Genomic DNA, 144,179 nt, shown 5'->3' with positions numbered 1-144,179 from the left:
AAATTGGTAATATTTTGATAAAATATGAATGTGTCAGTAACACTTCAAGGTACAGGATCAAAAGATTAAACAGTGCTAAATGAAATTAATAAAAAATAAAGCAAGCGGATTGCCCTCACCAAACACATTAAGCGATAATGTTTGCTCATCCGTGCTCATATGGATAAAAACCCGTAGACCCTACGCAGCCTCTCTTCTGTCCGGGTCTCCTTCATACAAATGTTTGACAGAGATGAGATGAGACATTTTGTATCCAGCCTGCCAATTGGGAGTGCATTTTTAGTTGCAGATTTTATGAACCAAGATTGTCGGGTGCATAAAAAAGATCGGCGATAGGTCAGTTCTAATATGGTAATACTGTGTTCAGGTGTGTACAGGGTCAGGTCTGTAAGATCTAGGGCAAACACAGGTCAGGAGGAGTATACAGAAGGGGGGGGAATCACCAGAGGCCCCACGATACGATATTATCATGATACGATATTATCATGATACGATATCATTGCGATTTTAAGCATTTTGTGATGTGCTGAGCATTGCGATTCACTTTTTGAACCGCGTTTTATCTCCACAAAATTAAATCTAATAAAGTACCGTTTGTCAAATAAGAAAACATTCTCAGTCTATTTATCTGACTTCAGTCTTTTTATTTTTACACAAGGGGAGTCAAGCCCCCAGACTGACCGACACTGTGATAAAAGTAAAACCCTGTAAAAAGCTGAATGCAGCTCACAATCTGAACTGTCAGTATTTCAGTCTAATCTAATTTTCAACAATGCAACTTGTTCAAATGGAATTGGGGAGCCCCTTCAATTAAACATTTAAAAAGAATATTTGCTATTAATATAATAAAAAATATCAATACTTTGAGGCCATGAGACGATACAATATCGCCACCCAAAATATCAGTATATATTTTTGAATCATCTGGTACATTCTGATCCAAGAGCACGTTGCTTGCTCAATGTTGCTCCATTCTATCACCTTGGATCTGTGAATATATTTAAAATGTCCCGAATGAATTGTCCTAAATGACCTAAGAGAGAGCACTGTTTAAGTATCTTTGCCAAGAAATATTTTTGCAAAAATGCAAAAAGAAGTTATGTTTCATTTAAGGGGGAAAAAAATGTTGTTCATCATGAGCAAGTTCAGAAAAAACAGTATCAGTCTTACGATTGTCATTGGCGGGTTCTGGTCCCTAATAATACAGTAAAGTCTGTTCAGTAATAGTTATTGTTTTTATTAAGGAAGGTTGGTGCTCAAGTTTTCAATGCTGAAAGTCTGTCACATTAAAACCACAAATGTGTTACAACAGACCCCAAAGAGTCCAGCTTGTTTAATTCAAGAAGTAATAAATGGTCAGATGGTAATGCTGCTTCATGCTTTGTGAATTTCTCTCGAGGTTTTGATAAAGAAGACGAGAAAAAGAGCAGAGGTGGTGGCATCAGCCTGGTTAAGATCCTCCTCGGTGCTGGAGCGCTCCTGCTGGCCGTCAGATGTGTCAGCTGGCTGAGGAGCTGCTCTCAGGTGAACGTCCACAACAGGATATCTTTGACACCTCCTAGTTATCGACATGAATATTTAATGTTGGATTATGTGTACTAGAATTTTGAGGGGCAACCTTTTGGACTTTTGTGTAATGAATAATCAAATACATGTGATTTGTAATGCTTAGGTGTGCAGAAACACACTGTTTGGATGTGCACTGTCAATATGTCATATTTCTGATGGGACTTTTTATATTTTCCATACTGGAAAAACAATCATTTTTTGTATTGAATGTGTATGACTGAATGTTTTGTAATTACTGGGTGCAAATCTTACGCTTTCTTTCAGATTTTGAAATAATGACGTTAGCATAGAATGACTGTACTACAGGAACAAATGTAACTTCTTTAACGATTATAACATCATATCATAAACAAATGGCAAGTTTATTGTGAAGGATGACTGTGAATTGACAGATTTAAAAAATAAATAAATAATTATGAATTACGTGATGTAACATTGATGAATTGCAATGAAAGGTAAAGGACTGTAACAGTGTAACATGTAACAGTGATAAACTAACAAACAATTAAGTGTAAGGCTGGTGCTGTATTGCAATCCAATGGAACTGTGGTAGTGGGGCTTGGCTTATGCTCAACTGCAGGGGAGTGGCTCATCAATGAATGTCGCACCTGTCTGGCCATGGGGCCGCCCTTTCGGCACTCCCACCTCCTCTCTCTCTGGCATTGACCTGCAGAACATGGCCGAGGCGTGCAGGTGGCAGATTGGGCTATTTGCCTAGCCTGCAAGCGTCTTCCCGGGATGGATTCTGGGATCAAAAAGGCAGTTCTGGATCAGCTTGGCTTCTCCCCTGAGGTCTACTGTTGTTGGTTCCTTAGCACCAAACTGGGACCAGGTGGCGTCTTTTCACCCACGTCCAGCAGCTGAAGGACGTGGCGTCGAGGTGGCTGCAGCTGGGGGAGTCTGCTAATGAGGGGCAACTGTTGGAGAAGGTGGTCATGGATTTGATTTGAGCCAAACCAGTACCTGTGGACATGCAGGCAGCTGCCACTTTATCTGAGGATCACCTCGCCGTCTGCGTCTGAGAGCATGGTTGCTGGTATCCACCTATCCAATGCCGGCACCCGCAGGAGACAACGTCAGGACAGGAATGTTGAAGTTGTGGGCAGCCTGGGCACTTCCAGAGTGAGTGTCCACCAATGGAAGTTGACCAAGTGGTCCCCATTTCAGGAAAGACATAAGCGCTCCAGTAAGGGCCCAAGGGGTGGTACACCGGGGCCGGGCCATGGTGTATTCACCTCGTTGGTTTGCTGTGCGGGGTGGTACCCTAAGCCCCCACCTCCCTCCATCTTTCACAGTCCCAGCTGCTGATGTGTTCCCCCCTTCCCAGGATGCACAAACCTCATACAGCACCATAACAAGAGACACCCAGGTGTGACAGTTTTTTTTCACAACCTTGCAGGCTGCCTGAACACAAAAGAAAGGTGGGATCTTCTGGATTGGCTGGGCACTGCTTGTTTTTTTCACTACACTGGATTTAACGAAGGGCTACTGGAAGATACAGTGGTACTGTAGTTCAGCTGAAAGCTGTTCAAGAGGGAGTCTAGTTATACAGTGGAGACTGGATGGTCACAGTGGATGTTGACTCTTTAGACAGCCTGAAGGTAGTTAATCATAATCTGTCTGATAGAATATGACACCCCAAACTGGCTTTATAGGGAAACTGCCTAATTTGTATTAAATCAGTGGTTCTCAACTGGTCGAGCCTCAGGACCCACCAACTACTCCTTCATGAAAAATTGCGACCTAAAATGTCTTATATTTTTCAATCAATCAAGATTTATTTAAAGAAAAATGATGCAGTTTGGACCTCAGAAGGTACAAAGAGTGATAAAACTAAGAAACTGAATGAAACAAACTTGTTAAAAAAAAGTGCTTCATAGACTTGTTCACAGCATTTTTCTTCCAAACACACACATTCGCGACCCACTGAAAACAGCTCCGCGACCCACCTTTGGGTCTCAACCCACCTGTTGAGAACCACTGTATTAAATAATACTGTCTTTCTTGTTCTAGGCAGATTATAAAGAAAATGTAGACTGCAGAGGGCTTGAATGAGACTGGATCTCATGAACTCTGGTCAACAAAATATTTTCTTTACAAAGATGTTGATATCCTAGAAGTTATAATATCCTGATCAGTGATTCATGTTTTTCGTAGATTGTGTCATCACGAAGGTTATTATACTAATTTTCAAATGTAACTGCAAACTAAAAAATCAACCAAAATCATAATTATGAAAATATCTAATTTCTTTCAGTCCACCAATGCATTTAGGAAACGGGCCACGGAGAACAACAGAAGAGGCCTCTTAGCTTCTGGAGGTTTTGTAACCAGCAGGGGGCAGCATTGAGTAAAAAACAACTTCTATCATTCCAAAAATCATTATGAAAAAAAACTTGAATAAAACAACTCAGAAAAAAAGATATAATGCACAACACATTTATAAATAAATAGAAAAAGGAAAAATTTGACAATAAATTGAATTTTTCTAACGGTACGGCTTTATTACTCTTACTGTATGTCCATATGTTATCTATTATTTTATTATTATATTTTATCATTATCTTTCATCAGAATGTATCCATCTGTACTCTATAAATTTTATTTAATCACATAATTAACGTAATCTTCAACATATAAACGTTGTTTCAATATTTAAACAATAAAAGCAAGATGACACAAATCCAGTTTTAAAAGACAGCGTACAGACGGCTGAATATTTCATTAAAGAAGGTTTGAATGCTCGACAAATCAACGTTTAAAGTATAAGCTCATATAAAGAAGCAAATCAATTTTTGATTTGAAAAGGTGTGTTGAAATATCTGGTATGAAATTTGGTATACACTGAGAAAAATTTGATTTGTGAAGATTTTATCTACATTCTTACAAATATTAACACTGATTGTAATATAAGGAACAGAAACATCTGTGTTTCCCTCTTTTCGCCTCACCATCTATTTGTATGACTGCAGGTAGGCGAACATTAAGACAGATAGATAGTCAGATAGACTGAAGGACACCAGAGGTGACGGAGCATCTGTGATGGAGTCAGAAGAACAGATTTATATCAACATAGAGGAGCTGAAGGGAGACAAACGCTACAGACCAGAGGAAACTGGTAAGACAGTCAAATCAAAATATAATGTTATTTAGCGGGCTCCTATAAAGCTTGTGGCTTGAAGATTTGAAGCTATTTAAAGAAAAGAGAAAATCAATAAAAAGAACACTGGAGTCATTCAACTCAGTATATACATTCCTAAAAGGATATTTAACAAATCTGGAAACGTGAGTAGATGATACAGGTTTAGATGCAGCTAAAACACTCTACTGAATTTCTTTCAGAAGGTTGCCCAAAGTTTCTCTTAATTTTTTGTGAAAGCACACAATTTTTTCTACGGAAGCCATAAAAGACACATTTGTTTACTAATTTTCAAAAGAAGTTTTGTGAGAAAAATCTTTTTATGTGCTCCATTTCTTTTTTCATGCACGATCTGGTAATCTATTTTACTTTTTTCTCGGTGTTCAAAGAAATCTGGATTAGATCAACAGGATCCAGATACAGACTTTAAACATCACCAAATACAAATAATCTTTTCTCTAAATGGGATAACTATATACTGTGTCCACAGAGGGCACCAAAGTCCACACAAAAAGAAAGGTGAACAGTTTAGTTGTTTTTACTCAAATATTTTATGTTTTTTATTAATATTTAGTGAAATATATCATATGGACAAAGTGTTTAACTGTTTGACCTTTGTTGAAATTCAAATGATTTACTTCAGTATTGGGCCCAGGGTTTCTTTTCTCACTTTCCTCTCAAGGCTTCCATAGTTTCCTGACAGAAAGCTGAATCAAGCAGTCACTTCATTTAGATATTTGACAACATTAATTGATAATTCATACATTTTAAAAAATTGAAGCAGAGAAACAGAGTCTTTCACAGAAGAATATATTATAGTCTCATATGAAAGTGAAGTGAATTCAATCAGGTAAATTGGTTTACGTTTTTTGGATTTGAGTGGTTTTAAATCATTTCTTTCTCATTTTACTAAAACTGTGAGGTGGGTCACTAACGCCAGCCACAACGAAAACACATAAAATGATTCAAGAAATTGTTTTTACTTCAAACTTCTTGGCTTAGATCTAAGAGTTTCATTAATTTAATATTTAAAGATAATGAGGTTTGGTTCTTCAATGATGAAATATAAAAGAAGTTGAATCAGTAAACCTTACGAGGTCACAATAAATCAAATGTTACTGAAAGAAGGTTTGTGTTCTTAAACTGAGCATCAGGAAATAGTCAACACCGCAATAAAATAGATTTTCTTATTTTCAGTTAAATATGAAAAGAACATTCCCATGCTTGTGATGTCAATTTTTGCAACTTTCCTTTAGAAATAATAACTCGCATTACGTATTTTATCAAGGCAGAAAACAATCATCAGATTTGAGATGCCACACTAGCTTTCTATTTCTCTAAACGGGCCCCTTCCAAACATGTCCAGACAGGTCTGCGGTTCCTTCTGTGAAAAAAGAAGTGGTCAGAAATATCATGTTTTGGTAAAACCACAGTCTTTGTGTAGCCTCACGCATTGCCACAAATGATCCCTCAACATTTTGCTTTCATATTTTATTGTTCTTGTTTAAGAAGATGTTCTGTGCATTTCTCATATTTTTCAACATGCAAGATTTAATTTCAACTTCTCTAAATATAGATGCCACCAGGAATACACTGATCCTAGGTGATCCCAGCGAAATGTATTCAATTTTCAGGAGGAAAATGTAATACAAATTTTAAATCATTACAAAAAAAAACATTAGAAAGATGTATGATAAAGGTCTGTTCTTGAATCCCTAAGTCACAAAGTATATGAGGACGTAAAAATTAACCTTGAGGATATCTTATAAAATTGAATCAAAAAGCTGTTCTTTCAAACAGTATTCAATTAAAAGCAGCTGTGGGGATCTTTCATTTACTGCTGTCGTTAGGTTGATCCGAAGTTAGGTTGAGACTGCAAATCCAATATGGATGCGGCCGTCTCATTTTCTGCCTATGTAACAGACGGGTCAGGGTTCGTCCAGTAATATTTACAGTCTATGATTAAAACTAAACTTATCTGAAAATTGAACACTAGGAAATGAATCACCATGATAAGAAATGAATATGACAGAAACCTTGTGTATTGGATTTTATAGTTTGAAACATGTCCCATCTGTTAACATGGAGGAGGCAGTGAATATGACCTATACTCTATAGCTCTAAATGTTCTTGCTACACTTTTTGGGGAGCTGTCATATTATTAATCTTTTTCAAAAGTCTATTCTAATATTGAGAAAAACGTGTCCTTATTTTTCGTACACTAACTTTAAGTAGCTCACTTTAGACTTTATACCACATAAAAAAACATTGATTTATTCATCTGTAACTTCCTTATCCAACCTGAAACACATCTGAAACTAAATAAAAAATGAAATGATCAACCCTTTCATTAAGATGTCCTTTTACGCACAAGCATTGAAATTCCATGACAGTAGTCATTTTAATTATTTTCTTTCTATTATGTCTATTATGCAAGACCTATGAACAGGAAGATGCCTAACTCATGTCTGTGCACCTGCAGGAACCAAGCCCGTGAGAACTGATGCTGTGGCTGGAAAACAAACTGAAACTTGGCCACTTTTTAAAGTTTCTACGGTTTGTCTGGGCCTGCTGTGTTTCCTCCTTCTGACCACGGCCATCATAATCAGCATTCTCTGTGAGTTTTTTAAAAGACAAAAGCTGAAGTGGAGAGAAGAAAGAGGAAGAAGAAGGACAGATTGTCATTGTGTTCTGCTCTTTTTCCTCTCCACTTAGATAAAAAAGACTTTAATCAGCTGTCCAGAGACCTGGCCAATCACACAGCAGAGAATCACCGGCTCCTGGTCCAGTACCAGAACCTGACTGATGAAAGAGACAAGTTACAAACCAGTTTGACTGTTGGTGAGGATTAACCTGTGTATCAAATACAGAGAAAAATGTTTATTGGGTCCTTTTTTTTTTTGGCGCCAAACAAACAACAAAATTTAACTTCATCTCTCACTTTTTCACAATTTTCAACCAAGCATGAATTTTTACATGCTGAGCTTAGCATGTTTCACAAATTCAAACTTAAATGAAACTGAGAACAAGTAAAGCCAGTCCTCTCAGTAAAGCACAGAATTAATTTAAACATTTTGTACGTTATTAGTATTTGAAAAGAGAACAGCAAACATTAATGTCAGAAAAGGTAAAAATGCATCCTATTGAGTTCATTGTAGTAGCATGGGGTTGTATGTAAGGTTGGTTGGTCTGTCCACCCACCATATTGACTGAAACATATTAATAAGTCAAATATTTATTGCCATAATCACTGATTGACTGTTCCACGGTGCACAGAGGATGATTTCTAATGATTTAATCAATCCCATGACATTTCCTCAAACATGAGGTTCTGATAACTGAATAAATGATGTGTTTATGACTAAGGTTAAGAGACCCATTAACTGCTCACATGGCATAATCATTAAGTGGAGCCATTATTTATTTCTCCCCTAATCACTGGTTATGACTACAATAAAGTTCTAATAGTTAAAATGAATGGCATTCCCATCTGCTTCGGCTTTCCTTTTAGATCTTTAATCAGCTATATTTTTGGATGCTCTAACGACTAAACAGTGAACAAAATAACCATTTCACACTTGTAAATTTGTCTTGTCCCAGTGAACATGCTAGCAAGCTTCCACAAGCTCGCCGCTAAAATAAGCCTGTCAAGGCCACTAGCATGGATGTGTACTCATTCTAACCACATTCTAACATGCTAACAGTACTGAACAAAGATGACCATCATGACCCGCTTATCATCTTCAGTGTGAGCTTGCCAGCATGTTGAAATAAGCATTTAGATTAAAGCATTTGGACAATGAAAGTTGTAAGTTGGTTCATTAACTTGACAAAGAGTAATTTAGATAGCTTTTCTACAGCTTTATTCATTGACTTTATTTATAATTGACTGATTCTTAAAAAACGTATTTACAGCTGCATGTTTTCATTCCCTCACATATTCATAAGGTGATTTGTGTCTTTCCTCAGGTAAGTGCCCTGATGGATGGAGGAGATTTGGTTGCAGTTGTTACTTCTTTTCAACATCAGTTAGCACATGGTCTCGCAGTAAACAGATGTGTCAACTCCACGGAGCAGACCTGGTGATCATAAACAGCCAGAGCGAGATGGTGAGGATCTCTTTCCAGAAATGTGTATTGTTGTATTGGACTTTTGAAGTGTTCATTATTTTTTTTCCCCACTTTAAGATGTTTCTGAATAATGTTAGCGCTCATTCAAAGTTTTGGATCGGTATGGATGGTACGTCATCCAGCTATAGTAACTGGAGGGGGGCTGATGGATCATCACTTAAAACTACGTAAGTGTTTCTATAGATTCAAAACTTTAAAAGTCTTATGATAATTCATGCAAATTCAGAACATAACACACCATCATATTCAAATGATAAAAGACATGCACAGTGGTGTACACATAAAGATCTCCACTCATATTTAGCATTATTGATATCAGCGCTGTCTCTTGGTTTTTATCCTGGTGAAGTAAAACATTGCAGAAACAAGTAAACCATGATTTAATACATAAGAAGCAATATGATCAGATTCTTATATGATTCGAATCATGATGATAAAATTACTAACATTTTCTCTCTTCCTTCTCTTTGAATTTATACGACTTTGTTGTAGGTACTGGCAAGATGGACATCCTCAAATAAGCCACATGAGATATTCGCCTTCCAATCAGATTTGTGCAGCTTTTAACAGCTTTGCAGTTGGTTCGTTTGTGAGGAATATTAAGTCATGGACTAGTGAGTCCTGTAACCTATTCCTACGGTCAGTTTGTAAGAAAGAGGCTGACATGTCCCTAACGTCCTGGTAAACTCAAAAGACATTACAAAGAAAAGTTTAATTCTCGTAAATTAATTCTGATCGAGTGCTGCTCATGATTAAGTGACGTTTCCCAATTAAAACTAAGACCATTCATTGTAAACGTGAAATATTAAACATGAATTAAATACACTTTAGGTGACAGGCTTATTCTTTAAATAATTGGTAAATAATATTAAACGTAGATGAATAATTTTTTATACAGCATCAACAGCAGTAGTCCTGTCAGGGGACTTTAATGGAATAAGACAAAATAAACAGTATAGAATAAATATATACAAATAATAACGGAAAATACAGTATGTACAATGGCTTACATTTATGTAGCAGAATTAAGTCTATATAGAAAATACATTTAGGCTGGATGCATATAGCTATACTTGACTTTTTCTTTTCCAAATGACTTTTTAAAGGTTAAAAAATCTTATTCCAGATGTGTTTAAACGGTTTCAGAACTAATCAGAAAACACATCACATGACTCTTCAACCTGGGGATGTGCATGCTGGAGTAAAGTAAATGGACTTGAGCTTGTAGAGCGCTATTCTAGTCTTCTTCAGGTCAAACCTATACACATTCACAGACAGCTGTCTGGATTGAACCCCACACCTTCTGGATAAGAGAAGACCAACTCTACCACTGAGCCACAGCTGCCCAAAGATCTACCATTTACTGTATATAAAGTAAAGCCAAAACCATGTCTAAAAAACATTTATTTGATGTGTATTTTGATTGAAAAGTTTGACCCATGTTCCATCAGTTAACATGGAGGAGGCGGAGCTTATGACCTAAACCACAGCCAGTCAGCAAGAGGAGCTCTCAATATTTTTGCTTCCCTTTTAGGGAGCTGTCTTTTTATCCATTATATATTTTAAAACAGTCTCTCAACAGTATGGACAAACAAAACGTTGCTTCATGAAGGGCTGATAACTCCAGTGAACATGAAAACTGCCAAATTAAGCTTTTGAGCACCTACAGGCTGTAGCTTTGTGAAAGGGCTCATCGTTTGACAAACTAATGAAATTAATTATTTATCACTTCACTTCCACCGAAACCATAACAGACTATCTTGAAACAAACACAGTAAGCCTCTAAAGCACACAAAATCTGACTCATACATTGATGTAATTGTCATCAATTATAATAATAATATAATTATAATGTACAGTAGTTCACTTGATTAAGGGCATTTATTCTTTTCTCTTTATTATTCTATGTTCTGTTTCATTAAAATATTTTTTTGGCCTCCTCATCCTCACCGTGCTTGCGTTCTGATTCAGCCACCAGGGAGTGCAAAAGTCAAAAATGTAATGATCCAGAGCCTTTACATGGATGAATGAAGATGGAGTATCAGTTAAACATACTCACATACGAACAGTGCTGCCTTTGTCTACTGTCTTCCTCTTCCTCTTTCCGTTAAAGGAAACCATTTTTTTTAACAGCACCTTATCTTCAGCACCTGTCATGCTAACCTTATTAATAAATAACTGACATATGGTGAGCAGATGGCACCAACAGTATTTCTTTGTCTTGTCACACCTCACATGCAAAGTTAGCTTACAGTACACAATACAATACAAATTACAAAACTCTCTGGATGATAAAGGGTTTCAGTACAATTCTTATATTTCGAAACACTGGTCCTTCTTTTTCATTTTACACATTAATAGGTGTAAATGATTTAAAGGTACCATCCAGTAGATTTGTTAAGCTAGCAGCTGCAAAAATGACTGCAACAAAATCCTGGGGGGCAAATGTGCCTGTCAAGAATAAAGTCCACTCAAAGTGATAGTTTTTGTCACAAACAGGCTCAGATTGTTATTCTTGTGTCCTTAATGAGACAGACCATTGATTGAAGGCATTTTTTTTTTTACAGCAGATACAGCATTAGGTCCATTGTTTTCTTCACCCCACACTAAACTCCACTGAGACTAATCATTTCATTATTCGTTTATTTAACACTGCTTCATGTGTAAAATACAAAGTTGCCATGCATACAGGTGTCTAGCTGTGGTTAATTTGCAAACCCTGTCCCTGGCTAAGCATTTAGGATTAAAACAGAATCAAATACAGAAATATGATGTGATCCTAGACAAATGTTGACATTCTAAAGTCATTACAAATAAGTGACTAAAGTTGACCAAACAGTCAAAGAGGAAACAGTCAATGCTCACACTTGCTTTAGTTTCAGCCAGTGTTTTACTTCTAAACAAAATGCAGCTCTGCTTTTTTGTGCTTTACAGTTTCCACCCTTTGTAGCCAGTATTCTTATTACTTTGCAGAACACAGAAATGTTGGTCTACCGCATCCTTTACCTGTTACTTTCATTTTCTCTGAAACTTGAAATGGTGCTTTGTCAACGTCGTTGTTTTCCTGTACGTCATCCATTCAAGAAACTAGAGCTGGTCCCTCAGCAGGGCAGAAGAGGTTATAGGTGGGTACTGTTTAGTCTATAGTTGTGCTTGGGCTCTACACAGGGCAGATGCTACTCTCTCTGTGCCACCAATAGAGCTCCACAGGAATGAGTCCTAAATCCGTAACGTAAGTTAGCATTTGAGCGCCAAGGGGTCTATCGTCTAAAACTCAACGGGGATTTTGAACGGGTTTGTGGTTAACGCCTGAAATAAGGTCTGTGGTTAACACAAGCTGAAGAGATGTTGGTGTTTTGTTAGACCACATAAACTATGTTAGGTAATACCCCCACTTGTGAATTTGGATTTTTTTACGGTTCTTTAAAAAGGCGGTTGCTAACAAGTGGCTAAATGTGACTACAGTGGTTGTCGGGGACATTAAACGTCATCACGCCAGACACAAAACGCCTACACTTCAGAAACGTGCATTTGCCACAGAGCCATGGCGATGCTACTTCCGGGTTGGCCTACAAAAATACGTCATTTGGTTTGTTCTCTATAAGGCTTCATGGTTTCGATAACAAAGCTCTTATGGATTCTCTTAAACTGAGAGATCGTTGTTAGAACGGGAGCTGATAAATGTACACCTGTTAGTTCAGCTGAAACTAGTTACCAAAAAAAATATTCACACATAATAATCCTTTAGGCTCTGTAACTGGCAAATTCAATTTGAGTGTCAGTGTCATGCAAAGTTCAACAGGCTGTATAGTCCTCTAGGGGGTAGTGTCCACACAGAGTCCCTCAAAGTTTAGTTTCAACACCATGAAGCAGATCATTCACAGTGTTGTCTGGAGGCCTGTACTTTGAGGAGAGTTCAACATAGCCACGCTATGTTTTGGTTATCTCGCTTCACTATAACCCTAACGAAGGAGAGCACGCTAAACGTTCCCACAAAGCTTGTTTTCAACACGATCAGACAACCCAGAGTTTCTATGAGCACATCTCAAACAGCTTACGACCAATCACAAACACGGAAATACTGTCATATTTTTACAAACTCAGAGCAAACTTTGATACTAGAATATATTCATTTAAACACATAGTCCAGAAAAGTCAACACAGCTGCATTTCCCAAATGCAGGAAGAAGGAGTGATATTCTGTCCTCAATGTGTTGTGTGTGTTTGCACCAATCGACAGATAGCTAACAGACTTTTGGAGAAATCAAGGGCTGGAGTCAAGTCAAATGCTCTTTACTGTTGTCATCATTCTCTTTCGTTTTTAAAAGTAGATGCTATTAAAACAACATTTCATGTTCCACACAAACAAAGGCAGCTACAACGTTTTGGTGTACAAAAATCACATTCCAAAGAATAGGCCAATATTCAAACATAACTTGTAAAAGAGTTACAAAAATATAAGCGGCTCACTGCAGCATAACAAACTGTACTGGTATAAATGCAACAAAGTTCTTCTAATCAGAAAGAAGAGTGTTAATCATTTCTGGCTTATTGATGTACTAATGGTGTTTGATCCTTACTGTGCACCAACAAGTATGTTTCTTCATAAGCCTTGTGGCACTAAAGACACTTTGAGATGTTTGGACGATTTTTTAACACTTTTAATTCAAAGCAATATGAAAACATTGAAATGTTAACGACAAATAAATTGCAAAAAGAGACAGCATAGAAATAAGAATATTTAGCACATACTGTGTAATTACCTTGAATACAAGTAGCTGCTTGATATTGAAACACTGATAGCGTCTTCTGTTTCTGGATCACTAAGCTGCTCATGCATGTGGGAAGTTTGTTGTTTGGTCATAAACATGATCATCTGTTTCAGGAGGAGACAGGGGATGCTGCCCCAGCTTGTAGTACACCGATCTTAAGCCGAGGTGTTCATCGGGTTCTGTTGAGTCTGGTAAATTTCTTCCCTGGAGGCACAAAAACAAAAGAAGTGAGCAAGGGCATGAAGAATTATAAGAAGATACTTTCTGCTGAAGCTCAGATGTCTGATCCGTCTTCAGCTGTTCCAGTTCCAGAGGCTCAATTATAGACTTTATTTAAGAAGTCAACATTGCAAAAGTCTGATTATTATTTGCTTCAGTTCCTATTGGTATTGAACTATTCTAATTCAATCATAAAAAATCTTCATTAAATTTGAGGGGGATGGAGACATTTCTTGTTACTACATTACCCCCCTATAGACTGGTGTGTAACAGTGAGTAGGGTCATTTTGTCACAGACTTTCTATATACCCTAACTTCTTTTTCGGACCAGTGGAGACGACCCTTGCTGGACTTTTGAAGACTTTAGGTTAAGGAGAATTCTTATGTAGAGTCTACACTACAAACTTCAAATTCAGGAAAAACTCTGTGAAGATACTGTATATTACCACCATTCTTTAAGCTGTAACTGTACAAGAGTACATGGATTTCATGAAAAATAAAACACCAATACTACCAATATTAATAATGCAATTAATGATGTATGTGTGTTCTGTCTTTTTGATGGTCAGACTATCTAAGCGATGCCATTACATTTCCTGGCAGATCTCTTCTCGTCTTTTCCTGCCACATACTTAACTCTTTAGCTCACATCCTGCATTACCGTTTATATAATCACTGGCCCATTTCCTCTCATTCCCCGCCGGTTTGTCTGGTTTGCACACGCCCTATGTTTCCATCATTAGAGCTGAGAGCAGTCTGTTTAACTTCGCCTTCTGAACCACTCAGCCCAACAATCAAACTTTGTGTCCTTGCGTGACTCTTTTTAAATGTTTTGCCTGTTTAATCTCATGGTATTAGTCATTTCCTGTGTCATTAAGGAAATTGAGAAGTTAGCATTATTTTTAAACTGTCTGTCTTGACTTCTTGGTTCAGGCCTGTAAATCTATGAGCTACTCAGCCCAAAAATAATTTTCTTAATTTTCTGCTGCAAATTCAGAAAAGGAGCCACTTCCACAATACATTCAGAGGCAAATGATAAACAGCAAACATGCCACAAGTTGAGACAATGCAGAGTCTAAACACACAAAGAAGGAAACATTGGAACTCTGGCATACACAGGACCATTTCACTTCACACAGTGCCTCATGTGACCTCTTGTGTTACGACATTATGAAGTATTGCTGGTGCAAAAAATATCTGAATTGCCACACATCCGAGTCATAGCCTAACTGATCATGTCTGGCAGATATGTAGACATAGTTTGCATGCAGCCAGCTTCCACTGAAGAGGATAAAGATAAACACATTAAAGAAATGTCTGACATCACATGCAAAGTGAGTTATGCAGATATGATATATTTACTTGTGGGAGGTAGACTCAAACAGACATGTCAATGCTAACGTTGCTTTGCATCTTACCATTTAACCGTCTTACCACCCAGAGTGTGTGTTTGTACTAACCTGGCTGCATCTGTCTGCGTTTATATGGACATCTGAGTACACCACGTCAGAGTCTCTATTCACTGAACATACAGAGAAACAAACAGTTAGAGATGTGAGGTGACATTTGAATTTATTACAACAAAAACCGCTGAAGATTTGCAACAAATAATGAAAAAATGTCATTAGAACAAAGAATAAAAGAACAGTTTGCTGATGTTTAAACACAAATCATGTCTTAATACAGACATCTTATCAACATCATCATTTGATCTTTTAGGAGTCAAGAAGAAACACATTCTTTTAGAGTTTTTAAAGAGCTTTACAGAAAAACACTTTGATAAATGAGCAGTCTAATGCTGTGTTCATCTCTTTGGTGAACAGATCCCGACTTTTACAACTATTGCATGCATATTGTTGAGGAAAACTTCCTTGTTGAAATCTGTCATTTCTTCGATTACCCTTTTGAGCTCTGGGAGGAGAAACCATAAAAAGAAACATGCACCCAACTGCTGGCTGGAATCAATAAGACAGTTGAGCTCAATCAGAGCTCTTATAAACAGCAGGAGAGCTTTAAGCTCATTCTGCTTCAACCAGACATGTTCTCCTTTGCCTGTCAAGTTCGTCTAAAGTGAGTTATTCTTTTAGGTTTATCAGTTTGATGAATTCATTTATTTGAGCTAATTTTTAACCTAATTTTGTGTTTTCATTTATGTCCCCCCCCCCCGTGTTAAAAGATTACATCAACTGTGTTGAGTTTGATCATTTCACTTGTTAATTGGGAAGTTATTTTTGTTAGAATTTCTAGAGACATAGAACTGACTAGTTATGTACCTTGTTGTCTTTGTATAAACAAAAAAATCATCACCTTTGCTTTTGTGTAGAACCTGCTGTCACTACCTTTAATGTTGTTGACTCACAGACCTTAATTAGTGTCTCTAAGCTTCAGACCTCGTGGTTTATTCTAAAGCTGCATGATGTTTGATTTAACTTCTCCACTTCAGGGAATACTTAAATTCTAAAGTAGTGTTAATATATTTTATCAACATGTTTAACACACATGGCATCAAAAAAAAATTACAAGTGAATCAAAGTTTGTTGGCCACAAAAAACATTTTCGAAACCTATTTTTCAGTCAATCTGCTGTTACTTCCTATGGGATTATATTTGGAGAACATCCTGTTGGATTCCGAGAAGGCAGGAAACGCCTAGCAGCTGCCTCTGTTTACTTTAAGAAAAGTGTTGGTTGTATGTTTACACAATCATACCTTAAAGTTTAACTGACAGGATCACGTAGAGCCCATGTGAAATATCTATCTTTTGAAACTACATGAGGTATGAGAGCTTTATATGAACAGCTGTTTGCTCTGTTGTGTCCACATCTTTATCTTTTTATCAGGCTTATAAAAGCAGAACTCCAGCTGCCGTGTGTTTGTAGAAGGAAACTGTAGAGTCCACTCTCAACAGCAAATAGAAAATGTTTTTTATATTACCGTCTCTGTTCACAGTTATTATACCATCATGTCTACTTTTACTTCAGTGTCTTGCGAATACTCCTCAGCTTCATCCTATATGTTCAGGATTATAGGCTGAGAGCCTAACCAGACCAGAAGTGTTGTTCAATGTGCCTCAATCCAATCCCTACAAATGCATGTGTCCTTGTAGTGAAGGAAATGGTATTGGGTAATTAGCCAAAGAGGAGTGCTGCTGTGAGCAACTTTTTTAAAAAAATGTTTTAGCTTATCTATAAATTCAAATTACGTAGTTAGAATTTCAAATTTTTTTCATTCTAGTTTAGCATTTTCAGACAGAAATACAATTATGTTGGTGTGGACACAGTCTACTGTGTTACTGTCACCTTTTCATCATCGAAAAAGTGTGAAAGACTGAAAACGTTGTATCCTGTTGGCTTCCTATGTGCAGTTCCCCTCAGGTTCTTTTTAACAGGTTCACCTTAAAATTATAGAAGAAATGTTGACGTCTTCCTCTTATTAAAAGGCGTCCACTTTGTTAGAACGTTATTGTGGCCCTGCAGCCAATCAGAATCAAATATACACTCAGATAATGTTATGAGATCTCTAAAATAAAGGATAAGTTTTGACAAGGTTACCAAATATTTCAAAAATCTGTAAAAATAGATGCATACATTTAATTCCTACATGTTTTTAGACAAAGATAATGAAAACGTATACCTGCCTTGTGTTTCTATGGTTGACTTCTTGTGTTTGAGGACAAACCATCTGATGAACAGGGCAACAAGTACAACAATCACGGCCAACACGATAGGAATTATGATCATATCTGTCAACACAAAACATTCATGATAAAAAAGTAGAACAGGTGACAGCTATTATGTGGGAGTTAAAATAAGTCTTACAGCGTCCAGTGTTGGGGTCACTCTTGCTGCCTGAGTTAAGTCCCACACAGATGTTCCTAACATCGACATGAAGAGTCTTATTTTCAGCAGGGTTGGCTGCCACACATCTATAAGATGATGTGTCATCATGTCTGTGTACAGTGAGAGGCAGTGAGAGAGCAGAGCTGCTCTGGTTGATTATTTCCTCGTCTTTGTACCACAGCAGAGTCGTCTCTTCAGTCTTATTCACCAAACACAGAAAGGAGCAGCTCTCTGCGCTCACGTTCACAGCTTCCACTGCAGGAGCTGCTACAGACTCTGGAGAAGAAAGCAATGGAGAGTTAAATAAGAAAATATAATTAACATTTACACTGAGCACTGTACACTTCAATATACGATCATAGTTATATGAGACAACAGAATAACATATTCTGGGGGATTTAATGTTATAACTTCATTAACTGTAGCCTACAATACAAGATGCTAAGAATCTACATCATTTGAAATGTAAGTCTTTGGTTTTGCCTTTTTAATTAAATGTATTATATTTCTGGTGGATTTTCCTGATTGTGTTCACTTGCCAATGTTCTCAAGTTAACAATCATTTTGCTCGAACTCTTCAGGATTTAAGGAGGTTCCTGATCGGAAGATTGTTTACATTTTTTGCCTTGAGCTCACCCGATGGGGGTGGGGGAGTGTTTACACCAATTGGCAGGAAGAGCTTCACTTAACAACCACTAATGGGGCTTTCACACTTGAAGAAACCCCCTTGTAGCCTAAATGTTTCCATATGAAGTCAGGTTGAACTGATGTGAGAACGCAGCAGGTAATTCTCAGCAAACTTGACCGCTGTGCTCAGCTTGACGCAGATACGCTTTCTCGCTGTGCAAAACCAAGACAATGAACGGTTCTGAGAGCGCTCACCACACCCTATTTGAGAGGCACTTGAGAGCCGGACACTAAGAAGTTCCCCTTTACTTATAATGCAACATCTTTCATGATTGTTAACTTGCCTCCCAGGTGCAACTGTTTCCTGATTAGTAATATTGAAACTCCCACGCTTCATTTAACCAAACAAATGTAGCTGCTACAACAGGTTTGGGTGATTTTCATGAACCTCTAAAACTGAAGATTGACATAATGTAAAGTGAACAACTCAAGTTTATGTTGAGTAATGTGTCCAAGAGATAACAAAACAAGAGTTCTATTGTGAGGCTGTTTAGATCTTTTACACTATGACGCTGTCCATCACTGTCCTCCTTATCCTCAACCTCTCGGACTTCTCCTAACACACCTCTACTCACCTGTTTTGACTTCTTATCACTTCTTTGGTTGACTGACCTTCTCTGCTCACCTGTATTCACTTCTAAAATCAGCCTCAATGCAATTATAGTGGAACATTGACTATTTTCTCCCCTGTTATTTATGTTGCTTTATTGTTTTTTATTCTTCCCTTTGAGTTTTTAAAACTTAAATGTGGACCTGCCTGCTTTCTTACCTCACCTGTTATCAGTATTCCTGCCTGTACATTTTCTTATGTAGAGTAAATCCTTTCATGCAATGTTCTGCTTTTTACCATCTGCATTCAGGTCCTTTTGCTGTTAAAAGAACCTTCCAAGTCAGACACGAGTCTGTAGGAGGACATGAATGTTGATAATTCATGTGCTGAATGAACAATCCAAAAATTAGAAAATAAATATTTAAGTAATTTCCAATCAATATTTATCAATAATTGACGTTGTACTTGGCAAGAATTTGCAGTAGTGGTTTACCGTAAAAAAAATAAAGTTTAGATGCCTTAATATATGATAATTAAAATATCTGGCTTAATGTTTTGTGGAGACCAGTCTGAAGACAATTTTTAACCATTTTGATGTCCAGCTGGCAACAAATGTGGGAGTAGATAAGCATAAGTAGTTTTAGCATAGCTAGCATACTTCTTTTGACTGAAGCTGTTCTTCTCCCCCGTGCAGAAAAAATGTTAAGACCACCATGTATCTAGTGGTGATTTATTTGCATAGGCTACGCGTGTCCTTATTCACAAACATTTTGAGAATACTCTCAGAGAGCTTGCAACTAAGCCAAAAAGAAATCTGGGAAGGAGTCCTAGAAAAATAAGTAGCCTACAAAATGTCTGAAATCAACACGCTTGTGCAGTAACTTCCAATAGTAAAATATGATGCTCACATGATAGAAACACATCTCTAGTGAGATCTACAACAAATATTATACCTGCATGATCTGGTCTGTATCATTCAATGACTCATTGTCATTCAGTGTTTGGAGAACATCTCCACGTACTATGTCTTTCAGTCATTTTCTCCTCTGCTTGAGAAACTCTTTAGCATCTGAAAAGAACTCCTCACTCGTTTTCACTATGCTCTTCACGGTTAAGATGCATCATGTATAACTTTTATGTTACCATGTTTAATATTAAGGGGAAATTCTTAAAAAATAATCTAGATTCAAGACATTTGCTTAGACTTTCATCACCAGGAGCAACTCTTGGTACTGGGAAGCTTTATGAACACAGTCCATTAAGTCTAAGTGCAGCTTGAGGTCAAACATTCCAGAGTGAAAGCTAGATGTAAGGAGGGTCCGTGTGAAAGGGCTGATGCAGGATGAGCTGACAAAATGAAATACTGGGTCAATAAGTCATTAAGGATTACATGGAGAGTTCAGCAAGTGGTGAAAAAACACCATGTGACTCTCAAAGTACAAAGCAGAGAGCTTCCAGAACCATCGTTTTATTTGAATTGTCCACATAAAATTCTTCTATAACATAAATATCCAGTCTCTCTATTTGGAAAGTCCACCAGCTATTTGGTCAGTAACAATCAGACCTACAGAGAGTTCATGCCTTCAAAGGTTTCTTAATGCAAACACTTGGTGAGATGACTTGACAGTCATGGCACACTCATGCTGCTAGTCTCAGTATTTTGTTCTTTACAGTTATGTTACACATTTCACTTTTAGACTTTATTGTCCCCAAGGGGAAATTCTTTTCCACAGCACCGTTACTGTCCAAACAGACAAGTCCCACCAAAAAACATTCATACACAGAAAACAGAGTACAACACAAACAGAGACAAAAAGTCAAGAGACAATCTAAAATGTATGTGCTATTATAATTCCCAAGACTCAGCTGCTTGGTGTCTGCACTGTTTATATGTTAACTTCACTGTTCAGTCAGCAGAAAATCCTTATTTTAAAATAGATTTAGACTTCAACAACCAGTAGATATCTGACTATACCCTTTACAATTCTGTTTTAAACCCTTGAGTTGACAGTGCTAGCCAATGGGGCTAGCATGCTAATAAATACATTTTACCACCAATAGACTGTTCTACACTGGAAAAGGAAATGTTACTTACCATATACAGTGAGTTTATGACTTCTTTTGGAACTAATTCCTTTTTTAGGGTCAATACTATAAACACCAGAGTCATTCCGCTTTAGTCCTCTGATTGTGAAAAGACCAGTTTTGTTGTTCCATAAAAGTCTGTCCTTGTAAGTTTCCTCCAATATATCTATTTTTTTGTCCTTCACTTCAGCAATGCTACTTCCTTGAAATATAAGAAGTCCATTCTCCAAAGGATCAGGAAAAGTGATGGATCCTCCCTTAATGCCTGACTGGTGACTCTTCAACTTTACATCAGCAGATGAGACGATCACTGTAAAGATATAGAGAGAGGTGCAACAGTTTTAGTGAGTGTATGGAGGGGATCCACTGACTATTACCTCATCAGAGTTCAACAATACCTTTCACAATCTTTAAAAAAATGTTTTAGAAGAGGGAATCCATTTCTTCAATCATTTCTCCTGTAAGGATTAATTTATTCTCCACCTGAAACCATTTTGTTACAAACTGAATACATGCAAAAAAACATCTTAACTTTATTAAAAGCAGCATAATCTGTGAGTTAGACATTACAACAAACTAAAACTGTATTTGCTCGGTCAGTTGTCAGATAGAAAACATCTGAAAGACACAGCTTTATTGTCTCCACTGAGGGAGTGTTTTAAAGTAGCTATAACCTGAATATTTAAATATCAACACAGGACCACATGACCAAATATGTGAAAAGAGTCGCTTTTAGGGAACCCATAAAGAATTATAATCACTGACACTCCGCCTTTTTTCCACAGGTTAAAGTTCCCATGGGCTGGGTGAATACTTGATTGTGATAGACATCAAGGTGTCCAGTAATTCTGAGTAACGTAAAATCATGATAGAACTTCAGCCTGGTGTTAGGATTTTGAGTTGAAATGTGTTGAGTGTGAAAAAATAGCAATTTTTCAAAAAACCTCTCTCAGTTGCCCTTTTTCCGTATCTTTTTCAGTTTAAGATTTTTTTTCTTAAACCACTGAGAGATTGAGGGGACTTGATTAGACTTCCTGCCTGCATGTAAAGGATGTAAAAGATAAATTGTTTAGAGGTGAATAAGGTACACAACGAGGCACAAAAAGGGCAGATTTAAATTTTTATCATTAATATTTTGGCCATAGTCTCAAAATAGTTACGCCAGAGGTTTGATAACTTTGACCATGAAGAAGACATGTTATTTAAGTTGCATGGGGATGTTTGAAATCTGTCACACTTTCATTTCAGACAACCTGGCTTTAATAAAGAGAACCCTTTTCAGGACTGTATAGTACCTAGTCGAGCAAAGAGCGCTTGTGTGGGTCCTTAAAGCCCTTTGCCAACCCTCCTCTGTAAATGTCATGCCTCCCTGCATGAACCCCCATGAAGTAGTAGTAGATGTACAGATCTTTGAGATCAGTGACCTCTATCAAGGATTAAGCTCAAGTAGAAACTTCCCAAGGTTGTGTCAGATGCAAGATAGTTAGGAAAGAGGTAAACTGCACAGTGTCTATATTTATAACAGCATTAAAAGGGTGGACGTCACTTGAAGGTCTAGAGCCAGAGGGGTTGAGCGAGCATAAATTGCAAGACTGTGACTCAAGTCCAAATCATGGATAAATCACAGCCTTTATTTTAAAACATCTTGATAATGACTTGGGAATAACAAAAATGATGGATAGCTAGTTTACATTTTTAAAATAGTTCAAATCTTTTCTTTTTAAATGTTTGACATGTTATTAACTTTGAATCTTACTATAATGCCGTAAGCTTTGTAGATAACAGCTAAAGTTTTTTATGAGCTTAGTTAATCGTCTATATTACTAGTAAGCATTGTCAGAGATAGATGCTGCCCTTCTGATGTATATTATCAGTAATTATTGGACAATGTGGAGGCCTGACTTTTGGTCACGTCAGCTCATCTCACACTACATACACATACAACTCACTACTTCGGGCTCCTGCAGACAGGAAGCATGACGAATTTTGTTTCCACAAATCACTTTTTTAATAAGAGGACATGGCTGTTAGATAGCTAGCCTAGTTCTTAAATATAGTGTCTCATTATATTTAGCGTTTGCCTACCTTATGCAATATTAGTGATACTTGAATCTTTTAAGCCTTAAGATTTGTATTGCAAAACACGTGAAAAAGCTTAAACTATAGTCAGTAATCGTGGTCCAGTGATGGTGGTCTAAGCTGTCCTTTTAGGTGTCAATTATTAAGTGAAAAACGATAGACAGTCTGGATGTAGAGGACTTGTTGCCTCCACAGCGTCAGTTTTATGGCAAACGTTTTGAACTTCCTTTAATTTATAAAAGGTCTGTTTGGACAGCTTACCTTGCAACAGACTGTTTGGTGTAAACTGTTTAAATTTACATGATTACAGTTGGATGGAAAACCCCTGATATCACCAATGAAGCCCCGCCTGTTATGCTTTCCAAACCGAGCAGAGCTGCCAAAACTCTGATCTCCTATACAGCTCACTGTACTGTCTTCAGATTCAGACTAAACATGGAGTAGCAGTGGTCGGTTTTTATTTTTATTTTAAGGTTGTCTTTAATCTTTATATCATGTAAGCAGTTTAAATTGTATTTTTTCTGCTCGGGTTTGACGCCTGCCTTCATCACAGACATCAGTGTGTGTCGCTCTTCAAGACATGCAATCAGATTTATGACCATGGAAAAGATGTACCTTAAGGCTCCCGTAGGTCTGTTACTGTTATATATTTTTATTAAGGATCATCCACAAATTTGTTCCAACTGTCAAATTCAACTTTATGCAGATGACAGAGTATTTCCACTTCAAATCAAATACATACAACCAGAGATGACCAAAGTGCTGAACAGTAAGATAACATGCATATACAAAATTAGAAGATCATGGTGAAAGTAAAATAGGATGAAGAAACATACACATTCGACCTTTGGGACCACAGGAAACTAAGGGGTGGGATGGTGGGAAATCTTAAGGCACTGAAATGCTTAGGGGGCTAAAAAGTGTGGCTTCAGTCTGGTCTTAAAAATGTCTAAAGAAGGGTAACATTTAATTAGTAAGAGGTAAGTAAGAATAAATCTGTTTTTAATTACAGTATAGGACAGCTTTTGCAGCTCAATGCAACTTAAAAATGTTAAGTTGATGTATAATGTCACCAATTTCTTACACAGATCATAAATCATTTATAGTAAAGTCAAAAAAATATGAGTTTGCAGTAAAAACTTTTACTTGTACAGTAAAAACTAAACAAGTAAAATGTACTTGTTACTGTAACATACAAAAGAGAGTTAGTATCACTTAAGGTTTTTGATGTAAAGAGTTTCAACTATTTTATTGAGTTGTTTGGGTTTTACAGTGTATTTTACACATGTTGTTGCTCTGCATCAATTCTGTATTACTTTCTTGATGTGTAAAACCGTTTGTAGGTGCATTAGATGAAATAATCCTCTCGTACAAACAGAAATCAGAAATATCTTTAGTTGAGTTTCTCATTGTCCAAGACGGGGGTAAACATCATCATCTTAAATACATGCATCACTTACTGTGCCAACTTACAGAAAAAGATGAAGATGATCGTCATCTGCAACTCCATTACAGTAACATGAAGACATACATCCTGTGATCAGTAAAAGCTGCTTTTATCTGACACACAAAGTCCCTCGGTCCTCCGGTTCCAGATTACCTGGACAAACAGGGAAGTTGCTGAACACAATATTAGTGAACAATAGTCGATTGAGAGCGGGAGAGAGCAAAGAGGAGCAAGTGAGAAGAGAGAGAGATTGAGAGTGTAAGAGAGAGAGAGAGGGACAGAGGGAGGGGCAATTAAAGAGACAGGGAATTGTAATTTCATGTTACAGCTTTATATTACACTAAGACTTCTGCAATATATAAACAAGACCAAATAGATTTTTTTCATTTCATTTTATTTGCTAATTCAACACTATGTGGTTAAGTTTTTTCTTGTTTTTGCACCCGCTGATGACAAAGTGGTTTATCTACACTTGTATTGTCCATTAGACAAATAAGTACATCAGTCTTAAACTGGGACTGTTTGAAAATGTATCAAAAACTCCTCACAGTGGAATTAATGAAATATGCTAAGACCGGCCAGTGATGAATACAACATTAATATGAGCTAATATGCCGTTTACAGATAAATATATTTAGGATTTTTCCTTTTGCAATCATACAAGAAAGACAACTTGCATATAGCACTATTAAAGAATACAAACTTTCATTAGACTTCTGCTTCTTTGTTTAAGCCTCAGTTTCCAGTTGACTGCATGTTTGAAGCATTACTGTCTGTGAAGACCTACAACACTCTTTCCACACTGCAGCAGGTTTTCTGTGCCTGTGGTTCCCTGTGACTGAAACCACATACATCTTTCTGTCACGCTACTTCAGAATAAATGCTTATATACAAGAGATGCTGTCCATATACAAAAAGAGGAGACATCTAGTCAACCACAGCATGACACAAAAAAACATGTATAGCTCACTTTCAATTCTAAAACCGACCACAGAGAAGACTTCTTCTTTGTTTCTCACACTACATGCAGGCATATATAGATATATGTTTTAACATTTTGTTCCACTTGTGGGCTGTTAGTATTGAGAGGAGATGCCACAGACTATAGTTAGACTTATTGTGACAGGTGGTTTTTTGTTCCCACTTGCAGCACACAGGGGTACAGATAGCAATAGTAATATTTTTAATGTTAAATTGCAAGTTCAGGATTAATCAGGTAAAGAAAAGAGCATTATATTTTAATGTTATGGCTTAAAGCCCGATCAGTCCAATGCAACAAATCACAGAAAAAAAACAGTATTGTGGAGCGGCTTTAAGGAGACTACAATTACAAGTTTATACAGAAAAAATATGAAAGCAGAAGCTTTGTGGGAAGCATGCAGTTGTTTCCTTTCTTTTTCACTGGGCCCTGCTTAACAAAATTTTTTTTTAGTTTGTGCTGACAGTGACACAAAGACTCACAGTATGGAGCAAAAGCAGACTCAGAGGGAATGTTATAATTCAGTCCTTTAATCTAGGCAGGGTTCAGTACATAGTAAGGCAATAATAAACAAATCCAGAGGGCTAAGCAAGGCAAGGTCAAAACGGCAGCGATGGTCATACACGAGAATCAAGAATAATATAATGCTGGGACGAAGGTACACTGAGAACGCAACAAACTGGCAACAGGACGGAGAACATGCAGGGATTAAATACCGTATTTTCCGCACTATATGGCGCACTTAAAAGCCTTTAATTTTCTCAAAAAACGACAGTGCGCTTTATAATCCGGAGCGCCTTATATATGGATCAATTGGTTAATTGGTTGATCCATACTGGTTGTACACGGCGCTCAGCGACACTGACTCGGATAATGACGAGAGGGAGCCGGGCATGTTGGATGCCGTACTCGCCCAACTGTTCAATTCGGACACTGAAGAAGAAGAATTTGAAGGATTCGTGGACGGGGAATGAACTGAAAAAGTGAGCTTTACGTGTTATACGTAACTGAACAATGTTGAGTTATGCACTAACGTTTGAATTAGCGGTATCAGACTGTGTTTCTTTTACGTGTTTACAACTGAACAAGGCTGGGAGATATTGTGAATATGCACATTAACGTTTGAACAACGTTGAGTTATTGTGAATATTCACAATATCTCCCAGCCTTGTTCAGTTGTAAACACGTTCTATTCTATGCGCCTTATAATCCGGTGCGCCCTATATATGAAAACAGTTCTAAAATAGGCCATTCATTGAAGGTGCGCCTTATAATCCGGTGCGCCTTATAGTGCGGAAAATACGGTACACAGACAATCAGGGACCAACGAGACACAGGTGAGGTTAATCAGGGCGGAGCTGACACACAAGGCAGGGACAAGAGGGGCAGGATCTGAAAGACAGAGACAAGAGTGAATACCAAAACACAACAAAACCCAGGAAATAATAATAAAAATTGCAAAACACAAAACCAAACCTAATGCAGACTGAAACCCTTGTCAGACAGGTTATACAAAAAAAACACAACTCAGGCTTGTTTGTTAAAGTTTGATTCCCTTTTTTACTGTGAAGGTAACTATCTAACTTAAATCATGTCTCTCATTTAATGGTATTATAAAAAGAACTCAATGACAAGCCTTTACAAAGTCATTAACTAGAAATATTGAAATGTACTACCAACAGTTTGTGCTTATGAAAAAGTAATAAAAATGCATCGCCAAGATGTAGGCCATATCGACCATTATGAGCCTAAATCAAATACTGATCATTAAAAAACAGGAAATGGGAAAATGTATTCGATTTAAATTCATAGCTCTGATTGGCTTGGACCTGTTTACTCAAATGTTCTACCTTTTTGAAGATAAACTTTATACCAGTTTGCTGTGATGCTGAACCTGTCCTGTCTTACAAAATTCAAAGTCAGGTATAGAGCCCTTCACTCTACATATGGGTTGTATCACATTTATGTTTACTTGTCGTGCAGCTGGGATTTTCTAGAAACAGGATGTAATCGGACCTAGATAAGATAGAACTCCTATCTCTTTTTTTGTGTTTTCCCCTTTCTTTATATGAATTGATACCCTTTATAATTCATGACATGACATCATTAACACAATGACTCTGCTATGAATCAGTGTGACTGTGGTTGAGTCATATGTCTGGGTCTCATTGTTATCCAGGCACATTTGAAAGGATTTTAAGGAAATTGGAACGGCTCCTTTTGCATAGCCATAATAATGGTTTATTTTGAAATCATGCGGAATATGAGAATGATAAGGGGGATTTCCAACAAAAATAGAGGTTTGAGTTTCCCTCAAAGCTGTGAAGGTTTAACAAAGTAGATTGTAGGTTAAGTGATCTCGTTCTGAGTGCATGTGTGTAATTTCTCATTCAGGAAACATCTGTAACAGTTAGTACCCCCCCCCCCCCCCCCCCCCACTGCTGATGGAAAGACTGTTCTGTTGTTGCTCAAACTATATATCAAAACTAAATATTATGCTTGATAACAACTGACAGGCTGCCAAAGAGTGAGAAGCAGATGTACAGCATTTGTCTTTAGAGCTTAGGTAATAAATCGGGCCCATCTTAAATCACATTTACTGTGTTTTGAAAACACACATGGCATTATCAGTGTGTGTTCATTTAAAACAGCAACAATGCAGCCAATATGGTCTTAAGATGCCCTGAAACCTTTTATAAGGGCATTGTTAAGTGGACAGTTTACAAAAAAGTAGGATCTTTAGGGCAAATAAAACACCAACAATTGTACTTCAAGAGATAGTTTGTGAAACATACTAATGGCATTTAAGCTGGAAGACCAGGTGGGTGGTTTGGCATTGGCAGGTCTTTGCTTGTTGAATGACTAGTTGTGACATTTCAATCAGGAGAGACTTGATTGAGAATGAACAATTATTTATATAACAATAAATGTGCAACAATTTAGATTTGAATGTGTAAAGTCTTTGGGGGATTAGAGTCCATCGTGACCACTTCATGTACTTGGAAGGGTAATGAGGTCGACAGCAGGATAGGATACTCCCCTATGGAGTCTAGACACGGGTGGTGGTGAAGAGGATGGAGGCTATGATGAACCTGGACCTGGACTCTGCTGAGCTGGAATGGAGGTGACTGGAGTGGAGGTGAGTTGCAGTGGTTGAACTGAAATGACAGAATGACTGTGGAAGACAGAGAACTGTTTTAGCATTTTGCCGCAGCAGGATGATTGGTTGAGAGAGGTTGTGCCCGAATCTGGTTGGTTAATCACTTAAAGAATAAACGCCCATAATGAGCTGATCACCAGAGCAGGTAGACAGAGGAAGTAGTTTAGGTTGAAGTGAAAGGATGAATGAATTTGTGAAAGAATATAACCAGTCTTCCTGTCTGAACTGACGCTGAGCTCCATATGTGGAGGTTGACCTGCATTACAAACATTGGACAGGTAAAACCCTCTTTTTGCCTTTTAGACAGGCCAAACAAAAGTCTGTCATAAATCCTTGTGTGTGTTCATAGGTTGGGCAAATTTGGGGGTCAGATTGAAATTACACGTCATTAAGTGATGAATGTGAAGCACAAGGTAAGGGTGGGTGCTGTAAAACCAAAACATTGCACGTTTAAACCCTGTCAGATTTGGATATACAGGAAAGCTCATTATATTTCTGTTTTTAGTAAAATAACTGATGTAAAATAAGATTAGTCGAGTGTTTAATGCTTTTACATACAGTATGATCTTATGAAAGTAACCTAATATTTTTATCACTTCAGAAGTCTTTCAGAATGTTTTATGAGAGCCACAGAGGACAGAAGAGATGACTGATGTGATGTCCTTCAGAACAGGTTATGATCTCCCCTGTGGGCAGTGTTTTTGTAAAAATATGGCACAGTACAGATCAAAGGTACAACTGATCTCCTCATATCACAGGAATGCCTGGAGGTAATATAATATGGCACACAAGTTGTACTTCTGAGACTGAGATATCTCAGGGAAGCCTTTTAGAGAAATGCTTTAAATCTGGTACAAAAAAAATCACTTGCACAACCCACTGCAGCAGGCCTCTAAAGGTTGTGATGGTAAATTAAGCAGTTCATGCTTGAGGAACAGTTTTCTCTTGCCAAAGTGTTATGGTTCTCTCACAGACCCAATACACATTTATCATGTCCATGCTCAATGGGCATCTGCAGACTACACCCAACACAGTTAAGGGCTTTTGACACAGTTAACCCCCTGCGACTGATGATGAGGAAGTGACTGTTGGTTAGAGCATCTGCACACATTAGCTGTGTAGCCTCTTTTCTTTAATCGAATGGTGTGCTTGCGTTTTCAAAACACGTTGAACAACCGCTTCCCTTCTTGGGGTTAGGACAGACAATTTATGTTCCTATGACTCATGAACACCTCGCCAGAGTAATACTGCAGGAACTTACATTTTTGTGTACTCACAATCCACAGAATTAGTTGGATAGGCTTCAAACCTGTGGTGCGTCAGTCCCTCGTCAGAATAATATGCAAGGCATGGAGTGTGAGAAACACTAAATGCTGACAGCATGAAAAACAGCGGGCATATGTGGAGTAAACAGCCACTCTCTCTTCCACACCAGTAAGTGGCAAAGACAGTCTTCTCCTAACTCACTTTCGCTCACATTTTCAATTCACACAAACGATCAATTCAAAATGATCAGTGACAATGGGGATGCACAGGTGCTCTTATGCTATCAACAGCCACCTCAAAGGTATATGGTCTTAAAGGCAATTATCCACAAGGTCACCTGACCCAGTGGGTCAGCCCCTGTACATATGGAATATGTTTTTAACTAGGAAAACCTAATTGAGATTAAGAATCTCATTGACAGGCAGAAGGATTTATGGTTTATAAAGTTATGCTTAATGTTGAAGATGTTAAAGGGATACTTCACTCGTTGAATCATGAATCTGTATTGACATTGAATCATGGATGTAGTAGAAATGTGAAATACATTTTGAAGTTGGTGCCTTCTTGACCAAGAAAAGGCAGAAAGTGTCTTTTTGGCTCATGTGGATGAAAGACAAAAACTCCCAGAACTTCTGAGATTTCTTCCTGAAGGAATTGGCATCTTGGAAATTCCTGGCAGCAAACAGACTCTGTGTCTGTGTTCATAGACAAACAGTGAGAGCATCGACACCACCAGTCCGCCCCAGCTCGAGCCAGCCTGGGCTCCTCGTCCTCACCGTCGCCTACAGGCCGGTCTTCTGCTGCATCTGAAGCAGAAGACCGGCCTGTCTGCAGCCACCTCATTGCTATATTGGGGCTCGTAGAGCTACTAGCAAAATTATGATTTTTGCGTCATCGGAAGCTCCAACAAATACAGATCTTTCCAGTCTCAGGAGGAAATGAGTGCGGGATGCACAACCATTCAAAAATACTACCAAGTTTCTAATGATACAAACATTAGTATTGTGTCAGATATTTTATGGTCAGGGCAGACAACACACCTTTAGACACAGAGGCTGCAGTCTACAGTAAATGACTGAACAGGATTCCTTTCTCACACGTCTCACAAAGAGTTTGCTTGCACACTTCAAACTTTCTAGATGAGTCAGTAGTAATTTGTGTGAGTTTCAGCCATAAGAGCTGCCTTGCATCAATAATATGATGTTTAAGATGAATGAAGACGGTGTAAGAAAGGTCAGCCACAGTGGTGACAGAATGTGTTATTTTAAGATACAACAGTACAGTATACAGACAGCACTCATATATTAGCAGATTATTGCTGGGCTGGGGACATTTCTAGATACAGGGTTCAAACTGATTGGGCTGCATTTAGAACAATATTTTTAATATTGCAAAGAAAATTAAGAACCTCAAGTAAACCAATTGGGGCCTGCTTTTCAAGACAGCTCAGGTATATTAAATGTCTACTGCAGCGTGAGCACAAATTAGATCTCTATTAGAGCTACAGAAAACTATGGAGTTTGATAAGTCTCAATATTCATGAATGCACACAGAAGGAACTTTTAATGCAATGTTTTATATAAATGACTACCCACAGAAATATTTGTCAATGCACACACAAATATTTATCATTGTCTATAAATGTCAAAAAATGTCTCCTTCCTATTCAGCCAATCAAAAATAATGTAGATTCAAGGGTATGGTTTAATGTAACCCCTGCAAAGTCAGCAAGTAGCTGTGTGATTCAAGTCATCTTTATGCTATTTTGTGATTGTCGTACTATAGATGGAAAAATGTTTATCGTTATGGAGTTATTATTGTGGAGAAACTATTTGAATATGTGTACACAGATCCACAAATGTGTAAAAAGATCCACAAATGTGTAAACTAATCTGCAAATATGTAGACCAATTTCAAAATGTTTACTTATTTATTAATGGCAGTGAGTTTTTTCAGCTGTAAATCCTGAAAATACACACAAATGATCACTTACAACTGAGGCGGGCCTCTCCATTGGCTGTCATTGTTGAAAGTTGATTATCTGCCCATACCCTTTTTAAATTTTGTTCCCATAAAAAGTTACCTTCACATGATTCGCGTGATGTCAATAAATATTGTAACTGTAATATTGCTGTGAGAAAACCCCTGATTAAACAAGAGTTCTAATTATGCACACTGAAGATAAAAGTGATATGAATATTACTTTGACATCATAGAAAAAAACAAGGACACAAATAAGTTTTGTTCTTTGGTACATGCTCTGGCAGCAGGACCCTGAGTTATTTGAGAAGCTTCATTTAGAATTTAACCTCTTGTTTGTTATGAAACAGGAAGCTACACTTTTTAAAGAAGAAGGTTAGCTTTTATTTTGGTCTTTGCTCGGTGGTGACATGAGCAGGTTTCACACACTCCTGAGTGCTGAACGGGTCTGACATCTGAAAACGACAATGAAGTTACACCTGAGGATCATCATCTTTTTATTAGGTAACTTTTTTTGTGCACATACCTGTAAATGTGATTTCACCTGATCATGTCTAATGAACTGTTATATTATATGTTTAGTAGATTTTAGAGGCCATAAATTGAGTTATCATGTTACTGTATTTAACTCACACTGCACTGGTGTCCTTGTCTTTAAAAGATGCAGTAAGATATTTATCTATTTCCTTAAAACTTTTAATTTATTATATTATTAAAATGTATCTAAAAAAGAACTAACTAACTCCTAACTAACACATTTATTTTTTACAGTGATCGTCTCATCTGCTGATGTTAAGTTGAAGAGTCACCAGTCAGGCATTAAGGGAGGATCCATCACTTTTCCTGATCCTTTGGAGAATGGACTTTTTATATTTCAAGGAAGTAGCATTGCTGAAGTGAAGGACAAAAAAATAGATATATTTGAGGAACCTTACAAGGACAGACTTTTATGGAACAACAAAACTGGTCTTTTCACAATCAGAGGACTAAAGCGGAATGACTCTGGTGTTTATAGTATTGACCCTAAAAAAGGAAGTAGTTCCAAAAGAAGTCATAAACTCAGTGTATATGGTAAGTAACATATATTTACTCACTCCAGTCATTGGCATCCTAGCCCTTAGTGACCTCAGTAGTCCATATATTTTTACATTATTTGAGCAGATATATAGCATTGCCTACCTAAATTACAAGAGATCAAAATAGTATTCAAAAAGAAAAATGTTTAAATGTGGTTGTTATTTTAAAAGGTATTTTCAAATATCTAGCGTTGCTTGCTGTGGGCAAAGTAAACGTCTGAATAAGTATAATGTCTGGATCCTGACAAGTGGAAAGATCAAGCAACTCAGTCATTACAAATGTTGATATTAATATTATTATTATTATTATTATTTGTATTATTATTATTAGCCATAATCTACTTCTTGCCACCAGGAAATGTAGCTTCCTATGCATGAAAATAAATCTTTGCATGAATATTCAGTCCTATGCTAAATTTAACCAACTGTCGTGATCAATAAAACATCAAAAATCTGTAACTTAAATGTTGTAGTTGCTACAAATGTGTAACTTCTACAAGAAAATTGCCTCAAATTTTGCAGAAATCTTCAGATTTTCAGAGCTTGAAGGAATCATGAAGACCATCAGTTTGTTTCTGCAGAGACTGTTAAAGTGTAAAATTCCTGAATTTGATCTCAATAGCGTAATCCCTTTTACATAAACCAGATTTTTGGTCGTCATAAAAACTTTCATTAACATACATATAAACATAAAATAGAACCCTCAAGCCCCAGTGTTTTTTTCATTATGGAGTAAACAATATTTGTCAAAATTAACAGCAGACATTTTGGATCATGTCAGGGTAACTCACATTAAGTCACAATACAATTTGATACGAAATCTGCAATATACTTTGAAAGTCAATATTATAATGATAGATCATGATCATCTGATTAACAAAAAATCAAAAAAACCCGGTTACTTGGGGTCAGTTTCACCTTGCAGCCAACTTATTTCTTGCTCTAGTTTGACGACCGTGATGAGTCTGGGTAGATCAACATAAAAGCATAATGTACATTATTAAAAGAATAATGTCACTGCTGTTTGTGGCATAACTCTGGTTTTATAACATCAACACCCTCCTGAAAACATTTACTTGTTATTTTCTTCTCCAGAGTCTGTAGCAGCTCCTGCAGTGGAAGCTGTGAACGTGAGCGCAGAGAGCTGCTCCTTTCTGTGTTTGGTGAAAAAGACTGAAGAGACGACTCTGCTGTGGTACAAAGACGAGGAAATAATCAACCAGAGCAGCTCTGCTCTCTCACTGTACACAGACATGATGACACATCATCTTATAGATGTGTGGCAGCCAACCCTGCTGAAAATAAGACTCTTCATGTCGATGTAAGGAACATCTGCAGTCCAGGTGACACAACGACACAAGTAGCAACAGTGAATGTTCATCTTCTCAGTGAGACATGATGTTTATGTTACTGATGTTGGTGATATATGTTTCTGACAGGTGGCAGTAACACACAGTCCTGGTTGTTCCTGACTCCTGTGTTGGTGTTTTGGGTTACTTTTGCTGTTTGCATCCTTTTGACAAACATGAAGAGAAAGCTAAAGAGAGAGACTGACGGCTGATCTACAATCATGTCAGTACACACACACACACATACACCGCTCTCAGACTTGCTTTATTCCTGATTTATCACAAAAATCACTAATTCTAAATATTTATCATTCACCTCTTTCTGTATTTGTGTCCGATCCTCACAGATGCAAACAGTCGTGAAATGTGAGGAAGCTCCAGACTGAGGTTTGTGTAGCTGCCATGACATCCTGCAGTGCTTTGTGAAAAATATCAAAGAAGGGGAAGAGAGTTGAAAACTGTATTAAAAAAAAATTGCCCCACACAAATCAGACTGCAATTGCCTTGAATACTGTATGTTCACTTAAAGCTCTTGTTTTGTGCCTGACAGGCTCAGAAGTCAGAGAGAGAGAGAGAGAGAGAGAGAGAGAGAGAGAGAGAGAGAGAGAGAGCAAGCAATCAAGCTTTTTGTCATTGTTAGACCACTTCAGTTTAAAAGATTGAACCTTTTCCTGGCGCATTTTTCCTTTATTTGTTGTAGAAAATGTGATATTTACAATCCTGCAGGGAGGTGCATTATAGTTTTGCAGGTACAGACATCATTTATAGAATTATTAAAAAAACAACAATAAGTCAATCTTTTCAGGAAACATGAACTCCAAAGAAAGTTTTTTCAATGGATTTAGCAATTGCACATGTTTTGATATTGATTGCAGGTAGTAAGGAGATAATAATACATTTTATAAGTCTGTTTCCTGTAGTCACAGTCAGTACACACTCTGCAATAACAAAACAAACAAACAGATGAAAAGTACTCTAACCAGAGACTCTGTCTGACAAACCACATGAAACAAACAGATTTTTTTATATTTTATATAAATATGTGCAGTGTTGAGGAGTGGTTTCAGTATCCAATGACCCACAACATGTTTCTGATGGTGTCTTTTCACAGTGCAGTGAAACAGCGCTCTCTTGTGTCAGCTTTCATCATTACATCTGCACCCACTATTTTAGACCTTCTCTTGTCTTGACGAATGTAATATTGATGTATGTACCAAAAAACAATATAAATAAAGTAAGAAAGCTCATCGTTGTGTTTATTTCAAGAAAGCTAAAATACTGCAATGCTGAGGTTCCTGAAAATACAATTTGAAAAACTTTATATCCTACAAAGGAGCTTTATTAAAAAAGTGCATATAAAGGATGTATTAGTCTTTATAAGGCATGAACCTGTTTTAGTCTTATTACTGATATGAATCATCTTTTTAACACTGATAAGTTGTCTATCAACAAGTTTGTTTTAATTGTTCATTCATATTTTACATTTAATACAAGTGTTTTATACTTTGAACACTCATGAAGTCTGAACATTTACTGTTCAGATTGGTTATTTGTGTCTTTTGATGTCTAATGATGTATTTTTGTATGTTTGGCTGCTCGTTGTTTGTGTGAAACTCTGTTCATTGTGCTGCTGTCTGTCTTGACCAGGACACTTTGGAAAAAGAGATTTTTAATCTCAATGAGTTTCTTTCCTGGTTAAATAAACGAATACGATTATTCATGTTAGTGAATGTTTTAGTCATGTTTATGACCGGTATAACAACTGTTTACATGTTTCTAATTTGATGTATAATTACAATAATACATGTGTAAAATATGTTTGTATTAACATTAACATAGACTTATTTATGTTTATAAGCATCATGTAAGGTTTTATAATTGACTTATTAACAATTAATTAGCCTACTGCTTATTAAAAAGCTTTAAAACACAGGCAGGCTTTATGAGCTCATGATCAAATGGATTCCCAAGACATGAAACAAACTGGGATTTTTTAAATGTGCACTGGAGTTTAGGTAGAGAAATGTGAAAGTTGGAGAAGTGTACAGATTCTGTGGTATGTTCATGACTCTATACACAAACTGTCCTCAGAGCAAAATGTGGTCCCAGTGTTTCAGTGAATCTGCACAGTGCACCTTTGATATAATAATAATAATACATTTGACTTATAACGCACTTTACGGATTTGAACAGAAATCTCAAAGTGCTAATTGGAATAAAACCAAAAAAACGGTAAAATCAGGCAGAATTAAGGACCTGAGTGTAAAACCAGGTATAAAAACAGTGGTTTTAGGGAGAGGGTTTAGAGAAAGGCTCTTTTAGGAGGGGCATTGCTGTGTTCTGGAGTTTCTGTACACTCTTGCCAGGGATCCCGATGAGAAGTGCATCACAGTAGTCCAGCCTGGAGGAGACAAAGGAGTAGTCAGCGTCTTGGGGGATGAGTGAGGTGAGGAGTTTTTCAATGTTCTTGAGATGGAAGAATGATGTTTTAACAGATGTGTTTTATGTGTGGTTCAAAGGTTAGATGAGGGTCCATTTTTACACCTAGGTTGGTGATGAGTGGTGAAAGATGGATGTCTTGACCAGAGAAGGAAAGCAGTTATGAGAGATGACTGAACTTGGTGAGGTGTGCCGACTAGGATGGCTTCAGTTTTTGAACTGTTTAATTGGAGGAAGTTTTGACTCATCCACGACTTTATGACATTTTCTATACTGGAAGATCTGCTTTTGGCATCTTTACACCATCAGCTTGGAATTTGCTACAAGGCACTTTAAAAATCAAGGCACTGGTCTCTTATGGCCATTTCAGATCTTTAATTATTAACTCCTTTACTTCTGATTTTGTTTATCTATGATGTGTATATATATATATATATATATATGTATATACGTATATGTGTATGTATACAGTATATGCATATGCTTATGTGTGTATGTGTACATATATATGTATATGTATGTTTGTTATTTTTCATTGTTTATCCTGCTCAACGTCATTGTAAATGAGGGCTGTGCTCTCAATGATTTTCGAGTGTAAATAAATAAAGACATAATACATATACATGTTTTAGGTGGTGAGTGTGGATGAATGTGGTGAGGCTGAGTGGTTGGTGTGGGTTTTCATATAAAGTTGGGTGTCGTCAGTGTAAGGCAGTGTAGTCAGAGGGTGTGGTGATGAAGTAGGAAGCAGACTCATGATTCTGTGTTGAGGGTCCCATCAGTGGACATTTATTTACAAGTGCAACCAGGAAAGATGAATTCTGAACTGAAAACTATAAACACAAGAAACTGAGGAAAAAACACAAACTCATCACAGCATAAGTCCTGGTGTCTGTTCCTGACCTGTTTTTCCCCCACAGCACAAACGACTCTCCTTTATAGAGCCAAACCTCCCCGATTACCCAATTACCAGCACCTGGCTCTTGAAGGCATCACAACATGTGCAATTTTCCCATACGGATACTGTTAGCAGCTTCCCCTTCAGACATGGTATCGTCTTTGACGGCACTGCTAACGTCACAGAAAGCTTAAAGACAGGGAAACATGGGGCGGCCTCCCTTTCTGCGTGATTCCCGCGACAGGTAAGTTCGTTTGTAGACACAGGAAATTACTTGACTTACAATAACTGTAAAACCACGAAATGAAACTACTAATAGTGATGGCAAAATGAGGCTGTGTGAAGCATTGAGGCTTTCCAGCCAATTGTATCGCAAATAGATTCATTACTCGAGGCCTCATTAAACAGTGTGTAGTTACACTGTTACAGCAGGCTGAGTGTCCTTAATGACCATGTTGACCACAGCATCATCCAACACCTGCTTTCTGGAACCTAGGACAAAACGAAAATGTATTTTAGTCAACATGTATTTCGGTATGATTGTGATGAAGCAAAGCAAATTACAGGGGAAAAAGTACAAACCTTGTCTGGTTCCTGGCCTATTATCAGGCTGTACATTCTCATGGACAGCTTGATAATGCCTTAGCATTGATGAGGTGTTGTTGCTAAAGGCAAGCTCCTTAAGGCACACCAAGCACTTCACCTTCAAATCAAAATAATAAGCCATCAATAATGAACACAGATAATGATGATAGTGACAGAAATAATTGAAGCGGTTCAGCGTATCAATACATGAAAGCTTTGTAGCAACATGGTTATGGCGGTGCCAATGTCGACGTAGAGGCTCGGGTTTGGATCCAGAAACCACTGAACAAATGTTTTGTTTCAATGTTTTTTTAACGTTTACCTTATTGGGAGATGATAACTGAAAATGCTCCCAAACAGGAGACGTTTTCCTCTTTCTCACAGGCTCCATTTCTCAAAAAAAAATTGAACCAAAACTCCAACTCTCAACAACCAACTAACGCAAACTCACGAGGAGACATGACAAGTGGGTTTCGCTTCCTTTTATCCACAACCCGAAACACAAACAAATCAATGACGTAGTTCTACTCGAAGTGAGGCCTCGTTTGTCATTGATGACGCGCTTCTCTGAAAATGACACGAGCCTCGATACATAGAAAAGCCCCTCGTACTCGACACATGCTTCAAAGCCTCGGTGTCAAACGTAACATCACTAACTACTAATAAAGGTACTATAATTATAAACCATGTTTGTCTGTCATTATTATTTTTATGTTAACCTGTATTAAGAAAAGATGCAAATGCCACCTAAATATAGCACTACTCAAAACAAACCCGGGATAGTATTGTGTATGCTATATTAGGAGTTCATGGTTAACATTCAGGTGATTAAACAAACATAAAACAAATACATAAATAACATTAACTGGAATATTAGTATGACCTAAGTGACAAATGGCCTGGTCGAGTCCACATTGTCACAGTCAGCGTAGCAGGGGAATGAGTTTCCGTGTGCTGGGTGATGATGTGTCTGAGGGGAAGCAGGTAGAGGGTGAAGCAGGTAGGGCTGAGGACTGATCCTTGGGGGACCCCACAGGTGACGGGGTGTGTGCAGGACTTGGTGTCTGCAATTTCAATGTATTGAGTCCTTGCAGATAGGTAGGACTGAAACCAGTTTAGTGTCTGAGAGTGCTGTGGAGTCGGTTCAGGAGGATGTTGTGGTCGATGAGATGCTGCAGTCAGATCGAGGAGGATGAGCAGGGATGGAAAACCGCCCTCAGCTACCATCAGCAGGTCAGTTGTGACCCTAACCAGGGCTGTTTCGATGCTGTGGGAAGAGCGGAAGCCAGACGGGAATTTGTTGTAGACGTTACTAAGTTGTAAGTGGTCGTGGAGCTGGGCAGCAACTGCTTTTTCCAGAACCTTTAAGGGGAACGGGAGGTTGGAAATCCCTTCAGACAGTAGGGAGGGATTAATGACTGTTGTGTTTGGTGGACTTATGGCGTGGATGTTTGATTTTATCAGGGCTGAGGGGAAGGGGTCCAGGGCACAGGTGGTGGGTTTCATTCTGCGGATGACGCTCTCGACTTCTTGCTGTGAAATACTGGCAATGCAGCAGAGGGGCTGGGAGATCATCGGCTGTGGGTTGACAGTAATATAAAGTGGAAGTAAAACTGAATAAACTTAAACTCTGCATGTATTCAAAGAGTTGGCAGTAATCACTTTATCTTTCACTGAAATAAAACAAAAAGTTTAAATAGCAGTGTACTATATATTTTCATAAAATGATCTATTTTTCTTATTCTCTGCACAGACAAATAGACATGTTTTCACCCGTGTTTAAAACAGGATTACAGAATTAACCTTGTGGTATGATTCAGTCATCCATGAAGTTGCTAATGATCAACAAAATGTCAGTATATGTAGTGGAAACTTTGAAAGTTATCTGGCTAACTGTGTGACTTCTTTGTGGAGTACATAAAGAATATTCAATTCAATATTTTCATTTTTTAAATCAGTTCAGCCCTGATGTTCTTCCATCAGATTGTGGGAAGTAAAACCACTCTAACTGTATCTAACACCACAGGAAGAGAAACTCTTCGGAACCAACAAAAATCATTTTGCAGTGTTGTTTTTGCTTCTTTTTCTAAAGAAAAAGTATTTGAGTTCTCCGATGCTGCCACTCAGTGGGGTGACTGCTGTGAGGTCAAGTGCGTACCCTCTGTACCCTTTTTATCATCTTTTTGTCTCCATTAAGGACCGTATTTTATACATTTGATTAATATTATGCAGAACAGTTTAAACTAGCAAGAGACCCAAAATCATTTCCAAAAAACTTTACTAAGGAAATATTTCAATTAAGAAGAAGTGTAAAGTTTTAAACACAAAGGATTCCACTCGTCATAAAGAAGACTTTGTAAACTGTGGAGTCGCCTCTTGCTTGCCATTAGTGTTAGGACTTCAGCATTGTCTTCACTTTTGAAAGCAAGAAGTTTTGTCCACTTGTTATTCTATAAAATTGTCCTTAACACTGCATATTGTCTCCTGTGGCCACGTTTGGCCATTTCTCTCCATATCCTTTCACAAACAAAAGATAATTGCTAGTGTTTTGAAAAGTGTCACACCAAATACTAACACAACACTGTCCCTCCACTAACTCCATCACAGCTGTCCATGTTTTCATTGAGTGAGAGTGACTCCTTCCCTCAGCAATCCTGTCAGCACTGAACTGTAACAAGCACCACTCAAGAGTGACATCAGTTGCATGCACTCTGATTCAAGATTCAAGATTCAAAAAAACTTTATTGTCTATCACATTGTGACAGAAAATTACCTTTTGTTGAGGCTCAACATGAAAACATACAAACATTCACACTAACACTCACATTAGGTCATAAATAGCTAAAAGTACCCTAAATAGGTAAAAACACATATGCACAGCATTTAAAAAACATTTCTTATTTAGCCTTGTTTAAAAAGCGTATTGCAGTGGGAATAAAAGAGTTTCTGTAAGTTTTCTTTTTTGCCAGTGGTACTCTAAAACGACTGCCTGAGGGGAGCAGCTGAAACGAGTGGTGAAGGGGGTGTGAAGGGTCCTGAGTGATGCAGACTGCTTTCCTTTCCTGACCTGGCTGTGTTGACTGAGGTTGCATTTCAAAAGATCCGAGCTCAGACATGAAGGTGGCCCAAATCTGATTTGAAGTTGAATGTGCCTTGTGCTGTTCAAACTGTGACTGAAAAAATCTGATCCAACTCATATATGTGACAAAATGTATCATTGGGTCATTTTAAACTGCAGCGTGAATGCAGCATAAATAGTGGCCAGGTGAAGTCCTCGATGGCAGAAGAACTTTTATTCTGGACAATGTTCAGCTGTACAGTCTCTCCCACTCTCTCCTTTCTCTCTCACCATTATCTGTGCCCTCTCTTCCTGCTGCTGTGGGTATGTTTGAATCACTAGCCAAAAACAGCATGCATTACCATTATGAGTTATTCAGGAGGTCAGGATGTCTTAGTTAGTTGTTGAAACAATACACTTTAAAAGTCTCAGTGTCTGATCAGATATGAATGATTTAGTCAGAGATTTCTTAGCGGTCAGATGAAACACACTGCTTGGTAAACAAACATTTCAAATCATTCCAATACAATGAAGGTAAAACACCGTCCACTGTGTGTAAGAGACTTTTTATATGAGCTGTCAAACTAAATAAGTGTGTTGCAAACATTTTGGTATGTGTGTGAGGTTTGTGCTTTGAATGCAGCTCTGAGTTCTACTTTATTTCTCCTCTCTCTGGAGCTTTCATAAGCTAAGCCTCTCCCTTCCTCATACCTTCCTCTTTTGGTAAACAAAACCAGCTGTGCTATTTCCTATTAAGTAAGCCACTGCTCAGCTGCAGATTGCAATGTTGGTAAGTACAAACTCCATTATATTACTTTTACTGTCTTTTTTAAAAACTGTGTTTTTGTGGTTTTGTGTTTGTTTTTTGTGTTGTATCAAAGCAGGTACAGATATTGGTTCTTTTGAGTGAACTGCTAATCTGCAGGATTGGCTGCAGCTTTCTGTGGGAAAAGTTCAGTGTTTAGTGAGTCATCTCCTGTGGAGTGACACATTGTGGGTTATTTTTTATTAGTTTTTGTTGTGATTGTAACAATCTTGGGTTGTGTTCACGAGTGGCTACAAGTTGTAGTTTGTTATTGTCTTATTTCTTTTCTCATAACAATCTGCACGGACTCTGTGTTTCCTTGTATGCAAACACTGGACTTTGACCACATTTGTGTTTGTTGTTAAACAAGTCTGACCTGCACACATGATAAGTGAAATATGACACGAAAGGCAGAAGCAGAACGTTGATCAAGATCAGGACGAGCAGCGACATTCCTGATGGGTTCCAAATAAAGTCGCAGCAGCTTGTTGGGTTTGTTTACATCAGCACTCCAAGAACATCATTGTTGTTACCCAGCATTCAAATCAGGGTTTCCATGGTAACAAATACACTTTTAATCCAATATTTTTTAAGTAAGTGGTCCCAAGTTACTTCATGGAAACCTTTCTATCTCTCTTTCTCTTTTTTAGTTCCCTAAAATATCAAAAACACTGAATTTATGTGAACCAAGAAAGTCTAGAGTCACAGAACTCTAAAAAGTGATTATTGTTATTGTTTATTATCCAAACTTGTACTTGTACCAATACAACTAATAATAATAAGAAGAATGAGGTGCTGATTCCATTTAACATTAGATAATCACATTTTGGCCATTGTAAAAGGTTTCAAATGTGAAACTCTCATTGCCAATTACATTGTAGCTTCCCATTGAAACAGAAAATACATTAGCAGACTAGAAAAATATTTACTGGATTACAGCAGATAGCTTATTTTTAATATACCAGTCCATGTAAAGTAGATCATTGGAGATACAATAAATTAAGTAAATACATGACGGGCTTATGTATTATTCAAGTCTACTGCTTTAGATGTAGAGAAGATAAAAGAGTGCATGTAATAGCTAACAGTCCTAAAGAACACTTACAGAGTACCTCAGTAATGAGTCCTGAAGTCTGGCAGAAAGTGACCAGTCAACATTACTTAATGCCCCCAACTCAGAGCAGGCAGGAACCAGGCCTGTGTGTGTGTGTGTGTGTGTGTGTGTGTGTGTGTGTGTGTGTGTGTGTGTGTGTGTGTGTGTGTGTGTGTGTGTGTGTGTTTGTACAGTAGTGTGCTTAATGATGAAAACTTGTGTTCAGAGATTTGCAGAACTGTGATTGAGAATGATATTTGATTGAGACCAATGGAGTTGTGCTTAAAGTTTAGATTTAGAGTCACGTTGTTGATACATGAACTTCAACCATCATAATTGTGAGCAAAATTCAACCGTGTGTTTTTGAAATGGGGAAAGCAAAACTTAGCATTTACTTTTGCTTTTATTTCCTTTTTTCATGTACTTCTACATGTAATCCTGTTTATAGTTTCAAATCTATTTCTTAGTCTTTTACGATGTTTTTATTTTTACGTCACTCCTGTGATTAATCCTCTGACAAAAACCTAAATTTAGCACAATGGAATAAGAAAACAGAACAACATGGTGAGAATACAATCCTGAAAGACAAGTGAGACAATCTTTAAAATGTTTTTCAAATGATGTTCTATTCTGCAGAGCTGAGCAATGCTATACATCACCACTAGATGGCGCCACTGCTCTACTTTTCAAATAGTATTGAAGCTGCAGAAATGTTTACAGCCTTGTTAAATTAGCTCAGCTGTCTCTCTCTCTCCTCTCTCTCAATTCAATTCAATTCAATTCAAAAGGGCTTCATTAGCATGGAAAACACATGTTTACATTGCTAAAGATAAAGTCAAAATAAAATACAAAATTAAGTACAATTAAAGAATAACAGGATCAAATATTAAACTAACAGAGCTGTGCAGGTTTCATTTTTTTTAGATACAAGATAAAAAATTTATTTAGCGTTTAAAATATTTACAGATTACTTCAGATAACTTACAGAAATATATAATAAAAATATTAAGACTTAAAGACACTGTATGTTTTAAAGACTAGAGGTGTATGTACAGTTATATACAGATCAAGATTAGTGCACATGATGGTGCACTGATGTTTTGTACACGGGGGTTTGGAGCTGTTGGACGCTCTCTTCCGGTCGCAGCAGCTCACATAACGTGCTGCAGTGTTTTCACGCTGATGTACCTCACCCAGCACCTCCACAAGTTTGTGGTTGTTGTCCATTGAGGTCAATTGTTTCTGTGTGTTTGTGATGAGAGGGGAGTGAGTCTCTCTGATGTTCTGGTACAGTGGACAGGTGGTTAAAAGGTGCAGACTCTGTCCTCTTTGGGGAGCCAGGTCTGTCTGTGGCGTCCTCTCTCCATGGTGAGGCCGTGTTCACTGAGTCTGTACATGGTCAAACATGTTTCTCTCTCTCTCTCCATTATCTGTGCCCTGTCATCCTGCTGCTGGGAGTACGTTTCCATCACACTAAGTGCATGGACGAGGATGGTTCACTAGCCAAAAAACAGCATGCATTATCATTTGTAAAAGAACATTTCAAATCATTCCAATACAGTGAAAGTAAAACACCTTCCTTTGTGTGTGAGAGATTTTTTATATGAACTAAATAAGTTTGTTGCAAACATTTGGTGTGGTGTGTGGAGGAGGTTTGTGTTTTGAATGAAGCTCTGAGTTCTGCTTTATGCAGACTATTGTACAACTACACGTTCTCCTCCCTCTGGAAACTGCTTTCACCAGCCAAAAGCTTCTCCCTCCTCCTTCCTCTTTTGGGAAACACATTTGTTTGGTTATTTCTATAGCTGCTTATTGTAATGCTGGTACAAACTACATTATATTACCTTTGCTGTCTTTTTTAAAACTTTGTTTTTGAGATTGTGTGTTTATTTGTTTATGCAAAGCTGGTAGGCCTACAGATATTGGTTCTTTTCAGTGATCTTTCTGTAGACTCCGTACCAGCAGGAGAAGTTCAGTGTTTAGTGAGTCATGTCCTGTCAAGTGACACATTGCAGGTTATTTTAGATTTTTGTTTGTTTTTGATATCTGATATCAAAGCTCAGTTTCCTGTACTAGTAAGGTCTTAGACTGCACTAGTTTATTAAGTTACTAACTTTTTATAAGTTCATGTTGCTCTTAAAAAGGAATCAGATAGTTAATCAAATGAAGCTATGCACTTTAAAACAACTGGATCTTGATACATCATTTTGTATTATATCCTTGTCTAATACAATTTAATCAGTAAACTAAGCGTGCATTCAAGATGAAATGAGCCCTAAAAATAAGATTTCATTATGTTCAGTGAAGGTTACAAATTGTACTACATGCAAATACCCACAAGATGGAGATATTCACCACCAGTCAAAAGTTTGGACACACAACAGTAACAGTATTGTCAATAATACAGTATATTACTGTAAGCTGTATCTATAGGACACACCTACTAATATACCGTTAGGGTTTTCCTTATTTTTCCTGTTTTCCACATTTTACGATAATAGTAAAATATGAAACATTTGATTTTTCAGAAAGAAATGCATACATACATACATCAACTGTTTCTACTCATATGTCAAACATTTAGGCATTAGCCTTTAGATCAAAATGTCTTTAAGATAATAACATGCATTTCAATCAGGTGTGTCCAAACATTGACTGGTACTGTATACAAATGTCTGCTAGTAGCACTAGTTGTACTAGTACTACTATATTTAGGCTCTTACTAGTACTACTAGTTGACATTTTGGATCGTACTAGTACTACTAATACTATTAGTACTATGAGTAGCACTAGTAGTGAAGTGGACAATTTGTACACTGTGTCCACTGTGTCCACAACAAAGTTCAATCATCAACATAACCAGGCTGCTTTTCTTTGGTGTGGATGACTTTGGCTCGGGTGTATTTGTAGCAGATAATCTAAATAGATGATGACACTTTGTCACACATAACATACACAGTTCACTGTTAATGAAATGTCCTCCTGTGGCTGGGTGGTGGCTGTGTTTTAGTGTTTTTAGCCCACATCTTCCCATTGCCCTCTATGATATGCTTTTGGAAGTGGAGACATGCCCTCCATGCGTCTCTTAATATGGTGCATGACAAGGTTTGCCCAGCTCCTAGATGAAAAGCTGCCGTGCATTGGTCACACCTATGCATGTGAGCAGGGTGTGGTGCAGACAACGTTGGTGGCAACATCCAGCACATTGTACCAGAGCACCATGGGCCATGTTCTCCGCTTATTTGTACCAGAGCACCATGGGCCATGTTCTCAGCTTATTTGTACCAGAGCACCATGGGCCATGTTCTCCGCTTATTTGTACCAGAGCACCATGGGCCATGTTCTCAGCTTATTTGTACCAGAGCACCATGGGCCATGTTCTCCGCTTATTTGTACCAGAGCACCATGGGCCATGTTCCCCACTTATTTGTACCAGAGCACCATGGGCCATGTTCCCCACTTATACAAGTAGGTCCAAACAATCTGATCCATTGTGTCCACTTGTTTTGTTGTAGTACTGGATTACTTCCTGTTTCTTCTTCACACTGTTGTCATCCTGCTTTGTCATCATGCATGGTGTTCAGGAGGACAACAGCCTTTTCCTTCTTCAGCACATTGCTCACCATGGTCATGTTGCCATTTAATCAAAACACTGACCTACTGTATGTATCTCCCTCATTTAGGATGGCAGGGGTTATGAATGGCTTGTTCTGGTGAAGGGTTCCCACAATAGATACTGTCGCCGTCGCATCAGAGTTGGGGGCAAAAAAATGTGTTGCAAAGAAAGCTTATTTTGCAAAACGTGGGATGTATTCCACTTGCCTTTTAACTATTAATCCAACATTCGTGGTAACCCTGACATTAACTCTTTGCTATTGAAACGAGAAGTGAAATACCTGATTGTAGAAATACAGTACAGACAGAGGGTTATTAAGTACAGCAGCTATTAAAAGGGTCACAGTTCATTTTTCATAACCAGCAAGAGAAACACAACAGCTGTGTCTGGGACTGTCACTTTCTCTAACCTTTGTGTTATGAATCTTTTCAGCAACCACACGTTTTTTTTTTTCATTTGAATCCTATAAAAGGTTGCATTATATTGAAGAAAAAAAAACAGCACTTCAGTTTCCTTTCTCTTTGTGATATATTTTATGATGTGAAAAAAATAAAGGAATTAATCACGGCTGTGCATCTTCACTGGTTTAAGGATTTGATTTGGTTTGATTATTATTCAATTCGATTCAGTCTCACGATGCATCACAATGCATCCTCAATTTGATACTTTTCTGCACATAGTCACTTTTTCATCAATGAAGACAAGCAGTCACGTACTGCCTTTTCTGTCTTAAATGTGAAGAGATGTGGTTGGTGTGCGAGGATCTCTGAGATTGAACTGCAAAACACATTTTCGTTCAAACGGAAAATAAAGTGTTATCTAATCTTATCTTATTTTCAATTTGTAAGTACATTAATTAGATCTCCAAAGGCAACAGACTCAAGAGATATGAAACACATCGCCTGCAGTCTATTAGTCCAGCTTAAAGACCGTGGAGCAGGCAGTGTTTGAAATTAAGACGTCTGTGTTGCACTTCAAACAAAGGACATTTTGAAAATATCATCAGCATGTACTGTAGAGCGTCTCAGGCTGGCAGAGCTTTGACTGTGTCTCTAGTGCCATGGATGTGTTCATGTTTCTGAGACATGTTAAGATGACACATCATGAAAATGACAGTCGTCACCTGCTCATCTAGTTTTTGAGAGCTGCAAGAGTGTCACACTGCAGCAGTCTTGGAAACCCCCCCCCCCCAAAAAAAAAAGAAAATGCTTGTTATTTCATTTTGTGAATGATAAGAGGTCGGTGGTATGACTCAGAGGAGTTTATTCTTGTAAAAGTTGAGTTGTTTGAGTTGCTTCATGAGTTAGTTAAAGTTGCTTTGCCTGTGGCTTAGCTTCGTGTCATCATGTCTCTTGAATGGGAAGCCTTGACTTTTTCAAAAGTTCACAAGATGGAATAGCAGTAATAATGTGCTCTGAGTCTCCCTCGGACTGAGAGAAGAAGAGAAGGGCAGACAGGCAGGAAGCAGCAACCACAACTTACAGAAAGAACACAGGAAACTAAATCCCAAAGTCAACTCAATTGTTATTCAACCTTAGATAAAGTATATATGAAATGGCTGATCATCTCCACTCTGTTAGAGACCGGAAGCAGAGACTGATTGTGACCAAATATAGGCTCAGTGACCACAAACAGGGCGACTCAAACAAACATGGCTGCCCCATGAAGAACAACTCTGTGCTCACTGCTCATGAGGGGAAGACAGAGATGCACTTTCTCCAGAGGAGCTGCACTTCAGCCACAGCCTGAGACACACACACACACACACACACACACACACACACACACACACACACACACACACACACACACACACACACACACACACACACACACACACACACACACTTCTATAGTCATCAAAATGTCAGACTCATTACATTGTGTCATTATCCTCTGCCTTATTAACGGTACTATAATATCATTAACCAGCCTATATACTTTAAGTAGAATTAAACAACAACATGTCATTGTTTTGTACATCCACTGGTATAGGAACAACACTTTTCGCCTTTTCATGCCAATACAGCAACATGAACTTGAACTTGAGAGAGAGAGAGAGAGAGAGAGAGAGAGAGAGAGAGAGACATGGTAGGGGTAATTTACGGTGGCCCTGAAGTGTAAAGCACAACAACAAATCAGAAAAACAACGACAAAACACAGAACACAACAACATTAACTTCTAACGGGAAAGGTAGGTATACCTCGACAATAATCATTGCTGATTGGACGAATGCAAAGTCTGTTTTTTTACAGTAACAGGGAAGATATGCTTCATACCAGGCAGAGAAAAGGTTAACGAAGGAAGAGGAGGAGCAGGATGATCAAAAGTATCATGATGTATTGCCCAAATTGTGGTAATCAAATTATTTTCTGATAGTAGAGACTAAGTCTGAATCACCTGTTGAACTCATGTTTTGAAATCAACACCCGAAAGTAACATAACCTTCATGTTAAAAAGACAGACATTGTGTTCGTCCAATCAGCGACAATCCTTGTCCACCGCAGATACCTACCTTTTCCTTTAGTAGTTAATGTTGTTTTCTCTTATTTCTTGTTGTGTTTTCTGATTTGTCGTCGTGCTTTGCATTTCAGGGCCAACCTAATAATGTCTGTGTTGGGTGTAATTGCCCTTCAGGTTCCCCTACCTTTGTCTGTCTCTGAGTTTTTAAGCCTTTCATCGTCTCGCTCTGAGAATTGTCTCTCTCAGCAGTTTTCCTCACAGTGAAGCTGGCTGTTTGCCAGTGATAATAAGGCTGAATATTTACATACAAAAGTACTGTCCTGTTGCAGCTTACTTTATTTCAATCTGTTGATGGAACTAGTTTTTTAAAATGTTTTTCCAGTTCATGTTCTTGAAGTTGTTGCTAGTTTATTAATAAAGATATTGAAGAGAGTAGTGGACAAGTTGAATCCCTGACGTACCCCTCTTCCTTGTTTACAGAATTCTGTTCTTTGGTTTCCTATTTGTATACAGCATTCAGAGTTTTTGGATGTGATTAAGTCATATCATTTGCCTCCAATTCCACACTCAGACAATCACAGTGAAATAACAGTCCGACAATATAACTCTAACAGAGTGTCTGACTACTTCTTCAGTGTCTGTATTTGAAAAGATTCATAGAATATTGTGTCATTGAGGGTTTAAACTAAAACTTTAAAGTACTGGGCAGGTATACGGACAGATGGAGAGACATGGAGGAGGACGTGGAGGACAGGTTGAGGAGCTCATCTGTTTTTTTCACAGCTATTGTTCTGCTGTTGAGTAATGTCTGTTGTTTAAATAAGGAACAACATTCATGAAGTAAGCACTCAAGTCCTCAACAGCAGATGGAGAGGGAATTCACACTCAAGAAAAACATGACTCATGCCTCACATTGGTGACGTGTTTTTCATGAACGGTGTTGTATCATTAAAGCAGTCGGGGTTAAGAAGTACGGTGGCCCTGAAGGTCAACTGTCTAAATATTTCACCTGCAGCAAACATATTTCACCTGCTATTTAGACAGTTGACCTTCATGGCCACCGCAAAGAAGTCAGCAGTTACTTTAATATATTTAAGTAAAATCTGGATCTGAAGAAATGACAAATGCTGGATAGTAATTTCTTCCCTTTTCTTCTGCTAGTGGGCAATTGTGTGAGTCTGGAGATGTTAATTAATGAATACCCCCATCCATGTCACACACAGTTTAAAAGTATTCACTGCCAATTTAAATGTGAAAACAGGCAAGATAAGTGAATGCACTTGGACTGTGGCACCCCTCTTTTGATGATGTTCACTGGAAGCTATCTGTATTTGAAGCTATATCCTCTATCAGTTATGAGCTTTAGTGGCCGCTGTGGCTCAATTCAGTCGGTCATTTTTCACTCTGGAAGGTTGGGGGTTCGATCCCCAGCTCCTGCAGCTACATGTCTGATGTGTCCCTGGGCAAGACACTTAACCCCAAGTTACTCCTGCTGCTCTGTCAGCGGTGTATGAATGTGTATGAATGGTGTTAGTTACTTCTGATGGTCTCTTTACATAGCAGCCTCTGCCATCAGTGTGTGAATGAGAAGGTGTGATTGCTGTGTAAAAACGCTTTAAGTGGTCAGAAGACTCCAGAAGATCCCGACAAAGGCCGAGCTAAAATCAGAATTCAAAGGGAAAAAAATCACCGGAAGAGTGGAGAGTGAGAGCAGGGCATGACGAAAACAGAAGGAGGAACAGTTTGATACACACTCCTCTGTGTCTGCTTCACTGCGCCTCTTTTAAAAGGCCATTGTCGGAATCTTAACACAGAGAGCAGAGGAGAATTGTAAACGCTCGACCATGTAGAGACAGAAATGACATGCCGTCGGGTAAATAAGATTAATAACATGAGCAGGGCTCGACATTATAAGTGTCTCGCTGTCCCGGATGAATGAATGACAGAGTCCAGCTGACTGCACGTTCAGCTGACGGCTTCACTGCTCTCTCTCCCGCTCGCTGCTCTCCAGTTGTTCACTCGCACACACATGTTAGCGCAGGTTTTCTCTACTAATAAACACGTTTGGTAAAACTGTTTTAAAACCATCAGATCCCGACAAAGGCCGAGATAAAATCAGAATTCAAAGGGAAAAAAATCACCGGAAGAGTGGAGAGTGAGAGCAGGGCATGACGAAAACAGAAGGAGGAACAGTTTGATCCACAGTGACAGACAGCTGGAGGAGCTGGAACACGTTAAAGTTAAAGACTAGATCCTGGTAAAGATAAAAGTTATTCACAAAGCATCTTAGCCCTTAAGAGAGCTCCTAAAGTAAAGAGGATGAAGAGTTTCTCACAGAGAAGAAAGAAGGAGAGATTCCAGCTCTATCACAGCCTCACATTAATATCAGATTAAGTAGACTCTTACAGTTACCAGGATGGTGAACAAACATGAAGAATACACAATATTTTTTTATAATTAGAGCTCAATTAATGAAATAAAAGTTGTAATCTAATCTTGCATCAGAATTGTTCAAGATTAAATTGGTGGCTGTTATTTTTCCGAATCGAAAGTAATGTTCCTGGACCAGTGATCTTTGAAAACTAGTGGCCCGGAGGCTTTACATATGCCGTCAATCTTTCTAGGGACAAGACTCTCTACATTTCTTGGAGTAAGTGAGGGAGGCCTATCATTTATCCACTGCTTCATACATCTCCTGGCCAGGAGTAGGAGTTTGTTGCATATAGCATTAAATTGGATCTACTCAGGGACAGTGTTTTGGAGGGTAAGCTCAGTATGAAGAGACACAAAAGATTGTTCCGAAGAAATGTTAAATGTTTGTTGAAGTTGCTGAAAGGACAGCAGTGTGTTGTCCTCAACGAGCCTAATCCCTTTTGTGTGCCAAATATGAAAAACACTCTTTCAGTGTAACAGCAAAATCTACATTCTGAGTCAGCGGGATTAATGCAAATGATGGAATGTCTTTCTCCAAATATTGTTTCATATCTTGCCAGACTCTTATAGGATTAGCCTTAATTTATATATAATATCTTCGTTTGTCAGTTTACATAGTAAAGAGAAGCGAGTAGGATACCATTCATCCATGCTTGTTTCTGAGTTTAAGTGAGACCGCAGCCATTCCCAAATTATGCGGGTATGGCAGGCCCAATTATAAGACCTCAAATTGGGAAAGGCTCCTTGTTCTCCAGGTAGTTATAAAGTGTGAACGAATTAAGTGTCTGTCTGTTTCATCTTTGTCCTCTGTGCGTAATGACACACTCGCTCAATCTCGCTCGTCCGTCCGCTATGAGCTCTGTCTCCCTGTAAGGTTGTTCCGTTTTGTAGTTATTAAAAGAATAATCATCTAAAATTCCAAACTATAGGAAAACATCTAGTTATGCTGCTCTGTCCTGGATGATCAAACATCATTGGTTTGGGGGGGGGGGGGGGGGGGGGGGGGGGGGTAAAGCGGTAATCACAAAGTGAAAGTCCTTCTTTTTCTGTGGACTAAAAAGACATTTTGAACTGAACTTTCGTAGATCAAATTGGATATTTCGTTTGTTTGGGACTTTTAGTTCATTGTGAATTGATAAAGGGGTAAATTAAAGGGATATTTTTGTTAGGGTAGCAGTGTATTCAGCACAGAGCCTTTATCAGCGCTTTGTTTGTCTGAAGTTTGATTTCTGTTTGAGTGTGCTCCTTTTTTTCTGTTTTGAATTAGACCTATCCTAGAACCCACAATGCAACATAAACATTTACAAAAATGTGGACTACAAAACGATTATCGATTACATTTTTTATAATTATTATAATTATAATATAATCTATAATTATTATTTAATACTTTTGACTATCTAAAAACAGCAGGATGAGATGTGTTGTTAGAAACACTACCTACACTTGTACAGAACAAGCAAATATTGTTTTATTGAGCTTTATATATTGAAGACATTTTCTCATCCCCATCTCTCTTTCTCTTTGTTTAGTTGTGGTCACGCTACCATTTGCAGAGGGGGAAACTAAAGATGTGACAGTGAAGAGTGGTGACACATTGAAGCTGATGACTGACCCCTCTCTTAAACTGCAAGGTGACTCCCTCATCCTGTGGTACATCCAGTTAATTGGACAGAAAAAGAATAAGACCATCGCCAACTATGAAAGTGGGACATTGAAGCTTCCTCACCCAGAGTGGTCCAAAGAAAAACTCCAGCTGGATGAGACATTGGGGTCTATTACTATTGGGCCGCTCAGCTTCAATGACAGCAATATTTTCCACGGAGAAATCATTGACATAAACAGCACGGTGCACAGGTTCCACTATAACGTCACTGTCGTGGGTGAGTTTCTTTTTAAAGATGTTAAATAATGGCAAAGGTTTTTTTTTTAATAAATGAAACCTGTTAAAATGATCTTTGATGTTAGCTCCTGATTATGATTATTTAAGTTCTCAGTTTAGCACACAGCTGATGGTACTGATGGAACTAGTGTAACACGCTGAAAATGCATTTTGTGATATCAGTGTGTCTGGTTAAAGATTAAGACACTGGCCTTTTAAAAGAGGCGCAGGGAAGAAGACACAGAGATGTGTGTAGTGTGAAAACAAAGCTTGTGTAAAGCTGTGGACATTTTTCTGTTCATAAAAGTTTCAAATAAGTGAAGATGGACGAGTTCTGACGGGTTCATCTCAAGGGTGCAACACTAGCATTAGCACAACTAGTAAGCATCAACAAAACAAATCATGTAGAAAAGCAGAGGGTTCTTGGGAGAATTTGCAAAAAAAGTTTAAGCAGTGCATTCTTCTAAAGTTAGTGGAAGAATTAGTTGAAGATTGATAACAGCTCTCTGACTCTAAAGCTTCATCATGTTGTTGTAGTATTGATTGAATCTATCTTTTTATCAAAATCTGTAAGAAGATTTTTCTGTGCAGTTAATTGCAATCCAAAGGATACTGGAAAAAAAGACATTAAGCAGATTTATTAACGTCAAATTCATGCTTTGTCTTCTACAAGACCAGACAAGAGAGACAAAGAACCGTTACATGCTTGTTTTATTTCATGAGGTTTGGATTGAGTCTTTTTGTTCTAATCTCATAATATCAGGGGAAGCTCACACAGTATTAAACTTCTCACTCTGATTTTAAGATTTTAAAAAGTGATAAAACTTGCAAACATGAGTCACCCAAAGGTTGAATTGTTTCGGTGAAAAGTATTTGTATTTTTTAGGACTTTGTTTGCAATAGACATGGACTGTTTAATTATCATATAGCGAGGTGCATGTGTGAACAGGCAACAGAGATTTCAGTGCAGCTTTCTCTGAATTTATTGAGACATTTTCAGGAGCACAAAAGGCTGAACTGTTTTTACTACCGCTCACACTAACCATCTCCCTTTGTCTTTTTTAAAGATGATCCAAACCCAGTGACTGAAAAACTCCCAGAAAGCAGGAGTGATCCCAACAACCAGAGGAGCCACATAGGCCTAGGAGGTGCTTTACCAATTGTCTGCGCTATCATCTTACTGCTGGGAGCTGTCGGCCTGATGTTCAAGAAAAAGACACAGACGGAAAAGAAAGGTAATTAATAACAGAGTTAGAACTACAGTTTGATCAGCTAATCCTCTGGGCCAGACTGTTAAAAAGATTCAATCTAGATAACAATTATCCAGATTAGGACATATTTTTTTGTAATCCAGCTAATCCAGCTCACTTTTATCCTGGTATTGCACTTTGACTAAACTTCATAAATATTAACCAGAGAGTTTCACCTGGTGAACTCATTTCTTGTTATCTCTTCTTCACAGGAAACACAGGATGAGATGCTCTGACAGAAGTCCTTGACATTCCGCTTCAAGACATTCAACCTTAAGGAGAAAGAGACGAGAGAAGAGCCAGGATGAATTTGACCAAAAAGATAAATCTGTCATCAAACTATTGCAGAGGAAACACACTGTAGCTACATTTCACACATGTTGTTTTGTGCCTTAAAGGAAATCATCAGGTTTAATCAGGATATCCTCTATAAGGATCCTGCTGTCTGCTCTCTCAGAAAGAAAAAGGGAAACCGAGTAAATCAGCAGCATATAAAGGATCGGTGTCACAGCTGGAAAGTAGTCCGGCACAATATGGCCTCGGCAAGCTCCAACCAAAGGGACTCAAAGATTCCAGAGTTGAATTTGTTTGTAAAATGGTGTGTGTGGTCACCTTTGTATCATTGACCCTGAAGTTGCTGTTGTGTCTCTTCTCCTGTCTGACTATAATAATGATAATACTACTAAATAGAATAAGCCTTTATTTGGGGGCGCCAGTGGCCTAATGGTTAGTGTGTGCGCCCCATGTTTAGCGGTTGTAGTCTTTGAAGCAGGTGGCCAGGGTTCAATGAAGTCCTTTTGCTCCTTTCCTGCGTGTCATTCCTTCACTCTCTCCCTGATTTCTGACTATCCACTGTTCTCTCAAATAGAAGTAAGGTGTCGGTATTTTTGTGTGAGTCACAGGCAGCACAAGATGATGAGCTTTCATCTCCGCTCTACTTCCTATCTAGAGCCGTGGCTCGACGGCTGAAGCAGGTGCAGCAAAGAGAAAGACTTTGGACCCTGAAGTGAAGTCTATATAAGGAGTGGTATGTGGGGAGTGAAATTAGCTTCATTATAATCTTCGTGTTACAACTTAAATTATCCCAAAATACATTTGTGATATACTGGCACACTTTTTGCACATTTGTAAAGACCGAGAAATGACTCAGGGACGTAATATGACTCAGGGACGTGAAATGACTCAGGGATGTGATGTTCTAGTTTGAAGTTTGTTTGTCCAAGTGAAGATTGGACGTTGTGTACTTCACCCTGCTGTTGTCAGTAAAACTGTGAGAATCTTTCACATTAAACAATATCTTCTTTGTAATACCAATGAATGTGATCTCTACACCACTGTTGCTATGAGTGATTGTATTTATGTAGGATGACTGTAAAGGATTTTTAGTCATCTCAATTGATTGCACTGATGTTTTTCTTAATGTATTTTTTATGTTTAGCTAAGCGCTCCTCATTCAGTTATGGGAGATACAGAAATAAAAATGTGTTGAAAACATCTTTGGTGTGTGTGTTTAATGAATTCTGTCCTGTTAGCTTGTGGCTCTTTGATCCACATTAGAGTTTAATTGACTTTTTTTTTTTACAACCAAACAAATGAATGTCAAAGATTTCCATCCTCCATGACTTCCATCACTTTCCATGTGAGTATAAAACCTAGAGAGGACACATTATTCAACACAGTTTAAGTTTCTGATATCTGTTTTTTTTTCTGACAAATACATTTTACTCCCTACATTTTAACGCAATTATCTTAACTCCACATGATATTTTAAACAAAGGCTTGTCACTTTAGCTTTAATGCATCAGAGGGGAAAACAAAGTAAAACAATATAAAACACAAAAGAAGGTGAACGGAGTAAATTATAAAACACTGTAACACCTTGTCTCTCCAAAACGTAGGGATGTTATGTAAAATGTAAATAAAGACATAATGATTTCATATTAAACCACATATTAAGTTGAAAATAGCACAGACACTGAGAAATGTCATTGTTATGGAAAATGACATCTGATACCAGCAGCATGTCAGGACTGAGTGCTGATAAAAAAGCTGGATGGTCCCTCTGGTCTTTAGCTCGGAGGACCCAGTTTCCATTAGTTCCAAACTGAATTTTGGGGACAGAAAACTTGGACACAGTCAATCTCTAGATTCTTTAATAGGGATGTGGGGGTTGTGCAAACATTTTTCCTACCCCAAGTGATGGCATGACAGAAAATATTTGAGAACTATTCTCTTGATTATCTTAAAACACTGACTGATACCACTGAACAAATAGTTTAACTAAATCCAACGAGTGTCTATAGAACACATGACCCCTAGCCTTTATCAAATTTAGACTTCAGGTCCTTTCTTATCACTGACCTACCACCAGGAAGAAGAGTAACCCTGTTCAACCAAGACTACTACGATGCCATATATGGAGCATTGCGACCTCAAATAACCTTTGGAGGGTAGGGGTGGAGTGTACCTTCTTCCACTAGGCTATGTCTCCCCTCCCCTCCCCTCCCACATCCCTCCTCCCCTCTCTTCCCTCTTAGAGAGACAGCACAGCTCCTGTTTCCTCAGTCTGACGCCGGCTGTACGCGAGGGTAGACGATGCGCCTCAGCAGGATTTTTGGTGATTGGATCTCGGTGCTTATATGTAAGTAGCTTCTTTAACACTGGTATCAAGGGGATACAATGCTTCTTTTCTATTCAGCAGATTATTTAAAAAAGGGTGAAATGATTTTGTTCTCAGCAGCAGCGCGTATCCTCTGCCGAAATATCTCGAGTTTAACTTGTGTCAACCTCCCGATTTATGAGTGTTAAAAGTTGTAACCTGATTGTGAGGATCTGTTTTACGATAGGCTACTTACTGGGTGTCTCTCAAAACCCGGATTTTACCGAGTGGAAACATGTCTCCATAACCTGCACAGTGGATAATGACATATTTAGACATGTGCGTCCCGCTTGTGATTGTGATGTGGTTGTGGAGATAACACTACGAGGAGACTACAATAGCGGAAACTTGAGTCGGTTGGATAACCTCTTTGAAACCACAAGTGGATACTGGGTTCGTGATTGAGTGCTATACAGTTCATCATTGGGCACAGGAGGCATTGAGGGATCACTGTGACGTAGTAGGCGCATATGCTCGTTTCTCTCCTTTAGCATTTGAGGGACGCACTTGAATGTCTGCAGTGTGCCGTTTTCTGCTCATAGCCTCTGCTTGTTTTAGTCCCATATTATAATATCAGACTGTTATTATAAATATCATAATGCATTTTTTAGGTTACACAGAGGATTCATTGTTGTCATAGTGACTAGAAAGTTTAAGCATTGCAGGGAAATGCTTCAATCCTTAAAAAAAAGGGTACTGCCATGTTACCACGAACTCTCTGAAAACAGAAATATCTGTACTTATGGTCTAAAATGTAACTGTTAAACGTTTAAGACCAAGTGTGGGGGAAGTGGAGGAAAACACGTTATAGGCTAATTGTAAAGTTAGGCTGCATTCATTTACTGTTGTGAAAACAACAGGTTTGTAAAACCCTGGTGTAGGGTCTTTCTTTAAGGCAGTCTGCTTCAAAATTATTATTTATTATGACATTGCAAAATGTAGGCTACTCAATAAATAGTCCCATCTATAAAACACTCAGGATTTGGTAGCCTACTTTTGACAGGGCCCCAATAACTTGTTTTTGTCTTCCTAAATTGTGCTGTTTTGATGTCTCAGGGCAACTATAGGTATCCCCTATCATAAAACAAGGAGTAAGGTGTTTTACCTGCTCTTTGTTAAGGGTCTTGAGATAACATTTAATTTGACGCTATACAAGAATAAAGATTGACTGATTACAGATGATCTGATGTTGTAATCGTGGATTTTAGCAGAAGAAAATGTAACGCGTTTTAAAGAAATGATGTCAAACTTTTAAACCGAAGGATGTGACAGGTAGCCTTTATGAGTAACACATTTTTAAAAGGAAAAACACCGAAGTGAGATCCATTTCTTGTGTTACTTACCCCAGCATCTCTCTCTCTCTCTCTCTCTCTCTCTCTCTCTCTCTCTCTCTCTCTCTCTCTCTCTCAGTCTTTGTCTTAGCCGTCAAAGCGAGTGAGAAAAAGAACGTGAAAGCTGGAGAAAAAATCACTCTGCTGACCGGATTCACTGATCTACGTGGTGACTATTCTGTTTGGTTGTATTTGAGGAATGGCACCCAAAAAGACACACTCATCAAATGTGATGGAGAAGAAGTGGAGTGTGCGCTCTCTAAGATGTCTGAAGGAAAACTGGACAGAGAAAATGGCTCTTTGACATTTGGGCCGCTAAACGTGGCGGACAGCGGCGTTTACGTGATACAAACCACTAATGGAGACAACAAGTTTCTTGAAAAAGACTATGAAGTCACTGTGTCTGGTGAGTGTTTTAACATGCCAAAATGTGTGTTCAGGTTTGTGTATGTGTGTGTGTGTGTGTGTGTGTGTGTGTGTGTATTCTTCATGGGGGGAGGATTAATTCTTTATTATGTGTGACATAGGCCTACACTAAAAATATTAAAATATGAAGAGAAGAACAAATTGTTGTTGAGAGTTCACAACAATGTCATTTAAATTCACAAGCAAAAGACTCAAAAAAGACTTCAAAAAGACAACTGGAGAAGATCTTAAACACTTTGACACATGAACTACTGACAATTTTCAGACATTTTATGGTAACTCCTGATTTACCGATTCTATTTATCCTGAATCGTCTTTCAAGCATCAAACTCAAAACTGGAGGTTATCTGTAGGTTAAGTGGGCAGCATATCAAAGACGAGTATTCAATAATGGTGAGTGTTTCTGTGTTACTATCACATGTATAAGAAGTTTATGCAATACAATAACAACAGTAGAATACATCAAAAGGACAACTGAGTATAAAGCAGAGAAACTCAACATGAACATCATCAACACCTCTCGGTCTCACTCACCATGATTCTAACAGAATATTACCGGTTGCTTTCACACATCAGCTCATCTGGACTTCACAGGGCCTGATCCACAAAAGGACTTCTCAGCTTTTGCATCCTGCAAATGAGACAAAAAGGCACCGGAAAAAATCACAACGCAAAGGGTCAAATGCACTCCGAACTGTGCTACAGAGCAAAAAGCGTCCTGCTTTGGTACTGTCTGCGCTTATATAAATAAACCATTATGGATTAATTTCGGCCAAGCTGGACCCTTTTTTTATTTTTTTTATTTTTTTTTTATTTAAAGAGCCTTGTTGCAAAAAAAGGCCCAATTTAAAAACACCTCCACTGACATCCACAAATATTCAGAGTGACAATTCTGGGATTTCTTAAGGAGTGAAGACCATGTGACAGGTTGTCTGAAATGTTTGTGTGTCTTCACTGTTTTCTGGTTTTGGGAACTCACACCTAACCAGCTGAATTTCAGGTTCTCGCTGGTCTTCTCAGCCTCACAGCTGCTAAAAAATCTTGTTGTCTGTTTTTGTTTTTGTTTTACAGAGTCTAAGACATCCACTGGATCCCAAAACTCTGCTCACTACCAGAGGGCTCACCTGGCATCTATCTTAACTGCTGCTGCCTGCGTTGTGTTGCTCTTGTGAGCAGCTCAGTACGGAAAATCTCAGGGTCAGTACTTTAATGTATATAGGTAGTATATCATCAACACACATAATGTTACTGCAACAGAATCACCTAAATCCCAGGATCTGCTCGAGGAAGTGCCAAACATGAAGGAAGCTGTTGTAGTTTATTATCTGTGTTGAATCCACGTTGTTTTCCATATTGATTTTTTTTCACCACAGACAGATGTATCAAATGTTTTTCATACAGTCACTCACTTGTGCACAATAATGACAAGAGGAGGAGATAGTTAATGAAATAATCAGACATGTGAATCAAAGTCAACAGACACATTCAAAAGGACATCTACATACATGATGATGTACCGACATAGTAAATAAAGAAATTAAAAATACCTAAATGAAAATAAAAAAGAGATCAAGTAATAGTATTTATAATAATAGTCAAATCCACTTTTAATACTTCTCCTCTGCCAGTGGGTTGTTCTAGTTAGTTTGAGCTCTTCAAAGTTCAAAATGGGAAATCGTGCTACAAACAAAATGTAAGAAAGTAATCAGCTCGGCAGAAAAAAAAAAGCTTCGGGAGCAGTTGTGACCAAGCTAACAGTTAGTATACTTTGTGGTTTATAACTGTTGAATTAAACCTCTGATTAAATCCTTGAAGCCCTTTATTTAAATCTGGTGCATGTACACGCTGTCCAATAAAAAGTGAACCTGAAAAATAAAGACAACAGTAGAGAGAAGCCAGACAGAGGTAACAAGTTAACTTTATGTTGACTGCTGCATCCAACCTGTATTAATCAGACTTTAACAAACCCTAAACACAGTCAGCCTGGGTTTTATTTACATCTTAAACTACTGCTCCTTTGTTACCACAAGACATTAATCATGTTTTTATTTGTGTATGACAGGAAATGTGAGCCCGCCTTCCTGCCTATGCAACCACCCAGTGTGTGATCCTCAGCCATCGGAACATTATCTCCCCTTCCTTGTCCATGCTTTTATCTTCAGTCGTCTTGATTACTGCAACAGTGTCTTTACAGGTCTAAAACATCAGTCAGACAACTGCAGCTGATCCAGAACGCTGCTGCTAGAGTCCTCACCAAGACCAAGAAAAAGGATCACATCAGTCCAGTTCTGAGGTCTGGCTCCCAGTCTGTCAGAGAATAGACTTTAAAATCCTGCTGCTGGTTTATAAAGCGCTTAATGGTTTAGGGCCAAAATACATGAGTGACCTCCTGATTAATTACGAACCATCCAGACCGCTCAGGTCGTCTGGGACAGGTCTGCTCTCTGTCTGCTCTCTGTCTGCTCTCTGTCTGCTCTCTGTCTTCTCTCTGTCTGCTCTCTGTCTGCTCTCTGTCTGCTCTCTGTCTGCTCTCTGTCTGCTCTCTGTCTGCTCTCTGTCTGCTCTCTGTCTTCTCTCTGTCTGCTCTCTGTCTTCTCTCTGTCTGCTCTCTGTCTGCTCTCTGTCTGCTCTCTGTCTTCTCTCTGTCTGCTCTCTGTCTTCTCTCTGTCTGCTCTCTGTCTTCTCTCTGTCTGCTCTCTGTCTTCTCTCTGTCTTCTCTCTGTCTTCTCTCTGTCTGCTCTCTGTCTTCTCTCTGTCTGCTCTCTGTCTGCTCTCTGTCTGCTCTCTGTCTGCTCTCTGTCTTCTCTCTGTCTTCTCTCTGTCTGCTCTCTGTCTTCTCTCTGTCTGCTCTCTGTCTTCTCTCTGTCTGCTCTCTGTCTGCTCTCTGTCTGCTCTCTGTCTTCTCTCTGTCCCCAGAGTCAGAACCAAACACGGAGAAGCAGCGTTCAGTTTCTATGCTCTTTATATCTGGAACAAACTCCCAGAAAACTGCAGGTCTGCTGAAATCGAGGTTGAAGACTCACCTGTTTACAGCTGCCTTTCATTAAACAATTTTAATAAGATTTTAAATTTTAACTCTGCACTCTAACTTTTAACTCTTTTTATATTTTTACTTTATTTATTTCAATTAATTTCATTTGAATTATTTTTATTTGAACATATGTTCAGATTTAATAATTCCAGTGATTTTCTTTTTTTAATGTTCTATTTTAATGTTTCTTTTCTTTCTTCTGTCATGATGCTTTTGATGTCTTGATGACTTTGAATTGCCTTGTTGTTGAAATGTGCTACATAAATAAATTTGCCTTGCCTTCCCATCAAAGAGCTAATTGAAAAAACTATTCGCTATGCACAACATGCACTCCATGACATTCCACTTTTAGAGATTGATTGTGTTTTGTGGACCTAATGAGGCCTTAAAGTCATTTCACTGTATTTCTCCTTGCTGTCATTTTCCAGTTGTGTTCTCATCTCCTTCCTGTTCCAAATTATGTTTTTTTGATTTAAAAATATGGACCAAAGTTTTGACTGTATGAACACTCACTCAACATCACTGGCACTGCTCTTTCCTGGTTAACATCCTACCTCACCGACAGACAACAGTTTATCAACATCAATATGTGCATCCATGTTTTTATTTCATTGAGGCAGTTTTTCAGGGTAGAGCGGTACTGAGGTACTGCAAGCCCAGACAAACAGACTTAACTTATTAAGAATGAGTCTGTGAAGAGTAAAAGGTTGTTTATTTGCTGTGGGTTGACGATATTTGGTACATCATGGTGGTAAAAATAAATCAATAAATTATTCTTTTGGGGAAAGTGATATGTTGTTTTATTACTTTTATATGTTATATGTTTCTGTTCTCCCCGTTTCCCTGCCATTGCCTGGGCCCCATCCGTGCAGATGCCCACACAGTCGTTCAGATCGGCCTCTTTCAAGTAAGTGTCGATGATATTAAACAGCTCAGCTGCAGTGGCTCTATTCATCACACGTTTACAGAAAAGCAAATCCTCCCTCAGATCATCAGCGTCGATGAATCTGACATAAGTTATTAATAAGCAGTCCTTGTTGCTGTCGGTCGCTTCATCCACCTGCAGGGCAAAACGGTTGTCCCGTATCTTGTCATTAAGCTGCTCCTCGATGTCTTTTGACATGTCATAAATACGTCTTGCAATAGTATTGTTTGACAGAGGGATAGTTTTTAATTTACTGGCTGTTGCTTCGTCAATCGTAGTAGAGACCATATCAACAGCGGCGGGCAGTATTAATTCCTCCGCGATGGTGTGTGGCTTTTTACACTTAGCAACTCGATATGTTACTTTATATGACGCCAGTTGAGCATTTGACGGCTGCTTTGGTAAAGGTGCTCTGCTGTGCATGACAGCTGAGAAGTTTCTTTGTGAAGAACTCAACAGGCTTGTGTGTGTGTGCGGGACGGGTTGTTTCTAGATGGCGTTTTAACTTGTTTGGCTTCATGCTGTCAGATGCTCATACTTTGAAGCACAACACACACTGTGGTCTCTCTTCGTTACCCACCGTTGTACAGGTGAAGCCGAGGGCGAGATATGACTCGTCATACTTTCTTGTCTTTGATTTTGATGTGCTATCTGATGAAGACTCATTGTCAGCTTTACGTTTTGCTGGAGGTCCTCTCTCAATATTCGCCATGCTTTGCTAGTTGCGCTAACTGTAGTTTGGAAATTGGAACTTTTCTTCTTCGTCTTTTCCCCCCAAACTTTTCGCGCCCCCCCTGTCATTGCGCCGCCGCACCAGGGGGGCGCATGGCCCACTTTGGGAACCACTGCACTAGGCTATGTCTCCCCTCCCCTCCCACATCCCTCCTCCCCTCTCTTCCCTCTTAGAGAGACAGCACAGCTCCTGTTTCCTCAGTCTGACGCCGGCTGTACGCGAGGGTAGACGATGCGCCTCAGCAGGATTTTTGGTGATTGGATCTCGGTGCTTATATGTAAGTAGCTTCTTTAACACTGGTATCAAGGGGATACAATGCTTCTTTTCTATTCAGCAGATTATTTAAAAAAGGGTGAAATGATTTTGTTCTCAGCGGCAGCGCGTATCCTCTGCCGAAATATCTCGAGTTTAACTTGTGTCAACCTCCCGATTTATGAGTGTTAAAAGTTGTAACCTGATTGTGAGGATTTATTTTACGATAGGCTACTTACTGGGTGTCTCTCAAAACCCGGATTTTACCGAGCGGAAACATGTCTCCATAACCTGCACAGTGGATAATGACATATTTAGACATGTGCGTCCCGCTTGTGATTGTGATGTGGTTGTGGAGATAACACTACGAGGAGACTACAATAGCGGAAACTTGAGTCGGTTGGATAACCTCTTTGAAACCACAAGTGGATACTGGGTTCGTGATTGAGTGCTATACAGTTCATCATTGGGCACAGGAGGCATTGAGGGATCACTGTGACGTAGTAGGCGCATATGCTCGTTTCTCTCCTTTAGCATTTGAGGGACGCACTTGAATGTCTGCAGTGTGCCGTTTTCTGCTCATAGCCTCTGCTTGTTTTAGTCCCATATTATAATATCAGACTGTTATTATAGATATCATAATGCATTTTTTAGGTTACACAGAGGATTCATTGTTGTCATAGTGACTACAAAGTTTAAGCATTGTCGGGAAATGCTTCAAACCTTAAAAAAAAGGGTACTGCCATGTTACCACGAACTCTCTGAAAACAGAAATATCTGTACTTATGGTCTAAAATGTAACTGTTAAACGTTTAAGACCAAGTGTGGGGGAAGTGGAGGAAAACACGTTATAGGCTAATTGTAAAGTTAGGCTGCATTCATTTACTGTTGTGAAAACAACAGGTTTGTAAAACCCTGGTGTAGGGTCTTTCTTTAAGGCAGTCTGCTTCAAAATTATTATTTATTATGACATTGCAAAATGTAGGCTACTCAATAAATAGTCCCATCTATAAAACACTCAGTATTTGGTAGCCTACTTTTGACAGGGCCCCAATAACTTGTTTTTGTCTTCCTAAATTGTGCTGTTTTGATGTCTCAGGGCAACTATAGGTATCCCCTATCATAAAACAAGGAGTAAGGTGTTTTACCTGCTCTTTGTTAAGGGTCTTGAGATAACATTTAATTTGACGCTATACAAGAATAAAGATTGACTGATTACAGATGATCTGATGTTGTAATGGTGGATTTTAGCAGAAGAAAATGTAACGCGTTTTAAAGAAATGATGTCAAACTTTTAAACCGAAGGATGTAACAGGTAGCCTTTATGAGTAACACATTTTTAAAAGGAAAGACACCAAAGTGAGATCCATTTCTTGTGTTACTTACCCCAACATCTCTCTCTCTCTCTCTCTCTCTCTCTCTCTCTCTCTCTCTCTCTCTCAGTCTTTGTCTTAGCCGTCAAAGCGAGTGAGAAAAAGAACGTGAAAGCTGGAGAAAAAATCACTCTGCTGACCGGATTCACTGATCTACGTGGTGAATATTCTGTTTGGTTGTATTTGAAGAATGGCACCCAAAAAGACACACTCATCAAATGTGATGGAGAAAAAGTGGAGTGTGCGCTCTCTAAGATGTCTGAAGGAAAACTGGACAGAGAAAATGGCTCTTTGACATTTGGGCCGCTAAACGTGGCGGACAGCGGCGTTTACGTGATACAAACCACTAATGGAGACAACAAGTTTCTTGAAAAAGACTATGAAGTCACTGTGTCTGGTGAGTGTTTTAACATGCCAAAATGTGTGTTCAGGTTTGTGTATGTGTGTGTGTGTGTGTGTGTGTGTGTGTGTGTGTGTATTCTTCATGGGGGGAGGATTAATTCTTTATTATGTGTGACATAGGCCTACACTAAAAATATTAAAATATGAAGAGAAGAACAAATTGTTGTTGAGAGTTCACAACAATGTCATTTAAATTCACAAGCAAAAGACTCAAAAAAGACTTCAAAAAGACAACTGGAGAAGATCTTAAACACTTTGACACATGAACTACTGACAATTTTCAGACATTTTATGGTAACTCCTGATTTACCGATTCTATTTATCCTGAATCGTCTTTCAAGCATCAAACTCAAAACTGGAGGTTATCTGTAGGTTAAGTGGGCAGCATATCAAAGACGAGTATTCAATAATGGTGAGTGTTTCTGTGTTACTATCACATGTATAAGAAGTTTATGCAATACAATAACAACAGTAGAATACATCAAAAGGACAACTGAGTATAAAGCAGAGAAACTCAACATGAACATCATCAACACCTCTCGGTCTCACTCACCATGATTCTAACAGAATATTACCGGTTGCTTTCACACATCAGCTCATCCGGACTTCACAGGGCCTGATCCACAAAAGGACTTCTCAGCTTTTGCATCCTGCAAATGAGACAAAAAGGCACCGGAAAAAATCACAACGCAAAGGGTCAAATGCACTCCGAACTGTGCTACAGAGCAAAAAGCGTCCTGCTTTGGTACTGTCTGCGCTTATATAAATAAACCATTATGGATTAATTTCGGCCAAGCTGGACCCTTTTTTTATTTTTTTTATTTTTTTTTTATTTAAAGAGCCTTGTTGCAAAAAAAGGCCCAATTTAAAAACACCTCCACTGACATCCACAAATATTCAGAGTGACAATTCTGGGATTTCTTAAGGAGTGAAGACCATGTGACAGGTTGTCTGAAATGTTTGTGTGTCTTCACTGTTTTCTGGTTTTGGGAACTCACACCTAACCAGCTGAATTTCAGGTTCTCGCTGGTCTTCTCAGCCTCACAGCTGCTAAAAAATCTTGTTGTCTGTTTTTGTTTTTGTTTTACAGAGTCTAAGACATCCACTGGATCCCAAAACTCTGCTCACTACCAGAGGGCTCGCCTGGCATCTATCTTAACTGCTGCTGCCTGCGTTGTGTTGCTCTTGTGAGCAGCTCAGTACGGAAAATCTCAGGGTCAGTACTTTAATGTATATAGGTAGTATATCATCAACACACATAATGTTACTGCAACAGAATCACCTAAATCCCAGGATCTGCTCGAGGAAGTGCCAAACATGAAGGAAGCTGTTGTAGTTTATTATCTGTGTTGAATCCACGTTGTTTTCCATATTGATTTTTTTTCACCACAGACAGATGTATCAAATGTTTTTCATACAGTCACTCACTTGTGCACAATAATGACAACAGGAGGAGATAGTTAATGAAATAATCAGACATGTGAATCAAAGTCAACAGACACATTCAAAAGGACATCTACATACATGATGATGTACCGACATAGTAAATAAAGAAATTAAAAATACCTAAATGAAAATAAAAAAGAGATCAAGTAATAGTATTTATAATAATAGTCAAATGCACTTTTAATACTTCTCCTCTGCCAGTGGGTTGTTCTAGTTAGTTTGAGCTCTTCAAAGTTCAAAATGGGAAATCGTGCTACAAACAAAATGTAAGAAAGTAATCAGCTCGGCAGAAAACAAAAAGGTTCGGGAGCAGTTGTGACCAAGCTAACAGTTAGTATACTTTGTGGTTTATAACTGTTGAATTAAACCTCTGATTAAATCCATGAAGCCCTTTATTTAAATCTGGTGCATGTACACGCTGTCCAATAAAAAGTGAACCTGAAAAATAAAGACAACAGTAGAGAGAAGCCAGACAGAGGTAACAAGTTGACTTTATGTTGACTGCTGCATCCAACCTGTATTAATCACACTTTAACAAACCCTAAACACAGTCAGCCTGGGTTTTATTTACATCTTAAACTACTGCTCCTTTGTTACCACAAGACATTAATCATGTTTTTATTTGTGTATGACAGGAAATGTGAGCCCGCCTTCCTGCCTATGCAACCACCCAGTGTGTGATCCTCAGCCATCGGAACATTATCTCCCCTTCCTTGTCCATGCTTTTATCTTCAGTCGTCTTGATTACTGCAACAGTGTCTTTACAGGTCTAAAACATCAGTCAGACAACTGCAGCTGATCCAGAACGCTGCTGCTAGAGTCCTCACCAAGACCAAGAAAAAGGATCACATCAGTCCAGTTCTGAGGTCTGGCTCCCAGTCTGTCAGAGAATAGACTTTAAAATCCTGCTGCTGGTTTATAAAGCGCTTAATGGTTTAGGGCCAAAATACATGAGTGACCTCCTGATTAATTACGAACCATCCAGACCGCTCAGGTCGTCTGGGACAGGTCTGCTCTCTGTCTGCTCTCTGTCTGCTCTCTGTCTGCTCTCTGTCTGCTCTCTGTCTGCTCTCTGTCTGCTCTCTGTCTGCTCTCTGTCTGCTCTCTGTCTGCTCTCTGTCTGCTCTCTGTCTTCTCTCTGTCTTCTCTCTGTCTTCTCTCTGTCTGCTCTCTGTCTTCTCTCTGTCTGCTCTCTGTCTGCTCTCTGTCTTCTCTCTGTCTGCTCTCTGTCTTCTCTCTGTCTTCTCTCTGTCTGCTCTCTGTCTGCTCTCTGTCTTCTCTCTGTCTTCTCTCTGTCTGCTCTCTGTCTTCTCTCTGTCTGCTCTCTGTCTGCTCTCTGTCTTCTCTCTGTCTGCTCTCTGTCTGCTCTCTGTCCCCAGAGTCAGAACCAAACACGGAGAAGCAGCGTTCAGTTTCTATGCTCTTTATATCTGGAACAAACTCCCAGAAAACTGCAGGTCTGCTGAAATCGAGGTTGAAGACTTACCTGTTTACAGCTGCCTTTCATTAAACAATTTTAATAAGATTTTAAATTTTAACTCTGCACTCTAACTTTTAACTCTTTTTATATTTTTACTTTATTTATTTCAATTAATTTCATTTGAATTATTTTTATTTGAACATATGTTCAGATTTAATAATTCCAGTGATTTCTTTTTTTAATGTTCTATTTTAATGTTTCTTTTCTTTCTTCTGTCATGATGCTTTTGATGTCTTGATGACTTTGAATTGCCTTGTTGTTGAAATGTGCTACATAAATAAATTTGCCTTGCCTTCCCATCAAAGAGCTAATTGAAAAAACTATTCGCTATGCACAACATGCACTCCATGACATTCCACTTTTAGAGATTGATTGTGTTTTGTGGACCTAATGAGGCCTTGAAGTCATTTCACTGTATTTCTCCTTGCTGTCGTTTTCCAGTTGTGTTCTCATCTCCTTCCTGTTCCAAATTATGTTTTTTTTATTTAAAAATATGGACCAAAGTTTTGACTGTATGAATAATTGAAGAGATTTTAGGATGGTACTGCTGGCCCAGACAAACAAAGAAAGATTAACTTATTAAGAATGAGTCTGTGAAGAGTAAAAGGTTGTTTATTTGCTGTGGGTTGACGATATTTGGTACATCATGGTGCTACAAATGAATCAATAAATTATTCTTTTGGGGAAAGTGATATGTTGTTTTATTACTTTTATATGTTATATGTTTCTGTTCACAAAGGAATTGACTCTATAGGCATAAAGCTGACACCTTCTTCTTCTACTGCAGCTGAATCTGTGAATGATTCTGACTTTTTACAGAATGAAGGATTCAATAACAGAGATGTTTATGAGTTGTCAATTACATCACAGACGTATCTAAATACATTTGAAACAAATGCTGTCAGAAGAGATGATAGATGCCACATGATCACAGAGATAAACATGTGAGTTTAATGCTCATGTGGAGGCCTACCCACTGACATGCAAACAGCTGGACCTCTGCCACTGAAGGTACAGGGAGTGGGCCGTCCACAAAATAGATTTATTCATATTGACACATCACTTTCAACATTATTAAATGTCAATCTTCTATGTGACTGCATGGGGCAATAAAAACACAGGTACAGGGATAAACAGTGGAGTAATGAGGAAAAGTCACTGCAGTGAGTTTTGGCTCTGGCTACAGGGAAACCCCACGCAGCCAAGAAGAGAGGCAGACAGAAAACTGGGTTGTAGAGGCAGAACTCGTAGTAGGGATGGCAGGGGGAGTGGAAAAGTAAAACTGTGACATTCCCTAAACTACCTTCAATTAGAAATAGGCAATTAGGCAACTCTGGGGCAAAAAATGGATTCCCCACCACGTGTGTAACTGTGCTTGTCATGGTTCGGTGTGTAAAACAAGGGAGTAGGACCCAAGTGCAGAAGAACTAAAAATATTTATTTTAAACAAAAAGTCAAAAAACAAGACTTACTGCTCAACAACAAAAAACAAAAACAAAGGGAGCCACAAGGAATCACAGGAGCACGAGCAAAACTTACATCTGACAAGGACCAACACATGACAAACAACACTGATAACTTACAAAGAATGTAAAAATATGTACAGACTAGAACATAGAGGGACTCGAGGATACAAAATAACACAGGAAACACTAATGACTAATCTAGAAAACACACAAGGGAAACACCAGGGAAGACTGAGAACTAAAAGATAAATAAATCTAAACAAAACTAAAACAGACCAAATCATGACAGTGCTGTCCAGTGTGTGTGCCTTTCCTGTCTCTGCATTCCCAACCGCTCTATATCACAGTAGGCAAAAGGAGGAGGGAGACCCGACAGAGAGCCGTTCTTTAACTGGACTCTCTCCAATCAGACTCCATGACAGGAAAACACACTCACAGCTGAATGAGTCACCCTTGATGTTGTTATTTTAGAGCTAGGGAGAGGGGCAAAATAAATGAATACATGAAAGAGTCAGATTAGATTACATAGCCCTGTAAAAACTCTTCAGAGACACATGCGAGATAAACATGTGAAGAAACATGAAACTACTGTTTGCACCATTTCTTCAACTAACCGTCACACAAATATAATGAATGAATAAAGCTCAGCTGTATACCAGGGAGCAGAGTTACAACTTGTTCTTTTCTTTTTAAAAGGTGCATGCTTAGACCAAATTGATAACATTCTAATAATAAATATAAGCCAGTTCAGTATCTGGGATTGTGAGGGTCTCAGCTATTTGACCGTCTTGAAGGTAAAGCCTGATCATTAAAAGTTTTCAACTTTCCTCTCACCACAATGCGTTGATTAGTTTTGAACCTTTCTAATGCACACAATGGGGCGCTGATCACTAACATCAAGTTCCAAGACACCAGAAACAGGGTATTTTTCAGGTCTGTTTGTTCTTATCAAATCAATTAAGCTCAATCTTCAAATTTGGAAGAGTAGGGTGAGAAATGAGTTGAATAAAATGAAGGTGTCAGTGCTTCTGGGAGACGGGCATTGCTGTCAGACAGAACAGGGCCTTGTTGTTCTTGTATGTAGTCCCTGTCCCTGTTTGTGGTGTTGTATGAGGATACTCAAATCTCTGAGAGAAAACTATGTTCTATCACCTGCTGCCACTGACACAGAGAGGAGACACAATGGTTGGCTCATGCCAAGCGATCGTCTTGTCACTAAAGACTACAAAACCCAGGCAGTTCAAACACAATGGGACAGGAAGTGGTTTGCAAACCTCAGATGAAGTAGGGAAGCTGAGGCTGAATGTTATCGAAGGGCAAAAAGAAAATCATTTCCTGTCTCTCTTCAGCTGTCATACCAAAGCAAAAAATTGTGATTGAGAGAACTCAATAAACTCCATTGTGCCAGACTCATCTCCGAATAATTCTTTGAGTGTATCCAATAAACTCCAATAATTGTCCTGAGATGTGTTGTGTTACGTGTTGAGGGAAGCTCAAACTCTTCTTCTGGCCTGCATCTTGACTTCTCTGACCTGATTTAACCTCTTTAATTTGGATTATTTCAAACAAAAGCAGGTTTTAACAAATGAATGAAATTGAAATATTCCTACTTGTTTGCTTATACTTCTATAATGACATGCATATAAACCTGTATGCAGATACACAACATACAATTAACCCCATGCAGCCTTCCTGTTTAATAATGAGGACATGCAAGATTCCCTTTATCAGGTCAAAAGATGCATCCTTTAATCTGAATAAAGATATCTATTTTTAATCTACCTATTTAATACTCTGTTTTTTTTCCAACATGTTTGTGGATTTTTGATGAACTTCAAGTTGCCAACTTCCCACCTCGCATGGCTTACACATGTAAACCAGCCTTATGGCAAATTTTGCCACTTTTATGGGTACGTGAATCTCCCAGAGAGAAAACTGGATTATCCTGAATGTTGTCATATTGTTACAGGGGCGTGCAGAAAATCCTCAAATTCACAAAAGGGCCTTTGTTAAAATTCTACATACAACAGGAATGTCAAATATTGTGACAGCGTTAGGAAGATGCATTGCACTTACAAAACTGTAGCTCCCGAAAATATAACTCCTTCTTATTTAGGCTGCTTAAATACAATTAAAAAACTACATTTCAAGCCAGACCGAACTCCTTATTATGTGCTGCATGGTGAACTGGTTCTGATGTGGACATCAGAGTCGAACAAAATTAGAATTTTGATATGGAAAAGGCCCTGCTCTGTGTGCTCCTTATCAGGTTGAAGAGTCTGTTTACTGTGAGCTCTGGCTCAGTGTGGACTTCCTTTGTCTCCCCAGAGGCTCGATGAGTAATATATAGAGTATGTTGAGACGCAAATCGTATCTGGTTTAGATGTCTTGGTTTGTTGCAGTTGGTAAAGTTCATAATTTTAAAGGTCCCATATTCTGTTTTTTCTGGTTTTATATGCTCTTTAGTGTGTTTTTCAAGTGTTCTGTGCATGTTTAGGCACATCTATGTGCAAACATTCAAAGTCTGCGTAAATGCGGCTTCTCCTACGTCCTCCTGTTAGCTGTAGCATTAGCTGCATGTAACGCTCGGTTCTAGCCCCCCTCGAAAAAATTTTGACTTCTTGTCAGTGTGAGATCACTGATCTAAGCCCATTGGCTCGTTGTAGCAAGCCCAGCAGCTCATGTTGCAGGCCCATTAACTTCTGTAGCACGCCCACGATATGCTGTAGCCTGCGGTAGCACAGTAGTGCTAAGGTGCTCATGTTTATGCTATTGGAGGCAGTGGCTGCATTCCCAATATGGTAAAAGGGGCGTGACATCTCCGAGAACCGTGCTGAGCGACTGACCAATTATCTCCCATAAATTTGATCAGGAAATCCTTAGACCCTCACCTTGCTCCATTAAGAAACTCTTCAAGTCTGCATCAATGCATTGTGCCATGAAAAAAGGAAGTGTTTTTTAAAAGGCTTAAATACTTGTACAGTGATCAAACTTGGTGAACATGGGCTGAGTGAAGAATTCAAAACTAATTTTGTGTGTGTGTGTGTGTGTGTGTGTGTGTGTGTGTGTGTGTGTGTGTGTGTGTGTGTGTGTGTGTGTGTGTGTGTGTGTGTGTGTGTGTGTGTGTGTGTGTGTGTGCATTCCTACCGCTCATAGATAACAGCAGCAGGGATTGGCTCCAGCCACTGGACGTCAACCATTTGTGTGTAAACCCTTTTTTTAGGGTGGACTTTGGCATTTTGCAGTCATCAGTGAAGTTGCTGACAAGATGTGATGTCCAGTTTCTTTTTACTGGACATCACATTCCTGCTGCAGTTATAGCCAGTGAAGCCATTTGGCTAAAAGGACTTTGCTCATGTCTGCCTCATGTATCACATTGTGATTTATGATGCATTTGAGACATGACTGAACTTAGGTGTTTATGGAATAAAAAAAGATTGTAAGGGTTTGACGAGGAAGGAAACTCCCAGGACATAATTATTAGCAGCCTCGATCACATTCATGTTGCCCCAGGCCTATTCTGGGCCTCAGGCCAAACAGAATGACATGTTAATGTGGTGAGAACACATTCCACCACCCAGGAGTGGGTAGTGCACTCTTCAACAACTCACACCACGTAATACTTTCACACGCCCACACCTTCACCACTGATTATACAGATTAAACACACCTTAACTCTTGTTATTGATTTGACTTTTTGGTAAACTTCAGACTCCTCCTTTTTTTGCCATGACCAACAAGCCGAGTTATGCCATACTGAAGACTTCCGATTGTTTTCCTGTGTTTCCATGAGTCAGTATGCAGATCAAAGGTGATGTCATGTCTCCCTCAGACGCTCTGCTGGCACATGCACAGGCCTCCACATGGAGCTGGCTGTCCTCACAGTTACTTTACAGTAAGTTAGTGTAAAGTAATGATCCCATTTCTTGATTCTTGAGTGCAAAGCTGGAAAAACTTTTCTGAGTCACCTGCTCTGTGTTTTTTTCTTGTTCTTTTTAATCCTCTCTTCTGTCTTATCAGCCGCACAAACACAAATCAAAGACTAGTTTTAATGGAAAAGCAGAAGTCTCACACATGTATACACAGCTGCTGCATTAAACAGAAGAGCATTGTTTTACTGTAAGGACTCTAAACTAACAACAGAAATGAAACACTCAGGCCTGTTTGACTCACAGTCCATAGACCAGTTTTGCCCCTTTTCGTTTTTTTTAAGGCCCACAACACTCTACCTGCTCATCAGGCTGGTGACACAGATCAGTCGAAGAGGGTGTAAATTGTCATTTGTTTTGGACACAACTTAAACTAACTTAGCCATGTCCCAAAAGTCAAAAGGCTTACGTCTTACCAGGAGGTGACGCTATGAGAAAATTCTAATTTATGTCGAATTAACCGAAATTAACCTTCATCAAATATATAACGTTTGTCTTATTTTGGACCCAGTAGTTTGAATATATAACCGTATAGTGTTTCATGAAAGAAATCCAAGTTGGCCAAGCCCTTTTATTGAGTTTATCTTTTCATCATTAAGGTCATACACACACAAACACACACACCTTTTGAATTCTTCACTCGGCCCATGTTCACCAAGTTTGTTCACTGTACAAGTATTGAAGCCTTTTAAAAAAGCACTTCTTTTTTCATGGCACAATGCATTGATGCAGACTTAGGATTTCCTGATCAAATTTATGGGAGATGTTGACCAACATCAATAGAATAGGAATCTTTAAGGAGAATAGGAAGGTCAAGTTTATTTATATAGCACCTTTTAAGAACAGATGTCACAAAGTGCACAGAGTTCATGGCTCTCAGTCCCAAGAAAAGAAAGTCCAAAATGTACAGTAGGTGCCACAGCCTCAAAGACACAGTCTCATTTTGTTTTCAGTCTTGTGCGAGGAATAGCCAGCAGACCCTGATCAGGACCTCAGGGACCTGCTGGTGTTATATGGCCTCAGCAGCTCAGTGATGTATTTAGAAGAGTATAGCATGGTCACAGTGATAATATGCTAACATGCTGATGTTATTCAGGTAGGGGTTTTCCAACATGATTCAAAAGCAGACACATTGGTTTATAAAGACTGTAGTGTGGCTGTGGATCACACTGTGAATTGCATAGCATTTGTTCCTTCTTTAGGTCCAATTCACAAAAGATAAAACAACATCCAAGCAAACAGGGCCAGAAATGTGCAGTGTAGTGCATTTTTCCCCCTTTTTGTGTCGGCCTGTTACGACCCGGCTCGTGTGGAGAAAGGGAAGCAACATAAAACCAGTTGTTTTTGGTAAATTAAAGTTATTTATTACAAAAGAAGCCAATTGTGATACACAACAAAAGGTGAGGCAAACTGAACGGGCCAACGAGTGCTCAAATGAATCAAGTCAAAAACAGAAGGACTCTAAATAAGTGTATTATAACTAAATCTAATTAGTGAAATAAATGAAAATAAAACCTCATTACACTCACTAACCAAATCAAACAACAAATGAACAGCACCCCTAAACCTAGTGTTTCTAAACAAAAACAAAACCTAATGTGAGTGTGTGTGTGTGTCTACAAAAATACTAATACCTGCCTAATCGAACACCAAACCAGAGCCTCAGAACACAGAAGACTCAAGACAACAAGTTCTTTAAAGAACATTTAACAAACATAGACCAAGATAACAAGAGGCCCAGTGGTGAGCTCAAAAGAAAAGGAGCTGCGCCTTGACTGCTGGCTGCGTGCGTGTGTGTGTGTGTGTGTGTGTGTGTGTGTGTGTGTACTGGAAGTCCAGTTAATTTCCCTATTTTTCTAAACAATAGCAGGGAAAGTTGCAGCTGCTGGATATGAGAGCACTGCAGGAACAGACAGGAGAGTGACAAAAGACCTTGTAGAGAATTTGCAGGCCCCCATGGATTTGTGATTATGGCCCCCATGTACAGTACGGTGCCAAATTCTCAACCCTCTCATCTTTGCTGTGCCACTGGTAATGCAGATGATGAAGGTTATTCACTATATAGCCTACATTCTAAAGAGAGACAGAAAAGTCTGCACACTAAAAGTCCTTCAAAGTATGTTTTATCTAGAGCAGCAGCAGCATACAGAGCAACAACAGAAGCGTTTCAGTACAAGGCCTTTATCAACTATATACATTCCTCATTCATTCTATCATATCAAAATTACATTTTCCATAACTTGAATGTTTTTCATTTTAGATGAAGAACAAACAGTTGCAATCACAGACTCTGGAGGACTAACAGTAACCATATCAATCTCCAGAAAGAAGTCATATTGATTTGACATCCAACTGTTCAATGTGAGAAAAAGACAATGGAGACAAAAAATAGTGGAAAGAGGTTCAAAGACACAAAAAGTGTATGCTACTACAGAAAATCTGAAAAAGAAGAGGCAGAAAAACTCAAACAGGTTCTGTGATATTCTTGTGGACATGTTCACTTCACCAAATGTTCAGTTTAATGTGAATAATAACATCTCAATAAGTTCATTTAAAGAGTGCTACCATATCAACCCACTTACTGAACATTATCCCTTACATATAGGCCTACTGTACCTTTTCTATTATCTGGTTGTTGGCAAGCTAAATTACCAACATAGCCTGTAGCTATAGCAGGCTAATTTGTTATTGGTAACTATTAGTAGCTAGTAGTGATGTTAGCTATAAATTCAAGCCTTCTCTACTGAGTCATGTAGCACTATCAGATTTGTAATCTTAACTAAGTGGCTGATAGCTAATGGGTTAATAAGCAGTTTTATATAGCCTATGGCAGGGTATCCTTCCAGATTTTCACAATCGTCAGTCTTTTGAGTTGCTGTTCATTTAAAAAGAATTAACAAATTGTTAACTATGATACTACTTGGTAGGCCTACACAACAGGACAACAATGCAACATATTTTGAGCTTCTCATAGTGTGACCTCAAGGGGAAATGGCTTCCATTTATTCAGTGATAGATTCTTCCTGTATTCTTCCACTGGATAATATCCATGACAAGCAACACCTAGGCATACTGCCAGAGTTTTCAGCACAGCAAGGAAATAGTGCCCAGACTATTTTTGATGGGATTTTTCTGTAGGCCTATGGCTTTGAACTTGACAAATTCCTTAAAAACTCTTTAAACCATAGATTAACCAACTTGTTAATGTTAATAAGCAGTTTTATATAGCCTATGGCAGGGTATCCTTCCAGATTTTCACAATCGTCAGTCTTTTGAGTTGCTGTTAAAATTGTTAACCATGATACTACACAAGGGAAACACCAGGGAAGACTGAGAAGATAAATAAATCTAAACAAAACTAAAACAGACCAAATCATGACAGTGCTGTCCAGTGTGTGTGCCTTTCCTGTCTCTGCATTCCCAACTGCTCTATATCACAGTAGGCAAAAGGAGGAGGGAGACCCGACAGAGAGCCGTTCTTTAACTGGACTCCTATCCTCGTGTCCCTCTATGTTCTAGTCTGTATTTTTACATTCTTTGTAAGTTATCAGTGTTGTTTGTCATATGTTGGTCCTTGTCATGTTACTTTTTTGTTGTTGTTGTTGAGCAGTAAGTCTTGTTTTTTGACTTTTTGTTTAAAATAAACATTTTTAGTTCTTCTGCACTTGGGTCCTACTCCCTTGTTTTACACACCGAACCATGACAATCACAGTTACACGTGTGGTGGGGAATCTCACAAACTCACATGTTTATCTCTGTGATCATGTGGCATCTATCATCTCTTCTGACAGCATTTGTTTCAAATGTATTTAGATACGTCTGTGATGTAATTAACAACTCATAAACATCTCTGTTATTGAATCCTTCATTCTGTAAAAAGTCAGAATCATTCACAGATTCAGCTGCAGTAGAAGAAGAAGGTGTCAGCTTTACGCCTATAGAGTCAATTCCTTTGTGAACAGAAGCATATAACATATAAAAGTAATAAAACAACATATCACTTTCCCCAAAAGAATAATTTATTGATTCATTTGTAGCACCATGATGTACCAAATATCGTCAACCCACAGCAAATAAACAACCTTTTACTCTTCACAGACTCATTCGTAATAAGTTAAGTCTGTTTGTCTGGGCTTGCAGTACCTCAGTACCACTCTACCCTGAAAAACTGCCTCAATGAAATAAAAACATGGATGCACATATTGATGTTGATAAACTGTTGTCTGTCGGTGAGGTAGGATGTTAACCAGGAAAGAGCAGTGCCAGTGATGTTGAGTGAGTGTTCTAAGCGGGATAGAAGAATATTGTGGCTGATGGTGTCAAAGGCTGCAGTGAGGTCGAGGAGGATGAGGGTGTTTAGGAGGCCAGAGTCTGAGGAGAGGAGGAGGTCGTTGGTGACTTTGAGGAGAGCTGTTTCTGTGCTGTGCTGAGAACGGAAGTCGGACTGGAATGGTTCAAACAGGTTATTGGAGGAGAGGTGGGATTTGATCTGGGAGGCGACAACACGTTCCAGTATTTTTGACAGGAAGGGGAGGTTGGAGATGGGGCGGAAGTTGCACATGCTATCTGTTATGTCTCCGGGTTTCCACTTTGAGTGTTTTGGTTACTGAACCAGAGCAGAGGTGTGGTGCGATGGCTGGGAGACAGTTTTTGACGAGACTGGGGTTGAGAATCCTGGTGGAGGACTTCATGCTAGAGGTGATGATGGATAGCTCATTTGGGGACACAGGGGAGAACTGAGACAGAGGTTGGGTGATGAGGGGACAGTGAGAGTGTTGAAGCTGCTGTAAATGGTGTCAATTTTGGAATGGAAGACTGAAAGAAAAGCATTGTATTTGTCAACTGTGAAAGAGGAAGAGGTGTTGTCACTCATGGCTGAGTTTACAGTGGAAACGACCTAACCACATCATGTAAGGTACGAGCTCTTGCAAATCTCTCCCACCAAACACACAAACCACACACAGTTGTTTTATAGCACAAAACAGAATCATTAAGAGTCATGTAATACCTTGGTATGAACACATTTTACACCTCCTATAAGAACCCTTTACACTAAATCAGCTGTTTAACATCTGATTCAGTGTATGTACAACATGCCAGATTTTACTTAAATAAACAAGAGTAAAAAGTAACATGAAAAACATATTCTGTACACTCAAAAACAACAGCTGTGAACAACAATTTAATCCTGTTACAAATAGCTGTGTCAGTGATTTATAAACAAAACAAGTGAAGAGTTCAGAGGAAGAGAGGCTCAGGCTTAGTCACTTCTTCGCGCAGCTCATAGCCTTTAATGACTGCTGCTTCTAAATCCCCGACTGCTTTAACACCATTCATGAAAACATGTCACCCACGTGTACTGTGATTCATGTTTATCTTGAGTGGGAGTTCCCACCATAGCTGCTTTTGAGGACCTGCTATCCTACTTCCTTTCTACTTATTTGAACAACAAACATTGCTCAACAGCGGAACGATAGCTGAGAAAAAAAACAGATGATCTCATCAACCTGTGTCCTCTACAGTATGTCCCTGCCCAGTACTTTAAAGTTTTAGTTTAAACCCTCAATGGCACAATATTACATCAATCTTTTTCAAATGCAGACACTGAAGAAGGGTCAGATAAGGACTGGAGATGAATGGGGTGGGGTGTGGCCTGCATCCGTTCTACTTTTTTTTTCAGCATTGGTATGGAGTCAGGAATGACAGGGTGTTTGTACATGTGGTGTGTGTTAGTGTTAGTCTCCCTTTTCTAAAGATCATGGTCCACAGACAGGAAGTCAGGTGCTACGGTTGCTCAACATCCTCTTGGAGCCCTTTGTTTGTTTATTCTTGCCAGCTCCAAAAATTGACAGTGCAGTCTCTGTTAACACGCTTTCCTTTGTGTTCATCACTATGTCCTGGAGTGTAAAATAAACAGTGTAAAACAGTGTGGAGGTAGTAACAGTGGTGTACCAGTGGCGACTTGCCATACCTAAATGATGAGTCAGCAGGGTTGAACAGGCCTCTTTGGGTCTGAGTGTGTGTGCATGTGAAGCTTTGCACTGTTAGCTTACAGTATATGTCATGCCACTTGCGCTTCTGCCAAGAAAAATCAAACACTGTGACACAAATATTACATTACCCTTATGAATGGAAGCATTTTGATAAGCCATTTCTTTTGCCACATCAACCATGAAGCAGCTACTACAGCCAGTTTAACTGCTGCTGGTTGTAGCAACCCTTCCTGAATAATAAAGTATTTTTTGTAGCTTTAAGTCATTCCTGTCTAAATATAAATGATATATAATATAAATACTTATTGTTTGGTTTTTGCTTGTCATTGTGCTTATGCACATTTGTATTTGAGTTTGCCACCAGCCTGCCAAGGGACTACAGATGGAAATGAGGTTAAGGTTACAATATGGCATATTTACAGGTTTTTGTTCATTCATGTGCACTGTTCCTATTTTAAATGAAATAAAAAACGAGGCCTCAGTTTAAGGTGGTTAGAGAGCCAGGTGTATGATTATTGAACACACTGTGCCTTTGTCTTCTTCCTGTTTGTTCTATTTGACTTAAAGTCCAAGCTCTTAAAGAAAAGAGGCCTGGGTCAATATCAGAGGGGTTTATGGTCATGAGAATTAAGCACATGTAGAATTCAATTACTGCAGCTTTTCACATGAAAACAATCTGTATGTCACCTTAAAGGTCTAGTCTGATGTGGTTGTAAAACTCAGCACCAAATTTTTAGTTTAGTACTCCTACAACCAAGGTATCAGAAAATATATACAGCTTGACAGATAAACAAACAATGGGAGGATATGAATGAGATGAATCTCTCCCTGAAACCACAGAGAGAAGTGTTACTTGTCATGGGTTTGCACTTGGCACTCCATCTGACGTGACTGTGTAAGCAGTTTTCATTCAACATTACACCCACATCATCCTCAAATTGGCATGAGAAGAAAACGATAAAAAGCAAGAGAAAGGTTGAAATTGTAGACTTGCAGAAGCAAATGTGTTACTTTCGGGGATCATGTCTGATAGTGTTCTTGTAGGTGAAAGATTTAATATAAAAAAAATTAACTATAATTTGGAGGTTGGATGAAAAAAATGTCAAAATACAATTTGAAATGACTTTAAGGAACTTTATTTATTGAAAATGTATTCAGGATTCACATTCAGAAACTCCAAAACTCATACTCATTAACACTATAAAAACAGTTGGCTGAGGAATAAGCTATCCTTAGATATCCTTAGAGGTAAGGAAAGAAAAAACAAAATCCGCACACCAAGTATGAGAGCGCTCTAAGTCTTTCAAGGCTTTTTCCAGGTGCTTCGAATTGGTATGTGGAGCTGGAGGGGTCTTCAGCTGATACCTACTCAGCTGAATAAGGCCTTCTGAAAGGCATTTAGGCCTGCCTGATTGAGATCCTCATTCTCTCTTAGCTAGCCCTGCTACAACAACCTCAACCTTTTCCTTTGTTTGATCTGCTGCACTTCACATCAAACCACATTTTCACTTACCACACATTTCAGACAACACTGATACCTCAAACTTACATTTCACATTTGTTTTTTATATATCTCATTATTTCAGTTAAATAAAAATAATTTTAACTGCTTTATCTGTTTGTGGTCTCCCTCTTTGTTACCAGCACAGAGCCGGGTGGGACAGGGACTAGGGACTAGGGACAGGGAAGGTTGTATAGATCAAGGCTAAGCTCAACAAAACAAACTGTTCTTAAATCTATTTTCTCATGAACTTGGTTCGTCCAGTATAAAAGCATTTGCATGGATATGTGAAGAGCTAATCCACGTGTAGAGTTTTGATTATAAAAATCGTAATATTTATGCATCAAAAAAGTCCTTAATGTTGGAGCAGCAATTACATATAGATTACGGGCATTTAAAAGTCACAGCAGTCATCTTACATAACATCCCTACGTTTTGGAGAGACAAGGTGTTACAGTGTTTTATAATTTACTCCGTTCACCTTCTTTTGTGTTTTATATTGTTTTACTTTGTTTTCCCCTCTGATGCATTAAAGCTAAAGTGACAAGCCTTTGTTTAAAATATCATGTGGAGTTAAAATAATTGCGTTAAAATGTAGGGAGTAAAATTTATTTGTCAGAAAAAAAACAGATATCAGAAACTTAAACTGTGTTGAATAATGTGTCCTCTCTAGGTTTTATACTCACATGGAAAGTGATGGAAGTCATGGAGGATGGAAATCTTTGACATTCATTTGTTTGGTTGTAAAAAAAAAAGTCAATTAAACTCTAATGTGGATCAAACAGCCACAAGCTAACAGGACAGAATTCATTAAACACACACACCAAAGATGTTTTCAACACATTTTTATTTCTGTATCTCCCATAACTGAATGAGGAGCGCTTAGCTAAACATAAATAATACATTAAGAAAAACATCAGTGCAATCAATTGAGATGACTAAAAATCCTTTACAGTCATCCTACATAAATACAATCACTCATAGCAACAGTGATGTAGAGATCACATTCATTGGTATTACAAAAAAGATATTGTTTAATGTGAAAGATTCTCACAGTTTTACTGACAACAGCAGGGTGAAGTACACAACGTCCAATCTTCACTTGGACAAACAAACTTCAAACTAGAACATCACATCCCTGAGTCATTTCACGTCCCTGAGTCATTTCTCGGTCTTTACAAATGTGCAAAAAGTGTGCCAGTATATCACAAATGTATTTTGGGATAATTTAAGTTGTAACGCGAAGATTATAATGAAGCTAATTTCACTCCCCACATACCACTCCTTATATAGACTTCACTTCAGGGTCCAAAGTCTTTCTCTTTACTGCACCTGCTTCAGCCGTCGAGCCACGGCTCTAGATAGGAAGTAGAGCGGAGATGAAAGCTCATCATCTTGTGCTGCCTGTGACTCACACAAAAATACCTACACCTTACTTCTATTTGAGAGAACAGTGGATAGTCAGAAATCAGGGAGAGAGTGAAGGAATGACACGCAGGAAAGGAGCAAAAGGACTTCATTGAACCCTGGCCACCTGCTTCAAAGACTACAACCGCTAAACATGGGGCGCACAAACTAACCACTAGGCCACTGGCGCCCCCAAATAAAGGCTTATTCTATTTAGTAGTATTATCATTATTATAGTCAGACAGGAGAAGAGACACAACAGCAACTTCAGGGTCAATGATACAAAGGTGACCACACACACCATTTTACAAACAAATTCAACTCTGGAATCTTTGAGTCTCTTTGGTTGGAGCTTGCCGAGGCCATATTGTGCCGGACTACTTTCCAGCTGTGACACCGATCCTTTATATACTGCTGATTTACTCAGTTTCCCTTTTTCTTTCTGAGAGAGCAGACAGCAGGATCCTTATAGAGGATATCCTGATTAAACCTGATGATTTCCTTTAAGGCACAAAACAACATGTGTGAAATGCAGCTACAGTGTGTTTCCTCTGCAATAGTTTGATGACAGATTTATCTTTTTGGTCAAATTCATCCTGGATCTTCTCTCATCTCTTTCTCCTTAAGGTTGAATGTCTTGAAGCGGAATGTCAAGGACTTCCTGAGTATTTCCTGTGAAGAAGAGATAACAAAAAATGAGTTCACCAGGTGAAACTCTCTGGTTAATATTTAAGAAGTTTAGTCAAAGTGCAATACCAGGATAAAAGTGAGCTGGATTATCTGGATTACAAAAAAATATGTCCTAATCTGGATAATTGTTATCTAGATTGAATCTTTTTAACAGTCTGGCCCAGAGGAGTAGCTGATCAAACTGTAGTTCTAACTCTGTTAATAATGACCTTTCTTTATTTTCTGTTTCTTCATCTTGACCATCAGGACGACAACTATCAGCAGTGCAAAGCCAGTTGGTACAGCAACAACTATGTGGCTCCTCTGGTTGTTGGGATCACTCCTGCTTTCTGGGAGTTTTTCAGTCACTGGGTTTGGATCATCTTTAAAAAAGACAAAGGGAGATGGTTAGTGTGAGCGGTAGTAAAAACAGTTCAGCCTTTTGTGCTCCTGAAAAATGTCTCAATAAATTCAGAGAAAGCTGCACTGAAATCTCTGTTGCCTGTTCACACATGCACCTCGCTATATGATAATTAAACAGTCCATGTCTATTGCAAACAAAGCAATTCAACCTTTGGGTGACTCATGTTTGCAAGTTGTATCACTTTTTAAAATCTTAAAATCAGAGTGAGAAGTTTAATACTGTGTGAGCTTCCCCTGATATTATGAGATTAGAACAAAAAGACTCAATCCAAACCTCATGAAATAAAACAAGCATGTAACGGTTCTTTGTCTCTCTTGTCTGGTCTTGTAGAAGACAAAGCATGAATTTGACGTTAATAAATCTGCTTAATGTCTTTTTTCCAGTATCCTTTGGATTGCAATTAACTGCACAGAAAAATCTGCTTACAGATTTTGATAAAAAGATAGTGGTTTAAAGATACAATGTAGATTTCCCCGCCAGTTTGAGATTGAAAGCCCCTTTCAATCAATACTACAATAACATGATGAAGCTGAACTCAGCATTGACTGTAGTGATGAAGAACAGGCGAAACAGACCTGAGGAAGAGACTATGTTTACAGACAATGTGAGGTTGAGCTTAATCTTTACATCTTTTTAAATCAAAGAAGCGTTTATCCTCTACAAATGCTATGGATATTAAGGGGAGACATTTCGGACCTGGAAAAGACATTATTTATTTGGCATGATAAAAAGCCCAGGATTAAGATGAAAACTTTACAACTACCTGGAGAACAAGGAGCCTTTCCCAATTTGAGGTCTTATAATTGGGCCTGCCATACCCGCATAATTTGGGAATGGCTGCGGTCTCACTTAAACTCAGAAACAAGCATGGATGAATGGTATCCTACTCGCTTCTCTTTACTAAGTAAACTGACAAACGAAGATATTATATATAAATTACCTCTCCTGGCTGCCCCAGCCTCACCCATAGGGAGATCCCACACTTAACAGTGAACTGTTTCACAGCAGCTAACTGAATCATCAACTCCTGAAAAGCCTGCTTTACAAAGAATGTGTTTAAGACTGACAAGCTGTCAGATTTGATTTAGATAAAACGACAGATTATGAAAAATAAAGTTCTTTTAAACAAAAAAGTAATCATGAAGCAGATTGTAGCATCAGAAGTTTAAACGGCTCAGCAGCAGGTAAGATGGAGAGATACTTTAAAGTCTAAGTGAGTGTTTAAACTTGCAGATCTGTTCTTTTTATCTAACCTCCAAAGTTTGGAGGGAGGTGTTTTGAACCGGCAGCTCACAGAATCATTAAAAGTCATCTATCACCTTAATATGTCTGAACTAAATCATAAACAGCTAAATTGTCAGTAGTTCATGTGTCAAAGTGTTTAAGATCTTCTCCAGTTGTCTTTTTGAAGTCTTTTTTGAGTCTTTTGCTTGTGAATTTAAATGACATTGTTGTGAACTCTCAACAACAATTTGTTCTTCTCTTCATATTTTAATATTTTTAGTGTAGGCCTATGTCACACATAATAAAGAATTCATCCTCCCCCCATGAAGAACACACACACACACACACACACATACACAAACCTGAACACACATTTTGGCATGTTAAAACACTCACCAGACACAGTGACTTCATAGTCTTTTTCATGATTGATGTTGTCTCCATCAATGGTTTGTATCCCGTAAACGCCGCTGTCCGCCACGTTTAGCGGCCCAAATGTCAAAGAGCCATTTTCTCTGTCCAGTTTTCCTTCAGACATCTTAGAGAGCTCACACTCCACTTCTTCTCCATCACATTTGATGAGTGTGTCTTTTTGGGTGCCATTCTTCAAATACAACCAAACAGAATAGTCACCACGTAGATCAGTGAATCCGGTCAGCAGAGTGATTTTTTCTCCAGCTTTCACGTTCTTTTTCTCACTCGCTTTGACGGCTAAGACAAAGACTGAGAGAGAGAGAGAGAGAGAGAGAGAGAGAGAGAGAGAGAGAGAGAGAGAGAGAGATGTTGGGGTAAGTAACACAAGAAATGGATCTCACTTCGGTGTTTTTCCTTTTAAAAATGTGTTACTCATAAAGGCTACCTGTCACATCCTTCGGTTTAAAAGTTTGACATCATTTCTTTAAAACGCGTTACATTTTCTTCTGCTAAAATCCACGATTACAACATCAGATCATCTGTAATCAGTCAATCTTTATTCTTGTATAGCGTCAAATTAAATGTTATCTCAAGACCCTTAACAAAGAGCAGGTAAAACACCTTACTCCTTGTTTTATGATAGGGGATACCTATAGTTGCCCTGAGACATCAAAACAGCACAATTTAGGAAGACAAAAACAAGTTATTGGGGCCCTGTCAAAAGTAGGCTACCAAATCCTGAGTGTTTTATAGATGGGACTATTTATTGAGTAGCCTACATTTTGCAATGTCATAATAAATAATAATTTTGAAGCAGACTGCCTTAAAGAAAGACACTACACCAGGGTTTTACAAACCTGTTGTTTTCACAACAGTAAATGAATGCAGCCTAACTTTACAATTAGCCTATAACGTGTTTTCCTCCACTTCCCCTACACTTGGCCTTAAACGTTTAACAGTTACATTTTAGACCATAAGTACAGATATTTCTGTTTTCAGAGAGTTCGTGGTAACATGGCAGTACCCTTTTTTTTAAAGGATTGAAGCATTTCCCTACAATGCTTAAACTTTCTAGTCACTATGACAACAATGAATCCTCTGTGTAACCTAAAAAATACATTATGATATCTATAATAACAGTCTGATATTATAATATGGGATTAAATCAGGCAGAGGCTATGAGCAGAAAACGGCACACTGCAGACATTCAAGTGCGTCCCTCAAATGCTAAAGGAGAGAAACGAGCATATGCGCCTACTACGTCACAGTGATCCCTCAATGCCTCCTGTGCCCAATGATGAACTGTATAGCACTCAATCACGAACCCAGTATCCACTTGTGGTTTCAAAGAGGTTATCCAACCGACTCAAGTTTCCGCTATTGTAGTCTCCTCGTAGTGTTATCTCCACAACCACATCACAATCACAAGCGGGACGCACATGTCGAAATATGTCATTATCCACTGTGCAGGTTATGGAGACATGTTTCCGCTCGGTAAAATCCGGGTTTTGAGAGACACCCAGTAAGTAGCCTATCGTAAAATAGACAATCACAATCAGGTTACAACTTTTAACACTCATAAATCGGGAGGTTGACACAAGTTAAACTCGAGATATTCCGGTGATTTTTTTTCCTTTGAATTCTGATTTTAGTTCGGCCTTTGTCGGGATCTGATGGTTTTAAAACAGTTTTACCAAACGTGTTTATTAGTAGAGAAAACCTGCGCTAACATGTGTGTGCGAGTGAACAACTGGAGAGCAGCGAGCGGGAGAGAGAGCAGTGAAGCCGTCAGCTGAACGTGCAGTCAGCTGGACGCTGTCATTCATTCATCCGGGACAGCGAGACACTTATAATGTCGAGCCCTGCTCATGTTATTAATCTTATTTACCCGACGGCATGTCATTTCTGTCTCTACATGGTCGAGCGTTTACAATTCTCCTCTGCTCTCTGTGTTAAGATTCCGACAATGGCCTTCTAAAAGAGGCGCAGTGAAGCAGACACAGAGGAGTGTGTAGCCTGAAAACGAAGCGGTGTAAAGCTGTGGGCAGTTTTCTTTAATAAAAGTTTCTAAAAGTGAAGATGGACGAGTTCTGACCGGTTCATTTCAAGGGTGCAACATTTGGCACATGCTGATGAGAACACTTTAAGTACATCAGCTATTTGAAACTGAACATGCTGCCAGATTTTACTTAAAAGAGCGACTAAGTTAATGGTTTCATAAAAACAAACAATCTGTGTAGCCTACTCACAAAGAACAGCGTTGAACAGCACTGGAATCTTTATCTTCATTGTGGTGTCAGTAGTTAGGATAGTACAGCAGCAGATCCAAGGAAACCGGTGATAGTAGCCGCTGAGAGGACTCAGCATCAGCTCTTATACACAGCTTAGCCCCGCCTGCCTCCTTCTGCGTCACCAGCAGCACATGTTGTTTCTGCGAGTTTCCTCCTTTTCTGTCCTCCTCCTTTACAACCTGACTCTTTCTTCCTGTCCTCCTCCTATAGGTCTGAAACAACTCAGTCTATAACAATGTATCTGGTTAAGCTCTTTGTTTTATTATGGGGATAATTTTAACATTTTAGCATTATCAAAAAGTGAGGACTCTGAATACCTTGACAGAGAGACCCCTGGGTGCTGATGTAGATATTTGATAGCCTATCTGACAGGGGTGATGGTGTTATGCAAGTGTCATAGGTTGTGTAAAGCAACAGACCTACTTCCAAGTAGTCAGGATGGAAACCATGTCCGCTCCTGTGTTCATTTTAGTTTGATTCTTTTTGCCGCTAGATATGAGATGCTTTTTTAAAGAAAAGATATTCTATGAATGTGTGATGAGTCTTTTGACAGACGCACATTTCCTGGTTAAATATAGATGTTTATTCAACATCTTTAAATGGACATTGAAAAATCTTGTTTTTGAGCCAGTTTTGAATATCTTTTCGATGGTGCATATATAGTCATCTTTGAAACATCTTTTCAAGGACAAATGCTTGCTTGGTAGACTCAATACTTAATGCAACTTCTGCTGTACAGCCCATGTCTGGTACACCTTTAATGTCTGTTTTAAACCTTGTACAACTGAACACCATCCGCTGTGATAGATCATGTCACCAAACCACAGTAAACATACAATGTAATTATATAGCAGTATATACTTGAGAAATGAATAATATCTGCAAAATCAAACTTCACAAAAATAATCATCTTACAAAAGTTTTTGTTTTGCCAACTGGGATTATATTAGGTCTCTTCAAATAACATCAACAGGATAGCACTTTATGTAAAGTAGTCTTATTCAAAGCTATGATTTGATACATAAATATTGATTGAGCATTGTTAAGAATCTGTCATGAGTCCTGAAGATTATGTTGTGAGTCTGAATGGTGTTTGAACAAACAACCTGTTGTAACTCTCCTCCCTGTGATGTGGCTGAAGCTCTCTCTTTCTGAAGTAGCTGCTCAAGGCTCCCCACTTAGCGGCTTTGTAGAGTGATGTAGCTCATTGTTTGGTAAGTAATCTCCCAGAATGTAATTCAGAGGAGTGAGTAAAGTATGGACTGGTTTAAATCTTGAAGCCATTTGTTCCTCATCAACTACAAACTGATTCCTCCAACAGAGTGACCTTCAGTAACTCAGACAAACATCTTACGGCCTCTTTGTCCTGATGTCTGAGGAAAACTTGTCACTTGTCATCATATTAACGTTATCAAGGCTACTGGTAAATGGTAAATGAACTTGAGCTTGTATAGCACTGTAGTCTTCTGACCACTTAAAGCGTTTTTACACAGCAATCACTTCTCATTCACACACTGATGGCAGAGGCTGCTATGTAAAGAGACCATCAGAAGTAACTAACACCATTCATACACATTCATACACCGCTGACAGAGCAGCAGGAGTAACTTGGGGTTAAGTGTCTTGCCCAGGGACACATCAGACATGTAGCTGCAGGAGCTGGGGATCGAACCCCCAACCTTCCAGAGTGAAAAATGACCGACTGAATTGAGCCACAGCGGCCACTAAAGCTCATAACTGATAGAGGATATAGCTTCAAATACAGATAGCTTCCAGTGAACATCATTAAAAGAGGGGTGCCATAGTCCAAGTGCATTCACTTATCTTGCCTGTTTTCACATTTAAATTGGCAGTGAATACTTTTAAACTGTGTGTGACATGGATGGGGGTATTCATTAATTAACATCTCCAGACTCACACAATTGCCCACTAGCAGAAGAAAAGGGAAGAAATTACTATCCAGCATTTGTCATTTCTTCAGTTTTAGCCTTACCAACGACAGATAAGTTGGATCAAAGTACAAATCAAATGTTTATCAAAGGGACAAAAATAACTGGAAAGCTATAGGTTCAATAGTCTGAGCCTGAGACTGAAGCTGCATAAAACAACACATAGAAATGAGTTTACAGTGGAAATGACTCCCACACATCATGTCGGGTACGACCTCTTGCATATCTCTCACCAAAGAAACAAACCACACACACACCACAGTCGTTTTATTGCACGTAACAGAATCATTAAGAGCATGGTCACACTGGCCATCTGTACCGTGCCAAAGCACGCTTCAACCCTAAAGTCCAGTTCGTTTGACCAGTGTGACCGCTCCATATCGTGCTCAGGCACGGTACACTTCTTTGGCTTTGGCACACTTCAGAGAGGTGTGCTTCAGCACGGTACACTTCATGCACGAGCACAAGCACGCGGGTAAACAACGCTGACAGCCTTCATTATGGAGAAATCCAGAGTTTCATGTCTGTATGTGACTAACATGACACAATATAAGACACAAAGTAGTTGACATGTTCTCTGTGTTGTTCTCCGATGTGCGGGCGGCCGCGCGGGCAATCGTGCTTGGGTACAGCACGGTACAGATGGCCAGTGTGACCGCGCCCTTAGAGTCATGTAATACCTTGATATGAACACATTTTACACCTGATAATGAGAACCCTTTACACCAGTGGTGTCCAAACTTTTTTTCTTGCGGGCCAAAATTGTCGTGTTAGAATCGCTCGCGGGCCACAGGTTTTGTTTTTTACACACATTGTCATGAACATTTTCTATTTTAGGAATATTGTTCAGCCCTTGTTCACATGAAAAAGAAAAATAAGATGATGTGCCAATCTTAATCAAGGCCTCGGGCCAAAATCTTCTGATTCTTTTTTCAAAGTCACGGGCTGCAAAAAATCCCCTCAAGGGCCGCCAATGGCCCTCCGGCCGCACTTTGGACACCCCTGCTTTGCACTAAATCAGCGGTTTGACATCTTACAACATGCCAGATTTTAATTAAATATATTCATAGTTTTTACTCTTGTCTATAGACAAGAGTAAAAAGTAACTGCTGACTTCTTTGCGGTGGCCATAAAGGTCAACTGTCTAAATAGCAGGTGAAATATATTTGCAGCAGGTGAAATATTTAGACAGTTGACCTTCAGGGCCACCGTACTTCTTAACCCCGACTGCTTTAATGATACAACACCGTTCATGAAAAACACGTCACCAATGTGAGGCATGAGTCATGTTTTTCTTGAGTGTGAATTCCCTCTCCATCTGCTGTTGAGGACTTGAGTGCTTACTTCATGAATGTTGTTCCTTATTTGAACAACAGACATTACTCAACAGCAGAACAATAGCTGTGAAAAAAACAGATGAGCTCCTCAACCTGTCCTCCACGTCCTCCTCCATGTCTCTCCATCTGTCCGTATACCTGCCCAGTACTTTAAAGTTTTAGTTTAAACCCTCAATGACACAATATTCTATGAATCTTTTCAAATGCAGACACTGAAGAAGTAGTCAGACACTCTGTTAGAGTTATATTGTCGGACTGTTATTTCACTGTGATTGTCTGAGTGTGGAATTGGAGACAAATGATATGACTTAATCACATCCAAAAACTCTGAATGCTGTATACAAATAGGAAACCAAAGAACAGAATTCTGTAAACAAGGAAGAGGGGTACGTCAGGGATTCAGCTTGTCCACTACTCTCTTCAATATCTTTATTAATAAACTGGCAACAACTTTAGAGCAATCCTCAAGCCATGGATTAGATCTTCAAGGCAAAGAAAACAAATCTGTCATGTATGCAGATGATCTGGTTCTGCTGTCTCCAACAGAACAAGGCTTACAGCAGAATCTCTCACTGCTAGAAACTTTCTGTTAAAACTGGACACTTGACATCAACCTACAAAAAACGTCATGATATTCCAGAAAAAGGCCAGATCTCAGAAATCAAAATACTGATTCACTACAGGAGGAACCACATTTCAATATACAGTAGGATACAACTACTGAGGCATTATCAGATAAGGCACACAGAGCCTACTGCAGCACAAGGAAATCTATGAATAAACTCAATCTCTCAATTAAGATTTGGCTAAAGTTATTTGATAACATTATTCAACCAATCATTATGTGAAGTGTTGGGCTCTGTAATGAATAAGTGGCAGACATCTCCGGACACAACCTCAATTGAAAAAAAAGTCATCTGCTGTTCTGTAAGCACATCCTCAAGGTCAACAGAAACTACCCAAAACTGAGATGCAGAGCAGAGCTGGGGGGAATTCCTTCTGTCTGTCCACATGTTCAAAAGAGCGTACCACATGCCTTTCTGAGCAACAGCCTCTGCCCAGAGACTGACCCCCTGAAAGATATCAAAGAAAGCTATCAACTCAAAAAGAAAGAGCTCCACCATCTCTCCAAGACACACATTAAAATTACTGACAAGGAAAACAAAACCAGGTTCAGGTAAAGAGAGCATTCATTAGTGAAATATCTTTTGAGTTTTAGAAACCCCCCAAAAAGACGCATACTCAGCAATCATAAATTAGACATTGAAACAGGTCGTCATAAAAATTGGAAACATAGGGAAGAAAGAATCTGTAAAAAATGTAAATGAGAACAAGTAGAAACAGAGGTCCACTTTCTCCTCATCTGCGCGCTGTATGAAGCTGAAGAGCTTCCTGGGCCAGGTAACAGCAACAGAGACACACAAGGTCCTAATAAGGTTTTGTTAAGCAGAAGTTGATATGTATGTATGTATTTATCAAAAATGGATATTAAGATATAATGTAATTGTTAAATGTTTTAGATGTTATATTACTGTTGATTGTTTAAATAATTTTTGATTTGGCAATACAGTCCTTACCATTCATGCCAATAAAGCATCTTTAACATGAACTTGAACTTGTTAGACTTAAAAACAAACATTGAAACACAACAAGAAATAAGAAAACACAACATTAACTACTAAAGGAAAAGGTAGGTATCTGCGGTGGACAAGGATTGTCGCTGATTGGACGAACACAATGTCTGTCTTTTTAACATGAAGGTTATGTTACTTTCAGGTGTTGATTTCAGAACATGAGCTCAACCGGTGATTCAGACTGAAACCCCAGCTGCAGTCAATTACCCCTAAAATATAATCATTACACAAACTTTCACACCACAACATTGTTAAAAATCAACCTTTACTAAGCACCTTCCCTCCCTCCCCTTCTTTCTTTCTCTCTATCGCTTCTTTCACTTCTTGTATCCTTTCTTTGGTATTTCATATAGTTTTGTAGTTTTCTGATCGTAGTATGATGTGTGTCTATTGATGTCTTAGTATTTTGCTGTCTTTATTTGTTTTATTTGTTTTATTTTATTTTTTACTGTATTTTGGAGTTGTTGTCCTGACCTTGTCTGTTTGTTTTTTTGTGCCTCATTTGTTATGTATATATCACCAGTTCACTCTCTCTCTCTCTCTCTCTCTCTCTCTCTCTCTCTCTCGCATCTCTGTCTTCCCCTCATGAGCAGTGAGCACAGAGTTGTTCTTCATGGGGCAGCCATGTTTGTTTGAGTCGCCCTGTTTGTGGTCTGCTTCCGGTCTCTAACAGAGTGGAGATGATCAGCCATTTCATATATACTTTATCTAAGGTTGAATAACAATTGAGTTGACTTTGGGATTTAGTTTCCTGTGTTCTTTCTGTAAGTTGTGGTTGCTGCTTCCTGCCTGTCTGCCCTTCTCTTCTTCTCTCAGTCTGAGGGAGACTGAGAGCACATTATTACTGCTATTCCACCTTGTGAACTTTTGAAAAAGGCAAGGCTTCCCATTCAAGAGACATGATGACACGGAGCTAAGCCACAGGCAAAGCAACTTTAACTAACTCATGAAGCAACTCAAACAACTCAACTTTTACAAATTGAAAATAAGATAAGATTAGATAACACTTTATTTTCCGTTTGAACGAAAATGTGTTTTGCATTTCGAGTTCAGAGATCCTCGCACCACAAACACATCACTTCACATTTAAGACAGAAAAGACAGAACGTGGAAACAAGCTACAATCACAGTGTAGAATCACAGGCAGGAGTGACATAAATATTTAAGTACTGTGAGGAGATTGTCTATGAGAATATAAAAGTGTTCACAGTCCAGGTGCAGCCAGGATCAGATAAGGACTGGAGATGAGTGGGGTGGGGTGATGCCTGCATCTGCTCTATTTTTGTTCAGCAGTGCTATGGAGTGAGGAATGAAAGGGTGTTCTTATTTGTTCCTCATATACAGTAAGCTGATATTCTGCATTGTTTATCTTACCTCTTAGTCAAGGTTTAGTTGCAGCTAAAGCAGCCTTTAAGGACAAAGGAGAATGGAAACTCTTACAGTAACATGTTTCTGTTTATCAGTGAGACAAAGAGCATGTTAGTATTTCCTTATAGTTGAATCAATCAATCGATCATTATTTGTATAGCACCAATTCATAACAAATTATATCTCGAGACACTTGACAAAAAGCAGGTAAAAGACCTTACTCTGTGTTATTTAATATAACAAAAGAGCAGGTTGAAGACCGTACTCATTGTTATGAAACATTTCCCTTTATACAAACAGCCTGTTAGCTGATGCTAAGCCTCAGTCACAATATTATCTGTCATTACATTATGTTTAAAGGAAGTGGCTGGTACACAGAAATGAGTGGATGGTAGATTAATAAATTCATTTCCAACCCTTGCACTGATGTTGGTTGTAATCGATTAACTTGTTTTCAATGTGAAGGTCTTTATTTTGACATTGATTTTCTAAAGCACCTCCTTACTAAAAAAATGGGAGTTTACATTTATCTGACTGCTTGTCTTCATTGATAAAAAAGTGACTATGTGCAGAAAAGCATAAAATTGAGGGTGCATTGTGATGCATCATGATATTGAATTGAATATGATCTGTCATTACATTATGTTGTTCAAATGAAACAACAACAAAAAAGTGTGGCTGCTATAAGATTCATAATGTGAAGGTTGGAGAAAGTGAGCAGACTAGTTGTGTTTCTATTTGTGGTTATGAAGAATGAACTGTGACCGTTTTAACAGCAGCTGTAGTTAATGACTCTCTGTTGTATTTGTTTCTGCTCACACTCCTCTAATCTGTCTGCTCCTCCTGCCATGACTAATATTTTCTACTCTCTCTCTTTGCACTGTGTGAGTGTGTTAGAGTGACCTCCCTTTTCTAAAGTAAGAATGAATGAATTGTAATGTAAGAATGAAATAAAAAATGTGGCCTCAGTTTAAGGTGGTAAGAGAGCCAGGTGTATGATTATTGAACACACTGTGTCTTTGTCTTCTTCCTGTTTGTTCTATTTGACTTAAAGTCCAAGCCTCTTAAAGAGGCCTGGGTCAATATCAGAGGGGTTTATGGTCATGAGATTTAAGTTGATGTAGATTTCAATTACTCCAGCATTTCACATTTAAAATCTGCATGTCACCTAAACGGTCTAGTCTGATGTGGTTGTAAAAACTTTAGCACCAAATCTTTAGTTTAGTTCCCTACAGCCAAAGTATGAATGAGATGAATCACAGTGAAACCACAGAGAGACGTGTTACTGGTCCTGCCAGTTTAGATGGTGATATTAAAAAAGTTCTGGCTTTCATACTGCAGGGTGTGATGAAATGCTCTCGCAGCTAATGATATTATCTGGAGAGCACACCACAGAGAAGCTGTAACAAGCAGCCCAACACAACATTTACAATCAAGGTTATTTTAAAGCCATTATGAAAGTCACTGATGACTCAGTAGTATTGAATCATAAGGTTGTTCTCCATCTGACGAGACTGTGGAAGCAGTTTTCATTCAACATTACTCCCACAACATCCTCAAATTGGCAATTTCAAACATTGACTGAGCTTTTGAAAGAGGAATGAGCTGTCCTTAGATATTCCTAGAGGTAAGAATGACTTGTTAAGTGTCGTTTTGAGCAAACATGCTCTTCATCAGGCTTGAAGGTGTAATTTGCGAGTCGCCATCTTAAATACACATAGACACACATGTGACCCAACACAGCTGAAATTCATTGTTTTCCAATCAGGTAATAATAAAAAAATGTTTTCATTGTCATAATTGCGTAAAGAAAACATATACAGCTATTTACATGAAGGTCATATTATAATTATTTGTACACATAATAGTATGTGCACTAACAGAAAAAAAGCATGTTAATAGTTAGTATTTCCAAAAGGATTCATGCTGAATAGTTGGATGTCAAAGTTCTCCTTTAAGTCCTCGGGGGCTAAAGTGTTTAGTGTGTGTATCCAGCTCACTTCTCTTTTCAATAGCAAAGAGTTAATGTCTCCAGCGAGCGAGCTAGATGTGACATTGTTTCTCATGGTACTACGATGTTCAGCAACACGAGTCTTTAAAGATCAACTGGTCTTGCCAACATGTGCTAATCCACATTTAAGCATGTGTATACCCTACAATTACCTTTAATGTTATTTTCACCTTATCCACAGTGTGTGAGAGTGTTTCAGGGTTACCACGAATGTTGGATTAATAGTTAAAAGGCAAGTGGAATACATCCCAAAATGCAAATTAAGCTTTCTTTGCAACACATTTTTCAACAGCAAACAAATATTCAATCGAATAATGATAGGCTAAACAGTTGCATGGAATGAACTCAAACATGCTATTGAATTCAGTGTTAATGGTTGTCTGGTACTGTGTTACTGATGTTTTGTCAAGTGTAATTTATCATATCTAAAGTCAATTTGATAATGTCTCTTATGGTTTATTCAACCAGGTAGCAAAAGATATCTGGGAAAGACACTTCAGGCTGTCTAATATGCACCATATTCCATATTAAGAGACATATGGAGGGCAGGTCTCCACTTCCAAAAGCATATCACAGAGGGCAATGGGAAGATGTGGGCTAAAAACACTAAAACACAGCCACCACCCAGCCACAGGAGGACATTTCATTAACAGTGAACTGTGTATGTTATGTGTGACAAAGTGTCATCATCTATTTAGATTATCTGCTACAAATACACCCGAGCCAAAGTCATCCACACCAAAGAAAAGCAGCCTGGTTATGTTGATGATTGAACTTTGTTGTGGACACAGTGGACACAGTGTACAAATTGTCCACTTCACTACTAGTGCTACTCATAGTACTAATAGTATTAGTAGTACTAGTACGATCCAAAATGTCAACTAGTAGTACTAGTAAGAGTCTAAATATAGTAGTACTAGTACAACTAGTGCTACTAGCAGACATTTGTATACAGTACCAGTCAAATGTTTGGACACACCTGATTGAAATGCATGTTATTATCTTAAAGACATTTTGATCTAAAGGCTAATGCCTAAATGTTTGACATATGAGTAGAAACAGTTGATGTATGTATGTATGCATTTCTTTCCGAAAAATCAAATGTTTCATATTTTACTATTATCGTAAAATGTGGAAAACAGTAAAAATAAGGAAAACCCTAACGGTATATTAGTAGGTGTGTCCTATAGATACAGCTTACAGTGATATACTGTATTATTGACAATACTGTTACTGTTGCGTGTCCAAACTTTTGACTGGTGGTGAATATCTCCATCTTGTGGGTATTTGCATGTAGTACAATTTGTAACCTTCACTGAACATAATGAAATCTTATTTTTAGGGCTCATTTCATCTTGAATGCACGCTTAGTTTACTGATTAAATTGTATTAGACAAGGATATAATACAAAATGATGTATCAAGATCCAGTTGTTTTAAAGTGCATTACTTCATTTGATTAAATATCTGATTCCTTTTTAAAAGCAACATGAACTTATAAAAAGTTAGTAACTTAATAAACTAGTGCAGTCTAAGACCTTACTAGTACAGGAAACTGAGCTTTGATATCAGGGATATCAAAAACAAACAAAAATCTAAAATAACCTGCAATGTGTCACTTGACAGGACATGACTCACTAAACACTGAACTTCTCCTGCTGGTACGGAGTCTACAGAAAGATCACTGAAAAGAACCAATATCTGTAGGCCTACCAGCTTTGCATAAACAAATAAACACACAATCTCAAAAACAAAGTTTTAAAAAAGACAGCAGAGGTAATATAATGTAGTTTGTACCAGCATTACAATAAGCAGCTATAGAAATAACCAAACAAATGTGTTTCCCAAAAGAGGAAGGAGGAGGGAGAAGCTTTTGGCTGGTGAAAGCAGTTTCCAGAGGAAGGAGAACGTGTAGTTGTACAATAGTCTGCATAAAGCAGAACTCAGAGCTTCATTCAAAACACAAACCTCCTCCACACACCACACCAAATGTTTGCAACAAACTTATTGAGTTCATATAAAAAATCTCTCACACACAAAGGAAGGTGTTTTACTTTCACTGTATTGGAATGATTTGAAATGTTCTTTTACAAATGATAATGCATGCTGTTTTTTGATGGAAACGTACTCCCAGCAGCAGGATGAGAGGGCACAGATAATGGAGAGAGAGAGAGAAACATGTTTGACCATGTACAGACTCAGTGAACACAGCCTCACCATGGAGAGAGGACGCCACAGACAGACCTGGCTCCCCAAAGAGGACAGAGTCTGCACCTTTTAACCACCTGTCCACTGTACCAGAACATCAGAGAGACTCACTCCCCTCTCATCACAAACACACAGAAACAATTGACCTCAATGGACAACAACCACAAACTTGTGGAGGTGCTGGGTGAGGTACATCAGCGTGAAAACACTGCAGCACGTTATGTGAGCTGCTGCGACCGGAAGAGAGCGTCCAACAGCTCCAAACCCCCGTGTACAAAACATCAGTGCACCATCATGTGCACTAATCTTGATCTGTATATAACTGTACATACACCTCTAGTCTTTAAAACATACAGTGTCTTTAAGTCTTAATATTTTTATTATATATTTCTGTAAGTTATCTGAAGTAATCTGTAAATATTTTAAACGCTAAATAAATTTTTTATCTTGTATCTAAAAAAAATTAAACCTGCACAGCTCTGTTAGTTTAATATTTGATCCTGTTATTCTTTAATTGTACTTAATTTTGTATTTTATTTTGACTTTATCTTTAGCAATGTAAACATGTGTTTTCCATGCTAATGAAGCCTTATTGAATTGAATTGAATTGAATTGAATTGAATTGAATTGAATTGAATTGAATTGAGAGAGAGGAGAGAGAGAGACAGCTGATTTAATCCGTTTTTTAACAAGGCTGTAAACATTTCTGCAGCTTCAATACTATTTGAAAAGTAGAGCAGTGGCGCCATCTAGTGGTGATGTATAGCATTGCTCAGCTCTGCAGAATAGAACATCATTTGAAAAACATTTTAAAGATTGTCTCACTTGTCTTTCAGGATTGTATTCTCACCATGTTGTTCTGTTTTCTTATTCCATTTTGCTAAATTTAGGTTTTTTGTTGGAGGATTAATCACAGGAGTGACGTAAAAATAAAAACATTGTAAAAGACTAAGAAATAGATTTGAAACTATAAACAGGATTAAATGTAGAAGTACATGAAAACAGGAAATAAAAGCAAAAGTAAATGCTAAGTTTTGCTTTCCCCATTTCAAAAACACACGGTTGAATTTTGCTCACAATTATGATGGTTGAAGTTCATGTATCAACAACGTGACTCTAAATCTAAACTTTAAGCACAACTCCATTGGTCTCAATCAAATATCATTCTCAATCACAGTTCTGCAAATCTCTGAACACAAGTTTTCATCATTAAGCACACTACTGTACAAACACACACACACACACACACACTCTGTAAGTGTTCTTTAGGACTGTTAGCTATTACATGCACTCTTTTATCTTCTCTACATCTAAAGCAGTAGAATTGAATAATACATAAGCCCGTCATGTATTTACTTAATTTGTTGTATGTCCAATGATCTACTTTACATGGACTGGTATATTAAAAATAAGATATCTGCTGTAATCCAGTAAATATTTTTCTAGTCTGCTAATGTATTTTCTGTTTCAATGGGAAGCTACAATGTAATTGGCAATGAGAGTTTCACATTTGAAACCTTTTACAATGGCCAAAATGTGATTATCTAATGTTAAATGGAATCAGCACCTCATTCTTCTTCTTATTATTAGTTGTATTGGTACAAGTACAAGTTTGGATAATAAACAATAACAATAATCACTTTTTAGAGTTCTGTGACTCTAGACTTTCTTGGTTCACATAAATTCAGTGTTTTTGATATTTTAGGGAACTAAAAAAGAGAAAGAGAGATAGAAAGGTTTCCATGAAGTAACTTGGGACCACTTACTTTAAAAATATTGGATTAAAAGTGTATTTGTTACCATGGAAACCCTGATTTGAATGCTGGGTAACAACAACGATGTTCTTGGAGTGCTGATGTAAACAAACCCAACAAGCTGCTGCGACTTTATTTGGAACCCATCAGGAATGTCGCTGCTCGTCCTGATCTTGATCAACGTTCTGCTTCTGCCTTTCGTGTCATATTTCACTTATCATGTGTGCAGGTCAGACTTGTTTAACAACAAACACAAATGTGGTCAAAGTCCAGTGTTTGCATACAAGGAAACACAGAGTCCGTGCAGATTGTTATAAGAAAAGAAATAAGACAATAACAAACTACAACTTGTAGCCACTCGTGAACACAACCCAAGATTGTTACAATCACAACAAAAACTAATAAAAAATAACCCACAATGTGTCACTCCACAGGAGATGACTCACTAAACACTGAACTTTTCCCACAGAAAGCTGCAGCCAATCCTGCAGATTAGCAGTTCACTCAAAAGAACCAATATCTGTACCTGCTTTGATACAACACAAAAAACAAACACAAAACCACAAAAACACAGTTTTTAAAAAAGACAGCAAAAGTAATATAATGGAGTTTGTACTTACCAGCATTGCAATCTGCAGCTGAGCAGTGGCTTACTTAATAGGAAATAGCACAGCTGGTTTTGTTTACCAAAAGAGGAAGGTATGAGGAAGGGAGAGGCTTAGCTTATGTCAGCTCCAGAGAGAGGAGAAATAAAGTAGAACTCAGAGCTGCATTCAAAGCACAAACCTCACACACATACCAAAATGTTTGCAACACACTTATTTAGTTTGACAGCTCATATAAAAAGTCTCTTACACACAGTGGACGGTGTTTTACCTTCATTGTATTGGAATGATTTGAAATGTTTGTTTACCAAGCAGTGTGTTTCATCTGACCGCTAAGAAATCTCTGACTAAATCATTCATATCTGATCAGACACTGAGACTTTTAAAGTGTATTGTTTCAACAACTAACTAAGACATCCTGACCTCCTGAATGACTCATAATGGTAATGCATGCTGTTTTTTGGCTAGTGATTCAAACATACCCACAGCAGCAGGAAGAGAGGGCACAGATAATGGTGAAAGAGAAAGGAGAGAGTGGGAGAGACTGTACAGCTGAACATTGTCCAGAATAAAAGTTCTTCTGCCATCGAGGACTTCACCTGGCCACTATTTATGCTGCATTCACGCTGCAGTTTAAAATGACCCAATGATACATTTTGTCACATATATGAGTTGGATCAGATTTTTTCAGTCACAGTTTGAACAGCACAAGGCACATTCAACTTCAAATCAGATTTGGGCCACCTTCATGTCTGAGCTCGGATCTTTTGAAATGCAACCTCAGTCAACACAGCCAGGTCAGGAAAGGAAAGCAGTCTGCATCACTCAGGACCCTTCACACCCCCTTCACCACTTGTTTCAGCTGCTCCCCTCAGGCAGTCGTTTTAGAGTACCACTGGCAAAAAAGAAAACTTACAGAAACTCTTTTATTCCCACTGCAATACGCTTTTTAAACAAGGCTAAATAAGAAATGTTTTTTAAATGCTGTGCATATGTGTTTTTACCTATTTAGGGTACTTTTAGCTATTTATGACCTAATGTGAGTGTTAGTGTGAATGTTTGTATGTTTTCATGTTGAGCCTCAACAAAAGGTAATTTTCTATCACAATGTGATAGACAATAAAGTTTTTTTGAATCTTGAATCTTGAATCAGAGTGCATGCAACTGATGTCACTCTTGAGTGGTGCTTGTTACAGTTCTGTGCTGACAGGATTGCTGAGGGAAGGAGTCACTCTCACTCAATGAAAACATGGACAGCTGTGATGGAGTTAGTGGAGGGACAGTGTTGTGTTAGTATTTGGTGTGACACTTTTCAAAACACTAGCAATTATCTTTTGTTTGTGAAAGGATATGGAGAGAAATGGCCAAACGTGGCCACAGGAGACAATATGCAGTGTTAAGGACAATTTTATAGAATAACAAGTGGACAAAACTTCTTGCTTTCAAAAGTGAAGACAATGCTGAAGTCCTAACACTAATGGCAAGCAAGAGGCGACTCCACAGTTTACAAAGTCTTCTTTATGACGAGTGGAATCCTTTGTGTTTAAAACTTTACACTTCTTCTTAATTGAAATATTTCCTTAGTAAAGTTTTTTGGAAATGATTTTGGGTCTCTTGCTAGTTTAAACTGTTCTGCATAATATTAATCAAATGTATAAAATACGGTCCTTAATGGAGTCAAAAAGATGATAAAAAGGGTACAGAGGGTACGCACTTGACCTCACAGCAGTCACTCCACTGAGTGGCAGCATCGGAGAACTCAAATACTTTTTCTTTAGAAAAAGAAGCAAAAACAACACTGCAAAATGATTTTTGTTGGTTCCGAAGAGTTTCTCTTCCTGTGGTGTTAGATACAGTTAGAGTGGTTTTACTTCCCACAATCTGCTTGGAAGAACATCAGGGCTGAACTGATTTAAAAAATGAAAATATTGAATTGAATATTCTTTATGTACTCCACCAAGAAGTCACACAGTTAGCCAGATAACTTTCAAAGTTTCCACTACATATACTGACATTTTGTTGATCATTAGCAACTTCATGGATGACTGAATCATACCACAAGGTTAATTCTGTAATCCTGTTTTAAACACGGGTGAAAACATGTCTATTTGTCTGTGCAGAGAATAAGAAAAATAGATCATTTTATGAAAATATATAGTACACTGCTATTTAAACTTTTTGTTTTATTTCAGTGAAAGATAAAGTGATTACTGCCAACTCTTTGAATACATGCAGAGTTTAAGTTTATTCAGTTTTACTTCCACTTTATATTACTGTCAACCCACAGCCGATGATCTCCCAGCCCCTCTGCTGCATTGCCAGTATTTCACAGCAAGAAGTCGAGAGCGTCATCCGCAGAATGAAACCCACCACCTGTGCCCTGGACCCCTTCCCCTCAGCCCTGGTAAAATCAAACATCCACGCCATAAGTCCACCAAACACAACAGTCATTAATCCCTCCCTACTGTCTGAAGGGATTTCCAACCTCCCGTTCCCCTTAAAGGTTCTGGAAAAAGCAGTTGCTGCCCAGCTCCACGACCACTTACAACTTAGTAACCTCTACAACAAATTCCCGTCTGGCTTCCGCTCTTCCCACAGCATCGAAACAGCCCTGGTTAGGGTCACAACTGACCTGCTGATGGTAGCTGAGGGCGGTTCTCCATCCCTGCTCATCCTCCTCGATCTGACTGCAGCATCTCATCGACCACAACATCCTCCTGAACCGACTCCACAGCACTCTCAGACACTAAACTGGTTTCAGTCCTACCTATCTGCAAGGACTCAATACATTGAAATTGCAGACACCAAGTCCTGCACACACCCCGTCACCTGTGGGGTCCCCCAAGGATCAGTCCTCGGCCCTACCTGCTTCACCCTCTACCTGCTTCCCCTCGGACACATCATCACCCGACACACGGAAACTCATTCCCCTGCTACGCTGACTGTGACAAAGTGGACTCGACCAGGCCATTTGTCACTTAGGTCATACTAATATTCCAGTTAATGTTATTTATGTATTTGTTTTATGTTTGTTTAATCACCTGAATGTTAACCATGAACTCCTAATATAGCATACACAATACTATCCCGGGTTTGTTTTGAGTAGTGCTATATTTAGGTGGCATTTGCATCTTTTCTTAATGCAGGTTAACATAAAAATAACAATGACAGACAAACATGGTTTATAATTATAGTACCTTTATTAGTAGTTAGTGATGTTACGTTTGACACCGAGGCTTTGAAGCATGTGTCGAGTACGAGGGGCATTTCTATGTATCGAGGCTCGTGTCATTTTCAGAGAAGCGCGTCATCGATGACAAACGAGGCCTCACTTCGAGTAGAACTACGTCATTGATTTGTTTGTGTTTCGGGTTGTGGATAAAAGGAAGCGAAACCCACTTGTCATGTCTCCTCGTGATTTTGCGTTAGTTGGTTGTTGAGAGTTGGAGTTTTGGTTCGATTTTTTTTTGAGAAATGGAGCCTGTGAGAAAGAGGAAAACGTCTCCTGTTTGGGAGCATTTTCAGTTATCATCTCCCAATAAGGTAAACGTTAAAAAAACATTGAAACAAAACATTTGTTCAGTGGTTTCTGGATCCAAACCCGAGCCTCTACGTCGACATTGGCACCGCCATAACCATGTTGCTACAAAGCTTTCATGTATTGATATGCTGAACCGCTTCAATTATTTCTGTCATTATCATCATTATCTGTGTTCATTATTGATGGCTTATTATTTTGATTTGAAGGTGAAGTGCTTGGTGTGCCTTAAAGAGCTTGCCTATAGCAACAACACCTCATCAATGCTAAGGCATTATCGAGCTGTCCATGAGAATGTACAGCCTGATAATAGGCCAGGAACCAGACAAGGTTTGTACTTTTTCCCCTGTAATTTGCTTTGCTTCATCACAATCATACCGAAATACATGTTGACTAAAATACATTTTCGTTTTGTCCTAGGTTCCAGAAAGCAGGTGTTGGATGATGCTGTGGTCAACATGGTCATTAAGGACACTCAGCCTGCTGTAACAGTGTCACTACACACTGTTTAATGAGGCCTCGAGTAATGAATCTATCTGCAATACAATTGGCTGGAAAGCCTCAATGCTTCACACAGCCTCATGTCGCCATCACTATTAGTAGTTTCATTTCGTGGTTTTACAGTTATTGTAAGTCAAGTAATTTCCTGTGTCTACAAACGAACTTACCTGTCGCGGGAATCACGCAGAAAGGGAGGCCGCCCCATGTTTCCCTGTCTTTAAGCTTTCTGTGACGTTAGCAGTGCCGTCAAAGACGATACCATGTCTGAAGGGGAAGCTGCTAACAGTATCCGTATGGGAAAATTGCACATGTTGTGATGCCTTCAAGAGCCAGGTGCTGGTAATTGGGTAATTGGGGAGGTTTGGCTCTATAAAGGAGAGTCGTTTGTGCTGTGGGGGAAAAACAGGTCAGGAACAAACACCAGGACTTATGCTGTGATGAGTTTGTGTTTCTTCCTCAGTTTCTTATGTTTATAGTTTTCAGTTCAGAATTCATCTTTCCTGGTTGCACTTGTAAATAAATGTCCACTGATGGGACCCTCAACACAGAATCATGAGTCTGCTTCCTACTTCATCACCACACCCTCTGACTACACTGCCTTACACTGACGACACCCAACTTTATATGAAAACCCACACCAACCACTCAGCCTCACCACATTCATCCACACTCACCACCTAAAACATGTATATGTATTATGTCTTTATTTATTTACACTCGAAAATCATTGAGAGCACAGCCCTCATTTACAATGACGTCGAGCAGGATAAGCAATGAAAAATAACAAACATACATATACATATATATGTACACATACACACATAAGCATATGCATATACTGTATACATACACACATATATATATATATATATATACACATCATAGATAAACAAAATCAGAAGTAAAGGAGTTAATAATTAAAGATCTGAAATGGCCATAAGAGACCAGTGCCTTGATTTTTAAAGTGCCTTGTAGCAAATTCCAAGCTGATGGTGCAAAGATGCCAAAAGCAGATCTTCCAGTATAGAAAATGTCATAAAGATGAGTCAAAGCTTCCTCCAATTAAACAGTTCAAAAACTGAAGCCATCCTAGTCGGCACACCTCACCAAGTTCAGTCATCTCTCATAACTGCTTTCCTTCTCTGGTCAAGACATCCATCTTTCACCACTCATCACCAACCTAGGTGTAAAAATGGACCCTCATCTAACGTTTGAACCACACATAAAACACATCTGTTAAAACATCATTCTTCCATCTCAAGAACATTGAAAAACTCCTCACCTCACTCATCCCCCAAGACGCTGACTACTCCTTTGTCTCCTCCAGGCTGGACTACTGTGATGCACTTCTCATCGGGATCCCTGGCAAGAGTGTACAGAAACTCCAGAACACAGCAATGCCCCTCCTAAAAGAGCCTTTCTCTAAACCCTCTCCCTAAAACCACTGTTTTTATACCTGGTTTTACACTCAGGTCCTTAATTCTGCCTGATTTTACCGTTTTTTTGGTTTTATTCCAATTAGCACTTTGAGATTTCTGTTCAAATCCGTAAAGTGCGTTATAAGTCAAATGTATTATTATTATTATATCAAAGGTGCACTGTGCAGATTCACTGAAACACTGGGACCACATTTTCCTCTGAGGACAGTTTGTGTATAGAGTCATGAACATACCACAGAATCTGTACATTTCTCCAACTTTCACATTTCTCTACCTAAACTCCAGTGCACATTTAAAAAATCCCAGTTTGTTTCATGTCTTGGGAATCCATTTGATCATGAGCTCATAAAGTCTGCCTGTGTTTTAAAGCCTTTTAATAAGCAGTAGGCTAATTAATTGTTAATAAGTCAATTATAAAACCTTATTCGATGCTTATAAACATAAATAAGTCTATGTTAGTGTTAATACAAACATATTTTACACATGTATTATTGTAATTATACATCAAATTAGAAACATGTAAACAGTTGATATACCGGTCATAAACATGACTAAAACATTCACTAACATGAATAATCGTATTCGTTTATTTAACCAGGAAAGAAACTCATTGAGATTAAAAATCTCTTTTTCCAAAGTGTCCTGGTCAAGACAGACAGCAGCACAATGAACAGAGTTTCACACAAACAACGAGCAGCCAAACATACAACAATATATCATTAGACATTAAAAGACACAAATAACCAATCTGAACAGCAAATGTTCAGACTTCATGAGTGTTCAAAGTATAAAACACTTGTATTAAATGTAAAATATGAATGAACAATTAAAACAAACTTGTTGATAGACAACTTATCAGTGTTAAAAAGATGATTCATATCAGTAATAAGACTACAACAGGTTCATGCCTTATAAAGACTAATACATCCTTTATATGCACTTTTTTAATAAAGCTCCTTTGTAGGATATAAAGTTTTTCTAATTGTATTTTCAGGAACCTCAGCATTGCAGTATTTTAGCTTTCTTGAAATAAACACAACGATGAGCTTTCTTACTTTATTTATATTGTTTTTTGGTACATACATCAATATTACATTCGTCAAGAGAAGTTCTAAAACAGTGGGTGCAGATGTAATGATGAAAGGTGACACAAGAGAGCGCTGTTTCACTGCACTGTGAAAAGACACCATCAGAAACATGTTGTGGGTCATTGGATACTGAAACCACTCCTCAACACTGCACATATTTATATAAAATATAAAAAAATCTGTTTGTTTCATGTGGTTTGTCAGACAGAGTCTCTGGTTAGAGTACTTTTCATCTGTTTGTTTGTTTTGTTATTGCAGAGTGTGTACTGACTGTGACTACAGGAAACAGACTTATAAAATGTATTATTATCTCCTTACTACCTGCAATCAATATCAAAACATGTGCAATTGCTAAATCCATTGAAAAAACTTTCTTTGGAGTTCATGTTTCCTGAAAAGATTGACTTATTGTTGTTTTTTTAATAATTCTATAAATGATGTCTGTACCTGCAAAACTATAATGCACCTCCCTGCAGGATTGTAAATATCACATTTTCTACAACAAATAAAGGAAAAATGCACAAAACAAATAACAGCAAATAAAATAAACCCTTTTGTTTATCAGACTCTGTTCAGTTATGTCTCCAGATTGATGCAGCAGCTCATGTTGTTAAAGTTAAAGCTATAAAAGCCACACAGTTAAAGAATGTAAATACAAGAGAAAAAGTCAACACAACTAAGAATCATATAACATCATATAAAAATGAAGAAGAAGAAGAAGATGACATCACATAAAAAAAGAAGATAAAGAGGGATGGATAAAAGATAGATCATAAAATAAATATATAAAAGAAACAGAGAATTGAAGACTACAACATAAGAAGAAGGCTAATTAGCCGGATTAGGAATGGATAAAAACTATTAAGAGCGAATGGTTGAATAAAGGAAAGGATGCATTAAAATAATTAAGGTACAGTATGATGTAGGAAAAAGTTAAGTCTTTCAAATTGAAGTGTTCAAGTATTCAAGGCAATTGCAGTCTGATTTGTGTGGGAAGGATCAGGAGCAATTTTTTCCAGTTTTCAACTCTCTTCCCCTTCTTTGACTTTAATATGTGGATTTTATTATTATTATTATTATTATTACTGGTGAAATTAATCTTTTTAACGATAAGTGTTTTACTTTTTTTCATGTTTTCAATATTCCCAGTCTCAAGTGTTGACTTTTCAAGTCAAACACTATCACATGTCGTGTCACGTTCATTATCAATTCCATTTCCCACTTTGGATCAGTCAATGCATCTGTTGTTCCTCATCTGGTGATGCCACATTCACAAAGCACTGCAGGATGTCATGGCAGCTACACAAACCTCAGTCTGGAGCTTCCTCACATTTCACGACTGTTTGCATCTGTGAGGATCGGACACAAATACAGAAAGAGGTGAATGATAAATATTTAGAATTAGTGATTTTTGTGATAAATCAGGAATAAAGCAAGTCTGAGAGCGGTGTATGTGTGTGTGTATGTACTGACATGATTGTAGATCAGCCGTCAGTCTCTCTCTTTCGCTTTCTCTTCATGTTTGTCAAAAGGATGCAAACAGCAAAAGTAACCCAAAACACCAACACAGGAGTCAGGAACAACCAGGACTGTGTGTTACTGCCACCTGTCAGAAACATATATCACCAACATCAGTAACATAAACATCATGTCTCACTGAGAAGATGAACATTCACTGTTGCTACTTGTGTCGTTGTGTCACCTGGACTGCAGATGTTCCTTACATCGACATGAAGAGTCTTATTTTCAGCAGGGTTGGCTGCCACACATCTATAAGATGAGTTGACATCATGTCTGTGTACAGTGAGAGGCAGTGAGAGAGCAGAGCTGCTCTGGTTGATTATTTCCTCGTCTTTGTACCACAGCAGAGTCGTCTCTTCAGTCTTATTCACCAAACACAGAAAGGAGCAGCTCTCTGCGCTCACGTTCACAGCTTCCACTGCAGGAGCTGCTACAGACTCTGGAGAAGAAAATAACAAGTAAATGTTTTCAGGAGGGTGTTGATGTTATAAAACCAGAGTTATGCCACAAACAGCAGTGACATTATTCTTTTAATAATGTACATTATGCTTTTATGTTGATCTACCCAGACTCATCACGGTCTTCAAAGTAGAGCTGCATTTTCTGTTGTCGAGACACAAATCTGAACATTTCTAGAATTCCTCTGGGCATCTTTCAGATGTAGCAATACAACAATCAATTTGATTTCTTGTGATTTAGGCAGGCAATGCTATATATCCGCTCAAATAATGTAAAAATATATGGACTACTGAGGTCACAAATAGGGCTAGGATGCCAATGACTGGAGTGAGTAAATCTATGTTACTTACCATATACACTGAGTTTATGATTTCTTTTGGAACTAAATCCTTTTTTAGGGTAAATACTATAAACACCAGAGTCATTCCACTTTAGTCCTCTGATTGTGAAAAGACCAGTTTTGTTGTTCCATAAAAGTCTGTCCTTGAAAGGTTCCTCCAATATATCTATTTTTTTGTCCTTCACTTCAGCAATGTTAGTTCTTTCAAATAAAAGAAGTCCATTCTCCAAAGGATCAGGAAAAGTGATGGATCCTCCCTTAATGCCTGACTGGTGACTCTTCAACTTTACATCAGCAGATGAGACGATCACTGTAAAAAATAAATTTGTTAGTTAGGAGTTAGTTAGTTCTTTTTTAGATACATTTCAATAATATAATAAATTAAAAGTTTTAATGAAATAGATAAATATCTTCCTGCATCTTTTAAAGACAAGGACACCAGTGCAGTGTGAGTTAAATACAGTAACATAGATAACTCAATTTATGGCCTCTAAAATCTATTAAACATAAAATATAACAGTTCATTAGACATGATCAGGTGAAATCACATTTACAGGTATGTGCACAAAAAAAGTTACCTAATAAAAAGATGATGATCCTCAGGTGTAACTTCATTGTCGTTTTCAGATGTCAGACCCGTTCAGCACTCAGGAGTGTGTGAAACCTGCTCATGTCACCACCGAGCAAAGAACAAGATAAAAGCTAACCTTCTTCTTTAAAAAGTGTAGCTTCCTGTTTCAAAACAAACAAGAGGTTAAATTCTAAATGAAGCTTCTCAAATAACTCAGGGTCCTGCTGCCAGAGCATGTACCAAAGAACAAAACTTATTTGTGTCCTTGTTTTTTTCTATGATGTCAAAGTAATATTCATATCACTTTTATCTTCAGTGTGCATAATTCAAACTCTTGTTTAATCAGGGGTTTTCTCACAGCAATATTACAGTTACAATATTTATTGACATCACGCGAATCACGTGAAGGTAACTTTTTATGGGAACAAAATTTAAAAAGGGTATGGGCAGATAATCAACTTTCAACAATGACAGCCAATGAAGAGGCCCGCCTCAGTTGTAAGTGATCATTTGTGTGTATTTTCAGGATTTACAGCTGAAAAAACTCACTACCATTAATAAATAAGTAAACATTTTGAAATTGGTCTACATATTTGCAGATTAGTTTACACATTTGTGGATCTTTTTACACATTTGTGGATCTGTGTACACATATTCAAATAGTTTCTCCACAATAATAGCTCCATAACGATAAACAACTTTCCATCTATAGTACGACAATCACAAAATAGCATAAAGATGACTTGAATCACACAGCTACTTGCTGACTTTGCAGGGGTTACATTAAACCATACCCTTGAATCTACATTATTTTTGATTGGCTGAATAGGAAGGAGACATTTTTTTTTACATTTACATACAATGATAAATATTTGTGTGTGCATTGACAAATATTTCTGTGGATAGTAATTTATATAAAACATTGCATTAAAAGTTCCTTTTGTGTGCATTCATGAATATTGAGACTTATCAAACTCCATAGTTTTCTGTAGCTCTAATAGAGATCTAATTTGTGCTCATGCTGCAGTAGACATTTAATATACCTGAGCTGTCTTGAAAAGCAGGCCCCAATTGGTTCACTTGAGGTTCTTAATTTTCTTTACAATATTAAAAATATTGTTCTAAATGCAGCCCAATCAGTTTGAACCCTGTATCTAGAAATGTCCCCAGCCCAGCAATAATTTGCATTAAGCTTGTATCATTAGAAACTTGGTAGTATTTTTGAATGGTTGTGCATCCCGCACTCATTTCCTCCTGAGACTGGAAAGATCTGTATTTGTTGGAGCTTCCGATGACGCAAAAATCATAATTTTACTAGTAGCTCTACGAGCCCCAATATAGCAATGAGGTGGCTGCTGCCGACAGGCCGGTCTTCTACCTCGGCAGCCGCAGCAGAAGACCAGAAGGCTCGAGCTGGGGCGGACTGGTGGTGTTGGTGCTCTCACTGTTTGCCTCTGGACACAGACATAGAGTCTGTTTTCTACCAGGAATTTCCAAGATGCCAATTCCTTCAGGAAGAAATCTCGGAATCAGTTGAGATTGAAACTGCCGTATGTGTTTTAGTAAATATCTGTAAATAGAGCATCATAGCTTCAGTGGGAGTGGCCTGCGGTGCTGTGAACTCTGATATTTGGTGTCTTTCATCCACATGAGCCAAAAAGACACTTTCTGCCTTTTCTTGGTCAAGAAGGCACCAACTTCAAAATGTATTTCACATTTCTACTACATACATGATTCAATGTCAATACAGATTCATGTTTCAACGAGTGAAGTATCCCTTTAACATCTTCAACATTAAGCATAACTTTATAAACCATAAATCCTTCTGCCTGTCAATGAGATTCTTAATCTCAATGAGGTTTTCCTAGTTAAAAACATATTCCATATGTACAGGGGCTGACCCACTGGGTCAGGTGACCTTGTGGATAATTGGCTTTAAGACCATATACCTTTGAGGTGGGGGTTGATAGCATAAGAGCACCTGTGCATCCCCATTGTCACTGATCATTTTGAATTGATCGTTTGTGTGAATTGAAAATGTGAGAGAAAGTGAGTTAGGAGAAGACTGTCTTTGCCACTTACTGGTGTGGAAGAGAGAGTGGCTGTTTACTCCACATATGCCCGCTGTTTTTCATGCTGTCAGCATTCAGTGTTTCTCACACTCCATGCCTTGCATATTATTCTGACGAGGGACTGACGCACCACAGGTTTGAAACCTAGCCAACTAATTCTGTGGATTGTGAGTACACAAAAATGTAAGTTCCTGGAGTATTAAGTTTGCCTGTGCTGCGCTCCTGTATTTAACCAGACTAGTGCAGCCCTCATGTTCCCTTTGGGCTCTTTGCTAGGGAAGCCTAGCTGACCAATTTTATGCAATTTAAGGATAAAAAAAACACTATTCTTAAAATGATGTACTATTTGCCAGCACAGCCCTTAACAGAGTCCCTCCCCATCCTTCTTCAGGGGGACTAAGCCTCGCTAAGATGCTCTTTTTATACACAATCACGCTACTAACCTTTCAAAGTTTACCTTATCAACTAAAATGTTCCATCAGCTGTTTTTTTGTTACCACTGTCCCAACTGTTTGAAACATGTCAGAATGAAATTCAAAACAAAAATAAGTTTCCGTCACAACATTTAATAAATTGTCTTTGTGCAATTTTTATTTAATATGGGTTTCCACGTATTTCAAAGCATAATACCAAAGAGAAGCTCTTTGTTTTTCTGCAGAGATAGTCAACAAACCCTTCTCGCAACAGAAGAGTAAACAGGTATGGAAGGGGTTAAGAAACTGATGTGAGGTCTTAATGACCAAGAGATTTGACATTTCAACACTCACATCTCATTAGGCCTTCAAGTGATTTTTTGTACCAAATTTAAAGCATTTCTCTAAAAGGCTTCCCTGAGATATCTCAATCTCACAATTACAATTTGGGTGCCATATTAGGATATTATCTCCAGGCATTCCTTCCAGGCATTCTCCTTAAAGCCCTGTGATTTGTTGCATTGGACTGATCGGGCTTTAAGCCCTAACATTGAAATGTAATGCTCTTTTCATTACCTGATTAATCCTGAACTTGCAATTTAACATTAAAGATATTACTATTGCTATCTGTTCCCCTGTGTGCTGCAAGTGGGAACAAAAAACCACCTGTCACAATAAGTCTAACTATAGTCTGTGGCATCTCCTCTCAATACTAACAGCCCACAAGTGGAACAAAATGTTAAAACATATATCTATATATGCCTGCATGTAGTGTGAGAAACAAAGAAGAAGTCTTCTCTGTGGTCGGTTTTAGAATTGAAAGTGAGCTATACATGTTTTTTTGTGTCATGCTGTGGTTGACTAGATGTCTCCTCTGTTTGTATCTGGAAAGCATCTCTTGTATATAAGCATTTATTCTGAAGTAGCGTGACAGAAAGATGTATGTGGTTTCAGTCACAGGGAACCACAGGTACAGAAAACCTGCTGCAGTGTGGAAAGAGTGTTGTGGGTCTTCACAGACAGTAATGCTTCAAACATGCAGTCAACTGGAAACTGAGGCTTAAACAAAGAAGCAGAAGTCTAATGAAAGTTTGTATTCTTAAATAGTGCTATATGCAAGTTGTCTTTCTTGTATGATTGCAAAAGGAAAAATCATAAATATATTTATCTGTAAACGGCATATTAGCTCATATTAATGTTGTATTCATCCCTGGCCAGTCTTAGCATATTTCATTAATTCCACTGTGAGTAGTTTTTACACAAAATCATGTGTAAAATACACTGTAAAACCCAAACAACTCAATAAAATAGTTGAAACTCATTACATCAAAAACCTTAAGTGATACTAACTCTCTTTTGTATGTTACAGTAACAAGTACATTTTACTTGTTTAGTTTTTACTGTACAAGTAAAAGTTTTTACTGCAAACTCATTTTTTTACTTTACTATAAATGATTTATGATCTGTGTAAGAAATTGGTGACATTATACATCAACTTAACATTTTTAAGTTGCATTGAGCTGCAAAAGCTGTCCTATACTGTAATTAAAAACAGATTTATTCTTACTTACCTCTTAGTAATTAAGTGTTCCCCTTCTTTAGACATTTTTAAGACCAGACTGAAGCCACACTTTTTAGCCCCCTAAGCATTTCAGTGCCTTAAGATCGCCCACCATTCCACCTCTTAGTTTCCTGTGGTCCCAAAGGTCGAATGTGTATGTTTCTTCATCCTATTTTACTGTTCAGCACTTTGGTCATCTCTGGTTGTATGTATTTGATTTGAAGTGGAAATACTCTATCATCTGCATAAAGTTGAAATTGACAGTTGGAACAAATTTGTGGATGATCCTTAATAAAAATATATAACAGTAACAGACCTACGGGAGCCTTAAGGTACACCTTTTCCATGATCATAAATCTGATTGCATGTCTTGAAGAGCGACACACACTGATGTCTGTGATGAAGGCAGGCGTCAAACCCGAGCAGAAAAAATACAATTTAAACTGCTTACATGATATAAAGATTAAAGACAACCTCAAATTAAAAATAAAAACTGACCACTGCTACTCCATGTTTAGTCTGAATCAAGACAGTGAGCTGTATAGGATCATAAATATATTTATCTGTCAACGGCATATTAGCTCATATTAATGTTGTATTCATCACTGGCCGGTCTTAGCATATTTCATTAATTCCACTGTGAGGCGTTTTTGATACATTTTCAAACAGTCCCAGTTTAAGACTGATGTACTTATTTGTCTAACGGACAATACAAGTGTAGATAAACCACTTTGTCATCAGCGGGTGCAAAAACAAGAAAAAAATTAACAATATAGTGTTGAATTAGCAAATAAAATGAAATGAAAAAAATCTATTTGGTCTTGTTTATATATTGCAGAAGTTTTAGTGTAATATAAAGCTGTAACATGAAATTAGAATTCCCTGTCTCTTTAATTGCCCCTCCCTCTGTCCCTCTCTCTCTCTCTCTTACACTCTCAATCTCTCTCTCTCTTCTCACTTGCTCCTCTTTGCTCTCTCTCGCTCTCAATCGACTATTATTCACTAATATTGTGATCAGCAACTTCCCTGTTTGTCCAGGTAATCTGGAACCGGAGGACCGAGGGACTTTGTGTGTCAGATAAAAGCAGCTTTTACTGATCACAGGATGTATGTCTTCATGTTACTGTAATGGAGTTGCAGATGACGATCATCTTCATCTTTTTCTGTAAGTTGGCACAGTAAGTGATGCATGTATTTAAGATGATGATGTTTACCCCCGTCTTGGACAATGAGAAACTCAACTAAACACCTTTCTGTTTGTACGAGAGGATTATTTCATCTAATGCACCTACAAACGGTTTTACACATCAAGAAAGTAATACAGAATTGATGCAGAGCAACAACATGTATAAAATACACTGTAAAACAATTGACAATTTATTTATTTATTTTTGTCTAATTTGACAGTTGGAACAAATTTGTGGATGATCCTTAATAAAAATATATAACAGTAACAGACCTAAGGGAGCCTTAAGGTACACCTTTTCCATGATCATAAATCTGATTGCATGTCTTGAAGAGCGACACACACTGATGTCTGTGATGAAGGCAGGCGTCAAACCCGAGCAGAAAAAATACAATTTAAACTGCTTACATGATCCCGAAGTAGTGATTTGTATGTGTATGTAATGTGAGATGAGCTGACGTGACCAAAAGTCAGGCCTACACATTGTCCAATAATTACTGATAATATACATCAGAAGGGCAGCATCTATCTCTGACAATGCTTACTAGTAATATAGACGATTAACTAAGCTTGTAAAAAACTTTAGCTGTTAGCTACAAAGCTTACGGCATTATAGTAAGATTCAAAGTCAATAACATGTCAAACACTTAAAAAGAAAAGATTTGAACTATTTTAAAAATGTAAACTAGCTATCCATCATTTTTGTTATTCCCAAGTCATTATCAAGATGTTTTAAAATAAAGGCTGTGATTTATCCATGATTTGGACTTGAGTCACAGTCTTGCAATTTATGCTCGCTCAACCCCTCTGGCTCTAGACCTTCAAGTGACGTCCACCCTTTTAATGCTGTTATAAATATAGACACTGTGCAGTTTACCTCTTTCCTAACTATCTTGCATCTGAAACAACCTTGGGAAGTTTCTACTCGAGCTTAATCCTTGATAGAGGTCACTGATCTCAAAGATCTGTACATCTACTACTACTTCATGGGGGTTCATGCAGGGAGGCATGACATTTACAGAGGAGTGTTGGCAAAGGGCTTTAAGGACCCACACAAGCGCTCTTTGCTCGACTAGGTACTATACAGTCCTGAAAAGGGTTCTCTTTATTAAAGCCAGGTTGTCTGAAATGAAAGTGTGACAGATTTCAAACATCCCCATGCAACTTAAATAACATGTCTTCTTCATGGTCAAAGTTATCAAACCTCTGGCGTAACTATTTTGAGACTATGGCCAAAATGTTAATGATAAAAATTTAAATCTGCCCTTTTGGTGCCTCGTTGTGTAGCTTATTCACCTCTAAACAATTTATCTTTTACATCCTTTACATGCAGGCAGGAAGTCTAATCAAGTCCCCTCAATCTCTCAGTGGTTTAAGAAAAAAAATCTTAAACTGAAAAAGATACGGAAAAAGGGCAACTCAGAGAGGTTTTTTGAAAAATTGCTATTTTTTCACACTCAACACATTTCAACTCAAAATCCTAACACCAGGCTGAAGTTTATGATTGTCTTCTTACTTTCTTGCTACCTCTTCCTCTAGGCTATTATCTTTTTAGAGTTTAGTATTTAAATTTAAAATTGTTGTTGAATTGTATTTTCTCTTTACTTCATAAAATTCCTGCATCATCCTAACAAGATGATATAAAAAACAAAGTATAATATTGTCAATAGATTATTTGACTTTTCCCTTGTTGCTATGGTTACTTGTTGTGTATAGGCAAATACATTTTGCCAGAGCAAACTACTTACTGTGGCAATGAAACAGAGTTTCATTGGAACAAATTACCATGTGTACGTTATTCAGAATTACTGGACACCTTGATGTCTATCACAATCAAGTGAATGAATCCTTACTTACCTTCAGGAGAAATGATTGAAGAAATGGATTCCCTCTTCTAAAACATTTTTTTAAAGATTGTGAAAGGTATTGTTGAACTCTGATGAGGAAATAGTCAGAGGATCCCCTCCATACACTCACTAAAACTGTTGCACCTCTCTCTATATCTTTACAGTGATCGTCTCATCTGCTGATGTAAAGTTGAAGAGTCACCAGTCAGGCATTAAGGGAGGATTCATCACTTTTCCTGATCCTTTGGAGAATGGACTTTTTATATTTCAAGGAAGTAACATTGCTGAAGTGAAGGACAAAAAAATAGATATATTTGAGGAACCTTTCAAGGACAGACTTTTATGGAACAACAAAACTGGTCTTTTCAAAATCAGAGGACTAAAGCGGAATGACTCTGGTGTTTATAGTATTGACCCTAAAAAAGGAAGTAGTTCCATAATAAGACATAAACTCACTGTATATGGTAAGTAACATTTACTTTTCCAGTGTAGAACAGTCTATTGGTGGTAAAATGTATTTATTAGCATCCTAGCCCCATTGGCTAGCACTGTCAACTCAAGGGTTTAAAACAGAATTGTAAAGGGTATAGTCAGATATCTACTGGTTGTTGAAGTCTAAATCTATTTTAAGATAAGGATTTTCTGCTGACTGAACAGTGAAGTTAACATATAAACAGTGCAGACACCAAGCAGCTGAGTCTTGGGAATTATAATAGCACATACATTTTAGATTGTCTCTTGACTTTTTGTCTCTGTTTGTGTTATACTCTGTTTTCTGTGTATGAATGTTTTTTGGTGGGACTTGTCTGTTTGGACAGTAACGGTGCTGTGGAAAAGAATTTCCCCTTGGGGACAATAAAGTCTAAAAGTGAAATGTGTAACATAACTGTAAAGAACAAAATACTGAGACTAGCAGCATGAGTGTGCCATGACTGTCAAGTCATCTCACCAAGTGTTTGCATTAAGAAACCTTTGAAGGCATGAACTCTCTGTAGGTCTGATTGTTACTGACCAAATAGCTGGTGGACTTTCCAAATAGACAGACTGGATATTTATGTTATAAAAGAATTTTATGTGGACAATTCAAATAAAACGATGGTTCTGGAAGCTCTCTGCTTTGTACTTTGAGAGTCACATGGTGTTTTTTCACCACTTGCTGAACTCTCCATGTAATCCTTAATGACTTATTGACCCAGTATTTCATTTTGTCAGCTCATCCTGCATCAGCCCTTTCACACGGACCCTCCTTACATCTAGCTTTCACTCTGGAATGTTTGACCTCAAGCTGCACTTAGACTTAATGGACTGTGTTCATAAAGCTTCCCAGTACCAAGAGTTGCTCCTGGTGATGAAAGTCTAAGCAAATGTCTTGAATCTAGATTATTTTTTAAGAATTTCCCCTTAATATTAAACATGGTAACATAAAAGTTATACATGATGCATCTTAACCGTGAAGAGCATAGTGAAAATGAGTGAGGAGTTCTTTTCAGATGCTAAAGAGTTTCTCAAGCAGAGGAGAAAATGACTGAAAGACATACGTGGAGATGTTCTCCAAACACTGAATGACAATGAGTCATTGAATGATACAGATCGGATCATGCAGGTGTTGGGCCACGCAGGCTTAGAACAGTCATACAATGGACTTGGGCCTGCACCTCTGTAAAAGCCTCATTTGAGTTATTCACTGAGATCACAAAGAGGCCTAAAAGGACTCTTAATCCCAGAATCCCCTGCGGTACTTCACACCTACGTGTGAAGTAAAGGGGGGACCGGAACCTCTCTCTCCTCATTGGAGGGGACCTGAGGTAGACCCCCATGGAGCAGGCCAGGCTACAAAACTCCAAGACTTCCATTGCTCGCTCTCTTTCACGCGCTGACCTTCGGTGCTCGGAGACCCAAGAAGATCTCCTGTTTCCTGCAACAATCTTCCTTTGTTTTAAGTTTTGGCGCGCAGGTAATCCGCGGCCGGCAGTGTTCTAAATTCCGAGCTCGGATTGTCCAGTGAACGCATCTCAGTTTCTCGGAGAGCGTCAGACTATAACAGATTATCAGAAAGATAACGGTCTTATTCCGTCCTGCAACGAAAGGACATCAAAGGACATCTTTCCACTCGACGGAGAACCAACGAAGCCGCTCTCGCCGTAAGGGACCCTCGCCGCCATCAGACGCCTCTGCACCAGGACGGACAGAAGATCTGCTCTTTTCCTTTCACCAATCGCGGACAAAGCGATTCACAAGTGAGGCTTAATTAGGTCTGGGCAGAATTAGCTTTAGAGAGTGTTTTTAACAATTGTTGATCAAAGCAGAAACTGTAATTTTTATCTTTGTTGGACCGCTGCGTCCTGAGTTTTAACTGTTTAAAACTCTTGTTGTTTCGGACCGCTGCGTCCTATATGTGTTTAGCGTAACAGCGTTATAACCGGGTATTACTCTTCTGATCAGAAAGGCCAGTGTAAGCTGTATTAACCTGAATTCGGCTATTGGTTTGTTTCTGTGAATGAAGGGAATTACTCCGAGTTGTGGCGCGGGAGTCGGACTGTGATCCGGCCTCTTCAGGCACGCATTTCTCTTTTATTCTCTTTTATTTCCCCTTCTACGCACACACATACACACATATTCCTGTGTAAACGTACATCTGGAGACCAACTCCACCACCGCGCCATTACGCACAGAGATCTATACACTCGCGGCTATCCAGACGCCTCAGAGACACAGATCGTGTAGGGCCGAACTCAGTCTCTTTTAGACCTTAAGGCCACATTTAGGCCTTTGTTAGGTGTGTGCCATCGGAAGGGCGACCACGTGGGACGAAGTAATCTTCCCCCCCTTCTCTCTCCCTTTCATCCACACGCGCACGCACCCAGGTCTTTGTTAGGTTTGCGCCATCGTGAACGACCACGAGGGTACGAAGCCATCTTCCCCCCTTTCTTCTTCCCCCTCTCTCTCTCTCTCTCTCTCTCACACACACACACACACACACCTACATTCACACCCCTTCCACAAGCCTTTGCTTGATAATGTTTGTTGCTTAGATTAGTTTATAATAGTTATTTGTTTAATTAAGTTCATTGATTTTGGATTGATGTTGCTTTGTTTAAATAAATTCTGTTATAATTTTAAGAGAGCAGTTGTTTGTGGTTACTGGTGTATTTACATTGTGATATAAGCTGGGTGCGAAGGCTTTGTGTACGGATTTCACGCCTTCAATTTATTAAATATAGTTATTCATTATTAATAATATTAGTAATTAAATAACTAATTTGAGACTGATTTGAGTGATATTTTGGTTATATTTACCTGATTACAGGTTGGTGCCCCAAAACGAGATTAAACATAGTTTAATGATATTTTATTTATATTATTAATAATTAAGTATAATTATTAAAGAATATAACCAAAGTTGACTTGATACAACCCCAACACAGGTATAATATTTGTTGTAGATCTCACTAGAGATGTGCTTCTATCATGTGAGCATCATATTTTACTATTGGAAGTTACTGCACAAGCGTGTTGTTTTCAAACATTTTGTAGGCAACTTATTTTTCTAGGACTCCTTCCCAGATTTCTTTTTGGCTTAGTTGCAAGCTCTCTGAGCGTATTCTCAAAATGTTTGTGAATAAGGACACGCGTAGCCTATGCAAATAAATCACCACTAGATACATGGTGGTCTTAACATTTTGTCTGCACGGGGTAGAAGAACAGCTTCAGTCAAAAGAAGTATGCTAGCTATGCTAAAACTACTTATGCTTATCTACTCCCACATTTGTTGCCAGCTGGACATCAAAATGGTTAAAAATTGTCTTCAGACTGGTCTCCACTAAACATTAAGCCAGATATTTTAATTATCATATATTTAGGCATCTAAACTTTTTTTTACGGTAAACCACCAACTAAAATTCTTGCCAAGTACAACATCAATTATTGATAAATATTGATTGGAAATGACTTTTTCTTTTTACTACATTACCCCCCATAGACTGGTGTGTAACAGTGGATTATTCATTCAGCACATGAATTATCAACATTCATGTCCTCCTACAGACTCGTGTCTGACTTGGAAGGTTCTTTTAACAGCAAAAGGACCTGAATGCAGATGGTAAAAAGCAGAACATTGCATGAAAGGATTTTCTCTACATAAGAAAATGTACAGGCAGGAATACTGATAACAGGTGAGGTAAGAAAGCAGGCAGGTCCACATTTAAGTTTTAAAAACTCAAAGGGAAGAATAAAAAACAATAAAGCAACATAAATAACAGGGGAGAAAATAGTCAATGTTCCACTATAATTGCATTGAGGCTGATTTTAGAAGTGAATACAGGTGAGCAGAGAAGGTCAGTCAACCAAAGAAGTGATAAGAAGTCAAAACAGGTGAGTAGAGGTGTGTTAGGAGAAGTCCGAGAGGTTGAGGATAAGGAGGACAGTGATGGACAGCGTCATAGTGTAAAAGATCTAAACAGCCTCACAATAGAACTCTTGTTTTGTTATCTCTTGGACACATTACTCAACATAAACTTGAGTTGTTCACTTTACATTATGTCAATCTTCAGTTTTAGAGGTTCATGAAAATCACCCAAACCTGTTGTAGCAGCTACATTTGTTTGGTTAAATGAAGCGTGGGAGTTTCAATATTACTAATCAGGAAACAGTTGCACCTGGGAGGCAAGTTAACAATCATGAAAGATGTTGCATTATAAGTAAAGGGGAACTTCTTAGTGTCCGGCTCTCAAGTGCCTCTCAAATAGGGTGTGGTGAGCGCTCTCAGAACCGTTCATTGTCATGGTCTTGCACAGCGAGAAAGCATATCTGCGTCAAGCTGAGCACAGCGGTCAAGTTTGCTGAGAATTACCTGCTGCGTTCTCACATCAGTTCAACCTGACTTCATATGGAAACATTTAGGCTACAAGGGGGTTTCTTCAAGTGTGAAATCCCCATTAGTGGTTGTTAAGTGAAGCTCTTCCTGCCAATTGATACTCCTGTCTTGGTGGTGTAAACACTCCCCCACCCCCATCGGGTGAGCTCAAGGCAAAAAATGTAAACAATTTTCCGATCAGGAACCTCCTTAAATCCTGAAGAGTTCGAGCAAAATGATTGTTAACTTAGTGAGAACATTGGCAAGTGAACACAATCAGGAAAATCCACCAGAAATATAATACATTTAATTAAAAAGCCAAAACCAAAGACTTACATTTCAAATGATGTAGATTCTTAGCATCTTGTATTGTAGGCTACAGTTAATGAAGTTATAACATTAAATCCCCCAGAATATGTTATTCTGTTGACTCATATAACTATGATCGTATATTGAAGTGTAGAGTGCTCAGTCTAAATGTTAATTATATTTTCTTATTTAACTCTCCATTGCTTTCTTCTCCAGAGTCTGTAGCAGCTCCTGCAGTGGAAGCTGTGAACGTGAGCGCAGAGAGCTGCTCCTTTCTGTGTTTGGTGAATAAGACTGAAGAGACGACTCTGCTGTGGTACAAAGACGAGGAAATAATCAACCAGAGCAGCTCTGCTCTCTCACTGCCTCTCACTGTACACAGACATGATGTCACATCATCTTATAGATGTGTGGCAGCCAACCCTGCTGAAAATAAGACTCTTCATGTCGATGTTAGGAACATCTGTGTGGAACTTAACTCAGGCAGCAAGAGTGACCCCAACACTGGACGCTGTAAGACTTATTTTAACTCCCACATAATAGCTGTCACCTGTTCTACTTTTTTATCATGAATGTTTTGTGTTGACAGATATGATCATAATTTCTATCGTGTTGGCCGTGATTGTTGTACTTGTTGCCCTGTTCATCAGATGGTTTGTCCTCAAACACAAGAAGTCAACCATACAAACACAAGGCAGGTATACGTTTTCATTATCTTTGTCTAAAAACATGTAGGAATTAAATTTATGCATCTATTTTTACAGATTTTTCTAAATATTTTGGTAACCTTGTCAAAACGTATACTTTATTTTAGAGTTCTCCTACTGAGTGTATATTTGATTCTGATTGGCTGCAGGGCCACAATAACGTCTAACAAAGTGGAAGCCTTTAAAAAAGAACATCATGCAGCTTTAGAATAAACCACGAGGTCTGAAGCTTAGAGACACTAATTAAGGTCTGTGAGTCAACAATATTAAAGGTAGTGACAGCAGGTTCTACACAAAAGCAAAGGTGATGATTTTTTTGTTTATACAAAGACAACAAGGTACATAACTAGTCAGTTCTATGTCTCTAGAAATTCTAACAAAAATAACTTCCCAATTAACAAGTGAAATTATCAAACTCAACACAGTTGATGTAATCTTTTAACACGGGGGGCGGGGACATAAATTAAAACACAAAATTAGGTTACAAATTAGCTCAAATAAATGAATTCATCAAACTGATAAACCTAAAAGAATAACTCACTTTAGACGAACTTGACAGGCAAAGGAGAACATGTCTGGTTGAAGCAGAATGAGTTTAAAGCTCTCCTGCTGTTTATAAGAGCTCTGATTGAGCTCAACTGTCTTATTGATTCCAGCCAGCAGTTGGGTGCATGTTTCTTTTTACAGTCTATGGTTTCTCCTCCCAGAGCTCAAAAGGGTAATCGAAGAAATGACAGATTTCAACAAGGAAGTTTTCCTCAACAATATGCATGCAATAGTTGTAAAAGTCGGGATCTGTTCAGTGTTACCAAAGAGATGAACACAGCATTAGACTGCTCATTTATCAAAGTGTTTTTCTGTAAAGCTCTTTAAAAACTCTAAAAGAATGTGTTTCTTCTTGACTCCTAAAAGATCAAATGATGATGTTGATAAGATGTCTGTATTAAGACATGATTTGTGTTTAAACATCAGCAAACTGTTCTTTTATTCTTTGTTCTAATGACATTTTTTCGTTATTTGTTGCAAATCTTCAGCGGTTTTTGTTTTAATAAATTAAAATGTCACCTCACATCTCTAACTGTTTGTTTCTCTGTATGTTCAGTGAATAGATACTCTGACGTGGTGTACTCATATGTCCATATAAACGCAGACAGATGCAGCCAGGTTAGTACAAACACACACTCTGGGTGGTAAGACGGTTAAACGGTAAGATGCAAAGCAACGTTAGCATTGACATGTCTGTTTGAATCAACCTCCCACAAAGTAAATATATCATTTCTGCATAACTCACTTTGCATGTGATGTCAAACATGTCTTTAATAATAATAATAATAATAATAATACATTTAATTTGTAACACACTTTATATTTTTGCAAAAAAAATCTCAAATTGTTACAGGAAAAAAAGAAAAGAAATAGAAACAAATTTAATCAGCACAACTAAAAGCACAAGCAGAAGGCTTTGTTAAAAAGGTGGGTTTTTAGGGACCTTTTAAAAGCGTCAGCAGACTGTGGAGCCCTCAGCTGCTCGGGGAGAGCGTTCCACAGACTAGGAGCAGAGGAGCAGAAGGCCCGGTCACCCATGGTGTGGAGTTTAGTCCTGGGGGGATAGAGGGCTTTGGTGTTTCCAGAGCAGAGACTTTGTGTGGAGGATTGTGGGGTGAGGAGTTCTTTGAGATAGAGGGGGGCATTTCCATGGGTGCACTGGTAGGTGAGAAGGGTGACTTTGTATTGAATCCTGAATGAAATAGGGAGCCAGTGTAGTGACTGAAGGATGGGTGTGATGTGTTCATATTTACGCACCCTCAGCAGGACCCTAGCAGCGCTGTTCTGGACATGTTGGAGCTTCTGGAAGCTCTTGCTAGGGATCCCGATGAGGAGTGCGTTGCAGTAGTCCAGCCTGGAGGAGACAAAGGCGTGGACGAGTTTCTAAGCATCTGACAGGGAGAGTGTAGGGCGGAGTTTGGCAATGTTTCTGAGGTGGTAGAATGAGTTTTTGCACAGATGTTTAATGTGGGCTTCAAAGTTCAGTTTATGGTCCATTTTGAAGCCGAGGTTTGTGACGGTTGGAGAGAGGTGGATGACTTGGCCAGAAAAGGTGATGGTGGTTATGGGAGATGACCTGATCTGGTGTGGGGTGCCAAGTAGAATCGCTTCTGTTTTGGAGCTGTTTAATTTGAGAAAGTTGTTCTTCATCCACGACTCTATCTCCTCCAGGCAGGTGGTGGCAGGGGTGCAGAGGGGGTTTGATTTGTTTTTAGGTATATTTGAGTGTCATCAGCATAACAATGGAATGAAATTCCATGTTGGCTGATGACGCGGCCAAGGGGTAGCATGTAGATATTGAACAGGGTGGGGCCGAGGACTGATCCTTGAGGGACACCGCAGGTGACAAGGTGAGTCCAGGATTTTTTGTCTCCAAGTGAGACATGTTCGGTTCTTCCAGTGAGGTATGAACAGAACCAGTCTAGGGCTGAGTCAGAAAGACCAATGACAGAGTGAAGGCGGTTGAGGAGGATGGCGTGATCGATGCTGTCAAATGCTGCTGTCAGATCGAGGAGAACGAGGAGAGATGGAGAACCAGCGTCAGCTGCCATCAGCACGTCATTTGTGACCCTGACCAGAGCTGTTTCTCTACTGTGGGCAGAGCGGAAACCAGACTGAAATTTCTCAAATAGTTTGTTGTGTTGTCTTTAATGTGTTTATCTTTATCCTCTTCAGTGGAAGCTGGCTGCATGCAAACTATGTCTACATATCTGCCAGACATGATTAGTTAGGCTATTCTAATGCAACTATGACTCGGATGTGTGGCAATTCAGATATTTTTTGCACCAGCAATACTTCATAATGTCGTAACACAAGAGGTCACATGAGGCACTGTGTGAAGTGAAATGGTCCTGTGTATGCCAGAGTTCCAATGTTTCCTTCTTTGTGTGTTTAGACTCTGCATTGTCTCAACTTGTGGCATGTTTGCTGTTTGTCATTCGCCCCTGAATGTATTGTGGAAGTGGCTCCTTTTCTGAATTTGCAGCAGAAAATTAAGAAAATAATTTTTGGGCTGAGTAGCTCATAGATTTACAGGCCTGAACCAAGAAGTCAAGACAGACAGTTTAAAAATAACGCTAACGTCTCAATTTCCTTAATGACACAGGAAATGACCAATACCATAATATTAAACAGGCAAAACATTTCAAAAGAGTCACGTAAGGACACAAAGTTTGATTGTTGGGCTGAGTGGTTCAGAAGGCGAAGTTAAGCAGACTGCTCTCAGCTCTAATGATGAAACATAGGGCGTGTGCAAACCAGACAACCGGCGGGGAATGAGAGGAAATGGGCCAGTGATTATATAAACGGTAATGCAGGTTGTGAGATAAAGAGTTAAGTACGTGGCAGGAAAAGACGAGAAGAGAGCTGCCAGGAATTGTAATGGCATCGCTTAGATAGTCTGACCATCAAAAAGACAGAACACACATACATCATTAATTGCATTATTAATATTGGTAGTATTGGTGTTTTCTTTTTCATGAAATCCATGTACTCTTGTACAGTTACATCTTAAAGAATGGTAGTAATATACAGTATCTTCACAGAGTTTTTCCTGATTTTGAAGTTTGTAGTGTAGACTCTACAAGAATTCTCCTTAACCTAAAGTCTTCAAAAGTCACTGTTACACACCAGTCTATAGGGGGGTAATGTAGTAAAAAGAAATGTCTCCATCCCCCTCAAATTTAATGAAGATTATTTATGATTGAATTAGAATAGTTCAATACCAATAGGAACTGAAGCAAATAATAATCAGACTTTTGCTATGTTGACTTCTTAAATAAAGTCTATAATTAGCCTCTGGAACTGGAACAGCTGAAGACGGGTCAGACATCTGAGCTTCAGCAGAAAGTATCTTTTTCTAATTCTTCATGCCCTTGCTCACTTCTTTTGTTTTTGTGCCTCCAGGGAAGACATTTACCAGACTCATCAGAACCCGATGAACACCCCGGCTTAACATCGGTGTACTACAAGCTGGTGCAGCATCCCCTGTCTCCTCCTGAAACAGATGATCATGTTTATGACCAAACAACAAACTTCCCACATGCATGAGCAGCTTAGTGATCCAGAAACAGAAGACGCTATCAGTGTTTCAATATCAAGCAGCTACTTGTATTCAAGGTCATTACACAATATGTGCTCAATTTTCTGAAAAGTGTCTTTAGTGCCACAAGGCTTATGAAGAAACATTCTTGTTGGTGCACAGTGAGGATCAAACATCATTAGTACATCAATAAGCCAGAAATGATTAACACTCTTCTTTCTGATTAGAAGAACTTTGTTGCATTTATACCAGTACAGTTTGTTATGCTGCAGTGAGCCGCTTATATTTTTGTAACTCTTTTACAAGTTATGCTCGAATATTGGCCTATTCTTTGGAATGTGATTTTTGTACACCAAAACGTTGTAGCTGCCTTTGTTTGTGTGGAACATGAAATGTTGTTTTAATAGCATCTACTTTTAAAAACGAAAGAGAATAATGACAACAGTAAAGAGCATTTGACTTGACTCCAGCCCTTGATTTCTCCAAAAGTCTGTTAGCTATCTGTCGATTGGTGCAAACACACACAACACATTGAGGACAGAATATCACTCCTTCTTCCTGCATTTGGGAAATGCAGCTGTGTTGACTTTTCTGGACTATGTGTTTAAATGAATATATTGTAGTATCAAAGTTTGCTCTGAGTTTGTAAAAATATGACAGTATTTCCGTGTTTGTGATTGGTCGTAAGCTGTTTGAGATGTGCTCATAGAAACTCTGGGTTGTCTGATCGTGTTGAAAACAAGCTTTGTGGGAACGTTTAGCGTGCTCTCCTTCGTTAGGGTTATAGTGAAGCGAGATAACCAAAACATAGTGTGGCTATGTTGAACTCTCCTCAAAGTACAGGCCTCCAGACAACACTGTGAATGATCTGCTTCATGGTGTTGAAACTAAACTTTGAGGGACTCTGTGTGGACACTACCCCCTAGAGGACTACACAGCCTGTTGAACTTTGCATGACACTGACACTCAAATTGAGTTTGCCAGTTACAGAGCCTAAAGGATTATTATGTGTGAATATTTTTTGTGGTAACTAGTTTCAGCTGAACTAACAGGTGTACATTTATCAGCTCCCGTTCTAACAACGATCTCTCAGTTTAAGAGAATCCATAAGAGCTTTGTTATCGAAACCATGAAGCCTTATAGAGAACAAACCAAATGACGTATTTTTGTAGGCCAACCCGGAAGTAGCATTGCCATGGCTCTGTGGCAAACGCACATTTCTGAAGTGTAGGCGTTTTGTGTCTGGCGTGATGACGTTTAATGTCCCCGACAACCACTGTAGTCACATTTAGCCACTTGTTAGCAACCGCCTTTTTAAAGAACCGTAAAAAAATCCAACTTCACAAGTGGGGGTATTACCTAACATAGTTTATGTGGTCTAACAAAACACCAACATCTCTTCAGCTTGTGTTAACCACAGACCTTATTTCAGGCGTTAACCACAAACCCGTTCAAAATCCCCGTTGAGTTTTAGACGATAGACCCCTTGGCGCTCAAATGCTAACTTACGTTACGGATTTAGGACTCATTCCTGTGGAGCTCTATTGGTGGCACAGAGAGAGTAGCATCTGTCCTGTGTAGACTAAACAGTACCCACCTATAACCTCTTCTGCCCTGCTGAGGGACCAGCTCTAGTTTCTTGAATGGATGACGTACAGGAAAACAACGACGTTGACAAAGCACCATTTCAAGTTTCAGAGAAAATGAAAGTAACAGGTAAAGGATGCGGTAGACCAACATTTCTGTGTTCTGCAAAGTAATAAGAACACTGGCTCCAAAGGGTGGAAACTGTAGAGCACCAAAAAGCAGAGCTGCATTTTGTTTAGAAGTAAAACACTGGCTGAAACTAAAGCAAGTGTGTGAGCATTGACTGTTTCCTCTTTGACTGTTTGGTCAACTTTAGTCACTTATTTGTATTGACTTTAGAATGTCAACATTTGTCTAGGATCACATCATATTTCTGTATTTGATTCTGTTTTAATCCTAAAATCTTAGCCAGGGACAGGGTTTGCAAATTAACCACAGCTAGACACCTGTATGCATGGCAACTTTGTATTTTACACATGAAGCAGTGTTAAATAAACGAATAATGAAATGATTAGTCTCAGTGGAGTTTAGTGTGGGGTGAAGAAAACAATGGACCTAATGCTGTATCTGCTGTAAAAAAAAAATGCCTTCAATCAATGGTCTGTCTCATTAAGGACACAAGAATAACAATCTGAGCCTGTTTGTGACAAAAACAATCACTTTGAGTGGACTTTATTCTTGACAGGCACATTTGCCCCCCAGGATTTTGTTGCAGTCGTTTTTGCAGCTGCTAGCTTAACAAATCTACTGGATGGTACCTTTAAATCATTTACACCTATTGATGTGTAAAATGAAAAAGAAGGACCAGTGTTTCGAAATATAAGAATTGTACTGAAACCCTTTATCATCCAGAGAGTTTTGTAGTTTGTATTGTATTGTAAGATAACTTTGCATGTGAGGTGTGACAAGACAAAGAAATACTGTTGGTGCCATCTGCTCACCATATGTCAGTTATTTATTAATAAGGTTAGCATGACAGGTGCTGAAGATAAGGTGCTGTTAAAAAAAATGGTTTCCTTTAACGGAAAGAGGAAGAGGAAGACAGTAGACAAAGGCAGCACTGTTCGTATGTGAGTATGTTTAACTGATACTCCATCTTCATTCATCCATGTAAAGGCTCTGGATCATTACATTTTTGACTTTTGCACTCCCTGGTGGCTGAATCAGAACGCAAGCACGGTGAGGATGAGGAGGCCAAAAAAATATTTTAATGAAACAGAACATAGAATAATAAAGAGAAAAGAATAAATGCCCTTAATCAAGTGAACTACTGTACATTATAATTATATTATTATTATAATTGATGACAATTACATCAATGTATGAGTCAGATTTTGTGTGCTTTAGAGGCTTACTGTGTTTGTTTCAAGATAGTCTGTTATGGTTTCGGTGGAAGTGAAGTGATAAATAATTAATTTCATTAGTTTGTCAAACGATGAGCCCTTTCACAAAGCTACAGCCTGTAGGTGCTCAAAAGCTTAATTTGGCAGTTTTCATGTTCACTGGAGTTATCAGCCCTTCATGAAGCAACGTTTTGTTTGTCCATACTGTTGAGAGACTGTTTTAAAATATATAATGGATAAAAAGACAGCTCCCTAAAAGGGAAGCAAAAATATTGAGAGCTCCTCTTGCTGACTGGCTGTGGTTTAGGTCATAAGCTCCGCCTCCTCCATGTTAACTGATGGAACATGGGTCAAACTTTTCAATCAAAATACACATCAAATAAATGTTTTTTAGACATGGTTTTGGCTTTACTTTATATACAGTAAATGGTAGATCTTTGGGCAGCTGTGGCTCAGTGGTAGAGTTGGTCTTCTCTTATCCAGAAGGTGTGGGGTTCAATCCAGACAGCTGTCTGTGAATGTGTATAGGTTTGACCTGAAGAAGACTAGAATAGCGCTCTACAAGCTCAAGTCCATTTACTTTACTCCAGCATGCACATCCCCAGGTTGAAGAGTCATGTGATGTGTTTTCTGATTAGTTCTGAAACCGTTTAAACACGTCTGGAATAAGATTTTTTAACCTTTAAAAAGTCATTTGGAAAAGAAAAAGTCAAGTATAGCTATATGCATCCAGCCTAAATGTATTTTCTATATAGACTTAATTCTGCTACATAAATGTAAGCCATTGTACATACTGTATTTTCCGTTATTATTTGTATATATTTATTCTATACTGTTTATTTTGTCTTATTCCATTAAAGTCCCCTGACAGGACTACTGCTGTTGATGCTGTATAAAAAATTATTCATCTACGTTTAATATTATTTACCAATTATTTAAAGAATAAGCCTGTCACCTAAAGTGTATTTAATACATGTTTAATATTTCACGTTTACAATGAATGGTCTTAGTTTTAATTGGGAAACGTCACTTAATCATGAGCAGCACTCGATCAGAATTAATTTACGAGAATTAAACTTTTCTTTGTAATGTCTTTTGAGTTTACCAGGACGTTAGGGACATGTCAGCCTCTTTCTTACAAACTGACCATAGGAATAGGTTACAGGACTCACTAGTCCATGACTTAATATTCCTCACAAACGAACCAACTGCAAAGCTGTTAAAAGCTGCACAAATCTGATTGGAAGGCGAATATCTCATGTGGCTTATTTGAGGATGTCCATCTTGCCAGTACCTACAACAAAGTCGTATAAATTCAAAGAGAAGGAAGAGAGAAAATGTTAGTAATTTTATCATCATGATTCGAATCATATAAGAATCTGATCATATTGCTTCTTATGTATTAAATCATGGTTTACTTGTTTCTGCAATGTTTTACTTCACCAGGATAAAAACCAAGAGACAGCGCTGATATCAATAATGCTAAATATGAGTGGAGATCTTTATGTGTACACCACTGTGCATGTCTTTTATCATTTGAATATGATGGTGTGTTATGTTCTGAATTTGCATGAATTATCATAAGACTTTTAAAGTTTTGAATCTATAGAAACACTTACGTAGTTTTAAGTGATGATCCATCAGTCCACTTGTTACTATAGCTGGATGACGTACCATCCATACCGATCCAAAACTTTGAATGAGCTCTAACCTTATTCAGAAACATCTTAAAGTGGGGAAAAAAAATAATGAACACTTCAAAAGTCCAATACAACAATACACATTTCTGGAAAGAGATCCTCACCATCTCGCTCTGGCTGTTTATGATCACCAGGTCTGCTCCGTGGAGTTGACACATCTGTTTACTGCGAGACCATGTGCTAACTGATGTTGAAAAGAAGTAACAACTGCAACCAAATCTCCTCCATCCATCAGGGCACTTACCTGAGGAAAGACACAAATCACCTTATGAATATGTGAGGGAATGAAAACATGCAGCTGTAAATACGTTTTTTAAGAATCAGTCAATTATAAATAAAGTCAATGAATAAAGCTGTAGAAAAGCTATCTAAATTACTCTTTGTCAAGTTAATGAACCAACTTACAACTTTCATTGTCCAAATGCTTTAATCTAAATGCTTATTTCAACATGCTGGCAAGCTCACACTGAAGATGATAAGCGGGTCATGATGGTCATCTTTGTTCAGTACTGTTAGCATGTTAGAATGTGGTTAGAATGAGTACACATCCATGCTAGTGGCCTTGACAGGCTTATTTTAGCGGCGAGCTTGTGGAAGCTTGCTAGCATGTTCACTGGGACAAGACAAATTTACAAGTGTGAAATGGTTATTTTGTTCACTGTTTAGTCGTTAGAGCATCCAAAAATATAGCTGATTAAAGATCTAAAAGGAAAGCCGAAGCAGATGGGAATGCCATTCATTTGAACTATTAGAACTTTATTGTAGTCATAACCAGTGATTAGGGGAGAAATAAATAATGGCTCCACTTAATGATTATGCCATGTGAGCAGTTAATGGGTCTCTTAACCTTAGTCATAAACACATCGTTTATTCAGTTATCAGAACCTCATGTTTGAGGAAATGTCATGGGATTGATTAAATCATTAGAAATCATCCTCTGTGCACCGTGGAACAGTCAATCAGTGATTATGGCAATAAATATTTGACTTATTAATATGTTTCAGTCAATATGGTGGGTGGACAGACCAACCAACCTTACATACAACCCCATGCTACTACAATGAACTCAATAGGATGCATTTTTACCTTTTCTGACATTAATGTTTGCTGTTCTCTTTTCAAATACTAATAACGTACAAAACGTTTAAATTAATTCTGTGCTTTACTGAGAGGACTGGCTTTACTTGTTCTCAGTTTCATTTAAGTTTGAATTTGTGAAACATGCTAAGCTCAGCATGTAAAAATTCATGCTTGGTTGAAAATTGTGAAAAAGTGAGAGATGAAGTTAAATTTTGTTGTTTGTTTGGCGCCAAAAAAAAAAAAGGCCCAATAAACATTTTTCTCTGTATTTGATACACAGGTTAATCCTCACCAACAGTCAAACTGGTTTGTAACTTGTCTCTTTCATCAGTCAGGTTCTGGTACTGGACCAGGAGCCGGTGATTCTCTGCTGTGTGATTGGCCAGGTCTCTGGACAACTGATTAAAGTCTTTTTTATCTAAGTGGAGAGGAAAAAGAGCAGAACACAATGACAATCTGTCCTTCTTCTTCCTCTTTCTTCTCTCCACTTCAGCTTTTGTCTTTTAAAAAACTCACAGAGAATGCTGATTACGATGGCCGTGGTCAGAAGGAGGAAACACAGCAGGCCCAGACAAACCGTAGAAACTTTAAAAAGTGGCCAAGTTTCAGTTTGTTTTCCAGCCACAGCATCAGTTCTCACGGGCTTGGTTCCTGCAGGTGCACAGACATGAGTTAGGCATCTTCCTGTTCATAGGTCTTGCATAATAGACATAATAGAAAGAAAATAATTAAAATGACTACTGTCATGGAATTTCAATGCTTGTGCGTAAAAGGACATCTTAATGAAAGGGTTGATCATTTCATTTTTTATTTAGTTTCAGATGTGTTTCAGGTTGGAAAAGGAAGTCACAGATGAATAAATCAATGTTTTTTTATGTGGTATAAAGTCTAAAGTGAGCTACTTAAAGTTAGTGTACGAAAAATAAGGACACGTTTTTCTCAATATTAGAATAGACTTTTGAAAAAGATTAATAATATGACAGCTCCCCAAAAAGTGTAGCAAGAACATTTAGAGCTATAGAGTATAGGTCATATTCACTGCCTCCTCCATGTTAACAGATGGGACATGTTTCAAACTATAAAATCCAATACACAAGGTTTCTGTCATATTCATTTCTTATCATGGTGATTCATTTCCTAGTGTTCAATTTTCAGATAAGTTTAGTTTTAATCATAGACTGTAAATATTACTGGACGAACCCTGACCCGTCTGTTACATAGGCAGAAAATGAGACGGCCGCATCCATATTGGATTTGCAGTCTCAACCTAACTTCGGATCAACCTAACGACAGCAGTAAATGAAAGATCCCCACAGCTGCTTTTAATTGAATACTGTTTGAAAGAACAGCTTTTTGATTCAATTTTATAAGATATCCTCAAGGTTAATTTTTACGTCCTCATATACTTTGTGACTTAGGGATTCAAGAACAGACCTTTATCATACATCTTTCTAATGTTTTTTTTTTGTAATGATTTAAAATTTGTATTACATTTTCCTCCTGAAAATTGAATACATTTCGCTGGGATCACCTAGGATCAGTGTATTCCTGGTGGCATCTATATTTAGAGAAGTTGAAATTAAATCTTGCATGTTGAAAAATATGAGAAATGCACAGAACATCTTCTTAAACAAGAACAATAAAATATGAAAGCAAAATGTTGAGGGATCATTTGTGGCAATGCGTGAGGCTACACAAAGACTGTGGTTTTACCAAAACATGATATGTCTGACCACTTCTTTTTTCACAGAAGGAACCGCAGACCTGTCTGGACATGTTTGGAAGGGGCCCGTTTAGAGAAATAGAAAGCTAGTGTGGCATCTCAAATCTGATGATTGTTTTCTGCCTTGATAAAATACGTAATGCGGGTTATTATTTCTAAAGGAAAGTTGCAAAAATTGACATCACAAGCATGGGAATGTTCTTTTCATATTTAACTGAAAATAAGAAAATCTATTTTATTGCGGTGTTGACTATTTCCTGATGCTCAGTTTAAGAACACAAACCTTCTTTCAGTAACATTTGATTTATTGTGACCTCGTAAGGTTTACTGATGTATTATTCAACTTCTTTTATATTTCATCATTGAAGAACCAAACCTCATTATCTTTAAATATTAAATTAATGAAACTCTTAGATCTAAGCCAAGAAGTTTGAAGTAAAAACAATTTCTTGAATCATTTTATGTGTTTTCGTTGTGGCTGGCGTGAGTGACCCACCTCACAGTTTTAGTAAAATGAGAAAGAAATGATTTAAAACCACACTGAGAGCAACCTTTTGAAAAAACGTAAACCAATTTACCTGATTGAATTCACTTCACTTTCATATGAGACTATAATATATTCTTCTGTGAAAGACAAGTTTGATAAAAGTCGAGGGAAACTTGGTTTCTCTGCTTCAATTTTTTAAAATGTATGAATTATCAATTAATGTTGTCAAATATCTAAATGAAGTGACTGCTTGATTCAGCTTTCTGTCAGGAAACTATGGAAGCCTTGAGAGGAAAGTGAGAAAAGAAACCCTGGGCCCAATACTGAAGTAAATCATTTGAATTTCAACAAAGGTCAAACAGTTAAACACTTTGTCCATATGATATATTTCACTAAATATTAATAAAAAACATAAAATATTTGAGTAAAAACAACTAAACTGTTCACCTTTCTTTTTGTGTGGACTTTGGTGCCCTCTGTGGACACAGTATATAGTTATCCCATTTAGAGAAAAGATTATTTGTATTTGGTGATGTTTAAAGTCTGTATCTGGATCCTGTTGATCTAATCCAGATTTCTTTGAACACCGAGAAAAAAGTAAAATAGATGACCAGATCGTGCATGAAAAAAGAAATGGAGCACATAAAAAGATTTTTCTCACAAAACTTCTTTTGAAAATTAGTAAACAAATGTGCCTTTTATGGCTTCCGTAGAAAGATTATGTGCTTTCACAAAAAATTAAGAGAAACTTTGGGCAACCTTCTGAAAGAAATTCAGTCGAGTGTTTTAGCTGCATCTAAACCTGTATCATCTACTCATGTTTCCAGATTTGTTAAATATCCTTTTAGGAATGTATATACTGAGTTGAATGACTCTAGTGTTCTTTTTATTGATTTTCTCTTTTCTTTAAATAGCTTCAAATCTTCAAGCCACAAGCTCTATAGGAGCCCGCTAAATAACATTATATTTTGATTTGACTGTCTTACCAGTTTCCTCTGGTCTGTAGCGTTTGTCTCCCTTCAGCTCCTCTATGTTGATATAAATCTGTTCTTCTGACTCCATCACAGATGCTCCGTCACCTCTGGTGTCCTTCAGTCTATCTGACTATCTGTCTGTCTTAATGTTCGCCTACCTGCAGTCATACAAATAGATGGTGAGGCGAAAAGAGGGAAACACAGATGTTTCTGTTCCTTATATTACAATCAGTGTTAATATTTGTAAGAATGTAGATAAAATCTTCACAAATCTAATTTTTCTCAGTGTATACCAAATTTCATCCCAGATATTTCAACACACCTTTTCAAATCAAAAAGTGATTTGCTTCTTTATATGAGCTTATACTTTAAACGTTGATTTGTCGAGCATTCAAACCTTCTTTAATGAAATATTCAGCCGTCTGTACGCTGTCTTTTAAAACTGGATTTGTGTCATCTTGCTTTTATTGTTTAAATATTGAAACAACGTTTATATGTTGAAGATTACGTTAATTATGTGATTAAATAACATTTATAGAGTACAGATGGATACATTCTGATGAAAGATAATGATAAAATATAATAATAAAATAATAGATAACATATGGACATACAGTAAGAGTAATAAAGCCGTACCGTTATAAAAATTCAATTTATTGTCAAATCTTTCCTTTTTCTATTTATTTATAAATGTGTTGTGCATTATATCTTTTTTTCTGAGTTGTTTTATTCAAGTTTTTTTTCATAATGATTTTTGGAATGATAGAAGTTGTTTTTTACTCAATGCTGCCCCCTGCTGGTTACAAAACCTCCAGAAGCTAAGAGGCCTCTTCTGTTGTTCTCCGTGGCCTGTTTCCTAAATGCATTGGTGGACTGAAAGAAATTACATATTTTCATAATTATGATTTTGGTTGATTTTTTAGTTTGCAGTTACATTTGAAAATTAGTATAATAACCTTCATGATGACACAATCTACGAAAAACATGAATCACTGATCAGGATATTATAACTTCTAGGATATCAACATCTTTGTAAAGAAAATATTTTGTTGACCAGAGTTCATGAGATCCAGTCTCATTCAAGCCCTCTGCAGTCTACATTTTCTTTATAATCTGCCTAGAACAAGAAAGACAGTATTATTTAATACAGTGGTTCTCAACAGGTGGGTTGAGACCCAAAGGTGGGTCGCGAATGTGTGTGTTTGGAAGAAAAATGCTGTGAACAAGTCTATGAAGCACTTTTTTTTAACAAGTTTGTTTCATTCAGTTTCTTAGTTCTATCACTCTTTGTACCTTCTGAGGTCCAAACTGCATCATTTTTCTTTAAATAAATCTTGATTGATTGAAAAATATAAGACATTTTAGGTCGCAATTTTTCATGAAGGAGTAGTTGGTGGGTCCTGAGGCTCGACCAGTTGAGAACCACTGATTTAATACAAATTAGGCAGTTTCCCTATAAAGCCAGTTTGGGGTGTCAGATTCTATCAGACAGATTATGATTAACTACCTTCAGGCTGTCTAAAGAGTCAACATCCACTGTGACCATCCAGTCTCCACTGTATAACTAGACTCCCTCTTGAACAGCTTTCAGCTGAACTACAGTACCACTGTATCTTCCAGTAGCCCTTCGTTAAATCCAGTGTAGTGAAACAAGCAGTGCCCAGCCAATCCAGAAGATCCCACCTTTCTTTTGTGTTCAGGCAGCCTGCAAGGTTGTGAAAAAAACTGTCACACCTGGGTGTCTCTTGTTATGGTGCTGTATGAGGTTTGTGCATCCTGGGAAGGGGGGAACACATCAGCAGCTGGGACTGTGAAAGATGGAGGGAGGTGGGGGCTTAGGGTACCACCCCGCACAGCAAACCAACGAGGTGAATACACCATGGCCCGGCCCCGGTGTACCACCCCTTGGTCCCTTACTGGAGCGCTTATGTCTTTCCTGAAATGGGGACCACTTGGTCAACTTCCATTGGTGGACACTCACTCTGGAAGTGCCCAGGCTGCCCACAACTTCAACATTCCTGTCCTGACGTTGTCTCCTGCGGGTGCCGGCATTGGATAGGTGGATACCAGCAACCATGCTCTCAGACGCAGACGGCGAGGTGATCCTCAGATAAAGTGGCAGCTGCCTGCATGTCCACAGGTACTGGTTTGGCTCAAATCAAATCCATGACCACCTTCTCCAACAGTTGCCCCTCATTAGCAGACTCCCCCAGCTGCAGCCACCTCGACGCCACGTCCTTCAGCTGCTGGACGTGGGTGAAAAGACGCCACCTGGTCCCAGTTTGGTGCTAAGGAACCAACAACAGTAGACCTCAGGGGAGAAGCCAAGCTGATCCAGAACTGCCTTTTTGATCCCAGAATCCATCCCGGGAAGACGCTTGCAGGCTAGGCAAATAGCCCAATCTGCCACCTGCACGCCTCGGCCATGTTCTGCAGGTCAATGCCAGAGAGAGAGGAGGTGGGAGTGCCGAAAGGGCGGCCCCATGGCCAGACAGGTGCGACATTCATTGATGAGCCACTCCCCTGCAGTTGAGCATAAGCCAAGCCCCACTACCACAGTTCCATTGGATTGCAATACAGCACCAGCCTTACACTTAATTGTTTGTTAGTTTATCACTGTTACATGTTACACTGTTACAGTCCTTTACCTTTCATTGCAATTCATCAATGTTACATCACGTAATTCATAATTATTTATTTATTTTTTAAATCTGTCAATTCACAGTCATCCTTCACAATAAACTTGCCATTTGTTTATGATATGATGTTATAATCGTTAAAGAAGTTACATTTGTTCCTGTAGTACAGTCATTCTATGCTAACGTCATTATTTCAAAATCTGAAAGAAAGCGTAAGATTTGCACCCAGTAATTACAAAACATTCAGTCATACACATTCAATACAAAAATGATTGTTTTTCCAGTATGGAAGATATAAAAAGTCCCATCAGAAATATGACATATTGACAGTGCACATCCAAACAGTGTGTTTCTGCACACCTAAGCATTACAAATCACATGTATTTGATTATTCATTACACAAAAGTCCAAAAGGTTGCCCCTCAAAATTCTAGTACACATAATCCAACATTAAATATTAATGTCGATAACTAGGAGGTGTCAAAGATATCCTGTTGTGGACGTTCACCTGAGAGTAGCTCCTCAGCCAGCTGACACATCTGACGGCCAGCAGGAGCGCTCCAGCACCGAGGAGGATCTTAACCAGGCTGATGCCACCACCTCTGCTCTTTTTCTCGTCTTCTTTATCAAAACCTCGAGAGAAATTCACAAAGCATGAAGCAGCATTACCATCTGACCATTTATTACTTCTTGAATTAAACAAGCTGGACTCTTTGGGGTCTGTTGTAACACATTTGTGGTTTTAATGTGACAGACTTCCAGCATTGAAAACTTGAGCACCAACCTTCCTTAATAAAAACAATAACTATTACTGAACAGACTTTACTGTATTATTAGGGACCAGAACCCGCCAATGACAATCGTAAGACTGATACTGTTTTTTCTGAACTTGCTCATGATGAACAACATTTTTTTTCCCCTTAAATGAAACATAACTTCTTTTTGCATTTTTGCAAAAATATTTCTTGGCAAAGATACTTAAACAGTGCTAGTTAGTTAGTTCGGTCTGGCTTGAAATGTAGTTTTTTAATTGTATTTAAGCAGCCTAAATAAGAAGGAGTTATATTTTCGGGAGCTACAGTTTTGTAAGTGCAATGCATCTTCCTAACGCTGTCACAATATTTGACATTCCTGTTGTATGTAGAATTTTAACAAAGACCCTTTTGTGAATTTGAGGATTTTCTGCACGCCCCTGTAACAATATGACAACATTCAGGATAATCCAGTTTTCTCTCTGGGAGATTCACGTACCCATAAAAGTGGCAAAATTTGCCATAAGGCTGGTTTACATGTGTAAACCCTGCGAGGTGGGAAGTTGGCAACTTAAAGTTCATCAAAAATCCACAAACATGTTGGAAAAAAAACCAGAGTATTAAATAGGTAGATTAAAAAGAGATATCTTTATTCAGATTAAAGGATGCATCTTTTGACCTGATAAAGGGAATCTTGCATGTCCTCATTATTAAACAGGAAGGCTGCATGGGGTTAATTGTATGTTGTGTATCTGCATACAGGTTTATATGCATGTCATTATAGAAGTATAAGCAAACAAGTAGGAATATTTCAATTTCATTCATTTGTTAAAACCTGCTTTTGTTTGAAATAATCCAAATTAAAGAGGTTAAGTCAGGTCAGAGAAGTCAAGATGCAGGCCAGAAGAAGAGTTTGAGCTTCCCTCAACACGTAACACAACACATCTCAGGACAATTATTGGAGTTTATTGGATACACTCAAAGAATTATTCGGAGATGAGTCTGGCACAATGGAGTTTATTGAGTTCTCTCAATCACAATTTTTTGCTTTGGTATGACAGCTGAAGAGAGACAGGAAATGATTTTCTTTTTGCCCTTCGATAACATTCAGCCTCAGCTTCCCTACTTCATCTGAGGTTTGCAAACCACTTCCTGTCCCACTGTGTTTGAACTGCCTGGGTTTTGTAGTCTTTAGTGACAAGACGATCGCTTGGCATGAGCCAACCATTGTGTCTCCTCTCTGTGTCAGTGGCAGCAGGTGATAGAACATAGTTTTCTCTCAGAGATTTGAGTATCCTCATACAACACCACAAACAGGGACAGGGACTACATACAAGAAGAACAAGGCCCTGTTCTGTCTGACAGCAATGCCCGTCTCCCAGAAGCACTGACACCTTCATTTTATTCAACTCATTTCTCACCCTACTCTTCCAAATTTGAAGATCGAGCTTAATTGATTTGATAAGAACAAACAGACCTGAAAAATACCCTGTTTCTGGTGTCTTGGAACTTGATGTTAGTGATCAGCGCCCCATTGTGTGCATTAGAAAGGTTCAAAACTAATCAACGCATTGTGGTGAGAGGAAAGTTGAAAACTTTTAATGATCAGGCTTTACCTTCAAGACGGTCAAATAGCTGAGACCCTCACAATCCCAGATACTGAACTGGCTTATATTTATTATTAGAATGTTATCAATTTGGTCTAAGCATGCACCTTTTAAAAAGACAAGAACAAGTTGTAACTCTGCTCCCTGGTATACAGCTGAGCTTTATTCATTCATTATATTTGTGTGACGGTTAGTTGAAGAAATGGTGCAAACAGTAGTTTCATGTTTCTTCACATGTTTATCTCGCATGTGTCTCTGAAGAGTTTTTACAGGGCTATGTAATCTAATCTGACTCTTTCATGTATTCATTTATTTTGCCCCTCTCCCTAGCTCTAAAATAACAACATCAAGGGTGACTCATTCAGCTGTGAGTGTGTTTTCCTGTCATGGAGTCTGATTGGAGAGAGTCCAGTTAAAGAACGGCTCTCTGTCGGGTCTCCCTCCTCCTTTTGCCTACTGTGATATAGAGCGGTTGGGAATGCAGAGACAGGAAAGGCACACACACTGGACAGCACTGTCATGATTTGGTCTGTTTTAGTTTTGTTTAGATTTATTTATCTTTTAGTTCTCAGTCTTCCCTGGTGTTTCCCTTGTGTGTTTTCTAGATTAGTCATTAGTGTTTCCTGTGTTATTTTGTATCCTCGAGTCCCTCTATGTTCTAGTCTGTACATATTTTTACATTCTTTGTAAGTTATCAGTGTTGTTTGTCATGTGTTGGTCCTTGTCAGATGTAAGTTTTGCTCGTGCTCCTGTGATTCCTTGTGGCTCCCTTTGTTGCTTTTTGTTTTGTTGTTGAGCAGTAAGTCTTGTTTTTTGACTTTTTGTTTAAAATAAATATTTTTAGTTCTTCTGCACTTGAGTCCTACTCCCTTGTTTTACACACCGAACCATGACAAGCACAGTTACACACGTGGTGGGGAATCCATTTTTTGCCCAGAGTTGCCTAATTGCCTATTTCTAATTGAAGGTAGTTTAGGGAATGTCACAGTTTTACTTTTCCACTCCCCCTGCCATCCCTACTACGAGTTCTGCCTCTACAACCCAGTTTTCTGTCTGCCTCTCTTCTTGGCTGCGTGGGGTTTCCCTGTAGCCAGAGCCAAAACTCACTGCAGTGACTTTTCCTCATTACTCCACTGTTTATCCCTGTACCTGTGTTTTTATTGCCCCATGCAGTCACATAGAAGATTGACATTTAATAATGTTGAAAGTGATGTGTCAATATGAATAAATCTATTTTGTGGACGGCCCACTCCCTGTACCTTCAGTGGCAGAGGTCCAGCTGTTTGCATGTCAGTGGGTAGGCCTCCACATGAGCATTAAACTCACATGTTTATCTCTGTGATCATGTGGCATCTATCATCTCTTCTGACAGCATTTGTTTCAAATGTATTTAGATACGTCTGTGATGTAATTGACAACTCATAAACATTTCTGTTATTGAATCCTTCATTCTGTAAAAAGTCAGAATCATTCACAGATTCAGCTGCAGTAGAAGAAGAAGGTGTCAGCTTTACGCCTATAGAGTCAATTCCTTTGTGAATAGAAGCATATAACATATAAAAGTAATAAAACAACATATCACTTTCCCCAAAAGAATAATTTATTGATTCATTTGTACCACCATGATGTACCAAATATCGTCAACCCACAGCAAATAAACAACCTTTTACTCTTCACAGACTCATTCTTAATAAGTTCATCTTTCTTTGTTTGTCTGGGCCAGCAGTACCATCCTAAAATCTCTTCAATTATTCATACAGTCAAAACTTTGGTCCATATTTTTAAATAAAAAAAACATAATTTGGAACAGGAAGGAGATGAGAACACAATTGGAAAACGACAGCAAGGAGAAATACAGTGAAATGACTTTAAGGCCTCATTAGGTCCACAAAACACAATCAATCTCTAAAAGTGGAATGTCATGGAGTGCATGTTGTGCATAGCGAATAGTTTTTTCAATTAGCTCTTTGATGGGAAGGCAAGGCAAGTTTATTTATATAGCACATTTCAACAACAAGGCAATTCAAAGTCATCAAGACATCAAAAGCATCATGACAGAAGAAAGAAAAGAAACATTAAAATAGAACATTAAAAAAAGAAAATCACTGGAATTATTAAATCTGAACATATGTTCAAATAAAAATAATTCAAATGAAATTAATTGAAATAAATAAAGAAAATATAAAAAGAGTTAAAAGTTAGAGTGCAGAGTTAAAATTTAAAATCTTATTAAAATTGTTTAATGAAAGGCAGCTGTAAACAGGTGAGTCTTCAACCTCGATTTCAGCAGACCTGCAGTTTTCTGGGAGTTTGTTCCAGATATAAAGAGCATAGAAACTGAACGCTGCTTCTCCGTGTTTGGTTCTGACTCTGGGGACAGAGAGCAGACAGAGAACAGACAGAGAGCAGACAGAGAGAAGACAGAGAGAAGACAGAGAGAAGACAGAGAGAAGACAGAGAGCAGACAGAGAGAAGACAGAGAGCAGACAGAGAGAAGACAGAGAGCAGACAGAGAGCAGACAGAGAGCAGACAGAGAGCAGACAGAGAGCAGACAGAGAGAAGACAGAGAGAAGACAGAGAGCAGACAGAGAGAAGACAGAGAGAAGACAGAGAGAAGACAGAGAGAAGACAGAGAGCAGACAGAGAGCAGACAGAGAGCAGACAGAGAGAAGACAGAGAGAAGACAGAGAGCAGACAGAGAGAAGAC

General features: G+C 38.3%; 6 protein-coding genes and 1 long non-coding RNA gene across 14 annotated transcripts in view; 3 read left to right on the top strand and 4 right to left on the bottom strand.

The window, feature by feature from the left end:
• The window catches only part of LOC110001301 (CD209 antigen-like protein E), a 14,015-nt gene extending 2,982 nt beyond the window's left edge, over positions 1–11,033 (top strand). For 3 of the 5 annotated variants that reach the window (XM_020656769.3, XM_020656770.3, XM_065949583.1), the window contains exon 5: positions 1,400–1,992. In XM_020656769.3, the coding sequence (XP_020512425.2) occupies positions 1,400–1,602 (203 nt within the window). In that variant the 3' untranslated portion in view covers positions 1,603–1,992. Of the gene's footprint in view, positions 1–1,399; positions 4,688–7,190; positions 7,326–7,423; positions 7,550–8,677; positions 9,006–9,330 lie in introns of those variants that run through there. The other 2 variants (XM_065949729.1, XM_065949691.1) reach the window with 2 other exon arrangements.
• A 2,082-nt stretch (positions 11,034–13,115) lies between these two features.
• On the bottom strand, positions 13,116–24,683 carry LOC110001296 (T-lymphocyte surface antigen Ly-9-like). Of its 2 annotated transcripts, none has more exons than XM_020656763.3 (6): positions 24,541–24,683; positions 20,999–21,298; positions 17,646–17,942; positions 17,465–17,569; positions 15,290–15,351; positions 13,116–13,814 (listed from the first exon to the last, which is right to left on the bottom strand). In XM_020656763.3, exons 1-6 carry the CDS (start codon positions 24,575–24,577, stop codon positions 13,671–13,673), a joined length of 945 nt encoding a protein of 314 aa, XP_020512419.2. In that variant the 5' UTR covers positions 24,578–24,683; the 3' UTR covers positions 13,116–13,670. The 2 variants fall into 2 exon arrangements, with proteins under 2 accessions (XP_020512419.2, XP_020512420.2); XM_020656764.3 differs by having other exon boundaries at positions 24,528–24,667.
• Positions 24,684–82,624: 57,941 nt separating this feature from the next.
• Positions 82,625–101,235, bottom strand: LOC110004140 (uncharacterized). Of its 2 annotated transcripts, none has more exons than XM_065949240.1 (4): positions 101,104–101,235; positions 85,915–86,241; positions 84,101–84,253; positions 82,625–83,873 (listed from the first exon to the last, which is right to left on the bottom strand). In XM_065949240.1, exons 2-4 carry the CDS (start codon positions 86,054–86,056, stop codon positions 83,824–83,826), a joined length of 345 nt encoding a protein of 114 aa, XP_065805312.1. In that variant the 5' UTR covers positions 86,057–86,241; positions 101,104–101,235; the 3' UTR covers positions 82,625–83,823. The 2 variants fall into 2 exon arrangements, with proteins under 2 accessions (XP_065805312.1, XP_020515354.2); XM_020659698.3 differs by lacking the exon at positions 101,104–101,235 and adding an exon at positions 88,182–88,472.
• Positions 101,236–104,178: 2,943 nt separating this feature from the next.
• On the top strand, positions 104,179–105,667 carry LOC136178132 (uncharacterized). The gene is made up of 3 exons (XR_010665528.1): positions 104,179–104,631; positions 104,836–104,956; positions 105,047–105,667. It is a non-coding gene; the product is annotated as an uncharacterized lncRNA (long non-coding RNA).
• A 3,633-nt stretch (positions 105,668–109,300) lies between these two features.
• On the bottom strand, positions 109,301–111,397 carry LOC136176992 (uncharacterized). The gene is made up of 3 exons (XM_065960866.1): positions 110,553–111,397; positions 109,985–110,284; positions 109,301–109,614 (listed from the first exon to the last, which is right to left on the bottom strand). Exons 1-3 carry the CDS (start codon positions 110,587–110,589, stop codon positions 109,301–109,303), a joined length of 651 nt encoding a protein of 216 aa, XP_065816938.1. The 5' UTR covers positions 110,590–111,397.
• A 4,142-nt stretch (positions 111,398–115,539) lies between these two features.
• LOC110004457 (SLAM family member 7) lies at positions 115,540–128,043 on the top strand. Its single transcript, XM_020659992.3, has 6 exons — positions 115,540–115,756; positions 117,789–118,088; positions 123,002–123,298; positions 123,375–123,479; positions 124,595–124,656; positions 127,444–128,043. Exons 1-6 carry the CDS (start codon positions 115,720–115,722, stop codon positions 127,585–127,587), a joined length of 945 nt encoding a protein of 314 aa, XP_020515648.2. The 5' UTR covers positions 115,540–115,719; the 3' UTR covers positions 127,588–128,043.
• A 2,057-nt stretch (positions 128,044–130,100) lies between these two features.
• Positions 130,101–136,621, bottom strand: LOC110001295 (CD209 antigen-like protein E). Of its 2 annotated transcripts, XM_020656762.3 has the most exons (6): positions 136,486–136,621; positions 133,806–133,940; positions 133,582–133,707; positions 132,314–132,453; positions 132,129–132,235; positions 130,101–131,803 (listed from the first exon to the last, which is right to left on the bottom strand). In XM_020656762.3, exons 1-6 carry the CDS (start codon positions 136,559–136,561, stop codon positions 131,611–131,613), a joined length of 777 nt encoding a protein of 258 aa, XP_020512418.2. In that variant the 5' UTR covers positions 136,562–136,621; the 3' UTR covers positions 130,101–131,610. The 2 variants fall into 2 exon arrangements, with proteins under 2 accessions (XP_020512418.2, XP_029137703.2); XM_029281870.2 differs by lacking the exon at positions 133,582–133,707.
• Positions 136,622–144,179: the final 7,558 nt, after the last annotated feature.

This window comes from Labrus bergylta, chromosome 1, assembly GCF_963930695.1.
Source record: "Labrus bergylta chromosome 1, fLabBer1.1, whole genome shotgun sequence".
Taxonomy (NCBI): domain Eukaryota; kingdom Metazoa; phylum Chordata; class Actinopteri; order Labriformes; family Labridae; genus Labrus; species Labrus bergylta.
The sequence above is the reverse complement of the archived record's forward strand: the minus strand, read 5'-3'. Positions and strand labels throughout refer to the sequence as shown.

Coding starts and splice junctions, on each gene's coding strand:
- LOC110001296 (XM_020656763.3), bottom strand. CDS start 24,577: ATGGAGTTGCAGATGACGATCATCTTCATCTTTTTCT. Junction 17,943..20,998: donor TCATAAACTCACTGTATATG/GTAAGTAACATT, acceptor TTTCTTCTCCAG/AGTCTGTAGCAGCTCCTGCA. Junction 15,352..17,464: donor GTCAACCATAGAAACACAAG/GCAGGTATACGT, acceptor CTGTATGTTCAG/TGAATAGAGACTCTGACGTG.
- LOC110004140 (XM_020659698.3), bottom strand. CDS start 88,299: ATGCTGAGTCCTCTCAGCGGCTACTATCACCGGTTTCCTTGGATCTGC. Junction 84,254..85,914: donor CTATGAAGTCACTGTGTCTG/GTGAGTGTTTTA, acceptor TCTTTTTTAAAG/ATGATCCAAACCCAGTGACT. Junction 83,874..84,100: donor GAAACAGAAAATAAAGAAAG/GTCATTATTAAC, acceptor TCTTCTTCACAG/GAAATACTCAGGAAGTCCTT.
- LOC136176992 (XM_065960866.1), bottom strand. CDS start 110,589: ATGAAGTTACACCTGAGGATCATCATCTTTTTATTAG. Junction 110,285..110,552: donor GATCATCATCTTTTTATTAG/GTAACTTTTTTT, acceptor TATTTTTTACAG/TGATCGTCTCATCTGCTGAT. Junction 109,615..109,984: donor TCATAAACTCAGTGTATATG/GTAAGTAACATA, acceptor TTTCTTCTCCAG/AGTCTGTAGCAGCTCCTGCA.
- LOC110004457 (XM_020659992.3), top strand. CDS start 115,720: ATGGAGTTGCAGATGACGATCATCTTCATCTTTTTCT. Junction 123,299..123,374: donor TGACCCCAACACTGGACGCT/GTAAGACTTATT, acceptor TTGTGTTGACAG/ATATGATCATAATTTCTATC. Junction 123,480..124,594: donor GTCAACCATACAAACACAAG/GCAGGTATACGT, acceptor CTGTATGTTCAG/TGAATAGATACTCTGACGTG.
- LOC110001295 (XM_020656762.3), bottom strand. CDS start 136,561: ATGGAGTCAGAAGAACAGATTTATATCAACATAGAGGAGCTGAAGGGA. Junction 133,708..133,805: donor CATCGTAATCAGCATTCTCT/GTGAGTTTTTTA, acceptor CTCTCCACTTAG/ATAAAAAAGACTTTAATCAG. Junction 132,236..132,313: donor TAAACAGCCAGAGCGAGATG/GTGAGGATCTCT, acceptor CCCCACTTTAAG/ATGTTTCTGAATAAGGTTAG.